Source organism: Tachypleus tridentatus, chromosome 13, assembly GCF_004210375.1.
Source record: "Tachypleus tridentatus isolate NWPU-2018 chromosome 13, ASM421037v1, whole genome shotgun sequence".
Taxonomy (NCBI): Eukaryota; Metazoa; Arthropoda; class Merostomata; order Xiphosura; family Limulidae; genus Tachypleus; species Tachypleus tridentatus.
In genome coordinates, this window is record NC_134837.1 from 246,992,970 (window position 1) to 247,102,210 (window position 109,241).

At 31.3% G+C, this 109,241-nt stretch overlaps 2 protein-coding genes across 2 annotated transcripts; both read right to left on the reverse strand.

Annotated features, from left to right (window-relative positions):
• Positions 1-2,347: 2,347 nt before the first annotated feature.
• LOC143236500 (uncharacterized) lies at positions 2,348-94,536 on the reverse strand. Its single transcript, XM_076474799.1, has 27 exons — positions 94,502-94,536; positions 92,914-92,979; positions 86,751-86,917; positions 85,065-85,213; positions 82,958-83,215; positions 79,504-79,691; positions 71,551-71,732; positions 68,700-68,875; positions 67,896-68,034; positions 65,015-65,070; positions 59,282-59,509; positions 55,051-55,165; positions 49,655-49,973; positions 46,389-46,582; positions 38,492-38,697; positions 36,118-36,310; positions 33,860-34,021; positions 32,897-33,047; positions 28,942-29,117; positions 26,101-26,180; positions 19,501-19,782; positions 19,018-19,293; positions 12,867-12,970; positions 8,023-8,099; positions 5,798-5,938; positions 4,478-4,651; positions 2,348-2,943 (listed from the first exon to the last, which is right to left on the reverse strand). The coding sequence occupies exons 1-27, from the start codon at positions 94,534-94,536 to the stop codon at positions 2,801-2,803; spliced, it is 4,437 nt and encodes a 1,478-aa protein (XP_076330914.1). The 3' UTR covers positions 2,348-2,800.
• Positions 94,537-94,641: 105 nt separating this feature from the next.
• On the reverse strand, positions 94,642-100,314 carry LOC143236501 (uncharacterized). Its single transcript, XM_076474800.1, has 4 exons — positions 100,122-100,314; positions 99,578-99,906; positions 97,641-97,809; positions 94,642-94,751 (listed from the first exon to the last, which is right to left on the reverse strand). Exons 1-4 carry the CDS (start codon positions 100,312-100,314, stop codon positions 94,642-94,644), a joined length of 801 nt encoding a protein of 266 aa, XP_076330915.1.
• Between the last annotated feature and the right edge of the window lie 8,927 nt (positions 100,315-109,241).

Consider the following 109,241-nt stretch of genomic DNA (forward strand, 5'->3'; position numbering starts at 1 on the left):
ATTACAAACAATATGCCAGAGGAATAGTGTGCTTTAAATTTCTTTTGTCAGTGTCAAACCTGATAAATGTCTTCGTTTAGGTTTTAAGCTTAAAAAATTGTTAGCTGTGTTTTGTTTTAACATAAATGAATTAACTTTTTTTGCAAGCATTGCAACATTCACCACATTGTTTTGAAGTACAGTAGATTAAATGTGTACTGTTGAATAAGATGTAGTGATACTATGAAAGTTGAAATGATGTTAGTTTTATATTACGGGTAAAGCTACTCCATAAAATATACTGCGGTTGTCAGTCAGCTTGCTACATTGGCTCACATAACTTCAAAAAGTAACCTGTCCATGTGCAGATGTTGTACCTGTAATAGTCTTTAGCTATGGGCATATGGTATTTAGTTCCCACTCAAAATAATTCTTGCCATAATGACAGAGGCTGATTTGTTACAGAACGACTGAGTAGTTAGCGTCAAAGCCACTTTATCGCAAACATGCAGACAACAGAACAAATAATGTTTTAAACGTTATTTTTTGCAAACACTGAGTAACCGTTGAACGTCTCAAGAAATTTGCTATTTTTTTGCAAGACAGAATAGACGATAAATCGAGGACATACCACAATCGCAAACTGTGATATAAACACAATTTGAACACATTTTTAAAAAGTCTATCATGTAGCCTTGATTGAGGATGTGGAAAGGTTCCGGTTTTGAATTGGGATGGATCTTGACAGGTGGGATTATAGAAGGAAGGAATGTCGTAACCTGCACTGCATCTTTCCTTTTTCACACACACACAAACAAATGTTTATATCTGGAAGATAATTACAACTCAATATATTAAATGTGTTGTCAGATGACTGGCAAGTTGGAGGTGATAATGAAATCAAACATGAAACTGGTTTCAGTGTATCAGAAGGATCTTAAGAATTTTTGATAAAGTTATTTTGTCAATGTAATGTAATTATAATTTTTTAGAAGTTTATGGAACTTACACATATATCGAAACTATAATAAGAAAGAACTTTTATCTTTTGGGATTATATATTAATGTTTGCTGAAAAAAGTGCTGTTTAAAGTAATAGAATATTTTGTAGTGTACTAAGGATGTGAGTTTAATATTCAAAGAAAGAAGGGATAATGAAGTTTCTTGATAATAAACTAGCTAGGAATCGAGTGTCACCGACCTTTTCAAGATTGTAGTACATAAGAATCGGCTACGATCATGATGTACTTAATTATTACTTAAGGTGTTTAAAATATTTCATATATCTTTAAATTAGAAAATATGTTATATTATTATTGTTGCTCTAAAAGTCAATCCATACTTTACATATATGAATAAACTGGCAAAATTAAAAACAAAAAATGTATATATAACAATTTGTTTTTCTTCCGTTCATTCGTATAGATATATATACATTTTTATATAACTTCCTTGTATCCTATAGGAAATTGCTGAAATTAAATTTCTTTTCTTAGCGTAAAGTAATAGGAAACAAGATTCTTTAGTTATTTTAGGATTAGATTACAATGAAACAGCTTGTTGAAACCTGTTTCAAAATGGGAACCTTTTTCACGAAAGTTGCCCGCTCCTATTGGCACAGGTTCCCCGCTAGTACAACAGTATGTCTAGGAATTTACAACGCAAAAATCAGGGGTTCGATTTCCCTCGGTTGACTCAGAAGATAGCCCTATGTGGCTTTGCTATAAGAAAACACACACATACCTATTGACACAGAGGTAATTCTGCACACTCACAACACTTAAAACCGGGATTCTTTATCTGTGGTGTGCAGAAAACACATAGTCCATTGCATAGCCTTTGCTCAATTCTGAAAAACAAACTAAAGTTGCTCAACTTTAAATTTAATAAGAGCTGGTTATCAAAATAACCAATATTTTAAAGAATAACTTAAACAAATGTTTACATGTTTGCTTGTAGCTATGATCATTAAAAAAATGAATCATATTAATATAATTTCGTGGTGCAAATTTTGAAATATTATTCGTTGTTATTCACCAGTAACTTAACATTTAGAATGCTTATATTTCCAATACGCAGAAACTATGAAAAATAACATTTATGTTTATTTCCGTTTCTCAGTACTTATCTTACCGGTATTTACAGGTGTTAGTTCCTAAACTTATTTAATGATAGAAATAATTCGAGTTTGCACAACAGGGTGTGTCATTTCCAGACCTTTTTCAGCTTGTTGCGTAGATTATTAATATATTCTCTGAGGAAACAGTAATTATGACTATATTGTCATACACTGAATAATATTTACTATGCAAATCAACTGAGACAATAAAAACTTTTATTTTTCATCTCAATTCAAATCAAACCTTCAAACATAATATGAATTTAGAAGATATTAAGCGTTAAGTACAATAATTATTTCAAAATAAGTATTTTAAAAGAAAAGACGTTCCTCATTTCTAGCTTTAGAAAAAATAGTAACACTAAACACATTACTTTTTTAATTTTTGATTGGTCAGAATATCAAACGAAAGTGAAGCAGTGATCACAATTACAAAATACTGATTACTAATCTAGAACTGTTATAAATAAAACTAAGTGCCATCAAGATATTACACTCCCACAAACATCATGCTATATTGTGATTCATTATTATCAAACAATGTGCCCAACATTTAAGTAATTATTGTGTAATTATTATGCTATTGTAGTGATATTTATTAATTATTTTATTTATCAAACCATTTTCTAGAAAGGACAACACTACATCAAGTGTACCAAAATGAAAAACCAATCATCCATGTCTCATGAAAATACTGTTCATCTAGGAAGGTATGGAACGATCACCAACTCTTTTTTTTCGTTTCATCTTTTTACTCAGGATTATTATACTGCACACCAGGACAGTTATTGCAAGTTGCAAAGCCACTAGGATGTAAATACCTGTACCAACTTTCATTTTGCTTTCTGAAAATAATCAAGAAAAAATTCTTTTTGGTTTAAAATAATTTTGTTTTCTTTCGTTAGCAATTTGATTTTTACTCACTAATTAAAACAAAAAATAAAGGTTTGCTTTTTATTGTCGAAAAACTCTAAAATAGACATTCTGTTTTTATCCTCTGCAAAAAATGAAATCTGAATGTTAACGTTGGAAGTTTGCCAATCCTCCTTAGAAGAAATATAGCTGAGAAAAAGTTTTGGGTTGTAACTTTTACGGTTTACAAGTAATTAAACTTTGAGAGAACCTGAAGTTGGTTGTATATGCTATTAAAATGGGATAAGCGTAATAATTAACAAGAACATATTCCGGATAAAATATAGATATCACTTTAGTAACTCACTATAATGAACTGAAAGTAGGTTTAATGTGCATTGAATGAATTTCGGAAAAGCAAATTTCTGAAAACAAAAGTATTCAACTCTTAGTTTTCAGTTTACCTATTTCTCTCATAGATAGCGCTATATATATATATTCAACAATGTTATGGATATATATTTCGTTAATGAATTCAAGAACGTGTCTAGTCTTCATATAAATTAGTATTTCCCAATAATATTTCTTGCTAACAACACACCTCTATTTATAGCTTTACTTTCTGACTTAATTTTGAAATGGTGTCACTCTAAATGACAATTTTCTTTGATGAAACCTACACATTTGTTTATTTCATTACAGTGGTTTAAAATACAAATAAATAAATAATATTAATTGCAGTATATAGAATAACAGCTATGTTAAACGACTTACTTTCATTTTATAATTGTTTGTAAGGCCTATATTAATTTCACGAATATTCTTTTAAACTATGGACTAGGAAGGAGCGGAATTTTCATAAGAGTGTTTAATGCCTATGGTTTAAAAAGTTAAGGTTAATAATCTTATCAAATTTTACACATTGCAGCAATTGGTATCTTCTTTTAAGATGATTGAACATCATTTAATAAGTTCACATTTGATGAATTTCTCTTTAACGGACATTACACATTCACATTTTAATACTGTATGTACTTCGAGACCTACTGATAAATTTTCAGTTTGCGACTGTACTGCTGTCTTATTACTGATAAAACTTATTTATCTTATTCTTAATGATAATTATTTGTCTTATTCTTAATATTGCTATGTAAGTATCTAAATATTTCTGATTTACAAGCAAGAAGATATAATTGTTTTGAATATTTGAAATCTTTAGCTGGATATATTTTGGTTTGTGAGTTGACTTTACAAGGCGGAAAGGCAATCTACCACTATTCTGAGCAATAATGTAAGTAAATGCCATAACATTATTATGTTTAGAGCGTTCCTACATTGGATTTGACATAAACATTCAACTTTTGTAAACACGTTATCCTAGTTTCAACATGTACCCCAAAATATTCATCAATAATTCGATAACCTTTGAAAGGTTGTATCGATATAATGTTATATAAAAATAATATTTTCTATAAATTACATGAAGATCTTTGTTAAAAGAGAGAAAGAAAAAGTTTAGAAAGTTACCCGATGATGGAGGTAAGAACGTTTTTCTAACAAAGAACAGATGAGGAACAACTTCCACAAGATTACCGTCTTGATCTACTAGACGCAATTCCTTGTTCCTTACAAGATTTTCAAGTCGACTTAAAACCATGGAGCTGTGTTCTAATTTTACTACAAATGTGACAATTTTCAAATCTGAAACAATTATTAAAGTTTTTAATGTACAATACTAAGGACTTTACTTCGTAGTGTGGAGTTGCCTTCAAAATATCTTGTTTCATATTTAACAAATAAGATAGATAGAACTAGAAATGTACGTGTATTAACGTGTACGTAATATATATAACAAACATAGATAGAACTAGAAATGTACGTGTATTAACGTGTACGTAATATATATAACAAACATAGATAGAACTAGAAATGTACGTGTATTAACGTGTACGTAATATATATAACAAACATAGATAGAACTAGAAATGTACGTGTATTAACGTGTACGTAATATATATAACAAACATAGATAGAACTAGAAATGTACGTGTATTAACGTGTACGTAATATATATAACAAACATAGATAGAACTAGAAATGTACGTGTATTAACGTGTACGTAATATATATAACAAACATAGATAGAACTAGAAATGTACGTGTATTAACGTGTACGTAATATATATAACAAACATAGATAGAACTAGAAATGTACGTGTATTAACGTGTACGTAATATATATAACAAACATAGATAGAACTAGAAATGTACGTGTATTAACGTGTACGTAATATATATAACAAACATAGATAGAACTAGAAATGTACGTGTATTAACGTGTACGTAATATATATAACAAACATAGATAGAACTAGAAATGTACGTGTATTAACGTGTACGTAATATATATAACAAACAACCGAATAGTGAGAAGCAAATATTTTTTAAAAGCCATAATTTGTTGTTTCTTCTTCATAACATAAACTAACACATACATACCTCATTAAACATAAAGCTCAAAAAGTGAATGTTTTTATTACTATAACTTTATTCTATGATCAATCTTAAACAACAAAGTATTATTTTAAAGATTCTTCAATTCCAGTAATTTTGAGAGAAAAAAACAGACTGTGTAAGATGTTAAGAACAATAAATTAAATAATTTCACATTTTTCCTTATAAAATTCTGTTTATGTTTCATTAATTATATTTGATTAGTATATTAGCTCTTCATTTGAATGAGCTAAAACTTTTAATAAATGTCTCTAATTCATCCCCTTTAATTTTACGAATCAAATCACCAGTTTGTGAAATGGTTTTTTTGTCTTTAATTCAATTTTACACTACCTGATAATAACACAAGATTCATGATTCTTGATTCCTGAACTTGCAGGATAGAAGCTAGCTGATACCGTATGTCTGATTCCATCTCTGGATTTTCTTTTTCGATAGTAGCATTGAAACCTAAGGCCACTTTGACTGCTTCTGCTAACGGAAGAAGTCGAAGATCAATTATGTCGAAAAATCGTTTTAGCACTTTGATCACCATTATTGGTATTAGCTAGATCACTGGTTTTAGAGAAATCAGTGATGGATTACAATAGAAGACGTGGGATGGCCACAAGAAACCTAAATATTATTTGTTTCATATCTCTGTGAAAACGTCTAGTATGTGTTAAGATCAGGAACATACATAATGAGGAACATACATTTAAGAAAAGCCATATCAGAGCTTTTAATATCAGTTATGATTCTGAAATAATTATGGTTCTTTCCTATGGCATTAAAAATCATGTAGTATTTAGTTCTGCAATATCACATTAACACTAATAATTGCCCCCCGCTAGTATAGCAGTAAGTCCACGGATTTACAACGCTACAATCAGGAGTTCGATTCCTCTCGGTAGGCTCAACAGATAGCTTGATGTGGCTTTCCTATAAGCAAAACAAACACTAATAATTAATAGATTATTTAAATATTTTTATACAGAATGGTTTTCGTGCAGAACATTTTGTCGGGCCGATTGTTTGAATGATCACAGAATATCGAATTACGGAGTACAGTAGTATCTTTTATTTCTAACCGCAATTTTCAAATAGATGGCATTGACAACGATAGGTTTCCATGCACACAAATATTTATTAACAAAAGAAAAAACACACCAAAAGATAAGAGCAAATATATCAAACCGACAAGAACAACGAATATAATTATTTAGAGGCCCCTATCTTAAGTTGAAAATTCAAAACTAACATCATTAAATTAAAATAAGTTGAAACAGGAGTTTCTTTTTTTACATGTTACTATTAGCTATTTTTAAATACATATAAAGTGAATAATTTAAAATTGCACTTGGTAAAAATATATACACAATTAAAAGAGCACACAGCTAAAGTAATTACATAATCAATAATTTATTTAAAACGGGGACAAGTTCTACAAGTCTATGATTCTGCTTTCTTAGGCCACCATATTTACTTTTCTAGCTAATACGGTTAGATGTTAATGATCAAAATGAAATGCTCTCATAGCATTGTTTATTAGATCTACTCTCGCTGTTCAAATTATAAACACAGTAATATTAATATAAATACATCTTCCTAATATTATAACAGATACATAATATTATCTTATCATAAAAAAATCACCAATGGGTTAAATCAGTTACAACACTTTTATATCATGGTACCATCCTCCAAACAATTTGTGTTTGTAAATAGTATTTCTTTTACTAGTTAAGCCCCGATCTTTTCATCCGGAACAAACAGTAAGTGGTATTATAGGTTCTCTATATACCCATTCTTTCTTCTCAGTGTCTGACGAAGAATTCACAGCTGTTGTAAATGTTTGATGTGTTGTGACCTATATGTAGTCAACAACTAGTACATAACTGTAATTTACGACATTTCATTTTCTTTAAGAGGACAATTAAGGAGAAAACGCTCACTGTAAGACATAAAATAAAAATATTTTGTTTACTCACAATAAAACTAACATTTCTCTTGTGACAAAGAATCGTTTGTTGAGAAGAAAAAAATTGTGTTTAATTACAGCAAACTTGCGTGGAAGAAGTTCATTTGAGGTTAAAGCTTTCATTAGATTTTGAAATCAGAATGACTGGATATAAAGAATGTCAATTCCTCATTTGTAACTGACCCAGTACATGTTTCTGTTTAAATAGTGTAATAGCATCTACACTGTACTTTGCTATAAGTTGCAGTTTTCGAAACTATACAGTGAATATTATCCGAGGTTGGTTCAACACTTTAAATAAATTCAACTGTTATTTACGTCATCATCTAGACCAAACGTAAAAACCCACGGTGTTGACTAAAAGATTACCTTAGTAAAAACACTTGGCCACAAAAGTCATCAGAAACGTTTGTACTGAAATTAGATACATATGAAGGTGTTGTGTACCTCAAATGAACATATATTTTAGTTTTAATGAGACTTATCGCCTGACACAATCTTCAAATTATTTATTTGTCTTAGAATCATCTTTTTTTTTTTAAATATGAAGTATTTGTCGAATATTCCATATGGTAAGTATATGGTTAACGGATCTTACCTGTAAGGAAATCTTTTAATGCATCCGAATTTAGTTTTACGGAACTTGATTCATTTTTTTCAGGCTTTCTAAAAATTCTAGAAAGAAAATTATATTTGTTATTCTCATACTCACAAAAATTATAAGAATGCATTTGCCATTACTTGTGGACAAAATTAACTTAGATTGACATTTCTGTGAAAAGCGGATATATAATACATATAGTAACTTTTGTATTAAGTTTTACGACAACTTATCCATAAAAAAATAATGGAGCAAAGAGATTTACCGTTTACTTTACGAATCTTAATTATTATATATTTTTCTTATTTATTTTGAAAGTACATTAAAAAGGTCAGGCTCCGGCATGGCCAGGTGTTTAGGGCTCTCGATTCGTATTCTGAAGGTCGCAGGTTCGAATCTCCATCACACCAAATATGCTCGCATTTTTTTCTGTGGGGGCAATGCAGTGTAATGGCCAATTCCATTATTCGTTGGTAAAACAGTATCGCAAAGAGTTGGTATTAGTTGATAATGACAATTTGCCTTCTCTCTAGTGTTGTAATACTAAAGTAAGAAGATCTAACGCAGATACTTTTTCGTGTAGGTTAGCGCGAAATTTAAAAATAAATAAACAAATAACCAATTCAAAATGATGGGGTCATATTCGTCCCAGAGTGTGTTCTGGGAGGTTGTATATCAATAATATTCAATGTTATGTCTTTCTTTTCGTCCCGTTGAAGCTCAGTAGTAAGTCTCGGAACTTGTAACGCCAAAAGTCGAGTTTCGATATTGATTGAACAGAGTAAAGACAGACATTGTTTTATGATTTGTGCTTAACAACAAAGAAACAAGTCAATACTTCTTCTCGCGATGTATATATGATACGTGTTCACAAACATTTGCTGGGACGCATGTTTCATACACAAATTTCAGAAACCGTGCATGATAAAAAAATCCAACCATTAAGATGACAACCCTCATGTACCCTAGGTAATTTTTAAAAACTTTATATGTGTACATATATATATATATATATTTATATATAATTTCTGTCTAAGAATGCAAAAGTCATATTCAATCTGTGATTTCATTTCGCCTTAATCTCTGAGCTTTAGAGATGAGTCTGAGAGTTCTCTAGGCTCAAATTTCTATTGCAACATCTACATTAGGCAGAGCACAGATATACTAGTAAGCAACTTTTTAAGTTAACAATAAATATTACAAACATTTTAATATTAGGGATGGCCAGCTCAGATAGCCCCTGACTAATTTTGTACTAAACTCAACAAAAAGAAACACATGAACTTGACTTAACACATGATTGCTACTGGCGATGTATATTATGGAAACTCCGATTACGTTGACGCCATTAGTCTGTTTGAGTAAGAAAGTAGAAAAAGCTCATATTTCAAGAGTTAGATTAGAATATGTAGAATAATACGCTAAGAGATACTTACGTTTTCACGTCTACAAAAAATAATAAAGGCACGAAACTAGTCACACCCAGTAATCTACCTCTAGGATGAATACCAAATAATGGGTGAATTCAAGTGCGATACCTGTTTATTTGTCTGTTATAATAAAGTCAATGTATATTGCTTAGGAGATATTAAAATGATATGATACAGATTAACCTTGCCAATATAGCTAACACCGTAAGAACTTTTCTATAAAGTTGATAACATGTAAGCTAGTATGACTAATCCAGGATTTGGGATAGGAAAATGAGATGTGTACAAATTACATATCAAATACAAAAGATAAGAGCGTATTGGTTATAAAGTGATACTTAAATAACAGTAAGAGCAAAATTGGAGATTATTTGTAAGTATTGTGGGAAATGAAAGTCTTTTATAAACTAACTCTCAGAATAGGTATTGTTTCTTTTTCGTTTATTTAAAGTTAAGCGCAAAAATTCACAATAGACTATTTGTAATTATCCCGGTTTGTAGCGTTGTTTGCTTTCAGACAAACCGTTGTATCACTGGGAGACCAGAAAAAGTAGTGAAATGAACAACTACAAGAAATGAGCTTAACCCGATGAACTTGAGTAATTTTCATCATAAAAGTTAACACTCGTTAAACAACTATCAGTAAGTACATTTATGTACTAGAGGCCATAGAGCATGGAAATTAACATAAAGCTAGCCAATATAACAGTGCTTTGCCATATTTGTGCAGATAATAAATAACACTTTGCATATACTAACTGTTCATTGCCAGTTCTAAGTTAGGAAAGTAACTCTGCCTAAGATATAAAAAAAAAATCTGACAATAATTAATAGTGGGATACTTTCTCACATCTCGTAGCATTCGAAACTTGCATCTATCACATCTTGAAGTTTCACCTTTATGTGGGAAAGATCATAAAGCAGAAAACATAGTCCACGATTAAGATGCAATACCGAGATATGGTCTTACATATTCAAGGTTCTTTGCATCGAATAAAAGGAGTAATGATCGAATTTATTTCTGAAAATGTTAATGAAAACACTTCGGGATTCATCATTGTATTCCTAATAATATGTCTTGATTATTCGAAGATACAAATTTTCACGGTTCTAATTCCCCGAAAATTGCACCTTTTGAATGAATATTCATAAAATATACGATATATTGCAATTAACTAAATTGTTTTTCGTCTGGATTTTATATTGGATACCACAAGAATACACCTTGCTTCACATGTTTTCTATGATCTAAAGAAGCACTTGTCAGTAAAGTCGCTAGAGAAAGGAACAAATTCTCTACACTTTACGAAAAACATAAGAAACTTTTTTTTTACATAGTTCACATAACAACATACATGTGCACTCCTGATAAAACAAAATATCCTAAGAAGAAAGGGTGTTCAATGTGCATCCAACCTGATGAAGGTCATGCAATATACCGATATTGACTAGAATAAAAACCGTTAGACATAGCTTTTACAAAAACGAAACATGAAATATCTGGGGCATAAACAGTTGTGTAAAACCTTTTGTAAAATGTAATGATTCCCTCCAGTTCGACGGAAAAAGAACTGGGTCATGAGTCCAGTAACTCTTGCTATTCTTCCATCATCTGTTCATCTTTCCAATGTCTTCTATACCCATCAAGCTATACAGTACAGACTGACTTGTAAAATCTATAAGTTACCAAAACGTATTATGCTAATTTATGGAGTACCAGGATTAAAATATTTGGGATGGAGATACTCAGACTGGAGGACAAAGTGATGCACAGGAATATTCTACCTGGACCAGTTAGTTCCAAAAGATACCCTAACTTTTTGTAATGTAATGGATATCTGATGAGATAATTTGAAGAGATGGTTGAGATCGAGGAACCACAGAAAAGCAGACATAGAATGATCATGCCATGTTTATTTATCTTCTTTCGGACATTCACACAAAGCTTCTAAAGTAATATTTGTACCACCAGTTCAGAGTATTAAACTCATAGACTAGATGGAAGGAAACTAGTGAACAGACCAAGCTGTCCAGTCTTATGCTGCTCTTGATTAAGTAAATATTGAATAATGAAATTTTGTCTTCACCTTAACGACAAATCTTTAGTCTCATAGTGCATTTGGCATTCCTCGTTTTTTTTTTTTTTTCTACATTAGAGAATGTTTACGGCACGTTAGCCAATTAGTTTAAGTTTAGTATAAATAGACAATACCAGGTAACTGTCTTGAATGCAATGGTTATATCTGTATAGGAAATTTATAAAGTTAAATCTGATTATTTTATAGTATAGTTATGTTAAGCAACAAAAAACAATTATTTCATCAGATAAACATTCATTTGTATAGTATTTAGAATATCGCAATTGCAAACATTAATATAATATATGCTTGCTTAATCTGAAAGGACAATCGTGTACTATCATTATTGTAGTAACTAAAAATGCTTGGATATCAAAATTTATTAATAAAAAATGGAGAAATGGCTTTGTATTAAAATTCAACTACAAACAGTTAACTATAGCTTGAAATACTCTTAAAAACGATTTAAAATATTCATAAGAAAATGAGAAAAAATCACTATAGTATGAAGTGTTGATGATAATACTTCTAGAAATTTCTTTTCGTAAATTTTTGTCACTACCGAGAAATAAATTTGTAAATAATTGTAACGGCTCATTTTTTTTTCGGAATTACTAAAACTGAACTATGTTAACTATTTTAACTGTATTCGATTTTACATCAAATATTTTTGTGATCTGTAACTTCCATTAATATCTTGGAACAATTTATATTCGTGTTGGTTTTGTATGGTTCTTCTCAATTACAAAAAGTCCTACCTATTGCAAGAAAAATGTTCTACAGATATTCTGTTTTCACTGTTTAACATTCAAGAGATGAATGATTCGCTTAATACCACAACTCTCTATCTGACAAATATGACAAAGCTAAATGGTCGGAGTAAATATTATGAAAGGAGAAGACATCGTAAAAGAAATTATAATTTTCATGATAAAAATCAGCATTGTTACAAATATTGTTAAAATACGTGCCACATAAAGACAGTAAATATTCTAAGATATCTTCTCAACATCTAATTGTTTTAAACAGTACAGCAATAAGCAGAGCAAATTTTATTTGTTCTACAAACAATACTACTACTTCTGGAAACTAACCCTCATACATTAATTATAAATACATGCGATGGTAAGATTAGTTATCTTGCTATTATAAGATAATAAACTAGATATTTTACGAATATCTATTCAAGAAAAAATCAGTGGAGTTACATTACAAGAAAAGTGATTCTATAATAGTGTAACAAATGTTGAAAATTTCGTTAGTTTAACTAATTGTTGTTTTCTTTGAGTTTCGATACAATAAGAAAGTAAATGTTACAAGCAGTAGTACTTGCCCTATGTATTTCGGTGCTTGACAGCGGCATTCTAATTTTCCATATCTCAATTTAACTTTGAGACACGTCGTTCTATCCCAAAGGTTTGTGTTCCATGTTACACACTAAGTAAAATAAGTAGACAAGACCATGTTATACTTGTTGCAGCAAAAAAAGATGAAATATGTTATTTTCTCCATGATTTATTTATGGAAAAACATCTACTGCAAGAAATAATATGTTGTTACATAATAAACACAATTAATAATAAATGGTCTCGAATACATGTAAAGGGACAGCAATACGTAATATAATTTAACATTAAGATATTTGGGGTCCACCATACTACATCAAAAAAGAAAAGAATACAAATAACAAACCATGGACAATAAATAAAGCATGTGAAGAAAATATTTATGTAGATTTGTTTGTAGTGTTTTACGTTTTATACCATAACTATTTTTACTGATCATATATATATGTGTTGGAGTTTTCAATACAAAAGACGTTTTATTCATAGACTAAGTGGCTATGTGAGATACTTGTTAGTTTCAGATGGAGACATCCCTAACTTTGAAATACTTACCAGAGGGAAGATAGGCAACCAGTGGGACTCACCGTCACAAGAACTTTGTATGACTTTTTGAATAGGATATTTGAGAGTCAATGTCATTTTTACAATCAACAAATAGATGAAAGCACGGATGAAAAATTTGTATCATAGAATACACACTAAAAGTGTAAATAAGAAAAAAGCACAGGTAAGATTATGTTTAACAAATTGAAAATGTTGTGCATGAAAATAAATGCATTTATTTTCGCCGTACTTTATTCATTTAACAACGTCTACAAAAGTAGATGTTAGCGTGGTAGCGAAATCTATGGAGAATTGGGTCCGGTTGAAAATGTTGGCCGGCATGTTTTCTATTATAGTGTGTACGCCAAGAGGGCGGCAAAAAAAAAAAAGCAACCAACAAGATAGAGATAACAATTCTTTCATCAAAGTGTACAACCAAGTTCGGATGATCTCTTTTCATATCTGGAAGACGATCTCAAAAGATCGATTTATTTTCCTTAGCCAGGGATGATTAAGTGGTCAGGGAATTTCACTCGCATTCTAAAGATCACGAGTTCGAATCTATATCCCACCAAACACGACCGCCTTTTCACCCTTGGGGTCCTTATAATGTTACAACCAATCTTATCTGTTGGTAAAAGAGGAGCCCAAAAGATAGCATTGGGTTGTGACGACTAGCTCCTTTCCCTCTACTCTGTCATTTCTTAATTAGGTACGGCTAGCACAGATAGCTTCGTGTAACGCCCACACGGATGAAAAGGCGAACATGTTTGATGTGACCTGCTACACTGAGATTGCAAGTTGAGCTCCGCAACCAATTACCCATGGCAGCTCTACGAGCAAGAACAAAAACCTATTTCGAAATTTATATGTTATTGATTGTCGGTAATAACCAACAACTTGTTATATGTTTATATTGGTATGAATCAATTCGAACCATGAATGAGTACAATCAAAATAAAGTTAGTCGACATAAGAATGGAAAACTAACTACGATAATTATACAATTATAACAGTTAATTTGGAAAAAAAGTTTCACTTTTGTAAACATTCTTAAATAAAACATGGGATCATGATACACAGTATTAATCCTATATTTTCTGACGATGCAACTAACTTACTTAAAACTCTTGATAGTTTTGACAAACGTAATGGTATTTATTTGTTTTGAATTTTAAACAAAACTACCCAAGGACTTTACGAAATAGCCACCAGTTAATTAGGAGTAATGGACGAGAGGGAATATAACTAGACACTTCACCCACAATTACTTCTTGGGCTACTCTAATCTAAAAGTCTAATCTTCTACGATGTGCTGATACCCAAGGGTGAAATGACAACAATTTTCAGTGATAAAATTAGAATCCGCGATTTACAGTTCATGCCATATCCTATATATATATTACAAGTTCTTAATACCTATAATAGAAATGGGCTAGATATGCAATATGTGCAAAGAAATTAAAATATAAAATATACTGCAAAAGACATGTAAACAAAACCTTATAAGTACTTTATAGACACTGTTGAATAGTAAATAAATCAAAATACAAAGTTACAAGTCACCAAAGAATTTAAGAAAGTCCTGGAGAAAAAACAATTTCAACAAAGCCACAAATTACTCAATCTCACTATCTGATTCATCTGATTATCTTTATTGGAAAAACATCACTCTCTCCTGTCTTTATTTTATGATTATGTAAATGCACATTACCTTAGTTAAAAGGGTTTTTATTACTTTTAATTATAACCTAGACAATAACAAAAACTTTTTTGCAACACTAATACGAGCTAACAGTACACTAGTAGTCCTATTATATGATTATGTAAATGTTTTTTTTAGTTGCCTGGTAACAATTCACCTGCATATTACGTGATGATGCAAAATGATAATTCGACAGTTATAACAGCGAGATAAAATAAATGCGTTTGTTATATTCTACGTTTAAAATTCTATACATCAGACTCGAAGGCCAGCTACTCACGAGACTTTGCACTAATAAAAGGCATGAAGTAAGTGTAAATATTTTAAATAAAAAATATTAAGAAGTATTAACTAGTACAAACTAAGAAATGTAGGAATTGGTGAGGTAAAATTTCAACACTTGTCCACTAGTTAACTATTCCTAGGCGGCTGGACAAATTTCGAACAACCTTCGTGGGATGATAGTTTTGTTTTTTGGAATTAAGCACAAAGATACAAAACGAGCTATGTGTGCTCTGTCCACCGCGAGTATCGAAATTCGATTTATGGTAATGAAAGTCCGCAGACACACCGCTGTGCCACTAGGAGATAATAGTTTGAAAAAGAGGGCATATAAATGATTGTTCTAAAACCCCTGTCCTTTACTGCAATTGGCCAGGTGGGCTAAGGCGTTAGACTCGTAATCTGAGGGTCGCGAATTCGTTATTTCAGCCGTGGGGGCGTTATAATGTTATGCTTAATCCCAATATTCGTTGATAAAAGAGTAGTCCATGAGTTGGCGGTGGGTGGTGATGACAAGGTGCCTTCTCTCTGGTCTAACACTGCTCAATTAGGGACAGCTAGCAATTGTGTAGCTTTGAGCGAAGGCCTGGCATGGCCAAGCGCGTAAGGCGTGCGACTCGTAATCCGAGGGTCGCGGGTTCGCGCCCGCGTCGCGCTAAACATGCTCGCCCTCCCAGCCGTGGGGGCGTATAATGTTACGGTCAATCCCACTATTCGTTGGTAAAAGAGTAGCCCAAGAGTTGGCGGTGGGTGGTGATGACTAACTGCCTTCCCTCTAGTCTTACACTGCTAAATTAGGGACGGCTAGCACAGATAGCCCTCGAGTAGCTTTGTGCGAAATTCCAAAACAAACAAACAAAGTTTTGAGCGAAATTCAAAAACAAACAAACAATTTATTGCTATCAAGCATTTATTATCTTTGACGTAAGATAACTATATTCATAAATGGCGCCATGGTCCTTACATCAAAAACAAAACAAAAACTATTAAATTATATATACATAGCAGAAAAATTGGTGTATGTCTTTTTATACGTTATCTAACTACTCCTAGTGGGGAAGACAGATATCAAAGAAACTTAGTGGGATAGTATTTTGAAATATAGGGCATATTAATTGGTGACATACAACCACTTCAGTTCATTATTGATAATATGGAGCATTTATCATGAATGTTGTGAGTCCTTACATCAAAAACAAAATGTATTAAATTTTCTATAAACGTCTTATATCTCTCAGAAAGTGCACATAAACTCTCTTTGAAGGAATACAAACAAAGATAGCCGCCACTATTGCAGTAACACAAAAATCAGCTGATGTTTTTTCACTGAAACAGCCAGCATAAGGCTGATATGAATGCCATTACGTGTGTTATATGCACCCCTTTCTACCAATTTCGGCTTGTAAGACATTTCTATTGCCAATGACAGCCAGCTAGTTAATCAAGTTAACTACTGATAAGAGCATCAGGAAGATGGGTTTTTAAAGCAGTTAACACAAAATAACTCATAACTCTACCTATAAAAATCACTCTGTCCATTAAATAGTCTATACCATACATTAAGTATATGCATATTAAGATCGTTATGCTTGTACGAAACTTTTAGTGAGGTAATGATGAATAATGTAATAATATGTTAGGTTATAAATAAACTGTTTGAAAGTTAAGAATTTCGTGTAATTATCATTGCATCTACTTCTACATGTTTTTGAAGTTCAAAACACGGACAAGCGACTTGAACCTTATCTTGTTACATGTCTGTATGTTAGTGAAAATAAATACATTTAAATGAAGTTAAATAGGGAAATAAGTAAAATCACAAGGAAGGACTGCGTTAGAAACAGCAAATACAAACCTCTGACTAATTGTAATATTTTGTTATAACTCAAAAACAAGCCGAAACAAAAACAAATTGAGGAAAAAATGCTGCATTAACTGAAAAGATCCCAAGGTGCAAACTACCATGAAAGATTAAAAAATTTACCTTAGGTTTTCGAGGTGACTACGGAGGTAGGACCCACATTGCAGTGGGGATACACCATCTACCAGTCTTAACCTCCATTCGCCAGTCTCACAAAAGAAGTAAAATGTAGCAATAGATATAGAATTAGAAATATAAATTAGGAGATCGAGATATGGATGCTTAAGCCCATGTCGTCCCACATCTATATCACACTTCACTGTCTACAGACAGTTGTGGGAAAGTGACTGCTATCTTAAGTAAAAGGAAAAAAAAAAAATATGAAAATCAAAAGTGGTATTACCATTTTGGGGTAAGTAAGTTAAAACTTACCTCTTGAAATTTGCATTCCAGCCCAAAAATAGTGGAAAGGCAGTAATTGAGAGCACAGCAAACAAGCTATACCAGCATGAAGCATCCTATCTAGATATCTAAATAAATTAGCATAACCACAACCCATTCACCAAGTCTTCTGTGACAATCATGTCCTAAACAAGCCTTTACATGCAGCAAGGCTTACATCCACATAAAATGTAGCGTTGTTTGTTTAATTTATTTTTGTTTCACCTTATTTTCAAGTTAGAACAAACTACTATAATTAGTCAGAGGTTTGGATTTGCTGTTTTAACGCAGTCCTTCCTGGTGATTTTGCTCATGCAACTTCATTAAAATGAATTCATTTTCACTAATACACATATAAATATGTATATACACACTCACATAACATATTTTAAACCTCAGTGGTTGCTAAAATAACTGTTTACTATTAATGTCGAGTAATGTATCGTATATAAATGTATCGTAAAGTTGAAAATATCAAACACCAAAATAAGGGGTTTTAAGTAAATATCTAACATTACACTGAATAAGTATTTGAATATTTATAAGATATGTAATAGTACATGCAACTTACTACTATTATAACTTTAAAGGTATAAAACGATCCCCAGTACTTGCTATAATCATATACTTACATGGGCCCGGCATAGTCAGGTGGTTAAGGCACTCGACTAGTCTTCTGAGGTTTGCGGGTTCTAATCCACGTTATTCCAAATATACTCACCCTTTCATACGTGGGAGTGCCATAATGTAATGGTTAATCCCATTATTCGTTGGTAAAAAAGTAGCCCAAGAGTCAGCGGTGGGTGGTGATGACTAGCTGCTTTCCCTCTAGTTTTACACTGCTAAATTAGGGACGGCTAGCGCAGGTAGTCCTCGTGTAGCATTGAGCGAAATTCAAAAAACTAACAACATATACTAACATGAGAATACGTGAAAAAAATTCAGAAAAGGAAGCAGAAAGTAGAAACGTACACTCTGATGCAAAAAAAGTAAGTAAATAGAAAGTGAAGTCAAGAGAAAGAGCGGAATCCAATTAGGCTATATTAACATTTCATATGGAACTATATCAACCATAATCGATAATTCAGAGTCCCAAGAGATATGTTGAGAACTTGTAAACGTTAGCGAATTGTGGGTAGAAATGAGTACAAAATTCAATAAAACTCTCAATCTATCAATTCTGAAAGGTTTATTTTACGAACATACTTTTATTTGTAAGGTATTGGTATCACATAAGGGGTCTAAGAGTAAATAGGCTACATTCGTAGAGCATTACATTTTATTTTTCTAAAAACATGAAACTAACCTGTAGATTGTCCATTTCCTCTGTATTCTTCAGAAGTGGTAAGAATAGTGTAATGCTTCTGTTGTTGAGTACGCTTTTTAACTCATTGTCTGAAGTCCACATCATGAAGTGAACAACAGGACTGAGTGGCAAACCAAGTGACGCCTTCTTTATGTCACTTTCTTCCAAGAACGTAGAAGGTGAATGGATGCATATAAACAAATTAAAACTATAAAGACGACATGTCTTTTTATTTCCACATAGCCAAGAGCTTTGCTGTACTTCTCCTTCTGTTATCTGAAATATTAAGGCCATGAATTTAACAAAATACAACAATTTGATTACTATTACTTTTGTTAACAAAATGCTACAATAAAATGTCGGTTCCGATGATATTTGATCGCAACAATATAAATAATTCTAAAAACATATATCATACTGTACTAATATAAAGTTCAAATTATTTTATGTTTAAGGCTTTTATTGAAAAAAAACAAAACTTACCACGTAATAAGTACCGGTTTCGATTACCCCGATCATGATGTTGAAAAGTTCCTTGTTCAAGACCGAAGTATAAACTAGTGTGGCATAAATGCTTGTATTACCAGAAGACGTTGTCTGCCTCAAAGTAGAGATGTAACCGCTGTTATAACTGTTGTGTACTCTGGTCAGCATTAAGTTGAAAAGTGCTTCACTACTGTCTCGTTTGTTAGCTAGAAGGTTATTCCTCTTATATAGGTCCATTTCTCTCTTCAGTATTTCATAGACCTCTAACAGAATTTTTATCTGTAATGATTAAACACAGTTTTGTATTAAATATATAGTGAATTGTTTTAAGTTTGTTTGTTTATAATTAAACACAACGCTGCACAATGGTCTATCTGTGCTCTACCCACCTCGAGTGTCAAAACACTCTTTTTAGTGGCGTCAGTCCACAGACATACCACTGGTCACTGATTACAAACATGTTCAAGAAATTAAGAGCCAGGAACTACTCAAAAATTTTCAGTAGATTCCTAACTATTGTTGAAACGACGGCTCACCCCTTTCTCTCAGAGATAAAATATCTAATGTTTTCAATTGACATTCATAAATTCACCCTTTCCAAAGAAATTGAAAGCAAAACCCTCTACTGGAAAATACATCATAGTTGAAGCAGTGTTTCATTTGTGTATACGTCGGGTCAGGAAATCTTCTTACACCCGTCGTATACACAGGCCTAGTCATATGAAAATCAAATTTAAACAGTTACACAGTTGTAAAAATATGTAAATTACATAATAAAATAGAAAGGATTAAAATAATATTATTTATACAAAGAAACTGAAGATTCATGGCTACATTTGAAAAAGAAGGTTCATTAAATATTTAATAAAACACATATTAACACAATCTGGCGACCACATCTACGCCAAGTTATCTTTGAGAAAGTGCAAGCAGAACTCCTCGTCTGACTCTTCACACGCATTCTGGCTCACCGGCCCTTTTCGCAGCTTCGACTGACGCTCCTCAAATAGATAACAAATCTGTCAACATTACAAGATAATTTGCTACCACCACTCTGGTTTAGAAAATAAGTGTTACTCTAGCTCTGTTAACAAGTTCCAAATTATGTGCTAAATTAACTCTACCCGCGTTTGAGATGAAGAAAAACAAAATGTTCCTGACCACCGCGAGTTATTTTTCGTCCCCTTTCGGGGAACAAAATAATAATTTAACCCAAATACCTACCAAGAAATACGCACTTGAAATAGTAGCGTTCGTTAATTCCATTAAATGTCAATGAGTTTACTTTTAATATAAACTTGTACCTAGGCTTTCACTGGGAGGTTTGTTTTACACTCATGTCATAAAATTTCTTGTCTGAGGAGCTAAGTGTTAAGAGATTGGGTGGTCGATTATCCCATTGTATACAAGTCGGCGATACCCACGAAATTTGTCACCTAACATGCATATAATTTTTCTAAAATATACTCTTCAAAAAAAGAAACGCAAAAAGGGATATTTTTGTTATTTTAAAGAGAAATATATGTAATAACGTTACAAGCTCAGAGTATGTGATGTAACACGTGTTAAGACACTGATTATCAGACCAAAATGACAATAAAAGTAGTGCACTTTGAAAACGGAGGAAAACATCGGATTTTTCCCCAAAACGCATGCGTGTTCAATAAATTTGTTTGACAGATCTGCATGTTCTGCAAGTGCAATGTGCAAAATCCCTATAAAAGTGACGGGTTCTCGGTTTCCATAGCTCACTGTTAAGCCACCGACACCCAATACAGTTACGCCAAGACTGACTGAATCACAACGCAATAACGCCATTGGTCGCTTGGAAGCAGGCAAATCTCGATCAGATGTTGCCGGAGCTATGAATGTCCACCCAAGCACCATCACAAGGCTATGGAATCGTCACCAACAACATGGATCAACTCGTGACCGTCCACGATCTTGCAGACCTCTGGTGACCACGCCCGCACAAGATCGCAACATCCGGTTACGTCACCTTCGTGATAGGACCATCACTGCGACGTCTACTGCCTCAACCATACCAGGGCTGCGTAGGATTTCCGATCAGACCGTACGCAACCGTCTACGAGATTCTTAGGCCCCATGTGCAACCCATCATGGTGAACGTCAACGACGTTTGTCAACATGACAACGCCCGTCCTCACATAGCCCAACTCACTACTGTCTTCTTGAGACACCACAACATCAACGTTCTTCCCTAGCCCTCCAAATCACCAGATTTAAACCCCATCGAACATCTTTGGGACGAGTTGGACCGACGTCTGCGACGGCAACAACCTCAACCACAGACTCTACCTCAGCTTGCAGCAGCTTTGCAGGCTGAGTGGATAGCCATTCCACAGGATGTGATTCGTCATCTCATCGCTTCCATGGGCAGGAGATGCCAAACTGTTATTGATGCTCACGGGGGGCATACTCGTTATTTACGTTGAGTGACGTTAAACTTCACCTAGTGAGCGTGGACTTCGCCTTTGCAGACTTTGGATGTTCTGCAGTGAATGTGCAAAGTTTCACACATGTCATAAAGAACTACTTGGAATAAACTTGTTAACAATTTGTCTCATATTTTGTTTTTTGCGTTTTTTTTTTGAAGAGTATATATTTGACTGCACCTAGTACAGCAAGTGCACGAAACTACGTACTCTGGTAAATGTACTGGTGAGTTGACCTTTTACGTGAAAGGTGAAGGTACAAGTGAAGAAAATGGGTGTATAGTTCATCTATATACTCAATTTCCATTGGTTTGTGTGGAAAGAATCGATTCTGTTTGCAATTAAGAATGCACTAAGCAGTCTTTTAAGTTTCTGTTTAGCTTGAAAGAGTAGAATAATAAATATGAGGTCTGCTGTTGTGTAAGTGTTGTAATGTTGGACAATTCTACTGCTTAATGAACAAAAGGAACTCTGGTGATAGATGGTTAGTTGATGTTGCGCAGACAGTCAGTTCGTGATATATTTTTTACAATATCTTTTACAACGTTTTTCCGCGTCTCGTGTTATTTTTCTACAGTTTTTTTTATAATTTGGTGTAGTCTACTGGAACATAACTTAAGCAAATTCAACATCAAGACGAAATAATTAAGCCATTCAGTATTGAGGCTTTTATTTCAAATAACCATTTTGATGAGAGAAACTACTTGTGGTGGCATCAAAACATTCGACTGTGAAGCTAAATGTACTGGGCTCAGTTGCGTCTAATATGTAAGTTTAATAGACCTAAAATTGTAAGTGATTGTTTGGTTGTGTTCATAATACTTATTTCCTGCATAGTTGTTGAGGTAAAGTGATAATAGCTTGAATCATGATGTTCAAAGTATGGAATCACTAATAAATAATACAGAAAATTCTAATAACAAAGTGAGCAAAAAATAAACAGTTTAATATAAAATATTTTCTTACTTAAAAGGAATAGATTTTGCCATTAAAGTTGATTTTTTTCTTGTGCTCCTCTTTATTTTATATTTCTAATATATATAAATTTGTAAAATTAGAGGGATCGTAGGGCTGAAAATCGTCATTATATATATTTATACTTTTTCTTTCTCAAATTAGAATTTTTTTGTTTTTTGTTCTTATTCGCTAAATACCAATAAACACAAAGAGTTTATGTACCATGAGCATCTTGGGTATAGAAACTAGCTATGTAGTGTTATAAGACTTAAGATTTACCGCTAAGACACTTGGAGGTTGATTTTTTTGTAAACATAAAGGTTTATTTTTGTTCTCACTTTTTTCTTTCATTTATTGATACTTACACCATTACTACGGTGTAGTTAACAAAGAAATAAAAAAACAAACTTTCCTTTTTATATATTTTTTGATACAAATCAATCTTCATAAGAACATATTCAAAAGAACAAAAAATGAAAACAAAATGATGTATCCGTCAAATTTTACATGTGATTACAACCATACATCCATTTATCATATAATTTAAGTTAATAAAAAAAAAAAAAGGTAGAAGATGGAAAAACATATATGGCGAGAAGGAAAGGAAAGATCTGTCAAAGGCTATACATAAATATAATGAAACACGGGCAACAACATATGAACAATAGTTGTTGGGATTAATGACAAACCACTACTTACTACTTACTACAGACATAAGGGATTTAAAAAAATCTGACATGTGTCACAATCCAATGACATGTGACACCTGGTTCTCATATGGTGAATTTGGTTGGCAAATCGGAGTTGTATACACTACGGTGTATATAATATCAACGTTACAATTTTATAATATCGTCTAAGGTTTCGCACTGATTTAATTCCTGTTTCACACCATTTCCACAATGTTCGAAAGCAATGTTAACAGGTGAAAGTTAAGGAACGAAATATTTTCGTCAAATCCAACGACAACATTGAGTAGGAATATACCAAGTTCTAATTGATTTTGCCTCCTACTTTCATAATGTGAAACAATGTTTACAAGATACAATGACAATTATCAGACATTCTGGAAAACCGATTTTGGACGTTAAGAGAAATGTAGTAAATGAAGTTTCTATCGTAATAAAAATTGTCATGATAAAATGTTCGAAACAAAGATATTGAGATGAAGCTCAATCTACAAGAGTTTTGATTGTAATGATAATATGCATTGAACTAAAATTTTCTTTAGTCATTTAGGAAGACTGGACTAAAGTTGTGGGCCCGGCATAGCCAAGCGCGTTAAGGCGTTCGACTCGTAATCCGAGGGTCGCGGGTTCGCATCCCCGGCGCGCCAAACATGCTCGCCCTTTCAGCCGTGGGGCGTTATAAGGTGACGCTCAATCCCACTATTCGTTGGTAAAAGAATAGCCCAAGAGTTGGCTGTGGGTGGTGATGACTAGCTGCCTTTCCTCTAGTCTTACACTGCAAAATTAGGGACGGCTAGCACAGATAGCTTTCGAGTAGCTTTGTGCGAAATTAAAAAAAAACTAAAGTTGTGTAATATACGTTTCCGGTTGTTAATAAGAAACAACCTTCAACCTTTGCAAAATCCACGTTAATCAGTGATATTCAGGTCTCCTTTACTTGGATACAAACTGTTTGAATTCGCCAGTTAAGTCCTTATAACAACAAATTCAAATCATATTAAAGAAACAGGGATGATAAATAACAAATCAATTGTTTGTTTAAAGAATAGGTTGAAAATTGAGAAGACATATATAGATATTTTTACACCGACTTCTTCTAATACTCATACGTGTAATACTTCTCCAAAAATGATTACAGAAATCAGACGCGCAATTATAATATAATCTTGAGTGAATCACTGTATGATATATTTATTAATTGTCCCTACCCTTTAAAAGAGTTAGAGGATAATATACTGATTAATCTGATTTCCCAAGTGAACAACAAAAGTGCAATATGATAAAATCAAACTGATATAAGTAAGGTACATGAAAAATAATACATTATTGATATGTAGATGAAAAACGGGCTGATAAAGTAGTTAGCCGTTGTTTAAATACATTGCATTAACATGCAAATAGTTGAAACTGGCATTGTGTTAGAAAATGTGAATCGCATGTACTGGTAAATACATAAAATGTTAGATGAAATACAGATTGTTTAATGCAAAAATGAAAGTTTAACATCAGAATTCAATCTCTTTCAGTGGGCATACTAAATATATTCGATCATACAGCTTTATATTTAACAACTAAATGGGAATTCAAACACAATAAAAACACTTTTGTATATTATGGATCGCTTTCCCTTCAACTTTAAGGTTTTACTTGTTTGTCTTACGAGTTTAATCAAGCAAAATCTAAGAATTACAAATTTATTTCAATACTATAGCGTAACACATATATTTAGAACGAATTTTATTTCTTACTCAAAGCATATTTTCTTTCGTTTCGCTATTTTGGTTCATTCGTCTTCTGTTAAACCTCTCTGGGTTCTCTATCTTTCTTAATGATGACTGTCTTATCTTTTATTTACATTTCCAAACCATGCGTAACACACCTGAATTCCTTAAGCTAGATTGAAACGTTTCATAATTAAAAGGGTTTTTTGTTGCTTCTAAATCTGTTTAACTTAGAAAGGTGTTAGTTCTTTTAAAATTTTGGCCCGGCGTGGTAAGATGGTTGTGGCACTTAACTCGTAATCAGAGGGTATCGTGTTTCAATCCCGTCACGTTAAATATGCTCGCTCTTTCAAACGTGTGGTCGTTATAAACAACGGTCAATGCCATTATTCTTTGGTAAAAGAGTAACTTAAGAGTTAGAGGTTGGTCGCGATAACTATCTGCTTCACTCTACTCTTACACTGTCAAATTAGAAAGTGCTAGCGCAAATAGTTTTCCATTATTTCCTTTCCACTTACTATTTTAATCCTTTAGAAACCAAACTAACACCGGCTGCTTACTCATTTTTTTTTAACTCTCAACTATTATTACACGGAAATTTAACATAAATTATGGTGGAATAATAAATAAATAAAATATTAGTAATCGGATGATAGAGTAAACCAATATCCTTATTATACGTTTTTGAGAAAAACAAAACAAATTCTAGGTAGTCGTGTATTGAAAAAGAGAAAAAAATATTGTATGAAATCGAAAATTATAAGTTAAGCTTACTTCTCTTTCTGATAAGGAAAAACATTTAGCATCACCGAGACGAGTAAAGAAATCAGTTCCAGCATCTGCCTGCCAAAATTCTAAAAGAAAATAAATTATTACACTTCGGGTTGCTTTTTATATCACAATAAATTACCAAGTAATAATTTTAAAGGCTACAACTTCAACAGCATGGAAATACATTAATATGACGAAAAATTAAAAGAGAAATTAAATTTTGTCAATTTGTTTTAAGTTACAATCACAAAAGTTTTCGTTCAAATTTGTATTACTTCTTAACTTTTATTTTAACTAAATTATTTCTAAGATCCAGAATGAACTCTAATAAGCTTCTATATTTTAAACGTTATTTATCTTGTAACATATTTGCATAACATTTTTATATTCATAAAATTATTTCAGTAAATTAAGTTAACTTTCTATGTATTCGTAATTTAGATTATAGTCATAAAATTTCTAAAATGTTAGGAGTTTTCTCAGTATTTATGAAAAAAACGTTCCTGAAGATACTTTGCAATTTAGTGTTATTGAGAAAATAAAATCGTGGCAAGTGTAAATACGTGAGTCAGTATCGTTTAGTATTTTCTGTCTTTTCCTTTTTTTTTTCGTTCATACTTATTGCTTACAACTTGCCATTAATTTCATAGTTTTACTTAAGTCTTCATTTACATGGTTTCAACTCACAATATTAATCTATAGAAAAAATGCTATATGTTATAAAGAGTTGATATAAAAATCACCATTATATGACGAATGATTTTTCTGTGTATATCCACCTATATCTTTATATTTAAAGTTCATGAAATGAAATATTTAACCACGAAATAAAAAAACTGAATAAGCTTATGAAAGATCTTATTGTAATACTCATAAACGTGTATTATTGTGAAGATAAAGTTCGTAATTATAAGAAAGTTTCATCAACATAACTGAGAAATGAGAATAAATATTAACCGTTCATAAAATAAAACGATTTATTGCAAAAGTTGTTATTTTCTGCATTCTTTATTCTTGGGCAACAATCCAGATACCTTCTCACATGGCGTAGTTCATTTATCTCAGCAGCATTGTCATAATATATATTTTATTACAACTTCATCAATTTGTTTTATCTAAATCCTTGACCGATATAACTCTAATCATTTCTCCCACCGTGTATCTCATAATATACCTAGTTATGGAAAAGTGATAAATTACCGTAAAAGAGCTACTAAAATGTTAGAACCTGCAAAAAAGTAATCACGACAATGTATAAATAAAAAAACTTCTAATACACAATACTTTGTAAATATACAGTCATGTGAAAAAGTTAGGACACCCTATGAAAGCCTCTGTATTTGTGTAACGTTTTTGGATATATAGATATTTAATCTCAATTTTAACAATACTGAGAGATTATAGGAATATAACTAAACAATTAAAACTGAAGAAAAGACTTTTCAAGATCTTCTGTAAATGTGATTCTACAAAAATGCATATTCTAACTGAGGAAAAAGTTAGACACCTTACCCCCTAATAGCTAGTGTTACCCCCTTTGGCTGAAATAACTGCAGTGAGACGCTTCTTGTAGCCATCTACCAGTCTCAAAAAGTTTGCCCCACTTCTCAATGCAGAATTCTGTCAGCTGTGAGAAGTTTGAGGGGTTTCTTGCATGTACAGCCCGTTTCAAGTCATACCACAGCATCTCAATGGGATTAAGATCTGGGCTTTGACTCGGCCATTCCAGGACTCTCCATTTCTTAGTTTTTAGCCAGTCCTTGGTGGATTTACTGGTATGTTTTGGGTCATTGTCGTGTTGCAGGGTCCAGGTCCACTTCAGCTTAATTTTCATACAGATGGTCTCACATGATCCTCAAGCACCCTCTGATACACGGTAAAATTCATAGTGGATTCTATGATTGTGAGCTGTCCAGGTCCTGCTGCAGCAAAGCAACCCCAAACCATGACACTTCCACCTCCATGATTCACAGTTGGAATGAGGTTTTTTTTCCTGGAATGCTGTATTTGGTTTACACCGTCAATGTCCCTTGTTATAGTGTCCAAATAATTCAATTTTGGACTCAGATGTCCTGGTCTTTGTCTACATTCACTCTGGCAAACTTCAGTCAGACTTTGATGTTTCTTTTAGAGAACAAAGGTTTCCTCCTTGCACACCTCCCATGCAAGTTAAACTTGTGCAGTCTCTTTCTGATTGTAGAGGCATTCACTTTCACATCAACAGTAGCCAGAGCCTGCTTTAGGTCCCGTGATGACATGTTAGGGTGTTTGGAGACCTCTTTTAGCATCTTTTGGTCTGCTATCGGGGTGAACTTGCTTGCACGAACAGACTTGAGCATGTTAGCAGTTGTTTTGAAAGCCCTTCACTTGTTGACTATTTTCCGGAAAGTGGAATTGCTCTCACCATTGTGCTCACTCTCACTTCAACAGTCAGGAGCACACCAAACTAAATGTCTGAGGTTTAAATAGGGCAAGCCTCATTCAAAATCCTGAGTAACGATCTTCTAATCATGTGTACCTGATGTGATACACCTGTATGTGAGTTGAGCCATTTTAAGTGGAAATGAATGAGGGGTGTCCTAACTTTTTTCTCAGTTAGAATATGCATTTTTGTAGAATTACATTTACAGAAGATCTTGAAAAGTCTTTTCTTCAGTTGTAATTGTTTAGGTATATTCCTATAATATCTCAGTGTTTTAAATATTGAGATTAAATATCTATATATCCAAAAAATGTTACAAAAATACACAGACTTTCATAGGGTGTTCTAACTTTTTCAGATGACTGTACCTTCTCAAAAAGCTTTCGGAATCAATCCTTTGGACATACAGCAAAAGACATTACCTTCAAATGGTGACATTCTGTGACACCGTGTATCTTTTAAGAGCTCAATCATTACAACAATTAGTCGATGTAACGCTGCCTTTATTCCATCTGACATTGCTTCACTCGGAAATATATTCAGTACATCATTCAATACATCAAACACTTCATTTATAAGATACGGTACTCTGAAAAGGCTACAAAATTTACAAGATTTAAAATATACACTTCCATTTGTATGCAGCTGAGACAGTCTTCTGTCCATGTTTTCTACATGAAACTAGAACGTATTACTAACACATAAATATTTTTAGAAATACTTCATGTACATTTTGTAAATTAACTGATGTTGCGCAAGTGAACATTTAGTGAATTACAAAAACGTGTCACACGTACGTATTTCAAGTCTCAAAAAAGTAATAGAGAGGTTAATTGTAAAGATAAAATAAAATAATATATGATTGACTGTGTAAAAATAAGCAAATTTGCAATGTAAATAACCTCGAGCATAAATTGTGAGACACTGACACTTTGATCATAATAATTACGCAAAGTTTATTACTTATTACTCGTACAAAACTGTATATTTGTACTTTTGATAGACTTATAACGAATAAAGGGTAAATAATGATAAAACAGATAAATTAAAATGGAACAATATGCTATTTTAGATATTTATAAGAAAGCAGCGTATGTTAAACTTTTCTGAAGCATTATTAGCTTGAACATAAACCAACCTTACAATTTAATAATTTTATTTTATTTAGACGTGACGATGCGATAAATAAAAATTGAATAATAACTAACACTGTGCCTTTCCTTCCTTCTTCATTAACTTTATTAAGATTGTACATATAGTCGGCAACGGAGTTTCCCTCAAAACGTGACTATTTAATACGTGCAGTATAACTGAGTAGAAAGCATCCAAGAATTGTATGGTAACTGCAATGTGCATATTAAACATGTCCTGTCATGTCTTGAGAAACAGAATATTACGAATTCACATTTCGTGTTTTCTATCACAATGTAAATTGAAAGGCAAATAAGCTCTACTTACTGGCTTTTAATTTCAGTGACAAACGAAAGCCAAATAAAGCATCATGATGAGTAAAACTAATTATCCAATATTGTTGAAGTATCTCTGTTATTTAGATATTAAGTGCAAGATTAATCATTCTCCGATATAAACGAAAATAACGTCTATATGTAAGTAGTTTTAGTAGAGACATGTCACCATATGTCAATATAATTTTGTGGAAATATCTATAGAAAGGTAAGAATACCAGTTATAACTTCTACAATAATAGTTAAATATTGATATCTACATCGGTCTTAAAACTAAACTTAAATGTGAAAGTTAAGATATTATTTAGAGATTTAAATAAACATCTTCCCTTTCGGGATGAACATATGTTAAAGTTTCGTTATACAATATACTGATTATTAAAATGTAAACAGATGAATTTGCAAGTAGCGTTTTACATTTAAAAAGCGTCGCTCACCTTTGTAAAACACACGCAATAGGGCTCGGCATGGCCAAGCGTGTTAAGGCGTGCGATTCGTAATCTGAGGGTCGTGGGTTCGAATCCCCGTCGCGCCAAACATGCTCGCCCTTTGAGCCGTGGGGGTGTTATTATGTGACGGTAAATCCCACTATTCGTTGGTAAAAGAGTAGCTCAAGAGTTGGCGGTGGGTGGTGGTTATTAGCTGCCTTCCCTCTAGTCTTACACTGCTAAATAAGGGACGGCTAGCCCAGATAGCCCTCGAGTAGCTTTGTGCGAATTTCAAAAAAACAAACAAAACAAACACACGCAATATGGTTAAATATATAAATTCAAAATATAAACATATGTAGAGAGAGGTTGAAATCTGAATGCAATCCTGCAGAACTACAGGAAAATTGCCCTTACTAACGCTATCCGCCTATATAACAACAACTACTTCAGTAAAAAGTATTGATTGCCCCTGAAAAGAAAGGTCCACCTTTCGAAAGCGCTCGGGTTATAAGGGTTTGTACTTTAGTTTCATCAAGACTTCTTGGTCGTAGGTGTGTTTAGCACATGATGAAATTAGTAAACAGTATGTAATGCAATTAATTATTCTAGATAAAAAACATAATATAAACATTAATTTGAAATGGAATTATAATTAGGTTAGAGATTATTTTAGTAGTGATAATTATGAAAAACATTATGCAAACTGAATGAACTATTAATTTTCAGACTTCGACTGATATTGAAGGGAAAGCTGTAAGGATTATGACATAATCACATGTCGAGGCACGTTGATCTGTGATGATGTGCATCATCACCTTGAGATACACTTTCAGGTGCCACTTCATAGAACTATGACGTCACTTGCATCTTGCCTTTTGGTATCTCTATTTCCTGTATTTCCAGTTTGTGTTGTGGCACATTTTTTTTAAAATAATTATTATTTTTATTTATTTATTTATTTATATTTATTTTTGATGTTTAAAATATAAATTGACTGGGGAGAGATGTTTAGGAGTAACTTCATCATGTTTGAGGTACCTATCTAGTTCACATAGTAATTCATTTTTCATCCAATTTTTATCGAAGTACGTTATTGTACTATATAGGAGACTATCTGTTATGGTTGGTATGTTCAAATATTTATGTATGAATTGAGATGATGTAGTTCTTGGAACTGTGTATGCTGTTGTGAGGAGTGTGTTTTGGATTGTTTTTAGTTTAGTTTTAATTATTTTATTGCTTACAGTTATCCATGCTGGAGCTGCATAATCTATTACGGGTCTAATATATGTTTTGTAGATTTTTAGTATGTTGTCTGTAGATGCTCCACTGTTTTTACCAGTTAGACTCCTAGCATAGTTAGTTCTTCGCCATACTTTATTTTTAATTTCGTTTACCTGATTAATCTAAGTTAATTTTGAATCATAGATCAGACCTAAAAATTTTGCCGATGAGGCAGTCTAAAGTAATGTGTCATTCATATATATTTCTGGCTGTTGTTTTTTTTTGTGTTGTGTTAATTTCATAAAGACTACGAGTTGTGTTTTTGCTGTGTTTATTTTTATTCTATATTTTTTACAGTATTCGCTTATTCTATTTAGTTGCGGTTGTATGTTTATGGCTGCTTTATTGGTGTTGCGGCACTTTTCCAGACCGCCACATCATCTGCGAACTGTGAAGAGAATCCATGATTTGGATCCTTCAATGATATATTGTTTACATACATGATGAAGAGTATAGGGCTGACCACTCCTCCTTGAGGGACACCAGCTTCTGGAGTAAAGTACTCAGAAAAGGTACCCTCAACATTCACTCTACACTTTCTATTTTCCAAAAAGTTAGTTAGCCAGCGAATAATTCCACGCGGTAGTCCCATTTCATTCATTCGGAACCTTAGACCATCGTGCCATACAGTGTCGAATGCTTTCTCGATATCAAGGAAGCAAGCGATAGTGCTTTCTTTTATTGAAGCTATTTATTATAGTTTCGCTTATTCTAATTAAATGATCTGTCGTTTGTCTAAATTTCCTGAATCCTTTTGTTCTTTGGGTAATTTTGATGTTATCTCCAAGAATGTGGAGAGTCTATTACTGATTATTCTTTCGAGAATTTTGCCTATACATCTGGTCAGGCTGATTGGTCGGTAGCTATTAGGCTTATTTCTTGGCTTTCTTTTCTTAAAACGGGTATTTGCCGTCACTTATAACGCACCTATGGCTGAGAGAGTGAGCATGTATGATTTGATGAGGATTCGAACCTGAAATTTTCAGATTGCGAGACGAGCAACCTAACCACCTGACCATGCCAGGCTTGAAAATAAAGAACTATAATAAATGAAATGCGATTATATTAAATCAGGTAACTCACTAATAATAAATTATTACTGAACGTTTAAAATGCTTTTGTAGTAAAACGTGGGAATTTGTAATGTATATATGTTAAAGGGAAATTTGGAACTTCTATAAAGACAAAATATTTACCTTCTGCTGTAATATTCAAGTGTATTTACAACTGCTTTTGAACACAATAGATATGTTTGCCGTTTAGACAAGTATAAACTGGAAAGATGTTGTTTCCACTCAAACGTCTTCATGATAACACTTGCCAGAGCTAAGCTACGGTGGAAGTTACCTACATAAAATATGAGGAAACCAACGTAAACATATTGAAATTGTTATTACCTGCTGCATCAAACACTGAAATGTCCATATTTTATACTGATTTATTGTTACTCATCAGGCGTTAGAAAGATAGAAATAGAAGATGACAACTTAACAAAAATATATATCTACATTTTCTTACACGAAAAAAATTCTATCCAATTTTGAGGCCATTCGATACGATAAATTTCCTGCAACGTTTTTATTAGTATAGTATTTCTATATTACGGTGAACCAATTCGATTATAATTTGTGGAAAATTTAATTGTCTAAACTGTCTTAATGTTGGATGAAAAGCTGCTAAACTAGCTCATCTGTGGTTTTGTTTCATTCTTTACGTAATTCTCAATACCACATCGGTTCAAAGTGACAAAAAAGAAACTGGTGTTAAGTCATGCTAAATTGTGGTTTTCCCTCTGATCAGTTAACAAAATTAGAGTCAACTCTACCTGAATTATTGGGTTTTATGATTTGCCAATTAGCCTAATATATTGTTCAGTTTAAAAACTGCAATTTCGTGTTATTTAGAAATCCAGGAAGCGACTTTAAAAAAATTATAATTTTCATCAATTTTTTGTCCTGTAATGGTATAAATTCCCACAGAGTTATCGATAATTTATTAAGCTATAACATAAACACGTCATTTGCTGATATCTTCAAAATGTCAAATTCAAAACTCTATTATAACAACAATTCCATTGACAACGAGCTTAAATTTATTCTTTAAAACACAAAACAACAAAACAGACTTTTCTAGATAGATATGGTATGGATAATACTAACGTTTGTTTATTTCTACTTGAAGTTCGTTTGCTACTTCTGTTATCTCATTTTTGGTGTCATTGTGTGAACACTCTATGGTCACTGAAGTTGATGAGTCGTTGCATATTTTATTCCAATCACACACGTAAACAGAGACAAGAAATATTTCTTTCGTATTTTGTCCTGTTTTAAAGAAATACATATTCACGAGCAAGATGAAAACTACTTTATTTTATTAGAACTTAAAGTGCTATTCAAATTTATTTAAACATTAATTTAGAAACACTAATTTCTGAGTTGGATAAAGAGATAATCTGCAGTGGCGGAGCGATATATTTACAGACTTGTAATGTTTTGTTATTAATAACAAACAACAGTCTACATACAACGTTTTACTGAATAAACCACTTGTAAGATTCAAATCTTTTGTGAAAATATTATGTCTATTCTCCCAAAATGTATCTGTTAAAACTAAATATAATTATTTATGCATATAAAACATTCAGATGTGGAGTATTTCAAAAATATCCCTTTAAAAAGACTTTTCGCGACACGATGTTTTATTGGCTTATTTCCACGATAGGAAATGTATTACTAGATACAATGAGTTATTAAAGATAAGCGAAACGAGGACACCAAAAATAGGTATATTCATTTTAAAAATTCTGCAAGATACGAAATCGACAATGATAATATAAGACACATAACATTAGAATTTGTGGAAAAGGACAAGAATTAGACTTAGATTTTGACTTGCATATGATGTTAATAGAAAAAGCAGATTCTTGGTAAGGTATTTACTTATTTAAAAATGACTGGTTTTCGTCATCGTTATCATTTCTTCAACTTTCAACTACATGTGTTCTTAAACAAAGTAAAACACAAAGTTAGGAAGAAGTTAGAACTCGCGTAGATCGAATAGTATCATTCAAGGTTGCCCAGTACGGGACATGCTAATGACGTGGAATTTAACACAGCAAATTAGGTGCTTCTTGAAAAATAGCTCATACTGACTTATTTTCGTGAATTTATAATTACGTGCTTACATAGTGGAACTTTTGAAAATATCTTGTGATCAGCTAGTATAGAGTGGCTCTAGTTCTTTGATTATTATTAATATTCACTAATCAGCAGGCAAGTGAAGTTTAATAGTCTTTGTTCTGGCTTGAAAACTTGCTTCCATCTTCTTGTTAAGCTCAATTTTTACAGGTTAAAAGCCGTACTAGAAAACTCAACTAAAGTAAAATATAACCGGCATTATTTCCTTGCTAGTCAAAATGATTGCATTATTCTTGAGCGTTTCAGACATTCTACTCAAATGAGGGCTTAATTTCTAAAAATGGAAGTTTAAACAGAATTATTACATGTACATTTCTAAACCACTATATATTTTGCGTCACGCTTATGAAATATGTACCTGGATCTATGTTTAAAGATATCAGATATTTTACATCTGGCTTAGAAATCTAAACTACATTAACATAAGTAAAAATATTATTTAATAATTTGAATACGGTTGGCTCTTCCAAAATGCATTTGACAGGTACGTCGGCCTGTCGGTTACGTCACTCGAATCGGGTTAAAATCTCTCATGTCTTTTCTTTTTCCTAAAACATTTATGACAAGAAAATAAGTTTGTTAGGCCCAAAGATCTATAAATTCTAATACAGGAAACCCTCGGACATTCAAAGTGGTTAACGTATAACAATATGTAAGTAGCAGAAGAAGTTGGTAAACACAGACAACACAATGGTTATGTGTTTAATAAGTGCCAGTAAATACGCCAACAAATATTAGTGAAAATGTTTGGAAATTGTATGTTTGTTTATAATCAAGCACAAAGCTACACAATGGGCTATTTGTGGTATGCCTACCACGGTTAGCGAAAGCCGGTTTCTAACGTTAAAAGTCCTCAAAAATACCGCTGTGTCAATGGGTAGTGGAAATTGTGTGAACATTCATAAACTGATAGAGAAAACGTCGTTATATTTTTATATGACAAAATTAAAATAGTACTAGTTTAAAGTATAATGTAAGCTCTTGAAAATAATTCATATTTGGATAACATTAACCAAAAAGATTGTCAGAGAACGTCATAATTAATTTGTTTTCGGGGTAAAAGAGTACAATAAGATAGAATGATAATGAAGAAGTATTGTTAAGACAACATAAAAAAATAGAAAACAAGAAAAATATATTTGGTAATCGCTATTTATTAAAAAAGATGTAAAACATTTCCCTCATACTGATTACATAAATTCAATAAAAGTAAAACTTACCGCAGGGCATTCTCACGTTATTTACACGTGGAACGTGACCTTTCACTGTTGCTATGGTTATCTCTTCAGCACCCTTATATCTCCCGTAAACAAATCTGTAACTAAGTGGATGGTTTTCAACTTCTGTGAACCAGCCCTGAGTAGCATCCAATGTAAATTGTGTAATTAAACCAAGACCAGATTTTGGTAATACCTATGTTGTACAGAAAATTCGTAAGTTATTAAGTATAGTTCATTCACAGTGAAACATAGTCTTTGTGTAACAGGAATGTTGTGTTCAAATAAAAGTAAAGGTAAAATAATCAATAATTTATTCTAGTGAGACAAAAAAGCATAATAGACATCAGAAAATGTATTGATTTACTTGGAGCTCAAATAAGATTATTATATTTATTTTTACTTTATGTATTTAAATCTGTTTTTGGTATTATAATTATTATTTGGTATTGTTCAGGTAGAGTTATAAAGTCATTTTATGTGACATAATTTGATAAAATATCTCTGTTTTTCCAAAGGTAAACACTAAAATATGGATAAAAATCATCAATCTGAACCATTCGCTTTTGGGTCTTGTGTTCAGAGTTTTTGGTAGTTTCGTATATCTATTTTAGGAAGGAAATGCGAAAATGTTTAGAAAATGTATACACTTTTTAATATCTGTGTATGCAAAAATATTCAATAGAAATTATGTTACTGTAACTGGTGCGACTCCAGCAAATTACTTACTCCAGTTAGGCGACAGTTCATTACCAACCGAAACGTAATGTAATTAGAAACTAATTAATCGGGAGTAATTAATGTTCGTAATATTTTGAAACCAAGTTTTACATACGATTATTTCAAATACCCACAAAAGGTCAGGCTATTTCATATTTTTAATGCCTCAAAAATTAATTAACAATCAAAAACATAAATAATTTATAATGAAATATGTATGATAAAAGAACTCTACATATATTTGTAACAATAAAACCTATTTACAGAATAAAAACAGAACAAAACTGGTAGCAACAATAAGGCCCAGTTATGGGCCTAGACTCTTGAATATTCTCTATATAGAATATTTTAATAATAATGGTCTCCATACATCGTTTGAATGACTCATAGTACGCCATACATGTATTAAGGAAAATTTATTAAAATATGACCACACAGTTTGGGGAATATTTCAAAATTGATAAGCTATCAGAACTAAACATATCCAGTGATACCATTTGCAATGAAAATAGGAGGTATAGTTCCATTCGTAAATGAGACACATAATTCCTGTAAAACAGGAATGTGGGCTAAAACACTGTTGAATCATCCAACAGTGTAAAGAAAGGAACTCGTAGATAGCTTTGTCTCTTGAATAAACACAATTTTTTACAATTAATCTTATGAAAAATGAAACAAATTTACCACTACATCACTTTTGGTCAATAGAAAACTTGAAAACTTATGAAGACAGAATAGAAATAACGAAAAAATTCCAAGCAGGATGAAAATTACAGACATATTCTCTCGTGTCAAGGCTTCTCTGAAAACATACAACTTACATGCAGTTAGCATAAAATCAGAAAATCATTCAGAAAACATAACATGAAAATATCATAGTTAGCATAGTTTGTAACTGCTTGAATACTGAATCGGAATAAAAGTCACCTATTTCAATATTTCTTGTGAAAATGGACATTATTACGTGGGGAAGAGAAAACTAACAACAAAAGTCAAAATTTAAGAGTATATTAGTTATAGAAAACTTTTTCAATCTGATTGATTCCAAATAAATCATTCTGTACGAGAAGAAGGTCATAGAATAACACAAATTAATATAAAAATATTAGGATAAGAGCTAAAAGAAGAGACTGAAGTAAAGTGGTAATTGAAATGTAGAAGCATTAATTAACCACTTTAAAAATAGTGGCTGAGTTGTAATTTTGGATTACGTAATATTTTTTACAATGATGACCATATCGATTGATTATTAATCTCCACAGCCTTGACAATATTATATGAGGATGAGGTACCATAAAAAAAATTTCTTTTACCTGAAATCCAAATTATAAAATTTGTTAAGTGCCGTAACATATTTTCCAGGGAGTATATATATGCTTCTCTATTAAATGTGATATCTATTATTTTTACCGCACTTGTAACATTTAACATCAGATATTTATTGTGCTTAAAATGTATTGTTGACCATAATAAAACACAATATAAAAACGTTTCAAGCAATATCACCCAGCTTAATCATTGGGTTAAATGGGTAATTAAATTTACAATGGTTTTGGGCTTTACTAAATTTTAATACACTCAAATGTGATGGTACAACACAATCACAACATTCCTCTTTACTCACCTTTATCTAAGAAGAGAGAACTTGGTTATTTACCTTTAAAACTCCATTTCTTGGGGGACTTTTATATAATACTTCCACGCACTGGTGTTTATCCGATAAATTGTCCGAAATGTAAAGAGCAAAACACATCGTTTGTCCAAATCTTTTATGAGGCAAAATGGAATAGTAAAGCGCGATGGACACGTAACCATAAAATCTGATAAATATATCATGCGGCAAAGCTTTGACTCTATCAAAATCTGAAATAAAATTATTAAATAAGATATTTTTTTTTCAGATAGGATTCAATGTTACATATTCAATATATAATTATTAATTAGTTGATTATATTTATTATAATAAAGCTGGACTTCACCACGACATCATAATCCACGTTGCAATATTTAGTTATGTTCCACCTTACGATGAAAATCTTGAAAATAAGCACTTGCAAGATAGGGTGCGTTTCTTAGAATTCATCGTAAGGCTATAAAACTTGTCCAAAGCATTCCAATCTCCTTATTTGTTTTCATAATTCATGTTATTTACGAGGGTTACTTGTTCCTAGTATACATTTCAACATTCTGAATGCTAATAAATTCTAAGTGCTGCATCAAGTGATTTAATTGATATGTTTTCTTTCAACTGGATAAAAATCTTTCTTAATTATGTTACGTGTTGTTGTCTGAAGTACAAAGTTAGTTTTGTTAAATCAATACATAAAAGAGACAAAGATTTTACTGGCATTTGAATGATTCTTTATTTTCTTAAGTAATTAAATACAGAGGATATCCTCATCTTAGAAATTCTAATCTTCGAATTAAACAAATCTTTGGGTTTTGAGTGAATGAATATTTTAGCTCGGAAAAGGTTGTTACACTGTTAAAAGCGTTCAATTTTCTGTGGTATCTCACTACTTATGTTTCCCTTGTAACTAGCAAATTTAGTTTTGTTACACATCATTCCACTTGAACTTTATGTCGACTTGGGTTGTAAAGTGGCTTGTTTTACGTATTCAAGATAATTTTATGATAACACAATCAACTATGCTGTGAAAATAAATCGATAATGTATTTCTTGTTCTAGGAATGAAGAAAGCTTTTACATACGCTTGTTCTTAGCGTAACTTTCAAGAATGCAATCTGTTAGAACTAATAATTATTCTGGATTGACTGAGACACAGAATAACGTCCTGAGTAAATGACAACTTCTATTTTTGCACATCTTATTACAAGTTGTAGCAGAACATCAAGAGGTGAGAACTAATTATTTTAACTGTCTCTTAATAACATTTAGATACTACACTCTGGTTTAACCTTCGTATCAAAAAATATAATGTCTTCCATTTGTTTCAGAATTTCACAATGAGGTATCTTTTTGCGACATTATGTCACAGCTTTTAAAAGGAGCTTATGATGAATTTTCTTCTCTAAATCTTTGCAAAGTAAATCTATTTTTTGAATGATTTCACTACAGTCTAGAGTAACTAGAATTTCATCTAGCTTTCAGTTAACCGTTTGTGCATTAATTTATCAGTTTAATTTATTCAATACAAATAATTTTGATAAGTCAGCAATATTCATATGAAAAATATTTTGTTCGAAATGTCACGAATTATGGATGAAGTTGTAAAAACAAGGAATAATTATACTTTGAACATACAGTAATATAAATCAATTATCTAAATACTCTTTCAGATTTCGTTATTTTACATTTCTTTACTGTTAGATTAAAACCGCTTGAGTAATTTACGACTTGAATGTGGTTGACTTGCCACATATTTATGTTCATACAATTGTAAACCAAGACAGAGTCACAGTGTATTAAGTGATTGCTTGAGACCTACATATATAGTAATATCATAGATAATTTTAAATCTATGGATATGAGCAAGAAATTCTTCAATTTCAAAAATAAATATTCGAGTTGGTTCCCATTAAATATATCTTTGTTGTCAAGTATCTATTTTGTTGGGGTGTTCAGACATGTTGTAGTCAGAATTTGTCAACTGTGTCAAATGAAAAGGAACTACATTTCCCTCAGGAAAAATAAGTCGAGGACAAAAAACTTCACCTGTGATGTGTAAATTCTGTTTTGTGTTCAAACTGGATTTAAGAACTTCTAATAACATCATTAAAATTATGTTTCAAAACTCTTATTTAACAGTTCTAAAATTTAGATTTCCGCACATCCTACATTCACACCATAAAACACGGCTCCATTAGTTTTCAAGTCACAAAGAAATTCCATAAGATAATTAGAATTGTGTCTATGTATGTGAAGGTACCTTTCGTTATTTTCTTTAATACCAATGTAATCATATATAAATTATTAAAATGAAACTATATACTTGACATAGTTTGTCAACAATGTAAACTACAGAAAACATCTTTGTACCAGGAATTATATTTACTGATGCCTTAAGAAGGGAAAGTAATATACATAGTGTGCTTGACCATATTTTCGGTTCATACAGAAACACAGTATTTTTTTGACAGACGAGGGCGATTTTAAAAGAGTAATTCCATACTAGTATTGTCCAAAATCATTCACAGGCAAAATAACACTAACTCCAAGCATTATCATTAGATAGCATAGTTAGAAATATTTTAACACAGTTAAGCATCCTTTGGATGAAATTTAATGTATAATTAACCATAGTAAACTCAATGGAACCTAGGCATACCATATTAGAAGTTATCCTTATACTCCACACCAACACATGAATCAGCTTCCTCAATGGATGAAAAGAGATAATAAGGTCATAGTTCTAAGAAGTAGAAGCAGAGGGTTTATTGTTACGCTCAATTTGTTAAGCTGACATGATAGGCAGTTCTACAATGTATAACCAGGCGTCCATGGGTATGATGCCACTGCAGAGTGTCTCAATGTGTGATTATGGCATTAATGTTTAAAATCTAATTGCAGTATTCTGCAAATGCTTTGGGGCAAAGTCAAAAATTAAGTTTCAAAATATTTTCAAAGAACTGTGGAAGGGAAATCACAGACGATATATTAATATTATATTAATCATCTTATTCAATAAAACGAAATTTCAGGGAAATGCTTATTTTGCCAAAGAGTTAATATTTTGTGTGCACACATTTTGCTTTAATAACTGCAGACAGTCTTTAAAGCATCTTTGCAATATATTTAATAATGTACGTGTGTGTGTGCGTTTGTATAAAAAAAACCACATAGGGCTATTTGTTTTGTCCACCAAAGGGAATCAAACCCCTCATGTCATCATTGTAAATCTAAAGACCACTCTCTCAGCAGGGAACTGTCCTTTTAGATTTTACTTCTAGTGGTTCTAATACCTTCCCACGAAGTTTTGTTGGAATTAGCTTTCGTTTTAAAGTTTTGATCTATTAAATTGATACTAGTTGGGGCCATTATATCGTTTTAATGACTCCACCACTTTATTTCCCAGCTAATTAATTTCTATATATATTGCATGGCTTTTTGGGTCATTATCTTCTTGGTAGTAGGATTCTTTACCAATAATATGCTAATCGCTGAGATAGTAGCTGATGGCAATTATGCTGTGCCATTATTCCATCGTACAACACATGTATTTTGTAAATACAGCTTGAGAGAGTAAATACAGACATACCCTCGAAAAGCGCTTTTAGTCTCTGTCTTGTTGCCTTAGGCCTAAAATGCGGGGCCGCGAATGGGGAACCGCGAATAGGTGAGGGTATACTGTATAAAAAAACAGTTGATCATAATTCATGTTGCATGCTTCATAGTAGATACTATATGAGGTAAGTATATTTCACCTTTCTCCTGCTGAACGTAAAAACTTTGTTTTGAACAATGTATTTTAAACTATAACGTCATTGTCCAATCATCAACGGTCAGTTTTTGTACTTTTTATCAAATATCAGTCTCTTGACACTATTTGGATATCGAAATAAAGGTTTTAAACTGCTACACGACAACATATTTCGTTCTCTTTGAGAATTCTTGATACTTTAGATCTGGACACTTTTTATGTCATTGGGTCGCTTATCACATGTTTTAGATCAGTAATGGTTTTCCTTCCAGTTCGAAAACTGCACAAATAACGATACTGAACACCAGTATTACAGAAATGTTTTGTCTCCTTTCATATTATCAAATTTATCTTTGTCAGTTTCACAATCTAGGGTGTTCTTGACAGTGTTTGAGGCTCATTTCAAGTATGCAGCTTTGTGTCAGAAATCCCAAACAGAATCACATAAAGCTTTTTATGCAAATATCATGGTCTTTTGACATTTCTCTTTGTTACTACAACAAAACTTAATATATATTGTTAACAATGATTTTATTAAGATGTGCTTGTGGAGTGCTATTATACTACTTCAAGTTATTTCAGTGTCATATGCTATTTCCTTGCTATCTTCTTTCTATACACTTAAGAAACTACGTGGGATATCATGTCAGTAATTTTATACCCTAAATTCGATTAGTATGTTCATTGAAGCAAAACTTTCATGACATATCGTCAGTACAAGTGTATGAAACTTATAAAGAAGTTAAGTATTTTCACCCTGCCTCATTAGTTTGTCAAGAGAGATCAGAAAAGTATTACTATGGTAATCAAATTTAAATTATGGAATGGTATGATAGAATTAGCCCCACAAAATGGAAAGAATAACAAATTATTCTCTTGTTCTAACACTTTTGCGCAGTACTCTATGTTACAAGCTGTATCATTATTTACTTACTTATTGTTTCATCAGTTTGGCTTTATGTTATCGCTATTACTATGTCCTTGTCAAAAATATTTCATTTTAAATATATTACTTTGTAGTAAGAAATAAGCTTTGGTAAGCAAAAACGTAACAACTGTAATTGTTACTTATATACATTCACATCCTTTAAACTTAACTGACCATATAGCTAAAGATGAAAATAGGCATCATTTTCAAGGCAAATCATGTGACGTATAACAACAATTATTTAATTGTAATGATAACATTAGTTCGTATCTATTAATTATATTTTATAAGTTATGGACATTACCACATGAGAAAATTAAATTGAACATTTTACCAATAATTCTCTCTCAATTATAAACTGCATAAACTATTACATAATGCATTGGAATGAATATAATTTGCTTGAAAGCATATCCAGTAAAATTATAAATTATGATGCATATAGTATAAATGAAACCTTACTGGAATATGACAAAATATCATCTCTCTACAAGAACGCTGAATTTTATAATTCAGGTTATTTAAAATCCTTGAAACAGCCACTTTATTTATAATTAAAGGTTTGTATGTACATTCAGAAATCTAATAAATTGAAATGAAATATACGAAAATATAATTAATTTCTTGTTTATAGAAACTAAAATATACTTCGTTGAAGCATATGCAAATATTAGAAACACTGTGTCACAAACTTTTTACGATGTTAATTTAATAACAACTTTAAATGTGTTTAAAACTGGGCATTGTTGATGCTTTGATACAATTATTTTATCAACCTCTATTTAGATAAACACTAGTCTTAGAAAGGCCATGCATATTTGTGATCATGTGATGATATGTGTATTTTCTAAAAGTAAATGTTTTTTTTTGAGTTTGGAACTGTTTATAACGTCATACAGTCTCAAAGTTTATGAAATTTTAATTTTCAAGTTACTCTATAAAATATGTGGATAAAGAATAGGCCATTCAATTATTATATTTAGTTGTAGCAAACTAAGAGACAGTTTTAGTGTGATAAAAGTGTGTAAAGTAAATTAATGATTATTAATCTCCTAATCAAACAATAGATAATATTTATATTATATATATATATATATATAATTATTTCATTGAGTTGTAAAAGTGAAATGGCAGGTGTGCTATAGAATATTGCCTGCTTCAAATGACATAATTTGTCAAGAACACAGTTATATATACGAAGAAAAGCTAACTAAAGTGCATGATATTTAAAAAAAGGGCTTTATCATGACACAAATTGCAAAAAGTGTGCTTAAATATAAAAATTAAGAGCTATAATCACTTTGTTAAATGTGATTGTCTGTATTTTTTCAATATTTATAAAATCATCACGTGTAGTAAAAACGTTTCAGCAGTAATTGAATATATTAGTAATATTATAATCTTATAGAAAAAGAAGTAAATGAAAAATAAGATGAAATATATTGAAAACTTCACGCTTCCTTATGAATGTGTAGAAGCACCTTTGTAAAACATACACAATTACATACAATATAAAATTTGTATACGATCCAGAAAAGTACTACCTACTTTTGTAAGTCCATCTATCTATAGTAACATAATCCACAAACAGTTCCATAACCCTGGACAAACATTATATTTAGTAATACTCTCTGCCTTTATAAAGTGCATTTAAACTAAAACTATAAAGTAACATGTGTAAAATCAAATATTTTGTCAATAATATAGTTATATGGATAACATAACTACAAACTGATGAAATAGTAAGTTTTCATTAAACAATAATTTTACTTGTAACATAATTAAATCTAGAGATTGACGACAAAATCATACATTGAGGAACTTCATGATAACATTATAACAATGCGCCCTCTTGTCCCACTTGTTGGAACTATAGCTTCAAGGTCTCTATTCTCAGACACATCCAATACGCACGTGTGTCCAGAGTACAGGGATAACTACTCTGATGATAAAATGTTCTGGTTTCATGGAGCACTTCTCATCTTTCAGCTGACAGTATATGTATATATCAGGAATAAGCAACAAAATTTACGAAATGTAAAAAGTAACAATATTTCAAAAATTGAAAAAAGGCATGCATCAATTAATATCTTAGAAAAACAAACAGATAATTGGTGCATTTTTAAACACCAAATTGAAGATAATCATTAAAAAGGTTATATTGGTAAAAATAATTGAATCCATTAAATTTATTGTTCATTGAGAAATTTATATGCAAAAACGGCTCGTTTGGGTTGAGCCAAACATAAATATTTTACATAGAAGAGCGAACAACGTTTGTTTCGGTCAGTGTCAGGTTCACAAAGTATAGAACTTAGGAAGCTGACCACATGTTTGAATAAATTTGTGTATTGTGTGGAATGTCAGAGGGCGGTATTAGATGTTTGAAAATATAATTTTATTTATAAAATATATGTGATAACTGCAACGACTTTATATTGAGAAACAAGTAGAAAATTGGAAACCAGATTCAAAGAACATAAAAGTCACCTTTAACGTTTTCGAACACTTTAAGTCAAATAAACACAACATAATCATAGAAAACACTCAATGGTTAAATAAAGAATTTGACATGCAACAAACGAAAACGTGTGAAGCCTTACTTATACAACAACTTAAAATCAAAACAAACCAATATAAAGGAACGCCTTTATACCTATATTAATATAAATAAAGTTATATATTCAAATTATATAAATAATGTTGGTCTGGTGTTTGTCACACAGTTTTACAATAGTATCAAACATGTGGTTTTGTTCCGGGTTTTGAATAAATTTGTGAACCTGAATGACATATTTTGAAGGTCGAAACGTTGTTGGTTCTTCTATAAAATATTTTCTCAACCCAAACGAGCCGTTTTTGCATATAAATTTCTCAACAAGTGGGTTTCTCGACATCACTGATTATTGTTCATTGAATTCCATTCTCTTGATTGATAATCTGTCCATTAATATTTATTAAGATAAATAGAAATTTTCAGAATATATGAACATATACAGTATATATAGTACAAAAATTAATATGATTTTAAATATGTTATCTATTAATTTGATTTTATCTTATATCACTCTTTAACTTTCAATGTCCGACATAAACAATATTTTCGGTGTGGTTTTTGTAAAAACTACGAAGGCATGCTATTTATTTGTCCCACTATAAAGCAAATTTTTGAATTATTCAAAGTTTGTTCAGTTTACCAGTGGAAATTGTACTAACCTTATAAAATAAGTAAAGAAAATATTTACCTTTTTCAATTAACTTCCATCTGAGATCTTTCGCCTCGTCGCTACGTGCAATAGCGTTTAGAAGTGTGGTTCCACTAGGTTCAGCAACACGTTGAATGATTACTTCGATACCATCTTGCTTTTCTTTAAGATTGACGACGCATGTTTGGTTGTTATTCCTAATGTCTTTGGATATTATAAGTGTGAAACTGTAACTAAACGGAAAAGAATCACAAATTGAAGTTTTTTTTTCTAATTTTTGGTTTATATAAATGACGCCCACGACTGGCATTGCAGTATCTTAGCAGACTCCTACCCACATAAACCAGGTTTCAATGTTCGTTGTAGGTAGAGCACAGAAACCCCATTGTATAGCTTTATGCTTACTTACAAACAATCAATCAATTTATATGACATGCTATTAAGTCATCAGTTAATAAACTTAAATAGTTGATTCTTATTTGACGTAGTCACGTTCGTTTAACTTTACTGAGAAAGTCTCGTTATTACAAAATAATAAACTTTCGTAAAACGTACGCGTTTTGTGTTCGGTATTTACCGAAGATATAACTTTACTTATTGCTTTATATTTATTAGTTCTCGGTGCCCGCTCAATATATTTTTGTTAAATAACAGAGGTTATGGAATGTGGCAATAACTGTCTTAGACATACCTCGTGGTAAGTTTAACACTGATATGTTTCAAAAACGGCACTCATACTTCAGCTACTTGTATAATTATGGTATTCATTGTATTTACTATTTATTATTTTGTATATTCATAAACATTTTTTTTCTGGTTTGACTTCAGATTTAGACAAGAACGACAATACTTGAAACCTACAGCTAGTGACTACATGTTTCCTTCATCTGAATTATTATCTGGTGTCATTATTGTAACCTTTAGTATCAGTCTTGTACGAAATATTTAATATATCAAATTTGATTGTTTTATTATATAATTATTACACAAACTGTTTTGAATTGTTAGCTTAACCTCTGTATTCAAGACACACCTAAATCACCAAGCTAGCTTAGGTTTTGTGCTCTCCTGAAGTTGACTGATCCATGTAAAACATGTAGAAATTATTCAAATTTCATTATTTCATGTTAAGTTTTATTAGTATGGTATCGTACATAACGCATTCATGCATTAAATCGATTTTACCCAACTTAACTATAACGCTTATGTTATTTCAGAGTTAGCTTTGATTATAGTCAAATATATAATAACCAGAAAGCAAGAATATGAAAATTTAGATTATTGAGTGAATAAACCATGATGTGCGACGATTAATTAACAAGGAAATTAAACTGTTCGAGACAAATCACTTGAAATATTAGTATTGTTTTTATATCCTTGGCAGATAAGCTTCAAGCAAACTTTCTTTTACATTTAGAAATATACCTAAGAGTAATTACGAAGAAATACTGGATCTTCTTATATAAAGAGAGAACAACATATCACAACTGATTATGACACGATATGTAAACGTCAATTATATAGATAAAAAAATTCATTATACTGTTAAAATAAAACGTTTTAAAATAATGATTGAAACCATATATGCTGGTTACTCTTATGGCGCTTGACTCGAAATCTGAGGGTCGCGGGTTCAAATTATCGTCGCATCAAACATGCTCGCCCTTTCAACCATGAGGCGATATATAATGTTACGGCCAGTCGTACTATTCGTTGCTAAAACAGTAGCCCAAGAGTTGGTAGTAAGTGAATGGTGATGATAAACTGCCTTTTTTCTAATCTTACACTGCTAAATTAGGAATGGTTAGCGCAGATAGCCCTCGTGTAGCTTTGCGCGAAATAGAAAAAAAAAAAACTTTATGAAAGAGAACTGGATGAAAAGGCCTAAACGTATCTGACCCTTCAGGGTACATAAGATCACCCAAATCCCGAGAGAGAGAGAAAGGAGAACTGTTCGTTAATACAAAAATAGGTCTTATATATTATAATTTATAAATGATTTCTTTTCCGATTATGATTCTTCCAATGATGTTGAAAGTGACATGACGAAAGACAAGTACATAAAAATATTCAAGGAAATAATTATTTAATAACTGTTTTTATAAACAAGTTTAAAAATATTAAAAAATAATTTAATAACATTAAAACATTAAAAAGAATCTTCTTTAAGAATTATAAAAAAACTGAATTTATCGTTAATAGAAACAAAACCTAATTAATTTGAAAATTATTTCTTTTTTTATTGCTATCCTTTAACCTGTTGTTGAAGTTTTGAGCTAAAAGCATATAATAGTCTTTAAACGAAATGATATATAAGTGTTATAATATTCATTAACCAACATATGGCTGTTTTTTCGTACTTTTGTTTGTTCACAGTTGTTTCAAAAAATACAATCAATGAAACATTAAAATGCATGGCTATTTTTGTAAACTACAGAGCTACTAAATCTAAAATCGTTCCCAGTTCTTAACTATTAACCGCAGAAAAAACAGTAACTTCAGTACAAACCAGATGTCCACCAGTCATGCTAATAAATTGACTATTACTCTTCTGACTTCTTGGATCACTAATCTTTAGTTTGTTTTTGAATCTCACACAAAACGAGACGAAGGATATCTGCGCTTGCCATCCCTAATTTAGCAGTGTAAGATTAAAGTGAAGACAACAAGTCACCATCACCTGCTGTCAGCTCTTGGTCTATTTTTACCAATGAATAGTGAGATTGACCATCACATTATAATGCTCCCACGACTGTTTGGTGTGACGAGGATACGTACCAGTGACTTGCAAATTGCTGTTAGAGAGATCAAACTATCTGGTTATGCCAAGCTCTAACCTTTAGTAAAAGGGCTAATATGAATATATAAAAATTGTTTACGTGGAGTTAAATGAGTCTTGTTCAATTGCTACTCTAGTACATAAATCCAGAGTGGGTAGCTATAGTACTATTGCTTTACGAAATAGAATTATTTTCAGAAATATATCTTTACATTGTTCTTGTTCTGGAAAATCTTTTAAATCTCTTACTTGGTGCGAATTTAATTGAATTTTCGATCACGCGCATGCCTCCGGCGTGATCAGTTTTCGGGGTGATTTTTTAAAATATCCTCTGTTAAACTGCTTAAACATCAACATGTAATTAGAATCAAGAAACAATTTTATTTTAAGCATTGTATAATAGTGGTATCATGAATTCCTTTAACTAATATAAACTAATGCTGAATAATTTTGATAAACAAGCTTTGGTAAACAGTGATAAGAAAAAAATAAAAATATAAAGAATTTCAATGTCAAGAACACTTACATTCCAGGGTTTAACAATCCTCCCTGAATGCATATTGACGGCATTGTAGTTTTTTGCAACCATTGTTCTAGTCGAATGTGACCTATACCATTCTTGTCACGAACATAACAACCATTACTATAATGTTTTGTACAGATCCATAAGAACTTCATTTTTCCTTGTTGTCGTCCTAAATCAGTAGATAATGAGCCATCTAAACAGAAGGTTTGGTTGAAGTAAACTTCATATAAGGATGGAATATGTGCCAAAAGTGGTGCTGTTGTTGTTTTTACAGTAATAGATGCATTAGTCGAAATAAGGCCTGGATAGTTTGTTAAAACTGTAAATAGAAAGAAAGTTCGTTTGATTACTAAAATAGCATGTTAATATGTTTTAAGCAAGTTTATGTTGATATTGTTATTTTGCTAATTATTTAACTTTTCAATATAAAGTATTTTTAAAGGTTCTCTAACTGCTAAAATGAGAAATATTCGGAAGGGAATTACTTGAAGAAAAGTTCTGGAAAAGTACAATACGAAACTTGATGTTGAAAATGTGCTTCTTATCGTATATATTAGAAATATTAAAATGAGAAAATGCGAGCTTTTAAGCTGTATTTTAAACATTTTTAAGTGGAAGAATTTGAGTATTATTTCTTTATTCAAAAGCAGTTTCATCTCAGGTAGTCTTAAACACGTTTTACAACCGAAACTTTCATTGTAGTAACAAAAATTTATGAACTAAAAAAATAAAATATTCAGTTGTAGCTAACGTTAGATAAAAAAAAGGTTGTAAATAAGAAATATTATATACGTTTACTTGATCTTAAAACTGCAAAGTTTTGTGAAATATCTTGGTGATGGATGATTGTTAATAACGGATCACTGCAACGAATCATCCTTGTATCACAATTGCAATAGCTGTAAGAAAGCCAACTGATGATAGTATAATACAGCAAACGTCCTTGAAAAGTTTCAATTCACAGATAGCAGTCTTTTACGTCACTTTATGTTCATTATAAAGGCATATTTTGAAATAGTTATCTTATCACATTATGTTCGACCTTGGTGAATGTTCGAAGACAAGAATACTCAAAACATTCTAAGCATGTAAAAATTGATAAATTACTCAAGTTCATTCCTCGTAACTATGGGATCCGTAGTTTGTTTCTTCAAAATTCTAATAATAATAATATGTTCAGTACTTCGTAGTTAATGAAAAATTTTGAATTCCACATGGAAAATTAAGATATTTGGTTTATTATAGAAATAAGATTATATTGCACTTTTGAAAATAATAAACTTAGCTCCGATTAATCCAGACAAAGTAGACAACTGTAAAACAAGTAGACTTTGTATCTCAGAACAGCTCGTTTTGGTATTAACACGTTTATTAATAAGGAGAGAACAATGTTTCAATCTTCCTAGGTCAAAACATTGTTCTCTCCTTATCAATAAAGGTGTTAATACCCATACAAGCCGTTCTAAGATACATTTTTACTTAAATTGGGTTTCTCGTCATCAAGAATTAGATACTTTGTTTCTGATTCTTCTTGCATTAAAACATCTGGAAACAGTCTTATAATCTAAAAATGAAATAAAAAGCATATTAGTAAATTTCCAGTCAGCAATACCCTGTTTTGTTTGTAATCATCAAGATAAATCTTAAGTGATCCCACTCGCCAATCGGAGTTGAATTATAACGACAAGACAGAGACCTAGCTAAAATTCTAAGAAATCGAGCTTTAACACTAACAATATTGTGTCAAAAAATGAGAAAGAACAAGCTCGTATCTAGGCCAAGAAAGGAAAAGCTCGTACTGAAACTCAAAGAGAAAATAAACGTCTCGAGGACAAAAAAAGCTCGCACTGAAGCCAAGAAATAATCTAAACTTGAGCAACTGGAAATTAGATTAAATCCCGATCACCATAGGCAAAATAAAAACTTAGAATCGTCACATGCTAAAATGCAACCATTCAATGAAAATTAAGTTCATAAATATTTCTACCATTTTGAGGGGGTTGCCCAGACCATGTAATGGCCTATCGAGAAACTTTCATGATGATTACAAAGTGCTTTAATATAAATAAATGTATAAAAAAGCATATGCCGTTCTATACATATAATACTGTATAAATTACGGTAAGATTAAAGTAACTATTCTCAAAGCATGCATATTAGTACAATAGGTTTCGAGGTCTTATCAAGCAGATGATCGGACTTACATGGAATTCGCCAGTGAAAATGTTAATTGTATTGTGAATTATCCAACTGTTATCAACAAGAAATATTTAATCAGATTTTTGAAAATGACTTGTAGTTTTGTAAAAATTTTGCTGACATCACTGTACTATTAACAAACCTATTAAGGAAAAGTTAAAGGCTCGAAAGGTCTGACACATTGTAATCTGTTTTTGAAAATGTTCTATTTTAATTGTACGTTCGCCCTGTATTTTTGCGTGTTATTGTGATGCTGGGGTTATTCTATTTCAATGAGATGAAAAAAATATACTAAAAACCTTGTTTGTTACATTTCTAAGATGTTTAATTGAAGCCAAAATAATTATTCTACTGTTGAGAAACAAAGATTGGTTTTAATGTTAGCTTTAGAAGATTCCAGTGTGTATGTTTTTGCATCACAACAACCTACTGTCATTAACATTGATCGTAACCCTTTGACGCATATAAACCAAACAATGAACAAAAACAGAATAATTTTCAGTTGGAGTTTATCATTACAAGATAATCCATGTGAAAAAAGATTGATAACATCTCTGCTGGTGTATTCGCATGCTGTGTTGTATTTTTTATAATCATAAGATTATCTGCATTGATTATGTCATAAACTGTCAAGATTCTTTGACAATGTATTATATTTCATGTGTTGTTTTCAGTGTATCTTAATCAAAAATTGGCCTTAGAGAATTTTTAATTTTTTAAGGAAACAAGTGTGACAGATTTACTGTTTTTAATCATTTTAATATCAATGTTTGTTTAAATTCAATTTTATATTTAGGAATGTACATAACTTTTACCATTAACTTTATATTTTTAATTTCTAGTATATTCACTGAAATTGTCGAAGATTTTAGAATGTAAGAAGATTCAACAATATATATATGTACATAAATACCTGTGTATCGTCTACGTTGTTGTGCAGGCCGAAATTTCTAGAAAATCTCTCATACCTATAAATGTAACCAACGCGAAATACCAAAAAACAATATATGTTATTGGTTTACTACAGTTGGTATGCTATAAACTTTCCAAGCTATAACTGTGATTATAGCTTATTAATTGAGAACTTCCAATATTTAAGCAGAAAAGTTAATAAATTTCGAAAACTGAAACCATATAACTTCAGGTCATTGACATTGAACTTTAGTATTTTTACCAGAACATTATGAAACTTCAGTTGAGAAAAAACTTTAGCTAGCTCCATGTTAAGTAACTTCATCTACATTTATGCAAAATTAATTTGCTCATCGTGAATCCTTGAAAAGTTCGAGATCAGATAGAAGACTCAATCTTGTTTTAACTTTGTAAAGCTTTTGTACATAGGTCATTATTTGTAATAACCATTATTGTAAATTATTATTTTTTATATTAAAGTACAGTTGTATAAAAAAGATAACCATGTATCTTCTTGTTAGCAAGTGTCACAAATTACATACATATCGACATCTATTTAAATTCTAAATCTAAATAAAACTTTAAATCAGATGTTAAGCTGTTAAAACCCTAATACATAGCAAATATAACTTTTAAATTATTCATAAGGTCCTTTTTTTGTTAGTTCGACAGAGAACAGATGATGTAGTTTGATTTTTTTCTTTGTGAGTGTTACATAACTCAAGAATGTTTAATTTTTTTTTCATCGAAATTAACAAAAATATTGAATTTTCTTCTGTAGACGAAATGTTAAAAGTTTGGTAGAAGCATGACTGTGATGTAAACCATAATAAAGGACAACTACTTTAATTTTAGTGGAATTTTAAAAGGAGAATCAATATCGAAAATAGCTAAATAAAATGAGAATTTGGCAGCTTCTTTTGATATTTGAGAGTGAGTAACTCATTCGTGTGTGTTTTAGGATTTTGCACTCTTTGGGATCATATCTAGATGATGGCGGTTTTTTCCTGATTTAATTAGCTAACCAAAAAAAGGTCTTGTGTATTTATATTAAAATGGCCGTGACTCATTGCAAACGTATCATTACTAGTAAACTTCTTTTTTACAGCATGACCTAATTTAATTAAATTTTGCTTTATATTGTTTTTATTTATTTTCAGACACAGCTGGCCCGGCATGACCAGATGGGTGGGTTAAGGCGTTCGACTCGTAATCTGAGGGTCGTGGGCTCGAATCTCGGTCGTACTAAATATGCTCGCCCTTTCTGCCGTAGGGGCGTTATAATGTAACAGTGAATCTCATTATTCGTTGGTAAAAGAGTAGCCCAAGAGTTGGCGGTGGGTGGTAATGACTAGGTGCCTTCCCTCTAGTCTTATACTGCTTTTATCCCTTACCGTATGTTTGTTCTTGAAACAAATTTATTTATTTTAATGGAGACACTAAATTAAATTTTACCACAAAAGCTAAATAATGTTTAACTATAAATAAGGTTACTATGAATTTTCTCACTTTGCCTTATCACGAGAATATAGTTAAAGGTTTTATTTATCTTATTGTACAAATATTGATATCAAAGTTTACATTAAGAACTGTATTGACTTTCAAAAAGTAACAGTTGTTTTGCTACGTTACTATGGAATAATAATGAAAACAATTCATCATAAATAAACACTACTGCAAACGATATTCACTTTTATCAGCATTCTTTTGTGTACGTTCAGTTCAGTGATAGTTTGCTTCCACAGCAAATTTTTAAAGATACATCTAACACATAATTAAGAAAAGTTGATATCGATATAATGGAATCAAGTTTGTTTCCCGTGGGTTTTGAGAAAAAAAATTGTAAAAGATCAGCATAAACAAAAAAATAGGAAGGCCGCAAGATGTGACAGGCAGTGAGTAAACTAAGATCGAAACAGAAAAAATAAAGATATCCTACCAATAAAAGACAAAACTTAGTTCTAAGCCCATGTGTTATAGATTATAGTAACATACAAAAAATTGTTTCGTTTAATCAAACTGGTATGAGCTAATTAGTGGAAAAATAATGGTACAACCGAATCTGAAATTGAAAGGAAACAAAAGGGCAAGTATAGCATTAACACAACAGAGAAGTGTGAAAATTAACACAGGAAATGCTACTAGAAGTTGACAACATAAACAGTCTTTATAGCCAACTTTTGTATATTTACTTTAGAAAATCACCTTGTATTAAAACAATTTTTCCTAAGAAACAATTAAATGTTATTATTTTTCTACTAATGTCTTCAAAACAATAAATGTACCTGAGACTGTAATCTTATAAAATGCATTTCCTTTCATTTGGTACTTTGGAATCGTCAGTTGCGAACCACCAAATATCGGCAGTTGGAAATCAGAGGAATTCACACTCCATAGGATCTAGAATTCGAATACAAAATACCTTTAATTCACTACTACATCATATTATTCTATTAATTTTTTAGTAATCATACATATAAATTTACTGACCTTTGAGCATAAACAAAAGTGTTAAATAAATTTCATATGATCCCAATAGCACTATTTCAGTATAAACTATATTCTAAAAGAATGTGGTTATTCATAGTACTCATATAGTGATTACTATCACATGAACAGAGGTATACAAGTAAAGTAATCTAAACAATTTTTGTAACTATTTTAGAAAGTATCGCCACTTCACTTTTGAAAAGAAATGTCAATAAATATTTGTCATTTCTTTCAGTAACAAAATTAAAGCTAAAAATATTCAATAAGATAATGGTATACGTGTGTGTATTCACAACTGAATGATAATTTTGTTTTGCTAGAGAAGAACTGGAAAACGTTGATGCTATTAAATGACATTATATACATGATGAATCAATATTTCGATGTTAAATTTCAGGATTAGCCTTGACCACGTCAAGACTGGCATTGGTACAAATCAACCCATCGATTTCTCCCTACTCCACCTGCGATATTTTGTAGATTCTTAATAACATAGAAATACAAGATGCCTGAAGGTCATATTCACAATTTTGGACTGATACTGTTCTAGTTCTTTTTATAAGTTCTAGGTTGCCACATAATCCTGTAATTTTTGTCAACCAAGTTCATGAAAGAAGATACAATGTATTCTAAATACGGCTGGTATGGATATTAAAATGCAATTTGAAATAAAGTTTTAATACCCACACTAACTGTCTTTACAACACAGGTTTAGTTCAAATGGGTTTCTCGTCATCATGAAGAAGAATCAATATTATTTGGCTCGAATGCAACAATGAGGGTTCCTGGTCTTTGTTTCATTCAATTCTTTTGTATCACCTATTCATGAATATTTGCGGTATTGATATCCTTGATCATGCACTGCGCCTTTTTGTGAACCTCCTTTACGACGCAAAGCTACAATCCTTGCTCATACATCCAACACCTCACAAATATTTTGTTGACTGTCGGTTATTCGCTGTTCTTTATTATTGATCACATAGTACAATGATATCTTACAATTCGTACGTATGATATGTATCTGAATTGGTTTAAGAAGCTTAATTTGAAACATTAGCATTATTTTTAAAATGAAATTAATGTAATTTATTTATTGTAATTTTTTTGTTCAAACGACGTGAATGTGATTTTTGTTGTGAATTTTTTCTGCAATGTTTCACACGGTCTCTTCTCATACTTGTATTGTCACTAGAAGACTATATTTAACCCCATTATCTCAAGTAAAGTATAAGCAATACAATTAATCTTCTATGCATGCGTTATCGTTTAGGACCTTAAAGTTAATGAAACAGTTTAGTGAAAGTTCTGATTTCTCTCGTGTACATACGAAGTTGTTGTAATTATCTTAGTTACCTTTGTTTTTTGTTCTTATTAATTTCTGTTTGATTCATAGACATAATGTTGAATTGATTGATGCAACCAATCAGCTCCTCCTTTGCAGTTCATCTTCTGTCTGTTTTATACAAACATTATATTGAGGTTATTGTCATGGATAGAAGAAACGTAGCGTCAGTTGAGAGAAGATACAAATTGGTAGAAGACTATACGCTTCTTGAAATTAATATTAAAATTTGAGATGAATTGAAATTGATATTTGGTTCATTTTCTTCTATTATGTATGAAATGTAAGTGGAATAATTTGGATTAACGCTCTAATCTAGACGTAGCTTTTAAATTATTCTGTTTTTTGTCATTAAGTAAGAAACTAATCCTGAATGTAAAATCCTTTTAACTATCTCCGCGTTTTACTTTATCGACGTTGTTTTGATAATAAGTGATACACTTTTCATACGTTTTTCTTTCAAAGGTCAAGCATTACCAAGTGGTTAGGTCGTTTGACTATCAATTTTATAATAGAAAGTTCGAGTCCCCGTTACACCAAAGATTCTCAATCTTTCAGCAGAACGGGTGCTATATGTGACGTTCAATCCCACAATTCGTTGGTAAATCGTCGCCCAAGAGTTGGCAGTGGGTGGTGATGACTAGATGCCTTCCCCCTAATTATAAACTGTTAAATTATGGATGGCTAGCGCAGATTGCCCGAGTCTAACTTTGCACGAAATTGAAAACAAACAAACTCCTCTCCACAATATACCTTCTTTATTTTTGATTATCATAGGGAAATAACAATGCTATTGCTCATTTTGACGATGAATTCAAAATTATTTTAAACTTAAAACTATTTATTTATTTTGTGGATTAGCGTTTGCCAAATATAACACCAGATCTGTTTATTTTTTTTTTTATATAACACTTTTCTCTCACTACACTATGTTCTTTTACATGTCTTGATTTTCAATAATAGTTGTTTTCATGTGTATTTTCCTTCAAATAATTGGTCATCACGAATAGTATATTGTATAATTTTTGTTTTTATCTTTTGAAGAGCCATCACTCTTCATTGTACAATTTGGTGTATTATGATTTATTTCACCTTTTGCATCTCTACTGACGTTTGTCTTTCATTTCCTTCACTGCCTAACCATCATCATCATAATTTAAAATCAGCGTGATTGCCCTTTAGTTAGGTGATTAATTTTATTTAATTATGTTTTTTTTTACAAATGTAAGGATACACTGGACCTATAGTTTTAAATTATTCGTATTACGATTCCTGCATAGAAGTGGATGCCTTATATTAAAATGACTTTGAAAGTAAAATCAACAAGTCACATGACAACATTACACGATATAAATTTGAGATGAAATGCCATTTATCAGAATTACATTTCGACATTTCTGGCTTTCCCAAAATTAATGCTTTTCGCAAATGCTTTCCGACGCAAAATACTCTTACACACAGATCATCAAGACGTGCTTACATCATAGATTAAGAATTTTATAATTGAGACTATCATTTATTTTTCATGGTATTCTAAAACAAAAAAGTGTAGATCTTAGGCCTTTCTAAACAGGCCTGAGACAGCTGAATTTGTAACAGATAGGAACCTAGCGAGAAGCTTAGGACAATCCCTTTTCTAAAATTAAACTGCACAGTAAAGTAGACTTATACAACATGATGGAACATGACGACACGGAATTAACAGCATGGTAACGTACTAAAACTGCTTGAATAGAACGCACTTAACCTCTGTGTATATTAGAAATTCCAAGTGTTAGTGTTATTATTATGCCTCTCGATTCCATGAAGGAACATAGAGCCGCAATCGCTTGCGGATTCATTAACAGGCTGGTTTTTTAAGTGAGTAGATTGTTAGCCTACCGCACAACCCCCAACCAGGAGGAGAAACCTTAGCCGTCCCTAATTTTGCAGTGTAAGACTAGAGGGAGGCAGCTAGTCATCACCACCCACCGCCAACTCTTGGGCTACTCTTTTACCAACGAATAGTGGGATTGAGTGTAACATTATAACGCCCACACGGCTGAAAGGGCAAGCATGTTTAGCGCGACTGGGATGCGAACCCGCGACCCTCGGATTACGAGTTGCACGCCAAACGCGCTCGGCCATGCCGGACACTGTGTAAGTGTAGAAGTATAAAATTAAAGCATATTGATTAAAAATCAAGAAAGTTATGATCCGCTTAAGTGTATAAAATGAAATAAAATCAAGTGCCATTATTTTTAATGTTGATTTTTTAATTGTTTGTGACGGTAAAAATTGAAATTGTATTTGACAGTAAAATTGGATTGGTTAAGGCATATTGTATACAGAAATTCTTCATTTAGACCAGGTCAGTTTTGTTTTTTATTTCGCAAAAAGCTACACGAAGGCTATTTGCACTCGCCGTCCCGATTTTAGCAGTGTAAGACTAAAGGGAAGGCAGCTCGTCATCACCTCACACCGCCAACTCTTGAGCTATTTTTTTTACCAACGAATGATGGGATTAGCCGCAACGTTATAATGCCCCCAGGTATGAATGCAGTTTTTAAAACTAATTTATTTTACTGTATATTAAGTACACCATAAATTTACTGTATAAGATACACTAACAAAAGCATAAATTAAAATACCCAAAATGTATTGTTTTATTTTACTGTGAAAACTTATATAAAACTTCAACTTACACTAAATTGGACTTGTTGAAACAAAGAATAATTGCATGTTTCCAGGTGCACGAAGTAAGTGTTACCTCTTGTAGGATCAGCAACTCGAGGTCCAGATATGGAAAGGTAGATTTTTTGTTTTCCTGAATCTGGGTCAATTCGTTGCATTTCATGATAGTGAGTTCGCGAATTTATTCCTAAAACGTTCACTCCATAAACACTTAAAACATAAGGGCTGTATATCACCATCTGAGAAAACAAAATATATTAAAATTATTTTCATACTGATTATTATTCCATTAGATCTGCAAGATATAATGTGTTAAGGTTAACTTAAAGACAGATAAATTTTACAAAAACAATGGAGAAAAATACGATATTCAGGAGAGAAAAGAGCGTTTGAGGATTGCAAACAACTTAACATAAGATTGTTTATTTGTAATCAATGTATAAAATAAACTGTTACAAAACAGTAATTGCACTAAAATATGTTTACAGTATGAAATAAAACCATTTAGAAGCACTTTATGTTCTGAATTTCAGTAGCTTGATTTTCTTTAATACAAAAATAATATGTGTTTCAACTCTTGAGATCCTAAATTAATGGCATACTTAAAGGCATAAAGATGTATTCTCTTTTTCAACTAAACCAAAACTTGATAACTCAACAACTAAAGATAATTTGGACGCATTTATTTTGGTTTATTTATGTATTAGAGGTAACAAAACATAGAGTTCAAAAAACTAGGGATAGTTATAGCAAATGACGATTATGCAGGTAAAATATAAGTTGGTAAAAAATAAAGTTCTTATTCTGTTTAGAAATATCAATTCAACTATAGATTTAGAATAATTCAAAAATTCATAGGTACAAAAATTCATAGTTAGAATGAGAAAGATGTCGGGAAAAGAAATATATATGGTTCTACTACATCACTAACATATCTCTAGAATAAATTCAGATGATATGGAAAGTCAATTATAGTATAAACAAGCAAAAGTACCCATTCCTAGAGATAAGAAAGTTCAAGTTAACCTACCAATCTAAAATTATTTCATGGACTTTAAAATGTTAATTGTATTGCACTTCTGGTTTCAATCACAACAAAAGTTCCGAGATATTTATATCGACCACCAAGAAAAGTAAGTGTTGAACACTTCAATCATACATATAAAACAACAAAACAATATCATCATTTTAAATAAAATACATGTTTTCATATACTAAAAAGTAGTAAAGGAAAGACTAAAAGTATTATATATAAAGCTTACAATTTACACAAAATTTGTAGAGGACTTCTCTTTTCACCACATTAACCATGCGAGCAGGAATACTTGAGCCAATGTGCCTTTTCAGTATTGAAATCTCCCCTAATATAGGCAGATTTCAGATTAGTTTTGATAGTTTGGTGGAAGTACCTTGCATTTTCCCCTGGATCTTTTCATTACTGTCTCCTTATACAAGTGTTCAGTAGCCCTAGTGGACTATCAAGCAATTCAAAATGCTTGAAGAATACTCAGCATCAAAGAGAGGAATGACACTAGCTAGTTAAGAAACAGAATAACCAGAAGCATCTAGAATTTTATCTTTCGTATGGAAGAACAAATTTCGGTGAAAGGTCGGGTCTTTTCCATCAGATGAAAATTGAAATTAGTGTTAATCTGAGGTACAGTGACTTGTGACTCATGGTTATAACTCATTCTACTATTGCAGTTACTCACCTATTAGGTGAACGTTTATTCAAGCCTTACATCATGTTTGAGCATATACTCCAAGAACGTGGAAGCTTCCTGAGCATCAGGTTTCTACAGATTTCTGCCAGAAAAACTGCCTCTAACTCTGTTTCACAATAGTTCCTTAAGTAGAACCCACTTGTATTAGGAAGAAAAATAAACCAAGAATGCAACCAGTTTCTATATATTGAAACTCGCATGAGTCGGGATACACCACCAACTTCTTTGTCAGCTAGATTTCACTAAGGATTTTGCTGTCTTATCGTAGGTACTTTATTCTGTTTAGAAGTTTAGTACTGATATTGTACTGCAAATATAAAACTTTTTCACAACAAGAAAACTACTCCCTGCTTTCCTCTTGTGCAGTCTCATTTTCTTGTTCTACTATAGCATCACTTAATATAACATCATTAAAAAATTTCAATAAAACTGTTTTTTCTTATTTAAATTATTTCAGCCTTCACGGCTGTAAATATTCCTATCACAACCAAACACACAGTTTACATCAACGGGAAATGTTTTTATGGTATCTTATCTTACAGAAGTCTATAAAGTTTTATCTACCCAAAATTATTTCCACTCGATCCAATTGAAATATGTCTTTATAAATAAGATAAAGTACAACTTCTTTCCTTCTTCCTCTCTTTCGTAGTGTATTCATGTTTTATTATCTCTTCTATGATAATTCCCTTATACTTGGATTTTTCAATACAAAACTGAAATATTTCTTTCTTTCTGGAAATAGCGGATACATACATGTATCTTTCAATAATACTTTCCAGCTTTTACATCATATTCATTAATTCCTACCATTAAGATAAAATATTTTTCCTCTATTTTTTATACAACTCCCACAAAACTCATAGATTTGTTATACTTCCTAAGTAATTACAAACTATTTCGTGAGTACAGGTGGTATTTTATACGGAGATATTCTTTACAAATGTCATATGATGTTTTATATGAAAAACTTCACTGAGTACCAGAAAAGTAAGGATAACACTACTCTTTAATTCAATGAGTTTGTAAACATATCGTCATACTGACTTATAATAAGGTGGGAAATTACTCAATGTAATATATACACTGCACATTATCTATCACCTGATAGCTTAGAAAGCAAATAAGTATTCTTCCTTTTCTTTCTTGTTTCTACAAGTCTTTCTAACTGTTGGTGTTTGAGCATCTTGTAAATATGCCTTTTTGTGAAACTCTACTAACACTGTTTGAGTCAATGGTATTTCAACATAATGATTGTACTAACTTGAGAATAAAATCAAAAGGTAAACGAAACATTTGAGGCTCATATCACACTCACATATAAATAAACTTGATCACTCAGAAATCAAAGAAAAATTCTTCTTTTCAATGACTTGTTCCTCGACATAATGACTCTTGGAGCATATGGCCATGGGTACTCACTGTCTGCCCTGCTGCAAAAATGGCCCTAACTAGTATAGGTTACACATCAGTTGCATGTTCAGTTCTTGACGGCTGTCATTTTGTGGCTTCATATTACGCACTCATATTAGCAACTACTTTGTAGACCTGCTCAAGTAGTCACAAACTCGACATATACAAATCCGTGATGATGATCTTCCGTTGGCTTAACTTCATTTGTACCAAAACACTGAAAACTTCCTCTCTTGACTGTTTTTAGTATTTCTGTTGTACGAACAAGCCATTATTCCTGTCAATTCATTACTTTAAACTATTATCAACACAACTGTCCAAGCATGGCCTGTTACATGCGTTAATAAAGACAGAAATTTAACAATACATGTATATCTTGTGGTCATGGCAACAAAAGTTCCTTGTATACTCAGATAAACTGATTTTCACAGAAGTAGAGATTAGGACTATTGACAACAGCAAGATCAAAGAGCAATTTTTTATCACAATGAGTTTGAAACCCATTAACTGACTTAAAATAAATAACCAGTAAAGAAAATAGACACGCTTAACGTTAAGTTATATAATATTTATTTATTACACAACAGTATGAAGACTTGTATGGACACTGAACTTTTTTTCTGGATTCATATATAGGCCTTTGATTTTGCTTCTCTATAAATAAATTACTCTAGAATTAAGCATATTCAAAACCAAAGAGATTTGATCACGAGAATTTGAGATCCCTAAATCTTGCCTATTTTTTTCTTTTATAACTATGTTATAGCGTGACTGATCATTTTTGTACCATTTGCTACTTGAGGCACAAATACAGACCACTTAACTAATCAAAAACGTTCCTTCACTTTGAAAATAAAACAAGTGGTATATGAGGTGTAAAACATAGGAAAATGACACAATATCGTACTAGAACGGGAAATATCAATGGTCTTCAGGACCAATTGCTTTGTATAAAATCTGCATAGAGATAAATTCACAAACACAAGACAATTCTCAGTAGTTGCAACATTTGATATTCTTTTAAGTAAGATTATAGTTAATTAACCTATGGCACCTATTTTTTTCTTTTTTATTTGCTATATTTTTGTGGCCATCAATACCAAGATTGGGGCGCGCGTACACTCTGTAAGATGTTATTACTCCTCAGGATCTCTACTAGCTTATCTCCAAACTGAAATTATTTAAGCATAATTTGCTTAAATTAATCAATGAGCCCATAGGTATAATGAAATACATCAACTGAAAAAAATTTCCTTCCGAATCTAAAACAGTAATTATATCTCAAATTGCTCAATATATGACTACGCTGTGAGATAAAAGCTTGGTTCTTGAAAAACTCAAAGTCATTCTATGGGCCCGGCATGGCCAGTGTTGGTAAAGGCACTCGACTCATAATCTGAGGGTTGCGAGTTCTAATCCCCATTACCCCAAATATGCTAGCCATTTCAGCCGTGGGTGCGTTATAATGTGACGGTCAATCCCACTATTCGTTGGTAAAAGACTAGCCCAAGAGTTGGCAGTGGGTGGGTACAACTAACTACTTTCCCTATAGTCTTATACTGCTAAATTAGGGACTGCTATCACATATAGCCCTCGAGCTGCTTTAGGTAAACTTTGTTTGATTAAAATTAAGCACAAAGCTACACAATGTACCATGTGTTCTCTGTCTACCACGGGTATCAAAACTTGGTTTCTAATTTCTAAGTCCGAAGACATACCATTGTGTCATTAGAAGAATTTAAGTAAAGAAGAAAAGTACTTGAAATGTCGAGAAAAAGCTTTTGCAAGCTACCTTTAGTAAACTAACTGTAAAATTATGTAATATTTAAAAAAGAACAATTCAGTAGTTCCAATATTTCGGAAACTTATTCTGTTTTGTAGAACATAATATTATAAAAACAAAATTTTAGAACTAATTATAAAACTAAAAACTTTTGAGACGTGGATGAAGTTTCTGAGATTAGTGAGATATGCTATAAATATGGTGAATTTATTGAATAAGCAGAAGAGAAAAATGTTATGGAAATGTAAAAAAGAAAATTAAATTTCAATTAACTATCAGCTGTTCCTAAGTTTGAAATCTACTCAATGGACAGGGCAATTAATCAGCAGCACTAACTATCAGAATGGCTTTCTCTAGCTCTCTGGACAGAACATCACGATCGACTTAAAATACATTATTATTCGAACGTATTATGTTTTAAATTTTGGCTTGTTCAACCTATAGCAAGGTACACTGATCGCTAAGTAATGTTAAGCCTATGTCACACCACACATGCTCGCCTTTTCAGCCGTGGGAGCGTTATAATTATCTGCCAATCCCACTATTCACTGATAAAAAGAGTAGCTCAAAAGTCGGTGGTGGGTGATGATGACGAACTGCCTTCCCTCTAGACTTACACTGCTAAATTAGGGACGGCTAGCGCAGGTAGTCCTCGTGTAGCTTTGCGCCAATTTCAAAACGTATAAACAAAAGACCATGTCTTATGAATGTGGTGATTTTTTTTACTCGTATGATATTCTAAGCTTTTGTTTATGCGACATAAGAAACGAACAGTAGTAATAATAAATATACCTACACATTTTCTATACCCATCACAAACTTACCTCTTCAGAAGCAAACGAGAACTCCAGGTTATTTTCAGTGACTGTTTCCATTGTTGCTAAAACAAGTCTAACAATATTACAAGTACCACAGCTTCATTAAAAAACAACATATAACAAAATATAACTTCATTAAGAAATTTATATAAATTACAGTATAGTTTTAGATCTATCTAAAATTATACATTATCCTTGTAACATTTGACAAAATTTTAAATATTTCACTACATAATTATGTTTTTTGTTATTATTGTTATCTATTCATTTCTTTACGCATATTGGAAACTTTCAGTAATTAAAGCTATTAATTATGTTAAACTAATATTTTATTAATTCAAGGTTTCAACACTTTGACAGAAGCTTCACAAGAACAACAAATAACTATTTAATTGAAGTTTCACAGTTTAGAACGCTGTACCATATTCATGAATCACTCAAAACACAGTTGTGTCACGTATATGTTTTAATTTACTTCTTTGATGTCTATGCATACAAAAGTATTTCGATAAGGAGTGATGTCGTCTATGTGAAACACATTAATACATTACTGCATATGTACGTGTGTTTATATACATTTAAAATGTATATGCTGTTTTTGTTTCGTCCTACCTGACTTTTTCAAATGTATGTTTTCCTATAGCAAAGCCACATCAGATTATCTTCTGAGTCCACGGAGAGGAATTTTTCAATGTTTATAGTAAAGAACAATTAGTATAAGTTATTTGTTTACTGTTAAGCAGAGAGTTACTCAATTATGATGATGGAGAACCAATTTTTTACAAGAAAAGTGGGTTGAATGATTAGTTATAAATGTGCAAAGTTTCGGCAAGCTTATGTGATGAAGTTTCTTTTACTACCAATGCAACCAGTTTCCAAACTTCACAAGGCTGCACAAGGTTCTATATGTAGTTTTCCACTGTAGATAATGAACTACAATTTGTAACGTTATAAACTATGGGATTTGTGCATGGACTTTTGTATTTCCTGTTTAATGTCAAAGTTATTATTTTCGTAAATACCAAATGTGTAACTCAAACTTTATATTATTTTGCATTGAAAAAATACAGAGTGCTTAAGCTACATATGAAAAAAATTAGATTAAAATCTGACATGTTGTGCTATATTATGCTTTACTGTTCATAAAAACGTGTATGATTATATATATATATAACTTATTTGGAAAACATTTTAAGTGATAAATATCAAACAACCCAGAACACTCAAGTGCTACTTCAAACATTTAAATTTATATTTTATTTTACTGTTAGTGTATCAAATGAAACTGATTTATCACAACTCCCTGTAAACGTACATTTATTAATAAACGAGAGTTTGTACACAAACCGCCTTTGAAACCAGTTTATATTATAATTTGAGTTAGTTATTTTCTGAAGTGGTAGTCACGTGTCGCTTTAAAAATTGGTTTTCATTTTAAACCTATTATCCCTTCTATTTTGTTTCCTGGGCTATCAGCCATGGTTCATCAAAGAGACAAAGGTACCTTCACTCGTTTACAAATTATAATAAACTGACGATAATCATCGTTGAAAAGTTTGATTTTGGCTTAGTCGAAGTACGTGAGTGTATTGTGTGGGGTAAAAAAAAATCATACGTTACTATGTGTTGTCATATAATTTTGCGAGAATTTTAAAGTACACCAATTATATGTGATTATTTATTTCAAATTCCCTTTATAGAATTCTCAAAGTTCTATATCTCATATGTTATGTATACGTGATTTAACAGATACCTATGAAAATCTAAAATCCGCGTGACTTGAACTTCACAACTAGGAATAGCTGTTTTATACACATATATATATACATACCAATTTTTATGTTTGTTATCAAGATGTACTTATGACCGTATAAGTAATAGTTTTAATTCCTGTAAATTACACCACAAAATATATAAATACTATGTAACAATATATATATTCGAAGCAGCTTATATAAGATTATCCTTAGTGCAATATAGAGAGATGCATTCATAAATAATGGATTTAAGCTCGTGCGTTTATATAAAATAGCATTGTGGTAAATATTTAAACCGTGCCGAATGGTTAGGGCGAAGGAATCATAATCTCAGGGTCAAGGGTCGAATTTTCGTCACACCACATACGCTCTTCTTTTCGGCCGTGGGTACGTTATTATGTGACGGTCAATCTCACTATTCGTTGGTAAAAGACTAGTCTAAAAGTTGGCAGTGGGTAGTGATAGATATCTGCTTTCCCTCTAACATTACGCTGCTAAATTAGAGATGGCTAACGCAGATAATCGTGATATAGCTTTGCGTACAATTAAAAAAAAAACACAATAACACCCACGCTACATTCGTCATATTCATTGCTAACAAAGCTTTTCTCTCAACTGAGAGCTCTTCAATGCAGCTGGGATAAAACTAACAGAATAGAGATCTAAACATAATTTATATAAGATATTTGTTATAATAAGAGTAAAATACAATAACACGAACACTAATGTCTTATGACGAATATAAATAATCACTTTTTAAATTGCTTTTATGTTGTTATTCTGTTGACTGATTAACTACTTCCTTGTCTTCTGAGATATAATTGTGTTGTCTTACCCTCAGTACTCTGAAGTAGCCATGATAAGACATGAACTGATGGTATCTGATTACTGTTTCAATATTTTTCTTCACATTGATCACAAATTACGATTTATAGTTGTAATATAGTATCAGAAGTGCACGTGTACCTTTACCTCATTGTTTTTTTTATAACAAAAGCTAATGCATATTCTTCAGTATTAAGCAGGTGTGCTGAAAAACTAAATTGACTAGTTGCAAAACAAAATTACGCTGACGAAGTGTATGCAACAGTTATCTATAAAAACCAATTTAAAAATAAGTGTTAACTCACCATTAGTTTTAAAACTTGGTGAAATATTCCAAATATATTCCAGTCCAAAGAGTCCAGCTCCGACAACGTTCACAATATTAACAATTAAATTTCCTATACATATATGAGTAGGTCCCACAATAAAAAACGATGGTTCTATCTGAAATAATATAGGTTTTGTTCATTGGCGTTCTTGTCTTCTGAGTGAAATATTAATAATACTGCAATAAACAGTAGTCCTCAGTTCCTGGTTTATGCAAAATCTTATATAAAACCAAAGCTAGCGACAATATAGGAAGACTATATGTGAATAGAAAGATTTCAGAAAAATATTAACATTGTTAAATATTTATCGTCTTTTAATGCATGTTTTATTTTTAATAACATAATACCTAGTACGTATTTGCCATAAAAGAAGAAGGATTATTGAACCAAGATTAATGTTACACGAATATTTGATAAACACTGAAGAATTTTTGAAGTACTAACCACTCAGGTAATGGAGAACACTCGTTCTTCTACGAAACTATTTTAAACCCGTGGAGTGACGAATAGATTTAAACACTTAAGTCAGTGTTTCATAAAACGCAGACGAAGAACATTATTGATAATACTTATCAGTATACATAAATATTAGTTAATAGGGTGAGGATACTAGTCGTTTTGGTCAACAAAAGAAAGTCGTTGTAGTAGAAATATATATTTTAGAAAAAAATGTAAATATGTATTTATATTTTTATTGCTCTTATTCTTTTTTTTGGGCAAATCTGACATATGACCTTAATAAATAGAGATTTACACATCTTTAAATATCAAATGTTTTACCGTTTGTAAAAGTGGCACTGTTATATTTCCTTCCATACAACCATGCAGTTTATCGTGGCTGCACATGCTACGTATTTCATTGTTTTCCGCAAATGCGAAATTCATAGTTCTCGAGAGATGAGCCTGAGGTGACAAAGTAATGAATAGACGCCTTCCATAAGAGCTGCAAACAGAATCTGAGAAATAAACAAACAACAATACAGTTTTACTCATACTAACGTGTATATTTAGCATAAATAAACATGAAATGTTGTTATCAAAACACTAGAAAACATACCTTTTCGTAAGAAATATATATGGAGCGAAATCAAATATCTCTATTTCTTTTTATTCTGCCTCCACTATTTGCAATGAAATAATAACAATTACTTTCTGTACAAAGAGCAGTAACTACTTTTTTTACACCACATCCCTAAGATTCACTGCAATTGAGTATTATCATAAAAAAACCAAGCGTTCTTTTAAGATATGAAATATTGCATGTTAAGTTAGATATATTGACTTACCTGAAACAGAACCTTAAAATGTCTAAACCCAAAGATAATGTACCTGTTTTTTCAACACTGTGTTCACTCCTATGAACAGACAACTCCTGCTTACTTCCTCAACATATACATTATTTGATACACCACTAGTTACGAAGATCATCATGTCTTTAAAGATTACTTTTAATTTCCTTGTACCACACTTAATTCTTACCATACTGACTAGGCATTATCATACTGACTTGCCTATTTTTCAAGGAAATTACAAAGCTTTATTTGGGAGGATGTAATATATCAAGTTTCAACATTCATAATGGGAAGATTACGATATCAGAGTAGATACTTCACGATCTTACCTCTGACATTTAAATCATCATAATATTAAGATGTGATGTGTTCACTAAAACCCCTAATATTTCACGTAATTTGCTAAATACGATGCTTGTTGAACTGCAGATGTAAAATGATTTAAAGTGAAGTAAGTGGATAGACAAGAGGAAGTTTATTATGGTTTGGGACATCTTCATTTTATTTCATAGGTTTTCGCTTACCAGTAGAATTTACAATCTAGTTTGAACTTTACGAAGAAGCTGTTCTGAGTCTCGAGAAATACTGTCTTAGGTTCTTTCTCTTAACACTTCATTCCGCAAATATATGTGAATTTCATATAAATTTATGAACACAGGGGCAGTAAACTATTCGTTTCTTTTTTTCTACATCTTGGTGTACAGCAAATATTATTTGATATTTTACAGCCCCCAACTTTGCCCAGAATTCTTTTCTCAGTTTCTGGTTTATCCTTCACTCAAGTCTGTGTATTTAAATTATTGTATACTAAAACTATAGCTGCTCACAATTTTCTAATACATATGTTTTACAACTGATCCTTTTCATCCCCATTTCATATTATACATACAAGACTATGGGTGCTTTAGTGTTTAAACATAAGATACTTACCGAGTCGAATGCTAGTTAATCCAGATCTAATTCAGTGTTTTTTAAACTTAGTGTTGCATACGTGACCTAACAAAACTAAGTTTCAATATATATTATTACTTTTTATTTTATATTGAATATTATCATTCTCATATACTTTAAAGTAAGATCGATACTGATAAAATGTTTATTGGCATTTCAGACTAAGTTCGTCACGTACGTAAATGTGTGGTCAAAATGAATATTATACCAGCACCTTGGGTCTTTTTCCTAATATGACAATCTGTATTATATACAAATTCTGATCAAATACTTTAAGCTGAAATCAATTATTAGTTAAAAATAAACACATGGTCTTGAATTATTACAAGTATATTACACAATATAAAAGGAATAATGTCAAGAAAAAATGGTGAAAAATATAGCTTTTTTCAAGGAGAAAATCTTGACAGTAGAAACTGATTAGGTCTATAAGATTAGAATGTTGACCATTCTTTTAATTTTATAATTATATATATTTCTTCACCTCATCCAACAAATCTGTAATAGTGCAAAATTAAACACCAAATCTATTTTCATTTTACCAATAAGTGTTTGGACACCATTTTCTGATTCATCAGTATCCTCATTTTCAAGAAAGTAATCTGGTTCTGTGAGTATAAATTTTTTGAGCATTTTGAATCCAAAGAACAAAAGTAATTATGCAATCTGTGCATTACTCTGCAGCACTCTTCAGCCTGCATGAGTGATTTACTTAGTCTCTGATGTTGAGTCCAGAGTAAGTGTGCCTTATTTATAACATGGTGGAACCGGATCATTGTTTATAGCAAACCAAAAATTTCATTTAGAATCTACGTATCATGTAGTCAATTTACATACAGACGTTTTACACATACATTTTCAGACTATAATTTGTGAAAAATAATTAAATTGTTTTATGAGTGCTGACATGCATTATATAACAGTGGAATGAGTTTCTTTGTTTTGAATGAGACAAGACTAAAATTAACTTTAAAAACTACTTGTAACTTCTATCCACAACATCTACTTCATGTGGCTATATCGAACTTTATTTATTTTTATTTTTTTAATAAGAGACAAACAAAATGTTTCTACCTATCAGAGGATTCAACCACATTATAAACTTATTTTTTTTTGATGTTACTTTAGGTAATTTTTCCATTTAAAAAACTCTTGTTCTTTAATAGCCTATCTAACTATTTTATTTTTTTCTGAAATTCTTCATAAGTCAAAAGACAAACACACATGGAAGTACCACAAAGAAAAATAAATATTTACTTATTATATTATTTATATATTAATACTCTTATTCATATAAAATTATTAAATAATGAATCAAATACATGTATATGGAACAATTATAAAAAAAAACGACTTATCGAAGATATATAACAAACTTTTATACTCACCTTTTAAACTATATTCTAGTAGGGTAGATTCATCCAATACAAGAGAACAATTATTGTTTATAGGTAGTATGCTGCTATTGAAATTTATATGAATTTCCAAAAGGTCCTTGGTTAAATAAGCTGAAAGTAATGCAGGTGGATCTGACACTATTTCTACAGGTTTCAGAGATGTAAAGTGAGAACTACAAGAAATAATTTTTCATATCATTTGAAACCATAATGATATTTATTCTCAATTTCAAAATATATCGTTAAAGCTAAATTAAAACGTATAATCTAATTGTACAATTTTTATTTTGCTTTTATTATATAAAACAAGTTAGCCATTGTTCGCATCACTCAGCAAAACCTCCAAATCAGTTTGCAAGCTCTCCAGTGGCACACACCTCTAAAAACCGAGTTTCGATACCCGTGGTGGGAAGAACACAGATAGTCCATTGCGTACCTTTGTGCTTAATTCTAAACAAACAAGCCGTTTGTAAGATGTAAACATTCTTCTGACAAAATATCCAATACTTTAATATTATCAGCAAATGTAACTTATTGATCGTTATTTCATTTATGTTACTGATATAAAACAGAAAGAGCATGGGTACTAGGAATTAGCACTGAGATATACTACTTGTGTAATTAATCTAATCTGACTGGGCTCCATTAATAACAACTTTCTACTTCCTCCCATCTAGCCACTTTTCAAATAGCGATCTAATTCCCACACCGATATATAATTTTTTACAAGTCCTTCTTGCGGTACCTTATCAAATGCTTTCTGAAAACCTAGATAAACGAAATCTAACCCTTACCTTCATCTATATAAACATATAATAATAATATAATAATGCCACTAAATTCCGTTAGGAACATAGTGCCGCATACGCTGCGGTTTCAGTAACTGGCCTGGCTTTTTACGTGAGTAGGTTGTTAGCCTACTACACAACCCCCAATCTGAATGACAATTTCTCAGCCCACCGAGGAGAATCGAACCCCTGATTTTAGCGTCGTAAATTCGGAGACATACTGCTGTACTAGCGGGGTGCATCTATATAAACAACAACATTTTTAAAGAATGTTAAAGGATTTTTAAGGTAATATGTTTTATAAAGTAATTTAAGAAAGTTTCGTATTTTATTAGAAAGTTAACATTTTTCCTTTAAGATATCATGTTGACTTTCTAATACAATACGAAGCTTTCTTAAATTACTTTTTAAAACATATCTTATCGAGCTTTCCAAACTTTTTCCCACAACTGAACTAGTAATAACAGAATGTAGAGTACTAAGACAATTTTTATCATCTCCTTTGAAAATAAATCCAGCATTAGCTAATTTTCAATCTTTTGGCCAATGCCTATTATTCAAATACACCCAAAAACTAGTAGCAAGTGGTTCACATATCCCTCACTTAAGCTCCTTTAAAACTCTTGTGTAACTATTATTTGGCCAAGGAGTTTTATCTTTCTTTAAAGTTTCTTTTTTCTTAACAAATTAAGAAATAATGTAATCATCTTGCTTCCATTTATCAAATGCTGAATATTGATACATTGCTTAAATTTTTATGAGTAAAAACCGAAGAGAAACCGAAATGAATAATTTAGCCTTTACATAATCACCAAATACGAAACTTCCTGAATCATCCCTCAATGGTTCAACCCCAATCCTAATATTTTCTACACTGTTTATGTTTCTAAAAAAATATTCACTGTTAGTTTTTATATTTTCAACAAACCTTTCTCTCACTAGAGTGACAAGAAAAGACCAACATATGCGAACACGTGTAATAAATAACCAAAATAAGATAACAATATAAAACACAATTCAGGGTTACGAGGTATTTTTATTGAATTAAAGCAACAGTTTAAGGGGAATTTGGTATAAAGTAAAAAATTTTTACTTCTTTCAAGCGTCATAAATCCAAACTCATCATATACTTGGTTTAAGATACTCTTTAGTTTGGAACTTATATTACTTTATTTTCATAATTTACAGATTTATGAGTATTTAACTTTTCATATTTGTTTTATTTATCAACTAACCATTTTCTTATACAAATTTTCATTTTAAATAAGTGCTAGTTTTAGTAGAAAGAACAAATATTATTAATTAAAATCACTCGTTGCCTTTGTGTTAGTTACAAAGCATGCAGAGAATTTTATAAATATCGAAGGTATTAAATATATTTGAAATATATGCAGAAAGTGTTCCGTTTGTATAAAAAATGTAAGTTATACAAAGGTGTGAAATATGTTATACAGAAGCAATTTTGAAACCTCATACGTCGTTAGTTGATCTTGACAAGTCCGATAATGCTCCAACGACGACTGTAGATCTTTATAGGATATATTCAGTATAATTTCCATTTCAAAAACACTTTGACGTAAAGCTTTTATTTTCAAAAATACACAAATACCTTACTGGTTCCATAAGCCACCTAGTGTATGATAATGACAGTTCAACATATCGATGCTACAACAATCTGACTGGACAAATACCCATAACAACTGTAATTGGCGACTTATATGGCATATTAGTTTCTGGATTGATATTAAAACCCATTCTTTATTCATATTCGTAAGGTACACAACAGTTGAAATGATATGTCGTGGAAACAGTTTGTGTATGTGGGTTTATGTCGCTTCTCAAGACGGAAATATTTTGTCATTACGCACTGTTTCTTGGAACTTTTGGACGAATTTGTCCAATTACATTTGCATTAGGGATATCCGCCAGTTTAAAAATGCTACATCTGCTTTCTATGTTTGGGTTACAACTTGTTGCAGATACTTTCTGGACGTTTCTAGTTCTCCATGATAATCCACATTCATTTGTTTTAAAATGCTATTAAGTACGATAGATAACTCCTCTTAGAAAATCTAAGTCCCGATCACAACACATTTTATGATCTGAATGTACGCATATTTTACGTGGAAAACGACAGTTATGTATCCTTCTGAAAAGCAAGCAATTTTCTCTTAAATTACACTATCTATTCATGATGTCAGAAAAACGCTTAAGTTCAAAACTTCTTGATACAAAATGAGTAAACCCATATACTCCAAGGGTTATAAAAAGGTGGGCCTTTCGTCTGCAGAGGAAAATAAGAATGACGGTGCCATCAATGGAATTACCCACGTATTTTGTTTATTACATATCAGGCACAATTTTGTGTCCTTGCCAACTGCTTCTTCTTACCTACAGATATCTCTAGGCCTTTTTCCAGGAGATTCTTGTGATATTTCTTGAATCGACATCGGAGGTAAAGCAGATGCTATTTTTTTCTCCTTCGATGATTTCACATCTTGAATAATTTAATAATTCAACGTCATATCATAAATGAACGAAGATTTTCTCATCCACAATTAATAACAAATTGTCATGAATATTTGCGACGAAATGGACAAAAAATCGTTTTTTTTTCTATTTCTTATAATATCTGCTATTTGATCCATAAAAAACGTGAATATACAATCTTCTTTTTTACAAATGGTGGTGTAATCGATATGAGTGAAAAAAAGGATGTTGAATGACGTCATGAAAGTTATATCTTTTTCCAAGAAGACTTTAATTTGTTTTGTTTTTTTTTGGAATTTCGCACAAAGCTACTCGAGGGCTATCTGTGCTAGCCGTTCCTAATTTAGCAGTGTAAGACTAGAGGGAAGGCAGCTAGTCATCACCACCCACCGCCAACTCTTGGGGTACTCTTTTACCAACAAATTGTACCGTCACTTTATAACGCCCCCACGGCTGGGAGGGCGAGCATGTTTGGCGCGACTCGGGCGCGAACCCGCGACCCTCAGATTACGAAGCGCACGCCTTAACGCGCTAGGCCATGCCAGGCCCAAGACTTTAGTATATTTTTCTATGTACTGGGCAAAGTATGTTTCATTTCCGGTACTACTTGACAGGAGACGAGAGTGTTACTAACCTGTGTTCAGCATATTTTGCTTTATAAATGGTTAAAAATAAATATAAAATCTATACTTATGTATTTAAGTAATATAAAGGCGACACCTGGACACAGATTAAAAAAAATATTATGCTACTTTATTTATACAAAAAGGTACGGAATATTATCTTAAATAAGTAGTAAGTTTCAGGAAAAGTAAAGGTTACACTACTTGAAAGAAACAAGCAAAGAACGAACAAATGTTTTTTTCTGACAGAAATGAAATCAATGATCGCAGATCTGTGGTTCCAAGATCCAGATTGATTCCAAAAGTCAAACATTGTTTAGATTAGCGACACAATAAGCACCTTTAGTTTTGAATCATGTTTTGATACCGATGAGAGTAACATTTTTAATGGGAAAACCGGGTCGGTTGAAGTGTCTGTTAATAGGAAGATCGTTTAGAATCAATTTAGGTATTGGAACCTGAGATCTCGGATCATTGGTTTCATCTCTGTCTGAAAAATAATTGTTGTTCTTTGTCTTTGCTTATTTCTTTCATTAATGAGAACCCTAATTTTCCTTGCGCTTGTATAAGTTAATTTATCTAATACTTGATTTTCAACCAGTTAACATGAATGAAATAATTGCTTAGTAGCAAAGAATATAGTGTATGATCAGACAAGTATGTACGAGTTGTTATTCTGATCTTTACGTTTTAACCATTTGTTTCTCAAGCCTCGCATGCACACGTGTTTCTTTTTTTTTTATAAAAGTGTCACCTTTTGGTAAAATCTCTTTCAAAACGTATCAACACTTTGTTAAAAAAATTAATCCGGATTCATTTGTCGTCATGCCTTCTCACAAGCCAAGTGTTAGAAGCATCAAGTTTTTGGTCATACAAAAATAGCATGAGGCAAATGCACATGGTCAGAGAATTATGAAACTCCAAGCGTACTGTATCCAGAATTCTGAAACGTTACCGGACTACAGGAAACTTTGATCCAGGAAAGTCTGTTGATAGACGCTGCAAAATTACTTTCTTAGATGACCTTTTATTGTTCAAGTTAACATGTCAAAGCTGAAAAGAGTTTTGCGACACCTTACAAAAGTAATGCATTACCTCATTATTTCTAGGATTACCTGAAAAATAATGCATAGGAGACTGACCAAACAACGTTATTATGCAAGAAGGGTTAGCTGCAAACCAGTGTTAACCAGAACTAATCGTGTTACGTAGGCAATACAGCATGCCAACATACAGTTAGAACAATTTTGACATTTCATTTTGTGAGATGAATCCTGTTTCCAGTTTGTCAAAGCTGACGGAAAAATTCGTGTTTGTCATTTGCATAAAGATATGATGAGAGAAAACTATCTTTGCCACAGAGGTAAGTTAGTATATGTTGGGAACCTATTCATCAAGGTGGAAGAAAAGCTCATCAAATCCTTCAGGGAAAGATCAGTAGCGCCTTTTATAGTTATTACATGGAGACAATATGTCTGCCATATATAAGGCAAGGTTTGGTAATAGCTTTGTATTACAGGATGACATCGCCATTGCTCACAGTATATCGAACAGTCGAACATTACAAGACTGGCATAGTCAGCAAACTCTCCACATTTTAACCTCTTTGCGAACTGTTGGAAAAAAGACTGAGAAGGAAAATTTCTAACTAAGACCCTAAATCGTCTACTGTATCTGAGTTGGAGCTTCTTCAAGAAACAGTGTGGTGAAACCACGATGAATTACATGGATAACCTCATCAACAGCATGCCATGTGGCCATACGAAAGCTATTACAGTAAAAAGAGGGCAATAAATGTATTAAATATATATGTAATTCAGACTGATATAATGTCACAGATACTATTTATAATAATTTGATGTTATATTTTGTTTTTACATGTGTTTTGTCATGACAGAATTAATACAGATATACACATCATTCTACAGGTGTGAAATATAATTGTTTGCTTTACTAATAAATCGTTCATGATATTCATATAAGCTGTCTTCTGTTACTAATTACGTATTATGATGTTTAATATAACATGTGAATCCCAGATTTACACGTCAAGTGTATTTGTATTTCATTTGTTGAAAAATATACAGATATTTTGGCCAAGATTACATATACTTTCCAATGAGAATTTCAAAGCATTTGTTACCAAGGGATAATTTTTGTAGTTTATAAGTATCTTTAAGAAAGAGGTCTACCTTGTTAAAATCCATAGACATAACTTTATAGAACACTATTAATTTGATATGCAAGATGAGTGACATGAAATATATGTTCGTGACTAGAGCTTTGTTATTTAATAGACATGACTTTACTAATACAGCGGCATGGCCAGTTTGGTTAAGGCGTTCGACTCGTAATTTGAGGGGCGCGGGTTCGAATCCCAGTCGCACCAAATCTGCTCGCCCTTTCAACTGTGGGGGAATTATAATGTAACAGTTAATCCTACTGTTCATTGGTAAAATAGTAGCTGTGCAGAAATTCAAACAAACAAATATAAATAATACAGAAGGTAATGGATAAGAATAAAGATGTCTTTAATTATGGTTTGTTTGTTTCTTTGAATTTTGCAAAAAGCTAGACGAAGATTATGTGTGTGGACTGTACCTGATTTACCGGTGAAGGGCTACGAACAAGGAAACTAGTCCTCATCACATAACGCCCACATGTCTAAAAGGTGACATGTTTGGAAGACCAGATTTCAAATTCACACCTTCAGATTACGAGTCAAGCGCCCTAACCACCTGTCCATACTCTCAACATACAACAGGTGCTTGAAAGCTACGAATTACTACATTATATGGTATAATGAAATCATTGTTAAATCCAGATAATTATTAACATATATTCTAATAGTTCAAGTTGTTAACCTAAATTAATTTAAATATACGAATAATGAAACGTTAATGACATTGCTGATCGTATTTATAAATAACTGGAATTATGCAGATTCATGACTAATAAAAGTTTATCAAAGGACATGAAGTGTTGTTTCTCTTATATGTAATTGTAACAAAAAAACTGCAAAACACAATATGTGAAACCTAAAATTTGAATGCTTATCCATATGAACACAATAAACCTTCATACCGATTTTGGTGAATATCTAACCACACCCGTGAACTAATTATATGGTATACAACAGGCATTACTATTTATCTTATTTATATTGATCAACTTAAATTGTGGAGATTGCCGTAAATGCATATTAATGCATGGATTCACAGTGAGTAGGATCATTATTAAAGTACGTTTTATTGATTTTTATTATTAGTAATCCTACTTTCAAGTTCACTCGTGTTTGGAATTATCACCACGTAAAAATTCTTTAGGAAGAACATAATAATAGTATGCTAAATAAATCCAAATCTGCATGTCTTTAAATTAATTATTTCTTTAAACTTACTATTTATCTTATTTAATATCAGTTACATTTTTTTGTGGAATAAAAACAAAAAGTTGACATTTTTCATTTTAAACCTAAATATCATTCTTCAAGTTGATATGAAATGTATATGAAGTGGTGGTTTAATATACTTGTAATCCGAATTACATGGTGAAGAAATTAAAAATGATATTAAGAAAACATCTGCAATCAAACATTATTTTAGACACTTTTGATAAACCTAAAACTCTTGTTTGCCTGTTTAAGCGTTTTACACCTGTATCTCAATACAAAAATAATGTATATAAATATAGTGGGACATTCTTGTAAAACTCCTCCTGTAATAATAGGTCACAGCCAATTTATTGTTACATAAAATTTAAAATTTCTGTTAAACAATGAAATGTAAACTATTCAAGTTATGGAACAAATTTGAAAATAAAAGTGAAACGCGAAATGTTTTAGTTATATAGATTAAGGATTATAAATACGACTGTATTTGTTATCATTAAAACCCAACTGCATGATCGTTTTATTAGACTTATTGAAAAGAAAAAAAAACTTTCAGTATGTACTTGATGATAGTTTGCAGTAAATAAAATTGTATATTGTTTATATTTGTTTATAATTCGTAGTTTTTACCAAGTACTTTAATATACATTACCTTCCATAAATGTGCTCGGCTGTTGTCACGCTAACGTTAAATTCACAAACAGGCATGTCAAGTACATAACATTCAATAATATCACCTGCAATTTTCCTTGTTTTCAATGGAACTATTTCTGACGCATGAATTCCCCAGCAATAGAAATCATATTTCATGGTAGGAAAGCCTTCCAGCTTCAGCTCAACCTATAAAGAATTATAAGGAAAAAAGCATTTAAATGTTTTCATTTCGGTATTGAAATGCAAATAGTGAGAACGAAAGTTACGGTGAGAAAGGTATATCCTTTTTTAAGACATTGCTTTACATAAAATTACCGTTAAACACCATTCATCAGTAGATTTTGTGCTTTTAAAAAAATATTTAAATATGTTCAAATTGTTGGAAAACTGAATCATCATAAATCACCGTTGCTATATGAATATTAGTAAACAATACGTTTGAAATCCAGTAACTCATGGAACGACCTTATACTTTTTTTTTTTCTGGAGACCTACTAATGTAAACATTAAATAATGAAGTATGTATGTAACCTTTATACATTGGAGATTTTTAGAGTATTATGCATGTTTATACTGATGTAATAGTCTCTTTATAGTGCTTAAATAACCAAATGATTGGATGGAAATATATTTAAGTCTTCATAATAGCGTAGAATGGTTAAAAACTTATTTTTAATTTGATAACACTGCACAACAAAGTTTTTGCTTCTTGAACACTGTTGGGTGTTCCTTATAGAGTTTTGGCTGCTGATTATGCAAATCATAACCAAATTTGCCAATCACGTACCGTTTCATCGAGATCTTCAGTTTTGCTATAATGGAAAAACGATATCAGGGCAACAATCCGTCAATGCTTGCTGACTACTGTTGGACACTGCAATGTGATGCACCGGACATTGAATATAAACGAAAATCAGGAGCAAAACACTGTTAATTATGTTGAATTTAGTAGCGTATTAGAAACATAAACGCAATTAAATACATTATTGCTGGTAAACAGTTAACTGTCTATTTCTCAGAGTTGCTACGTGATGAAACAAAACCAAAATATATTTGTGCATACCCACCAGGTACCTGTCACAATCAGCAAACCTTTTCAGGAAGCAAAATTTTTGAAAAAATGTTTTGCAGTGTTATTAGTCACGGTGAAGAAATCAGTATATAATTAATCACGAATATATATGTGTAAAGTTAGAGTAAAAATGTACTACTTTTACAAATAATTTTAAACACCATTTTTAAGAGTCATAAAATGAAATTTTACGTCAATTTCTTAATTTAAGACAAATCTTTATATTAGTTAATGGCATACTGCAATACAATGACAAGCTGGACATTGTTTGTCTCATACTATTGTTTACTTTTTATGTTTTATTTTACTATATTTAATTGTTCTCAGTAATTCAAAGCAGTCACGCTGTGATGTTTAGATGGAATTATAGTTTTATCCCATAAAATTGTGTATCTTAATGTTTGTATATGTTCTTCTATTGGTAAACTTTGAATTTAAGCATATCGTAAAGTACCTTTATGTTCTTGTATTCTGTATTCTGAGTTCATTAAAATGTTACCAATATAAATAATATTACACTCTCATCCCATTTTTCACCTATAGATTTAGAAAAAACAAATTATTTTCATTTGTTTGTTTTCAAACGTGGATCAAATTGACATGTCTACACTATTTCAACTATTTTAACTCGTTGTTGTCATACCACCATTTAGAATGTTTCATTGATGTATCTTACCTTACCCAAACCTTTCCTATGAACGTTACATTTTTCAAAACATCTGTTTCTGTTTAGTTACATGCTAAAGGTAACTGAGAGAACGATATATGTAATTATTTACTTCATTGGAAGCAATTTTGGTTAACTTAAATAACTATATTTATTTTTTTACAATTTTTCCAGTGACTGTGTGTACATCGATATCAGCATCACTAATAAATTATTCCGGTTCCAAACATCAATGATGCTTATTCTTTCAACATTAAATTTATGAGCGTTTATTCAAGTAAGTTATATTACAATGTTCACTACAAACAGCTTATTGGATACAATATTTTTTTTACAAAATTACATCACTTCTTTACAGAATTCGTAGACTTGCTCTCAGTTTTAATAAGCGAGGTTACTTGTATTTGGTCTTAAACGTGAAATTCATTCAGTTTATTTGAAAATTTAACAATATTTTTCTCACTATCAATGGTTTAGATGTTCAACAGAGTATCACGACCTTTTTTTAAAACAACTTCAATGCCACATTTAAAATAATGGTAAACCGCTCTTGCCTTAGTACAAATTTTGGTGAAAAACAGTTAATACCACACGTATAACAATTAATTTGTGATGACAAGAAACTCACTTGAAGTAAATATGTTATACCCCAAGACATGTGTTTTTTGTGTTTGTGTTTTTCTTATAGCAAAGCCACATCGGGCTATCTATTCAGCCCACCGAAGGGAATGGAACCCTGATTTTAAGCATTGTAAATCCGGAGACATACCGCTGTACTAGCGGGGGCCTCCCCAAGACATCTAGTATGAATATTAAAACTTTTATAAAAGTAGATAAAAACATTTCAACCTTCTTAGGTCATTTTTCAGGTCACAACACAATTCTCTACTTTAATAATAGTTTTAATACCCATACCAACAGTCTTGAGATAGATGTATGACTACATGAAACATGGTATTATATTACGTTATTAGTCATATAAAATTATTTTTAATTACTTTATCTGCCATATTTAACTTTATTCCGACCTTGATTTCTATGTATTATTATCATTTCGACGGATGATATGTTTACTTTTCGGTTCGTACAAGAAATTTAACTTCCTATTTCCCACTCTATGTGTTTTAAAGACAGAGTTTTTTTTTTTTTTTTTAAACTAAGTCATAGTACCCTGTGTTTTTCTTTCTATAAATTTAATATTGTTATATATTAATGGCAGAACCAATATGCTAGTCATTTATTAACACAATTCAGATATTAATTTAATATCTAAAATATTGTGTTTATTTTTGAATAAATATTAGTTCTTGGCTCTACTCCCTATAATGTCTTGCGAATGCCACGTGTAGGAATTTACTTCAGGTGATATATCATTTAAAGTTATAATGACTGAGCTGTTTAATAGGTTTTGAATTTCATCTTGTACTCAGTTACACTTATTTTACGTTTTAAGCCATCATTAAACTACAACAGTACATGAATTCAACTATTATTTTTATTTACAGATAAAGTATATTCTTTTATTTATATTTTATTAGTTTTGTTACTTATACTTTTATTACAGAATTTTTTTTAATAAATGTATTTATGAATAACCTAAATCTTTTAATTTAATCGAAACCATTACAGATATTATTAAGTTTACGGACAAAAATAATTATTCTTGTGAATTGCTTGTGTAACACAAAAAGTATTAACTTTTTAATAACTTACATATTGTTGACTTTCAAGTCGTATTGTTGTAGGTTCATCATTTACTATTCTCTGGTTGCTCGAATTGAGTATAAATAATGAGTCGTCTTCTGCCAATTCGACTGTGAGTGTGACACTGTTAATCTGTACATCACATTGAAGTGAGTACACTCCATGAGTGCAGCCAGGTTCCATCTTCCATTTCAAGTAAACGAGGCAATTTTCAATTCTCCATAATATTTTTGATGTGATAATCTTTTCCAGTTTTGGTGTTTTGATCTGAAATATTCACAAGAAAACAACAACATGAGTGTAAACATACATGTTTATTAATATTGAAATTTTTATTTTCTTATATTAACGTACATGTGAAATATACAGCTCTTCTAATATTACACACACTACACTACTAACAAAGTTTAAGTAACTTTCTATGGATTGTTTCACACCCTTATCGCTATATTTAAACGTTTTCAAACAATTTCTCCCTCTTTTACGATCACTTCATGTCCTTTTTTTAATTCTGCTTAAATCATTTACCTATTTTTGGTATATTTCTATGTATGACTATGTAAATCATTTACCTATTTTTGATATATTTCTAGGTATGACTATAAAAGATTTTCAAGTATATAATTATTTTATTACCGATACTTAGTTTAGTTAAATATATATATTTATAAATATACTGTTAAATCTATATTGCGAAATTCCCACCTTTTAACTGAAGTTGTAGATGATTATCGAATGTAAGAATAATCAATGTGCTATTCGTGTATGTAAAAACTAGTAATTTTCAATACAGTTACCATCTCAAATTTCGAGAAATTCATCTACCATTTAGAAACCAACAATCCAAGAGGTATCTTACATTGTTCGTTTGCTACAATTGGTGTACTATAAACCTGAGAAGCTATAACTGCGATTAACATGTACTGATTGATAAACTACTGATATTTGTTTCGAAATTTTTACAGATTTCTAAAATTATAAACCGTTTAACTTCAGCAAATTAACTTTGAAGGTTAGTATTTCTACGAAAATCTTTTATAACTTCACCATTGAGAAACTTACGTGTTAAGACCTAGTTAGCATCTTTATTAAGTGAAGTGTACCTTTATTAAGTCAAAATAATTCACTCGCCTTACACTATCCATAAAATAACAAAAAGTTCGTAAAACTTTTATATATAAACCATTATTTATAATTATTTGTAATGGATGACATTTATTAAAAGTATTAATATTTGTATATTAAGATTTATTTCTATTAAGAAAAAAATGTATCTGTTAGCTTGTTAGCAAGCTTCATAAGTTTGGTATATATCTATGTTCAATAAACTTTGAAATTAACATTAAAATTTAACTCATTTTCGGGCTATTTGAAGTCATAATACGCAAGATAATAAATTGCAGGCTCGTCCGAGGTAAATTATTATGCGTAACATGACATAATTAGTGCGGTTTCTGTACTTTCAGAGTTTGATTAATAAAACATAATATATTTCTTAATGTTCTTGATTGTAAGACTTACAAACGTTAACTGTTGTTTAACGTTAATGTTAGAGAAGGATGATTCACTGTAATTATGTTACCGTATTGAAAATGATGTATACTGTTCAGTATATTTTTTACGTCTAGGGAAAGTACTAGAAACATAACTAATTCTTATAATTTTAAGAATCATGTTAAAACAATAAAATAGGTCAAAACTATACAAAACAAGACAGATAATTTATGTATGAAATGAGAAAACCATGAATAAAAGTAGCTATAAGAAGTGTTTGGCATATTAGGCGTTGTGAAGCTCAAACTAATTATATAAAATAACTTCCGAGTAAAAGTACGCAACAAGAATCTGAAAACTGTGGTTGAAACAACATGTATAATAGCATATGTATATTAATAGTAATTTCCCAATAGGATTATTATCCAGAAGAAGAAGAATGATTATTTATTTTGTTTTTTTATAAATCTTTTAACATTTTTTTTAATTATACAACAGCATTTTTTCATTGCTACACAATTACTTAGAACATCTCTATGGGTTACAAAACGAATTATCATTGCCTATTTATAATCTTGAAAACAGGTACAAGCTACAATTTGTTTTGTAACTCACGTCTTACCTTGCTTGACACATTAAATTTTGGGACAAGATGACAAGTAAATACAGATATATTCCGTATATTTTTTCCAATGATCATAATTTTTGAAAGTTCATACTTCTTGTTAACATCCAAGCAGTAATTTTTATGTAGCTTAATCGTGAAACAATCTAAGAAGATAAAATAAAACCATATTATACTGTGACATTAGTAAGTAAGCTCGTTTTAGATTCTTTAATTTACAATTATTAGTAATCGATGTTTTCAAGGCGAAACAATGTTTGACAATAAAATGGTTTACAACTCTTACTGTCAACAACATCATTTACATAAAAAACAGACACAGAGAAACGTTTCGTAATTTTACAGTTTCCATCTTCAGTATCTTAATCCCAATTTAAAGAAGTCATGTCACACCTAAATAAATTACAAAATATATTGCTACATTAATAATAATTCAAATAAAACTGAAATACATAGAACGTTGAGGAGTAATAATACATGTCATTGAAGACAATTACCTACAATTTGAAAAATCTGAAATGTGTACAAATTTAAGCATCTTCTAAAATTATGTTATCATTAAAATATATTAAAACGTTTTAAACAAAACAATGTTATAATTATTCTCTGGCTTATTATTCATAAAATCTTCGAACTATTCAGAACTTACTTCGACGTATTTGTGTCAGTTACTATCATTTCACATGTGGTACTACAAAATACCCGCGCTCCCAACAACAGTAAAGACCTTTTTTGCAACAATAATGATTCACATTTTCTTTGCATTATTAAATTTCGTGCAGAGCTAAATGAGATATGTCTACGACAAATTATTTTACAGAGACTTACTACGATACAAAAATTAAAATAGTCAACATAGCAAATTGTCAAGTCTGCAGTTACTCTTAACACACAAGTGTTTTGAGTGAAGGAATGAACATTGGTTTTCAGAGATCCTAAAGAATGTCTGAAATACGCCATCTTATACAAGGTACTGATCCAGCGACCAGATTATCTTCCAAATGTATTGAAAACACATCATTTGGGTCCAGAGTACATAAAAGAGAGCATCTCCAAACTATTCCAGGACCGCCTGCGAAGTCTGCCTTTTCTACTAGCTTTAAACCTGATAGAAATGCAATGATAAACTAATAAATTCACATATAACATGCATCGATATAAGATACTGTTTGTAACAGTTTCACTAACAGCGGTAATTCAAGACTTAGAAGTATAATTTTCCTGTCAACTGATTTGAATGTTCATGTATAGATATATATCGATCCTCATTTTTTGGCAGAAATGACAAACACTTTTTCTTGCTTTCATAAATTCCCCTAGATCCACGATCAGCTACTTCATAATCGAAGCAAGAAACGCACATAAGTCTTGCTCAGTAAAAACAGATACTCACAAGCGACTTATGAATTACACTTTACGGCAAACGTTTGAAATCAAGATACAAGAAACCAGCTATTTAATATGATATTATCTAGAGGGATGATAATAGGCTTATATCATTGAAGAAGAGACAAAGCTCATATTATGTTCAGTAATGGTTAAACGACTTTGGCCTTTTGTATATAATTGGTAGTTTTGATATCTGTGGAATCTCTGATTTCTTTATGTGCAAGGAACTTACATTCATAATATAAGCTGTTATTTTATATATATTGTTACAAAATAACCAATTTATTAACATACCGATTTCATGATCTGGACTTCTACATTTTCCACAGGAATCTAGTATCGATCCACTGTTTGGAATACCATCACAACCAACACATTCATCGTTTCCATGACATACACCACAGTGATCTTGTCCGAAATCTGGTAGCAATCCTGTATTTCCTCCAACGCAATGACCACAACTGTAAAATCACAAAAACCAAAACAAACAATAGGTTATGAAGGTATGAGCTTTTTTAATGAAATGCATAAGTGTTGATAATACGAATAATTATTACTCTTAATTTATATGTAACGTCATAGAGCAAATAATATCAAGCTCTTGCATAAGAAATGTAGGAATTTCACGTTCAAACTTGAAACTCAATATCTGGTGACCAAAAAAAGAAATAAAATCGTCAATTTTTCAGAATAATATAGTATATTGTCCGGTTCATTTAAAGTGTTCACTTTTTTCTTATTTCAGAAGACATTTTTATTCAGTTTTGTCACTATGGGTAAGTTCCTCACTGAAACAGCGGAAAGTCGACGGATTTACAACGCTAAAATCAGGGGTTCGATTCCCCTCGGTGGACTCAGCAGGTAGCTCAATATGGCTTTGCTATAAGAAAACACACACATACACACAAGGGGTAAAATTGTTATTAGTGTAATTTACTTGTACGAGTTCAAGCTTGGTCAAAATGAAGCGACAGCTGCTTCTAACATCAAATATGCATTTGGTGATGCCACAGCTACTGATTTAGGAATTAGTGCTGGTGTAGGAGATTTCACTCTGGAGGCATAGACTTTGAGGCCGCTATGAGACAGCTATTAATAAGGAAGTATTTAAGATCTTAACCGAATCGGATACCCGTCAAATCGTGTAAGAATTTGCTGACAAACTTAATCTTCATTATTTAATAATTTTCCTATATCTTGAAGCAATTGGTAAGTTGATAAAGCTTTTGAAATGGGTACCTCAAGAACTGACTGAAAACCATTAAGTAAAACTATTTGAAATTTGTTCCTCACTTCTTAGTCACAAGTCGATTCTTTAAGATCCGGGCAGTGACTTTACAATAAAGAAGCGCCACAACATTTGCCAAAACTGGCTCTGCACCCTAAAACACTTATGTTCAGTGTTTGGTGATCATCAGCGAATTTGATTTATTGTTCATTATTCATTTTTAAATCTAACAGAAACAATCACAGCAGAAAATTATTTAATTATGCATCAACTGTTGTCACGAAAATATCCAATGACAGTAGACCCATACTACTTTTAAAAAATGCTCCATCTCATGTCTCACAGGTTGCTGTCCAAAAACTAAACACCTTTTAGTATATTTTTCCACTATAGATTATCACTTCTTTAAACATCTGGACATTTTAAAGGAAAAAGTTTGCAAACCTAAGGTCAGTGGAAAGTTTCTTTAGAGACTTCATTTCATCAAAAGACGCCTAGTTATCTAAATATTGCACTTCTAAAGTTCAAATCATTGGCAAAAGTGTATTGAGTCCGATGAAGCTTATTTCGATTAAATAAATAAAAATATGTACTTGTTTCACATTTTCCTTTAGAAATAAGACATTTTATATGTTGACATCCTAATTTTCACTGCTGGCCAAAATCTTGCCATTGTACATAAAGAAAAAATATGCATTTTGCGTTGTTAGACTCAACCACTTATTTGAGTAAAGCTTCGAAAGATGAAAATAAGAAAAAAAAAAAACAACACTTTTTTAGCATTTAATATGGAAAATGTGAACACTTAGGAAATTGCAGTAAAATTTCTACTTATATATTTTACCGACCTATTATGCATTGTTTTACTGCAATTAAAAAGGTGATTAAATCTCCATGTTTTGATCCAAGAACATTACATTAAGCATGCTGAGAGGAAGTCCTTATTTAGTTTCAGTTGTCTAGTGAAGCCTTGTGAGATATTATTATCTTTCAATGATTCTTTCCACTAATAACCTGAAGTGTTGCTTCTCATCAATATGTAAGTAGAAGCAATTGAGTTCTCAAACTGCAATTATTATTACATATTAATACTTAATTTCAAACATAATTGAAATATTAAAAAGTATTTATTTAGCACGCATCTTACTAATAATCTAATTTCAAGTTTATGATTAAAGCAGTAATATCAACACACCAAATTCCACAAATCTCGGCTTGAACAATAGCTCTGATTCAAAAAGATATTCGTTAAAGTTAATTTGTTGATCCGTTAAAAGAAACTGATAGAAAACGTAAATTACTTATGTATATTGTTTGTTTGTTTGAATTTCGCACAAAGCTACTTGAGGGTTATCTGTGTTAGCCGTCCCTAATTTAGCAGTGTAAGACTAGAGGGAAGGCAGCTAGTCATCACCACCTACCGCCAACTCTTGGGCTACTCTTATACCAACAAATAGTGGGATTGACTGTCACATTATAATGCCCCCACGGCTGAAAGGGCAAGTATGTTTGGAGCGACGCGGATGCGAACGCCGCAACCCTCAGATTACGAGTCGCACGCCTCAACGCGCTTGGCCATGCCGGGCCGTCACTTGTGTGTAATAATTCAACTTAAAATCACATTAATTGAATGAAAACAGTTAAAGAATGATTAAAATTTTCTCTATTTTATTATTAATAATTAATTTAATATTTATTAAATATTTTTAGCATTTCACAGAAATATACGCAGCCTTTATTTCACTGTATATCTTTTTATTTAAAATGTGTTTGGAGATTTAATATTCCACTCATAAGATAGGTAAGACAAGTGAAATGAGTGAGTAAAGAATACCTTGATATCGAGAACAATATGATTATATTTTCTAGATATTACATTTTCCACAGCATTCACTGCATTTTTCTGATGTATAACAAAATAATGGAATGATGTTGAGCAATTACAAGAGAAATGTATTTCACGATAAAGCCTAAAATCTCATTTTTTTGTTTTTCTATCTGGTAGTTATCTGTCACTATAAATAATTGTGTGTCAAGAAAAAAACTAATTGGATACCAACGAACTTCTGTTCATAACTATGTTAATTTGAATCTTATTAACTGCTTAACTGGAGAAGAAGCTAGCTGATAACCCCGATTTTTACAATTATAAGCTCTGAAGCTTATGACAGAAACACCTACAGCAGCTAACTGTTATATAAAATTTAACCTCATTGTGTATCCAAAATCTAACATAAGACTATATTCAATTTTTCCGAAGAAACTGATAGGTATAAATTGTAAAAATTACCAACTTCCAGCTATGTTCGTGTAAATTATTCTAGCTGTAACACTTTTAAATGTATACGAAAAACAGTAACTTATTAAATTTTCTCATGTTTTTACATATTACATTTTAAAGAATCCGTTTTTTGCGAGTTTTATCAGATATTTATATCAAGGGTCATCATATCAGTAAATTATCCTGTTTTGAACAGGAGTCACGTTTAAATTTAAACGAAATATTATTACGTAAAGCAATAAATCATATATATATATAACCAAAATTAATACACGTAGTACGTGGAATATATTATACATCGCGAATATATGGTATTGCAATATTACTGAAGAAAGATATTTACAGCTTTTTAAATAGGGCGATAATAATTTAAAATTTTATTTGTCTTATTTTAAAATGTTCTAAGCAAGCATAAAAAACACAACAAATATCTAGGACAATAAGTAAATAATGAAACATTTTCTAGTCATTATTTAAATATTACCAGAAAATACAAATCGATATTTTGGAGAAGAGTAAAATAATTTTACTCGAACTTCTTAGCTAATTGTACATGTGCTTACCTTTAAAATAATAATGATATTTATTTCTATAAACTTACAGATGAAATATCTGTGATCAACGCTGTACGCTATAATGTAGTAGAACATTCACGCAATATGCAATACAACACACGTAAAAGATATGAAAAAAATTGTATTAAACAACATTAATATCATCCACAAAAATGATTCAAATAAAGATGAACGTCTATCAGAGGTTTCGAGACATACTGATAGACTGTAGGTAAAATAATATACTACAATTCAATACCGTCCATGTCTCCAATATCACGTTTTTAAACAACAATATTCCTACTTATAATTAAAGGACAAAAAAAACAATGTTCGTAACATTACAGGAGGTGGACAAAAAAAGTGGTCTACCCCTTGGAAATGTTAATTTTTTCGATCTTTTATTAGCTAGCAGAAAAGTATTTATAACTACTTGTTTTCAGAACGCATTCAACGAAATATGTTAAAATATGATCTCAAATCCTAATTTTAACAGCGGCTCTTGTAAATACTTGAACTTTCATGGTTTTATTTACATTTTATCATAAAAAAATGTCGTACAACTCCATTACTTTCTGAGATATTGTTATTACAATTGTTCATACCACGTTCCGAGCATCGGTTCTCGTGCAATCCCCGAAGCTAAGCAACATCAGGCCCGCTTAGTATTTGAGAGGGTGACTACTTGGGAAATATCGGCTGATGATGACGTTTTCTTTAAATATGCCCGGCATGGCCAGGTAGGTTATGGCGTGGGACTTGTAATCTGAGGGTTGCGCCTTTCAACTGTGAGAGCGTTATAATATAACGGTCAATCGCACTATTCGTTGGTAAAAGAGTAGCCCAAGAGTTGGCGGTGGGTGGTGATGACTAGCTGCCTGCCCTCTAGTCTTACACTGCTGAATTAGAGACGACTAGCGCAGATAGCCCTCAAGTAGCTTTGCGCGAAATTCAAAAAACAAACTTATTCCAATTAGCCAAGTTTCTCTGCAGTAATCAAACGTAAAAATGAAACTTAGAATAACATAAACCAGTTTCACAAGTTTATATTTAGTCGTCATACCCTAGGATTTAGTACTGCTTTACATTGACGTGGCATGCTTTCAATTAGTTTATGCAGACATTCCTGAGTGATTGACTGCTATCTTTCTATGAGTACTTCAGAAAGTTCATCTTTCTTGTTTGACTTGTTATATTTCGTTAATTGACATAACTCAGACTATAAAGTTTCAATCGGATTGATATGAGATGATTGAACTGATTATTTTATAACATTAATACTTATATTTCTAAGGTAGCTTTAAACAACTCCACAACTGCAGAGAAAATGTTTGATTATTTTGTAGGCTAATTGTAATAAAAAGATCCAATAAACTACAGCAGATGTACACACTACATATTTTATGAGAGAATGTAACTAAACTTTTTAGAAGTTCAGACATAATAAATTAATATTTCCAAAGAACTACTTTTTTTGTCCACCCCCTGAATATCATCAGTTGAAGATACAACTTAAAATCAAGATAAAATAAGAGAATCTCTTTTATTGAGTTTGATTGAACTATCCTATTATTCATGGATAGTTTTAAACGTGTTTGTTTGGAGTTAAGCGTAAAGCTGCACAATAGGTTATCCCTTATCTACCAACTACGGGTATCAAAACCCATTTTCAGCGGTATGAGTCCGCAGACATACCGCTGTGCCAGTGGGGAGCCGCTAGAAAGAGGGGAAAGGCATAGCAGTCTGAAAAATGTTTGAGCCTACTCAATAACGTTAAAAAACCGATATCAAATAAATTCTCGCTTGTCTTGTTTCGTATATTAAATCATTAGACAATTCGATCGTAGTGGTGCGTTTATAGCAGGAAACTATAAAATACGATGCATCAGGAAATGCTTCAGCTGTTATTGCTAACATAGTAGATAAAAATTGATAAGAATAAATATCCAGTTTGAACATTTTGGTTTTAAATAGTTAATCAATAGTTAATACTTTTTATTTTGTCAATTAAACATTTTAATGTCAAGTTTCATTAATTATTTTTTTCAATATTTAATTCGTTTTATTTCATAAATTATATATATATATGCTCTTAATTTTCTCCATGTTTTAAACGTAGTAGACAAACAAACTATTTTCAGTATATTTCATAGTTTTGTGTTTGAAACGTTTCCAGCAATAGAAGTTTTAAATATTAATTTAATGTTGAAAAAACAAGTAATATTTATTACGATATTTTAAAAGTCATTTTGAAATACCTGGTGTTTCACTGGTCGACGGCTTTACAGTTAATATTTAGTGTGATTCAAATATGTACGAGTACACGTACACGTTTCTAAATCTTCAGGACTTTTTTATTTAATAAATAAATATGAAGAGTAAAAATCTAATTACCTGTTAAGATAAGTTGAAGCATTTCCCACTTCCTTACAAGGAAAGAAAGCTTCTCCGTCTTCTTTCCTGTTACGTGTGAAATATAAACAAAATCAGATAGTCTTGGAAATGGTTGTATCTTTCATTTGAAACAGTCATATCATTAATAAAATATGTTTACAAGAAAAGAGTAGTTGAGCAACACCATAGTTTTTCAGTGACTGAGACACGTAACTTGTGTTAAAACTAATAGCTGAAATAATGATTTATGTAATCAAAAAAGTGCTAGAAGGACCATGGCAACAAAATAATAAGAAGTATAGTCTAATGTTAATGCTTTAACAATCATGTTGTCACAATAAACACAAGAATATGTACATTAAAGTTAGAGAATTAAAACAGGGGTTCAGCATGACACAATGAAGAACTGCACGTTCCTACAGTATTATTGTTTACGATGAAGTTAGTCACAACCTTATGTTACAACATAAGAATAAAGTGTATTTCCATTCGGATCTTGCCTCAGTAGTTTAACAGTTTTGAAACCTCGAACATTTGATTCATTAACAGCAGTTTATATACAGCAACATATTTTTTTTGTTTCGACTATTTCACGACTCATCAGGTTTAAGATTAATTTTCCATAGTTAAACAAGGATATACTAAACAAGATTATTCTTTACTCATTTCCTAGACCAACTTCGTTTACTAAATTTCGAAATTAGAAACTCTAACGTTCAGTTCATAATTTCTGCAATATATAAATATTTTAGTAACCGAATAAACCATTTACATAAATATATATATATATATTATATATTTAATTTGTTGAGACATAATGTTTGAATAATGAAGAAAGTTTCTGGCGTGAACAGCCTTGGCATTCCACACACCACCTTAACAGAAGATTTATATTAATTTGTAAATATCTATTCAAACCTAAGAAATATTAAGAATAATAACAAAAGTAGAAATACTCAAAAACTACGAACAAAATGTTTATAGTTGGTCAAATATTTTAACACATAAAGTGAGTAAAATTATTTTATATTAAAAACAAAACAAAATGTTATTTCGATTAAGGTACCTTATAAATACTTCTCTTCATAAGAAATCGTGCTTACTTTTAGAAATCATCTTACCTCATTTAAAATCATTTTACCTTGTTTCTTAATGATGACAAATTCTTTACATAAGTTTTGACTGTGTATACTTATTAATTCTTCTCCTACAGGTTTAGACAAACCGAATCGCATATATTATGCTAGAACATACTATACTGAGTTTCGTGTGTATAAGTATTAATGATGAATGTCATTTTATTTTCTTTGCCAATGATCCTCAGCTGACAGTTTATTATTTCCTTACATGATGTAATTTTTTCCAGTTTATTTACTAGGTTAGTTTCTGATATAGTAATTTCATTGAAAAAGGAAAATGTGTTTCCTGCTGTAACATGGGTTTATAGTGCTGTTTTCTAAGAGGTGTTCAGAGTTTCCATTGAAATATTTGTTTATTTCTTATTTACGTGTACATATTGAATACGAGTTTAGCTTTCGTACTTTAAATAAAGTTTAGTAAACCTTTGCAAATTCTGGATGTAATTTACCTGAAAATATAAGACGCATTGGCTTTCATGGCCATCAAGCCACATTTTTTGGCTACGAATAAAATAATTATATACAAACTAAAATGTGTAAAAATTATTCAAATTTTAAAATTTCTTACCCAAGACATACTTCCTTTCCTTCAAAAAAGAAGCATGGTATTTTGACCTCCACAAACTTCTAAACAATCTCTGTGTTGAGAATTAGATGAATTTCTTTTGTCAACGCAAATACCACAGTCGTATGTTGAATCTGGCACAAAATAACAATGTTTGAAAACATAATTGAGATGATTTTGATGAAGTTTACTATATTCAGCAATAGGTTGTCTAGGCATCACTGTAAAACAGGTATTTTCAGATATTTTGGAATAGTTTGATTATAATAGATTTGTGAATAATGATTTAACCAACTAAAATTATGCTAATTTTTGTAAAAAAAATAATATTTTCATAAACATCAGGAACTACAAGACATTGGACTTAAATGTGAATAGTCACGTTGACGTTTTACACATATTTTTAGGTAGATTGTGAAATTATCAAATTTATAAAACACCATTTTTCTAACAAATTTGACCTGTTGATAAAAATACTATTTATAAATTCAAACATTTTTTTCAAAAATATCTTGTATTAATCAAAATACCAATTTTAGCTGTTATTTTTGTGTAATTCAACAACCTGTATTTCTTTATGTGATAAATAGACCTCCCAAGGAAGGTTTTGCTTGTCCAAACATTCACTAACGTGTTTATCACCCGTATCGCCCAATGAATGGAAGAATAATAACCTGGTTTTTTCTTGTTGCATGTATTTCTTGATTTGGTTATCCAAGTACACCATCTTTATACCATAAACACAGGAGGGTGTGAGGTCCTAATGCTAGTCAATTGAGGCTACCGTTTAATAGTATTGAAAAGGTGCTTGCAAGATTCTGGCGTTGTTCTAATTTTTCATTTTCCTAGCGTAGTATCTCATCTTATTATGGTTGAAATTATTAAGCACCGAGTTCGTTTTTTTCATATGTAAAACTGACATTATAAAATATAAATGAAAATTATCGAAAGTTCTAAAGATACTAAGTTAACATCTTCAACACTACTACGTTTTTTATATAATTTGTTATTAAAAAAAGTCTATTTCTGAGATGTCAGAAAAAATTCTAAAATCGTCAATTAAAAGATTCATTTGTGGGTAGTTTTTGGTTGCAATATCTTCTCCAAGATTCTTAATCTAGTAGGGATATACCCACTGAAGTGAAGTATCGAAATATTTTGAGCTCCTCAAAAGCGATTAATCTTAAGATAGAAGTATATTTAAAATTCCAGTCGAGAAACTATCTGGTGTCTTTATTAGGGCATTTTAACTGTCGGGTGAATCTACACTTCACAACTCTGTTGCATGAGCCAAACTAATATTTTCTTTTTTGACATTCTACATTAGAATGTGTACCTGGAGAAGTAATTGTAGGCTACCTGTACTGCAAAATTAGGCCATGAATTCTAAGCCATCTGTTGTGTTTTACTAACAAAAGTTTGCACTGTAAAACATATTGTCATGTTATTTGAGCTTGTGTTCGTTTTAATGGCAGAAGTTATTGATTTTATCCTATCTATAGAGTACAATAGAAAATGAATGGCATCAAATTAAATACAAACAAATTTGCCAATCTCCACAAATCCAACCAAAGTGCATTGAACACAACTAAATAAAATGTTATTACAATCAACAGCGCAAATACATTTTCAAGAGTACTTTTATTTCTACTTACGTAAGACTACCTCATGTACTCCACAACCGTATTGGACTCCCAAACTACACAAACCTAGTTGTCCATGAAGAACCATAAATTTGACATATAAATCATTAAAATACAACTTAGACAGACATACTATGGAGGTATTTTCCTTTCCGCGCATGTAAATACACCGGATCATTTTATAAAGGTTTTGCTATCAGTAAGCACATACTCTTTTACGAAGACGCCATTTACCTTCGAGCTACATTTTGTTAATTAAACTATGAAGACTATATGGTTAGTTTCGATTTATTCTTTATCTTCATTGAAGTTCCAGCCATAAACACCTGTAACATAGCTTTAGAATTTTACATCAAAGACCCCAACCTCAACAATGAGTTAAAACTATAAAAGCATTTACTACTTCCAAAACTAATTTTACGTTCAACAACCAAAACTTCATAAATATAAATAACTTATACATGGGAATCTCATGTAAATAATCTTAAGAAACATCTTTATCACACATAGTCAGTTTCAAGCTAACTGTTCAGCTTTACATTCACCGCCATACTGATGGGGACCTGTAGATGGTACATTTGCCAGATTCACATCTATAGAACATGCAGATAGGTTTTTTTAACCACACTAGCTCCGTACATCCAAATATTAAGTTCACCATTAAATAGGAGAAAGATAAACAAATAACTCTTCTAAACTTCACAAATTTCCCTCGTGGTATAGCGGTATGTTTGCGGGACTCTACCACTAGAAACCAGGTTTCAATACCCATGGTGAGCAGAACATAGATAGTCTATGTTTCGAACAAACAGTGTCATAAGAGCAGAACCACATTTTAAAAACAAATTTGAAACATAGAATTAAGAAATTAAAAAACGCCGTAGAAAAATACGAAGTATAGAAATCAGTATCAGCAGAGTAGGTGATGAAACACTTCGTAAGTAATACTAAGTTATCTACTAACAGGTAAAATTTAAAACTGAAGTAAATATAGAGAAACTACTGAAATTAAATATATATATATATCACATCAAACAATGAAACTCGTCCAAGTCTAAAAGAATAAGGTACTCAATACATGTTTTGTAATTCTGAGCAGTTAGACCTAGATGCTGTTTGTTGTTTGTAAATAATTATATCTGTATACGTCCAAACAATAAGTGTACCATTACTCCTGAGTTATGTCATAGGTCACGGAAATATATATGTAGTCTTTTTTTAGTGCAAGTCCCTTTTTTAATGACTATTTGTAGTGTAAAGATTTCAACGTAGAATTCCTTTTAAATGAAAATAAAAAATATCAATATTTTTGTATAGACGTATAAATTGTGGAAACACAGTTACAATGACTGTTTACATATATTTTTTTCTAACCCTCACCACCATAAAGAATCCCGCGACAATCCAGACATGACGTTCCATCACTACCACATACACCACATTTATCCAGGTGAAGAAACTGATGAATTACGGGTCCGTTTGAACAGTCGAATTCAACGCCATACAGGAAAGATGCCATTGGGCTTAGTAATTTTGATTCTGAAAATATCTATAAAATCGCACAAAAAGAGAATAAAAATATCCAACGATAAATAATATTTACACACTGACATTATATTAAGAAGATTTATATCAGAGATAGTTATGTCTATAAAATGCTCTTGAGGTTCAAATGTCAAGTCAAAAGAAGTAACTTAAATTCAACTTGGGTGAAGTTCTTATTTACATTTGAAAAAATAATCTCTAGACTCATATATCTCTGATTTTTAGTATAACGTATATTATCAAGTTGATTTTAAATTTTGATCATCTAACACAAACGTGTCAAATATCTAGTGATTGAAAAATGGCAAAAGAAATAATGCGTTAAAACGAAATGTTACATGTTGTACCAATATAATATTGTATTAATTAAAATTTAATAACATTAGTACAATAATTATTACCATACATATTTCTGTGAGTAGTGTGGCGACAAGAATAAGGTAAACAAGTTTTATATCAACACACTGTATACTCACACCCTTGAAGATACTTAAATTACAGTAAGATTCAAAATATGAACAGTTGACTGAATCTAAAAAACTGAAGTTTACAGATATTGATAAATACCAGTTAGATTTCCCATCTAAATCAGACTCAGATTCTCTTCAATAGAGAATCTACAAATTTCGTTAATTTTTACGAATAAGCAATTAATATAAAACGCTTTTTATCTTACATAGCATACTCGCTTCTGCATAGTTTATCTTAAGGCTTGGATGAGAAAACTAAAAAAAACTTGGCTTTAAATGCGCTTTTCAACCGTTTCTAAGAATCCTGGAAATAAATTTCGTATAAAGAAATTTTAATACAACAATATCAAGCAAACGAATTACATTTTAAATGCAAATAATTTATCGCTAAGTCGAAATTAAAATTATTCGTATTTATTATTTTTAATTAATGTCACCTTTCACTAAGCCAGTTTAAAAGAACGATTTTTAATACAATTTTTTTAAATTGAAATAATTTAAGATCGTCGTTTTAAGAAAATACATTTTATCTTGCGATATTTCTATGTGATGTCTCCCGATTGGTCATTTATGGTACTTAAGTTCATAACGCGAGCATTTATTGTGTATATATAGATAGGTTTGGTTTTTGAAATTTCGCACAAAGCTACTCGAGGGCTATCTGTGCTAACCGTCCCTAATTTAGCAGTGTAAGACTAGAGGGAAGGCAGCTAGTCATCACCACCCACCGCCAACTCTTGGGCTACTCTTTTACCAACGAAAAGTGGGATTGATCGTAACATTATAACGCCCTGACGGCTGGGAGGGCAAGCATGTTTGGCGCGACGCGGGCACGAACCCGCGACCCTCGGATTACGAGTCGCGCGCCTTACACGCTTAGCCATGCCGGGCCGTATATATAGATAGTTATAATTATACATTAGTAACACACATAATTCAGAAGTTCAAAGCTTGATTTAAAATGGATTTATCACATTTGAACAGGTCAAAACCCTAAAGTGCCAAATAGGAAAAACATATCTGTTCAAAACTGCAGTTTCACACATAACTTTTGTGTTAAATTTCGATTCACACCCGCAAGATACACATGTTGTTTCGATAAGCTATTTCTGTCAGTATAATATCCAAGATTAACTTTCACTTATAACCTTATGCTTATTCATTCAGTGAGCATACAAAGTACCTACGAGCTTTTGATTAACCGAATAAAAAATTCTCAATATACGTGATCGAGAGAAAGTATATTATTACAGATTAAATAACCATTTGTTTGCGTATTCAACGAGCATAGTATATACTTACCTGTTCACAGGTCGACAGCTCTAAATGTAAGATGTTATCAGACCATGTCTCTGTCATATCCCAGACTGTGAAAATAAGACGTGGTAATTTCGCTCCTTCCGCAAGAGAAATTAGTGATGTCTTATTTGTTTGGTCAAGTCTAATTAAAAAATTGGAAGGGATTAAACGAAACACGGCATGCTGTTGATGTTCTTGTTGTTGAGGAAACAAATACTGACATATATTGATGGGTTCGAAGATTTGTTCAACATCAAGTTCCAATTTCTCCTCTTGTTCACTTTTTATAAGGCTTTGCCATTCACTATTTGGTGCCTTAAATTCCCAGTTACCTTAAAAACATAGATGTTCATCAAGTTCTTTGTTTGTGTTTTTCAGGTATAATTTCATTATGTCTTAATCATCTGCATACCAAAATGTTGTCATATATTTAAAAAACATGTGTATTAGTTTTCTACGAGACAATCAAAACTATCACATTCAATTGTTATTATTTTTAAACTTCAAAATATTTTGATTAATTCGGTTTTCACTGGAAACAACTTACCTAAAGTATCTTGATTGTTTAATAGCACAGCCATTCCAAGATTCTCATTATCAAAGTCAGAATAAAAAGAAGCCACGACACTGAAGACTAAAACACCTTCTCTTAGCACTGAAGATGAAAATAATGTATTCGAATGTCTTTTAAAATCATAGAATGGGGCGATAATTTCCTTCTTTGCCTGCAATAATGACATGCACCGTAACGTTTATATTATATAATGTGAGTTTTGAAAGTTATTTAATCCATTCTTACAAGTGAGTTAAAAAATGAACCAAATTAGCTTCAAAAACTACAAAATTAGATATAATTAATATTATATTAAGTATAAATAAATCAATTTTTGCTAACTATGAATAACTGCTACTACCTGTCCGATTTATTCTTACCAGTATCACTAACTATAAAAAGGTTTATTTCCTTTATCACTCTGTCGATAACGCTTGGACGTTTCTTTTCTGGTGATGCTCAATAAATTAATCGTCGCTTAGCAACAAAACTATCGCATGATTATTCTAAAATCAACTGCTTATGTTGAAAGCTTGATATTCATGTTTCATTGATGTCGAGAAAACCCACTTGTAGAGAAATATATATGCAAAAACGGCTCGTTTGGGTTGAAAAAATATTCTATGTAAAATTATTTTCTCAACCCAAACGAGCCGATTTTGCATATATAGATATTCATGTTTGTTTATTTGTTCAAAAGGTTTGATTTTTATTTGTTATTCTTTGATAATTTCGACGATATAACTCTAAAATATTCTAGCTCAAATTTGTTACGACATTGAGTTCAAGCCAAAAGCAAAATAAAATTGATCAAGAAGTGTTTCAGCTAAGCTCTACGTCATGTTTATGTATTAGATATAATACTTAAATAACACTACAAATATGCCTAATGTTTAAAATGTTTTGAGTGATGAGTAAATGTTAATTAATAAATATACTTTTCGTATTCTAACACATATATCACCTACTTAAACTGAAAACAAATAAATGTTTGTTACAATCTTTTGTCCTTTTTACTGTTGAAAAATTGTGTCGAAATGTCCGCAATACGCTTTCTCCTTCCTGACCTAGATTACAATTTAAATGTTCAAGTGTCCTTTTTTATGTTTTTTACAGTTTGCGTGCGCTTTTCTTATAGCAATGTCATACTGAACTATCTGCTGCGTTCATCGAAGGAAATCGAATCCCTACTTTTAACCTGGGACGTCTTTTACAGCGAACACACGTATATTTCTTCACAATAACATTTCATGTTTTAGCGTAACATTTATTAAAATATGGTTATTCAATAATTACTTTCAGACTGATGAATTAAGAGAAGAATAGGTGTATTTTGGGGTACAAACAAATTTATTTTAGTTAAATTTTATAACTTTCATTAATCATTCAATGATGGCTTCCCATAATTTTTGACCGCCTTTTATACTAGTATATAAAATGTAATATTGAAATCTCATTTGCTAATATGGTTATTTTTAACAAGTTTGTGTTTATAAAATATTTTTATTGTATGGTTAATTGGAAGATCCAATGTTGGAGACCTGATATCGCTATAGTGCTCAACATTTCCTGCTTTCGTTGAGTTGATAAAATAGCAATGACTCCAATTATTTCATTCACAGCAAATTATCCTGATTTACTGTCTATAACCTTGTAAAATATTCAAATCGGACTATATCTGATTTCTAAAACATCTGTAGCATACCTGGCTGTTTACCGAACATGCGGTAAGTTTTTGTTTGGAATATTAATATACCAATTCCTTCGATATTTTAAGGCATTATATATATATATATATATAAACACCTTAAAAGGCAATTTTGATATGTTTATAATATCTTTGAAATGGACGTGTAAATAAACTCAATAAAATAATTGCACGTAATCAAAGGCGTAAGGTTGTTTGTTTGTTTTTAATTTGATGTTTCTAAAAGGTGTGATGTAGAAATCTAAGCTATTTGCTAATATCTTTTCTTTGAATCACAATTCATAATGAAACCAGGAGTAACCCTTTAATAGCCGCGACGCTTGACATTCTTTGAGGTAGGATTAGGGCAAATTAATGTATGAGTATTTTATTTCCTTATCATTTGCTTAATATTTGTGCACCACCAATAAATACTAAACGTGATACCCGATTAAATTTTGTTGCTTTTCAGATTCTGTATCATCCTACCCTAAACTTGAAGTTTTTAGGCGGAATTACAGTAAATTAATCTATGAGACCTTGACCGTGGTTAACTACATCAATCTAAAGGGTTTAAACCTCGTATGTCCAAATGTGTAATTAAATCTCAAAAAAAAATTAAAGTGAAGACGGCGCTATGAACTAAAAGTTTGTACTTGAAAAAAAAACAAACAGAGAAGTTCTATGATCCACTATGCCGTGGACAAATATTATAGATTATTTTGAATATTAACGTTTCTAATAATCACAGCTTAGGTATATGCGCTTGTGGCACATAAAATAAATAATTTTTTTTCAGAAACATGATTGATAACATCACTTATCACATGTTTATGTGACATTTTGTATATACCTACGTAATCGTTATATGGAAGCATACAGAGGTTCTTAGTTTAGATATTTATTGTACGTTTGTGAAACTATACACCAGAATTCGATACATTATATAAAAAATATCATACCCATAATAGCCAAGTTCTGAATTAAAATATTTTTGATGTCGTAATTTAATGGCTCATTTCTAGTAAATAAATAATTATATTTTATATCATAATCAAACATAACCTTCACAATAATAAAAGATATAGTCACCTTAACTTAGTAGATGTATGTGTAGTTTAATTACAATATTGTAGAATCAATCAATTTTGTGTTTCTATAGTTTGATCCACAAACATAATTTATAAATTAAAACCAATGTAAATAATAGCGTCCACCAGATGAATTATGTTTAGTTAGTTATAAAAGGAAAATCACATTCTGATACATATTAATTTCATTTATACAGTGTCTTAAATTTTAAGTTGGTGTAAAAGCAGAAATAAAATAACCCTATTTAGTTTATTCATTCTTATGATTCAAATTTGAGCTGAAAATTTTACCCTTAGTGTCAATCGTTTAACGTCCATAATAACATCTTGGCTCCACATGTCTTTGGCTTTCAAAACAAACGATAGGCTGAAATTTCCAAAATAATCTGGATTTGTTTCAATCCAGATTTGGTCTTTGAGAGAGATCTGACGAGCGTCTTCAAAACTGACAAATATAAAATCAATATAAATGTGGTGAACAATGGGCTTACCTATCAGAGCAGAAAAAAGTATGAGAAACTATTTTTCAATGTTTAAATAATAACGATATATTGAAGAAGAAACTGATGTTATAGTGTTATAGTTATGTTATATAATGTTCAGTTATGTCTATTAAATTTGAGAATAAAAAAATGAATACTTTTGTGGAAAAGTCGTTAATTCTTGTTCTGTTAGATGAAGTTCTACAAATGTGTTAACATAAAAAAATATTCCATCATCATTCGCCTATACATTATAAAATATACGTTACACTTTGGTATTATTATGAATGCATAATTCAAAGAACATAACATTAATACGAACTCATTAATTTATAATGCTATTAAACTTTATAACTAATCACATAATATATCAGAAATGCTTCATCTACGCATTTCACTTCGTAACTAAAATACAAACTTTTTAATTTAGCACCAGAGGAATAGGTGCTACAGAAACGTACGTTCTACACATATATTATCACTACAACTATTTTAATGAATCATTAAGACATAATTTATTGCTAAACAATTCATACCTATTTGCGTTTTTATAACAAATATTAATAATTTAATAAGTTGTGTATTCCAAAATATTACCTAAAATTTAAGTTATAACTGTGTTACATTTGGTTGTTGTAACTTATTTCATTTCAATTTTATCTGCCCCTAACAAGTTACGTAATACCATTTTGTACTTTACTTGTTTAAAATTTTCTTTTTTTCTTTTTTTTACAATAATGGCGCCCGTTGCAAAGAAAGGAAAAATAGAAGAATAACGATTATAGTATTTGTCTAGACCACGCTCCTGTGACATCCAGGAATGTTCTTCAATAATAAGATACAACGACGATACATGTAGAGATTAACAACGAGCTTACTTTTTCAAGTTTCATAACATATCACTTCTAAAAATATTGAAATACACTTAGAGTAGTGAGTTTTATACGCCTGATCAAGATATTTTGTGGAGGCAATGTCGGTTATGATCTTCGTATTACTTAAACAAACAAAACACAATAAATTCAGTTTGATGTTGACAGCACTGGTTAAAATGCTCATACTATTTTTAAAGACATTATGATATTCATACAATAATCAAAATATTAACATTAATCTTACCTTAATATGTCATTATTGGGTTCCTCAATTCTCAGCGTTAATCCTTTCCTTTGTTCAATGGATATATCTGGAACCAGCTCTAGATGTGTTGGTATACTCAGGAAATGCTCTTGTATTATAAACCTATCTAACCACTTTCCTGAATGTGACATTAACATTTTCTCAATAAAAGAAGGTTTATCTAGATCGGAACCTGGAGACAAATTGACAACAACATTACTATATAAATTAAATATACACTTTAATAATTTATATGTATATGTTACACATACGCTAATTCTCGCGTCACAAATTCAAGTTTCTGAAGTAATCCCTATATAAAGCTATAAACAACATTTTTTGTTCTTAACTCGTATTTGTTTGTTTTTTAATTTCGCGTACAGCTACACGTGTGCTATTTGCGCTAGCCGTCCTTAATTTAGCAGTGTAAAACTGGAGGGAATGCAGTTAGTTATCACCATCCACCGCCAACTCGTGGGCTACTCTTTTACCAACGAATAGTAGGATTCACCATAGCATTATAGCTCCCCCACTGTTGAAAAAGCCAACATGTTTAGTGCGACAGGGATTCGAAAACGCGACTCTTATATTAAGAATTGAGCGCCATAACCGCCTGGCCATGCCGGGCCTCTTCACTCGTGACTATCACAGGTAAAATTCTTCTATTTGAATCGCACATGGATGACACAGAAATGCTGTATATAATGCTGAATCACTTTACAATAACGCATTTTTATGTATTATATATTAACTACACATGTTAAAGTTAGAAGACAAACCATAAATCTAATGTGGCCTGGCATGGCCTAGCGCGTTAAAACGTGCGCTTCGTAATCTGAGGGTCGCGGGTTTGCGCCCGAATCGCGCCAAACATGCTCGCCCTCCCAGCCGTGGGGGCGTTATAATCAATCCCACTTTTCGTTGGTAAAAGAGTAGCCCAAGATTTGGCGGTGGGTGGAGAGCACTAGCTGCCTTCCCTCTAGTCTTACACTGCTAAATTAGGGACGGCTAGCACAGATAGCCCCCGAGTAGCTTTGTGCGAAATTCCAAAACAAACAAACAAACAATAAATCTAATTATTAATAAAAATTATTATGCTATTGATAATTTTCATGATGAAACAGAATCGCAATTGTTAAAATATATTTGAATGTTTGACGTTTGTCTATTTTATATGCAATACATGTTCTGTTCATAAAAGTTTTTGATGTGACATTTTATGTTAATGGAGTGTTTCTTATATCACTTGTGCAGTTAGGTTAAAGTGAGGAATCAAACAGCCTAATTACACAAATGTTTCTACGTTTAATTTTCATAAATATTGTATACTGATTGTTTTGGTTTTGGTTTGAATTTTGCGCAAAGCCATACGAGGGCTGTCTGCGCTAGCCGTCCCTAATTTAGCAGTGTAAGACTAGAGGAAAGGCAGCTAGTCATAACCACTCACCGCCAACTCTTGAGCTACTCTTTTACCAATGAATATTGGGATTGACCGTCATATTATAACGCTCCCACAGTTGAAAGGGCGAGCATGTTTGGTGTAACGAGGATTTGAACTCGCAACCGTCGGATTATGAATCGAGTACCTTAACAACCTGGCCATGCCAGGCCTACTAATTGTTAACACCTAAATTCGCACACTTAAATATTCATGCTGTTTCATTTGCTTGGGCTGGTGTAAAGAAACAAAACAGCAACTCTAATTACTTGAAATTATCACCTTATATAACTAGTATCTGTTTATATTGTAACAACACTTACAACTGACAAAAGTATCAATTTTGAATTTGAACATTTCTCCAGGCTTGAAATCCAACAGTGTAGTATTCAAATGAAGGCGAGGCGTAAGAAAACTGGTGCAACTTAGTTTTACGATCGTTCGAACCATTTGCTCTGAAATGAACATTATAGGTTTTGTTCAAACAATAAATAAAAACGCATAATTTACACCTAAACATTAATTACATACCAATTACACACTGTATCTAATAACAATTAATTTGTTGAAAGTTTATATTCTCATATAAAATGTCTTTTAAGGTCATTCTACCTATTAGGGACTCTTACAATTGGTCAAACTGTTATGAGTTTGAATTTCAAGTTTGGTATGCTCAAGATTGGCAGATCTTTGCCTAAGAATTTTCAGAACTAAGATGTTTAAAATATCTTTATTACTGCTAGGATATCTTAACGGGTTTACTGAATTTCATAAATACAGCAAGAAGGCTTATTGTTCTGTACTAATAGCAACGCTCTTGTCGTTATACACTGGAGGAAAGACAGCTAGTAAACACAATTCGCTGCTAACTTTACGATACTTATGTCTCGACGATTTCTTTAATTTTGTTTACTTTTTACGGTAATAAGACAGGAATCACGGAAAATCAGTTACATGGTTTGCATTACACAGTCCATTGGTTCACTTTAAGGCTTAAAAATAAATAAATATAAATCGGTATTATTTTTGCTTAAAATCTCAAAACTGTGAGACTAACTTTTCTTTGTAATTCATTTTGTCTTTGTTTTAATTTCATTTTCTTTTTAAAAAGTCATTTACAAGTTTATGTTTCTGATACTTGTAGAGTGAAATTATCCATCCGAGAGTAAAAAGGAAAAAAATAGGTGAGCGATAGCAGTTAACTACCAAAAACTTAACGTAGGTGAACCAACTTTTCAAGTTCCAAAAGCGGTTTATATTTGCTAGATTTTAGAATCTTCGCGCAAAGCTATACACCATTATAGCTTTGAAATCATAAAAAAAAACAAAAAAAAAACATATTGCCAGTAACATCAACTCCAGTCAGTTGTTAGGTTACTTTAGTTTGGCAGAACTATAGGATTTAACCAGTAAACTCAGTATTAAAACTTAAAAAAATGTTATGACAACAGGATACGAAACAAGAATCTTTGGATGTTATCGTCCGAGTATAGTAAGAGTTATGGCAAAGCGTTGTGGATATATAGATTGATGCTCATTTTATCTTTCTAATCGTTCTAAAAATATTTGTTTGTTTTTGTTCTCTCAATTATTAAACTCTAATTATAATCTGATACAAGGATTGTAATAAATAAAGTTCAAAACGTTTCGTTAGAAAAAAGTACCAAACATACACATTGATTAGTCTGAGACACAAAATACGTTATTTTGACGAAAAAATACTTCACCTCTTAGTTTTACAAATTTTGTATTTGAGTATATTATATAAGTGTAAGAGGTTTACTTTTATGCATTTATTTTAATACATACGCTTGTTTCAATGTATTTTTTATACAGGTAACGTACATTGTTGAATGCGTATTGCCCAAGCCCCACCTGTTCTCTACATTTTTAGAAAATTTTAGGGAGTAAGAATCAACAACGTTTGTTTTACAAAACCGCTAGCATGTTCTTGAACATTGTTGTAGGTTCGAGAATTTCGTATGATTCATATAAAAACACCTAGGCGAGAGACAGTAATAGATTATTATTGCTGGTCAGCTTCAGTCAGTAAATTAAAAGCCTCAGAAGCTATAATTGTGAAAGACACTTATTGATAAAAAAACTACATAATTTGACCATTCAACTTCATTGAATTAACTTTGGACGTTAGTGTTTTAACGCGGACATTAAATTTTTTTTTCAATAAAATGTCAGCTTATAAGCAGTGTGAGGTCAACCAAGCTAGCTAGCTTAAATGAAGTGTAACAATATCAAATTAGAATTAATTTAATTATCGTGGACCTAGATCGTTGGTAAAATATTTAGTTCCAGATTATATGGAAGACTGAACGATTTAAGAACTGAAGTGTATATCACAATTAAGATTTTGTTTTGGTTCTTTTGTTATTCAGTGAAAAAGTGAGAAACTTCTCCTGTTGTTATAATAGTACAGTACCCTCCTCGGTGATGTCGAGAAACCCACTTGTTGAGAAATTTATATCCAAAAACTGCTCGTTTGGGTTGAGAAAATATTTTACATAGAAGAGCAAAGAAAGTTTCGACCTTCTTCGGTCATCGTCAGGTTCACAAAGAAAGAGGTAACTGACCGGAAGCTGACCACATGTTTGAAAGGGGTTGTGTAACTGAGTGTCGGAATGTAGAGGGCGGTATTAGATGTTTGAATATATAATTTTATTTATTTTATTATATTAATATAGGTATAAAGGCGTTCCTTTATATTGGTTTATTTTGGGTTTAAGTTGTTGTATAAGTAAGGCTTCATTAATTTTGCGTTTGTTTATGTTTGTTTCTTTATTTAGTATTGGTTTATTTTGGGTTTAAGTTGTTGTATAAGTAAGGCTTCTTTAATTTTGCGTTTCTTTATGTTTGTTTATTTAGCATTTGGGTGTTTTTTGTAGTTATGTTGTGTTTATTTAATTTGCAGTGTTCGAAAATGTGTGAAGGTGACTTTTTGTGTTCTTTAAATCTGGTTTTCATTTTTCTTCTTATTTCTTTAATATATAAGTCGTGGCGCTTATCGCATTGTATTTTATAAATAATGTTGGTGTTGTGTTTGTCAGTGTAGATTTTACATAGTATAGACCTCAGTTTTGTGCCTGCTTTTTGGTATTAACTGGAATGTCATATTTTGTTGCTAGTTTTTGTCAGATGTTGGTTATTAACTTAACTAGACCTTGTTTTTTATTCATCATTAGGCATGATGATGGAAAAACAAAATATGCGGTCTAAATAACTAATGAATGAATGTTTGATATACAATTTTTATCAGTGCTATAAGTGTAGGTATCACTTTGG

Excerpts from the sequence above, each read along its gene's own strand:
- LOC143236500 (XM_076474799.1), bottom strand. The coding sequence starts at position 94,536 with ATGGCCATGAAAGCCAATGCGTCTTATATTTTCAG. Across the intron at positions 68,876-71,550 it reads ACTAGAATATAGTTTAAAAG|ATTCTGTTTGCAGCTCTTAT; the intron begins GTGAGTATAAAA and ends TTTATTTCTCAG. Across the intron at positions 2,944-4,477 it reads GTTCTTACCTCCATCATCGG|AAAGCAAAATGAAAGTTGGT; the intron begins GTAACTTTCTAA and ends GATTATTTTCAG.
- LOC143236501 (XM_076474800.1), bottom strand. The coding sequence starts at position 100,314 with ATGTCATTATTGCAGGCAAAGAAGGAAATTATCGCCCCATTCTATGAT. Across the intron at positions 99,907-100,121 it reads AAACAATCAAGATACTTTAG|GTAACTGGGAATTTAAGGCA; the intron begins GTAAGTTGTTTC and ends TATGTTTTTAAG. Across the intron at positions 97,810-99,577 it reads AGCTGTCGACCTGTGAACAG|ATATTTTCAGAATCAAAATT; the intron begins GTAAGTATATAC and ends GCGATTTTATAG.